This window comes from Ranitomeya imitator, chromosome 6, assembly GCF_032444005.1.
Source record: "Ranitomeya imitator isolate aRanImi1 chromosome 6, aRanImi1.pri, whole genome shotgun sequence".
In the NCBI taxonomy this organism is placed as follows: domain Eukaryota; kingdom Metazoa; phylum Chordata; class Amphibia; order Anura; family Dendrobatidae; genus Ranitomeya; species Ranitomeya imitator.
The window spans coordinates 222,120,442-222,264,620 of NC_091287.1; the positions used below are offsets into that span (position 1 = coordinate 222,120,442).

Sequence of the window (144,179 nt, forward strand, 5' to 3'; positions counted from 1 at the left end):
TTTTAAATTCTTATTTCACGTCAGTTTTCTCTGAGAAAGTAAATGTAAACTCAACTGATCTTCACTGTACTATTAAAGGAATAGAAGCATCCACACTATCTATAAACATAGAAATAGTGAGGGAATACTCAGCTAATATAAATTAATTCAAGTCTTCAGGTCCAGATTAATTACATCCTAGTGTACTAAAAGAGACAGCAGAAGAAATTATTGAACTACTCTCCCCTACGTAACACAATTTTTATTCCTGGCTTCCAAGTGTAATATTTCAACTGCTTATGTTTAAAGACTGTGGAAAAACGACTACATTCAACACAAACTTTGATTTTATGACCACAGGCCAGAAAAATTTCATATTTATTTTGATAAAAAAAAGGAAATTATTAATTTTCGCTCATGCAATCTGATAAAAAAAACAACACTTGCATGGTAAATAGACAAAGACAGTCAAAAATCACTCAAAAAGGTTCAGAAATGAGTAGTCTTTCTAGATTTGTGAGTGTACTGCAAATCACTTTCTTGAAGAAGCCCCCAAATGTAGTCCCCCATCATGTCTTTGTTATACTGCCCTTGGTAACGATGCTCAAAGTCCAATATATCTTGATGAAAGCGCTCGCCTTGCTCCTCTGAGTAAGCTCCCATGTTCTCCTTGAACTTGTCAAGATGAGCGTCAAGGATAAGGACTTTGAGAGACATTCTGCATCCCATTATGGCGTAATTCTTTATGAGAGTCTGAACCAACTGCACATAGTTTTCAGCCTTTTGATTACACAGGAAGCCATGAACCATTGCAACAAAACTGTTCCAAGCCGCTTTCTCCATCCTGTTCAGCAGCTTGGCGAACTCGTCACATTCTATGATCTTCTTGATCTGCGGTCCGATGAAGATACCAGCCTTGACCTTTGCCTCGTACAGCTTTGCAAAGAGATCTTGGAGGCACTTGAAATCTGCTGACTCCTTGTCAAGAGCCATGAAAAATTGCTTGATGAGGCCTAACTTGACTTGCAGTGGTGGCATCGGCACCTTCAGAGGTTCTATCAGTGGCTCCCACTTGACGTTGCTCTTCCCCACAGAGAACTCAGTCTGCTGTGGCCAGTCCTTTCTGTGATAGTGCGCCTTATTGTCACGGCTGTCCCAGATGCAAAGGAAACAAGGAGATTTTGTGAAACTACCTTGAAGGCCCATAAGGAATGACACCATTTTGAAGTCTCCAATGACCTCCCATCCATAGTCGTCATACTTCTAGCCACTCAGCAACATCTTGATACTGGTGTAGTCCTCTTTGAGATACACAGAGTGAGTCATAGTCATAGTCATGTTTCTGTTGTGAAGCAGCACGGCATAGAGGCTCTAGGATGAACTGTCTATAAATAGGCGCCATTCACTTGGGTTACAGGTGATACCCATAGCCTCAAAAAGACCGGCCACATTGTTCCAGAAGCACAACCCATCTTCCGTTCTGAAGAAGCTGTAAAATGTTTGGTGACACTTTCTCTGATCTGTGACTTGCATGCTTTCATCCAACAAGTTCCACTGCTTCAGCCTGGATGTCAGAAGCTCAGCATTGGACTTGATAAGACGAAGGTCTCTGATTAGATTGTTGACGTCTTTCCGGTTAGGAACATATGGCCATCTCTCCTCAATCGCATTTGTGAAAACATAATTTTGATCTCCAATATCTTCCTTGCTGTCTGACGTGCAGCTTTTTCCTGAAGATGGCTGATCCCTCTTCAGGGGAGTTGGAACAGGCATCTCGGGGCAGTGTGGTACTGGGGTAATGGAAAAAGGAATGTCTGGATTAACTATTTGAGGCGTAATCTTGCCTGTGCCACGTTTGGCAGGATCCACCATGCAGAAGTAGCAGTTGCTTGAGTGGTTGGTTGGTTGCTGCCAAATTTGCGGGGTAGCAAACTTCATGTCTCCCTTTTCTTCCCTGTACCAACCTGTAACATAGCAGATTTAATTAATTGTATAAGTTTAAAAGCAGGAAATTTTACACCTGTATCTACAAGGCAACGTACAGCCTGTCCATCTATTTCGGCCCATACCAAGGGACTCACTGACACTAAATTGGTGGGACTATCGGTATTCCTTTTGGGCTGTTCTGGCTCGCAGCAGCATCCAATCTCGGAGCCCTTTACTTTTGCAGGTGATGTCTTGGAGGCCATCCACGTTGTGGGCAAACCAGGGCCATATGTCCTATTTTTCCACAAAGATAACACATTAGGGATTCTCTCCATCAAGACCCTCTTTCATCCTGACATGGCACTGAGAGGGTTTTACTTCCGGTTGTACTTATCGAAGTCACTTTTCTTTTAGTCTTGGTCAGATCCTCTCTCATTAATTGGATCTCTTTTCGTAAATATTCCACCCTTTCTAGTTCAGCAGTTGCCTTCACGGCCGCCTCCCCACTTCGGATCTTTGCTGCCGGGACTGTCACCTCGTGTTCCTGTTCGCGTCTGCGCACCTCGCTTCCCGCCTCTGCAAAGGTCATATGTGGGTTTACGCGCAAGCGCTCTCCACGCTATTCCCACCTGAACTGTTTGAATTTCTGCACGCACATTAAGTGTCTGCTTAGCCACCCCCCCTTCTCTCGAGCACAGGGAACACACTGACACCCCAAGTTCTCCTCCTTGTATCCTAGGTGACAGACCCGACGGTTCTGGACCCATTGAGGATGAGGCAAACCTGTTTAGTTTTTCCCACGTACACGTTCACATTTAAAGAAATGAGGGCCTTACACAACAGAAGTGGCATCAATTTTACCACAGTAGAAATAGTCTAATAGGGACGAACAGGTCTTCCTCTACACCCAATCCAGCAGATGGACCTTTAGCAAGGAGTCTTCACATTCCCAAAAATTATTGGCATACACCACCAATGTGGCATCAATTTTACCACAGTAGAAATAAAAGCAAAGCAATATTGCAGGGATCAAAAAAGAAGAAAAACATACCATGCAGTGAACTATTAAAAATATGGCTTTATTCAAGGAAATGCCAATGATTATACAATCATAAAAATTAAAACCAGAAAAAAACCACATCCGCGTAGCAACAGGATTACAGAGTTGTACAAGCAACAGAGCCCCCACAATATCAGGATAAAAATAAAATTAAATATAAATAGACTGTATATCACACAGTTTACATGAGAAAATTAGAAAAGGACAGGAATAAAAAATATATATAAAAATATATTTTAAAATATATCAAAAAAAGGAAAGAAAAAAATATATTTATATATGTGTAAAAATATATATTATGTGCAAAAATACAACAAAGTGGTGCAGAAAATTAGAAAAAATAATTACTTGATTGCAAAGTCTCATATACTGTGATATACATTAAAAATATATACTGTTGCACAAAATAAAAAAACAGCAAAATAGTGAAACAAAGAAACGGGGGTAAATAGAACCGAGGGTAATAGAACCCACTAATAAATCCCCTCAAAGCTATACTAAGGTGCATGAATGAATAAAGTGCTGTAGTGCTACCACACCGCCCAAATCACCTTGGATCTATTCCTGCTAATTCCAACCATATAAGCACCCTAATGGCGCCTCTATGGATATGCACAATATAAGGTGCAGCTATACAGTCGCAATTATAAAGTATCTCTACCTGGGGGGTCTCTCCTGTGCCAACGCGTGCCCGACGCGCGTTTCGGTTTTTAACCTTCGTCAGGGGTAGCTGATTATGTGTGGCTGGGGTTTATATAGTGTGCGTCCTTGATCCCCAACACTGCAGCCCGGGTGGATCCGGCGCATGCGCAATCAGGAGGCTCCAGAGTTCCGGTCCCCGCGTCACATGACCGGCCGCATGGGAACGGAGAACCCAGCGTTGCCACGGATACATGCACGCAGGGAACCAGGACTCCGAAGCACAGACCGCGCATGCGCACAGCCAGGGGCACAGCGTGGGAGCCGGCACGTCACATAGGTACTACGGGATCAAGCGTTAATATAACACCGCGAATATCGCTAGTAATCACACTATGCCAGATGTAGTATGTAGAGGGACATTGTAAAAAGAGGTTAAGACTGAGGGATATATCCCACATAGGCACCCAATATCGGCATATATAAGAGTTACTCATTCATATTATACTGCTTGAACTGCGCCTACATATAATAACCCTAAATAATATGAAGAGGGAGGAGGAGTTAGATGCAAAATTGAAAATAAGAAATAATAAATAAAAATGAATATAAATAAAAATTACAAAAATATATAAATTCTATGGTATTCTACATTGTTACATGTCCACCTGAATAATATTCAAGGATTTCTATATATACTTTGAAAAATGGAAAAGAAGAAAATCTAAAGAGAAAGGAGAAGGGGGAAAAATAAAAATAAATTAAATTAATAACAAAAAGAAAAATAAAAAAATAAAGAAAAAATAATAAGAATAAATAAATAATTAATAATAAATAATAATGCGTAAAGAGATGGTGCTAATTGTCCATGCTAGTGTATCCAAATGAGGACTTTTCTTTGTAAATGTTCATCTCCAATTCTCTTCAGGTCCAGTGTGTCACATCCAGGATCCCCAATCGAGGCTTCACCAACAATCAATCAAGCACCAGACAGAATTGGCCCACAATCCATACAAGGTGAGTACTGCAATGTATAATATCATAAATTAACCACACTCCAACATATGAATATTACCACATAAAAAAGCCATATATTGTTTGGTTTATATAGTAAAAATTATTATTATTATTTATATAAAAAGAATAAAATTCTATAACAGAAATTTTTTTTATATATTAAAAAGTCATAATTTCATTAAAATTAGTATTTTAAAAAAAGACTATACAGAACACTATGAAAAATTGATTAAAACTATAAAAATTAAAACAGATGGTTGTTACAAATACGGTGCAAAACTCAGGTTTTCGTTTAATCCCTTTGGTGAGACAGTATCAAGTGTCCAAATCCACTTGGTCTCTTTTTTGGCTAGTAATGTACTTATTTTACCGCCTCTCTCATTAATCTTTACCATGTCTATACCAGTAACTTTCAGCAGTGATGCATCACAATCGTGATGTAACTTAAAATGCTTCGGAATTGTCTTCAATAGTGATACATCACTTACCTCCTTAGCAGCCACAATTCCCAAAATATGCTCCCTAGCACGGACCTTTAATTGTCTTGTTGTCATTCCCACATATACTAGGGAACAAGGGCATGTGGCATGATAGATCACCGCTTTAGATGAACAGGTTATGGCGTGTTTGATTTTATGTACGGTCGTCCCATCATGATTCTTAAATGAATCTGTTCTCTGAATATTGGGACATGCGATGCATTGACCACAGGGTTTATATCCCACGGCGACTCTTGTATTTGTCAAAAAGGTAGGGACCACTGGATTATATGCATAATGACTTTTCACTAATTGATCCTTTAGGTTTTTAGATCTCCGATAGGTGATATTGGGTCTCTCCCCTATGTATTGTGCTAGGACAGGATCAGATTTTAAAATAGCCCAAGACTTTGTCAGACACGACCTCATCATCTCAGTTTGACCATGGTATTGGGTAATATACCTGGTTACTTGATTAGACTTAGATGGCTTGTTTCCATATAGGGCTTGGTGTCTTGTTACATGTTTCGCCCGATTATACCCTCTCTTAATGGAACGCCTGCTGTAACCACGTTCTAAAAACCTCTCCTTCATGTCCAATGCTTGTTTTTCAAAATCTTCCTCATTCGCGCATATCCTACGTAGACGTAGAAATTGGCCTATCGGAATAGACCCAATCATTGCTGGCGGATGTGAGGAAGAAGCATGAAGGAGAGAGTTGACGGCTGTAGACTTACGAAAAATACTGGTGTACAGGCAGCCATTCTCATCCTTATACACACCCACATCTAAAAATTCCATAAAACTTTTATCACACTTATATGTCAAATGTATGTTAAGGGAGTTAGAGTTCAATTGTTCCATAAATTCATGGAGAGATCCAACAGATCCCTGCCAGATAAAGAATATGTCATCGATGAACCGCACCCAAATAGGGATGCGGTCCATCGATGACACCGACTCAGTGTGAAAGAGGTCCCTCTCCCACAGCCCCAGGAAAAGATTTGCGTATGCAGGTGCAAAAGAGGCACCCATTGCTGTGCCCTGGAGCTGTAGGTAGAGGGACCCCTTGAAGAGAAAGAAATTTGTCATTAATGCAAACTCAAGGAGTTGTACTACAAATTTCCTCATAGATGTGGGCATGATAGATGTCTCCAGAAAGTAACTTGCCGCCTGTACACCATCTAGATGACGAATATTCGTGTACAGACTTTCAACGTCACATGATACCAAGAGTGTGTCTTCACCTACATATAGGCCATCAATTTTCTTAAGAAAGTCGTTAGTGTCCTTAATAAAGGACGGTAGATTTTCAACCAAATAGCTGCACCTTATATTGTGCATATCCATAGAGGCGCCATTAGGGTGCTTATATGGTTGGAATTAGCAGGAATAGATCCAAGGTGATTTGGGCGGTGTGGTAGCACTACAGCACTTTATTCATTCATGCACCTTAGTATAGCTTTGAGGGGATTTATTAGTGGGTTCTATTACCCTCGGTTCTATTTACCCCCGTTTCTTTGTTTCACTATTTTGCTGTTTTTTTATTTTGTGCAACAGTATATATTTTTAATGTATATCACAGTATATGAGACTTTGCAATCAAGTAATTATTTTTTCTAATTTTCTGCACCACTTTGTTGTATTTTTGCACATAATATATATTTTTACACATATATATAAATATATTTTTTTCTTTCCTTTTTTTGATATATTTTAAAATATATTTTTATATATATTTTTTATTCCTGTCCTTTTCTAATTTTCTCATGTAAACTGTGTGATATACAGTCTATTTATATTTAATTTTATTTTTATCCTGATATTGTGGGGGCTCTGTTGCTTGTACAACTCTGTAATCCTGTTGCTACGCGGATGTGGTTTTTTTCTGGTTTTAATTTTTATGATTGTATAATCATTGGCATTTCCTTGAATAAAGCCATATTTTTAATAGTTCACTGCATGGTATGTTTTTCTTCTTTTTTGATCCCTGCAATATTGCTTTGCTTTTACTTTCTTGAGCAGTGGTTTCCATTGCAATTGTGCACAGTGCACCCTGGTGGTTGATTTTATATATTCTTATATATATCACTTTTTTAGGGGTGATAGTATATTGGTGAATTTTATATATACCAAGTGTGGGCATACTGTGTTATTTACCACAGTAGAAATAGTAGAATAGGGACCGACAGGTCTTACACTACACTCAATCCAGCAGATGAACACCCTACAAAGTGTGTTCGCATTTAAAGAAATGAGGGCCAGCAGAGGGACACACAGCAAGGAGTGTTCACATTTCCGAAAATTATTGGCATACACCACCAATGTGGCATCAATTTAACCAGAGTAGAAATAGCAGAATAGGGACCAACAGGTCTTACACTACACTCAATCCAGCAGAAGGACACTCAACGAGTATTTACATTTCCAGTGTCTGTACAAGAAACTCATAAACAATAAACAACCTTCTAGTTCAAACATCGAACAAACGAAGACGTGCAAAAACGAAAATGAAAACACTATAGAAAAAAACACTAGATGGGAATATAATTTCATCACAGCTTTTAATCAGGGAAGCGTGCAAGTAAGACAGATTTTAAATAAGTATTGGTACATCCTAAAAAAGGATTCTTTTTTAAAACAATGGTTACCGAAGTATCCCGGTATCACATTTCGGAGGGGAGTTACAATTAAAAACATCATTGCTCCTAGTAATTTGGGGAAACCCCTTTCCTCTTTAAATACTAAAGAGACTCCTATACAACATCCTTTTGGAGTTTTCAAATGTGGATCTAAAAGGTGTCACTGCTGCAACATCATCAGCCATAAACAAAACTGTATTATATCAAGCAGTACAGGAGAAACCATAAATATAAATCAACACCTCACTTGTGATAGTGACTATGTTATTTATGTGATCACTTGTGCTTGTGGCCTTCAATACGTGGGTCGCACCACACAGACAGTGCGATTGCGTATGAATGGCCACAGGCACAACACCAAAAAAAGGTTTTTTAAAACATACTCTGTCCAGACACCTTCTGGTCAAACATCACCAAAAATTTGACATAAAGGTAACCCCTGTGGAGCAAATACCACAGAATGACATCAACAGAATCCAGAAATTAAATAGAAAGGAGTCCTATTGGATTTTCCGATTGAAAACCTTATATCCCGATGGCCTCAATGAAACAGTGGAAAATGTATAGAGATTCGCAATGGAGAGGGGAGGAGGAGGGAGAGGGAGAAGAGGTAAATGAAAAATGAAGGGAAAAGGGAGAGAAGAGAGAAAAAGGAGGAAAGACAAAAAAAAAAAAGTGTATATATATGTATGTATGTGCGTATAGGTATATGTATATTTTTTCCCTTCTGAATTCTGCTAAAATGCTATTTAATTGTTTTATAAATATTTGTGGAAAGGATTACAGGATCCACTGTGTAATTTTGCAGTTTATAATATGCTTCGCATATCTATTAATTTATTCATTTATTTTATTTTTATTTTTTACTTTTTATTTTTTTTATTTTATTTTTTTTCTCTCCTTGCCTAACTTTTAAATTTTTAAATTTTGCTAAGACTATATGTAATTTAATTGTTTTTTAAATGCTTTTCGAAAGGATTTACTGTGTAACTTTACAATTCATAATGTCTTGTATATTTATTTACATATCATTTTTTTTTTATTATTATACCATTATAACATTTGATACACCAGGATTGGTTTAAGATCACACTGACTTACTTGGGGTGGAGTGTTAATCCCAATTAATTCAGGCACACCCCTGCTATGTGTTAAGGCCCCTTCACATTAAGCGACGCTGCAGCGATACCGACAACGATCCGGATCGCTGCAGCGTCGCTGTTTGGTCGCTGGAGAGCTGTCACACAGACCGCTCTCCAGCGACCAACGATGCCGGTAACCAGGGTAAACATCGGGTAACTAAGCGCAGGGCCGCGCTTAGTATCCCGATGTTTACCCTGGTTGCCATGCTAAAAGTTAAAAAAAACAAACACTAGATACTTACCTACAGCCGTCTGTCCTCCAGCGCTGCGCTCTGCTTCTCTGCTCTCCTCCTGTACTGTCTGGGAGCCGGAAAGCAGAGCGGTGACGTCACCGCTCTGCTTTCCGGCTCACAGCCAGTGCAGGAGGAGCACAGAGCACAGCGCTGGAGGACAGACAGCGTTAGGTAAGTATCTAGTGTTTGTTTTTTTTTACTTTTAGCATGGTAACCAGGGTAAACATCGGGTTACTAAGCGCGGCCCTGCGCTTAGTTACCCGATGTTTACCCTGGTTACCAGTGAAGACATCGCTGGATCGGTGTCACACACGCCGATCCAGCGATGTCAGCGGGAGTCCAGCGACGAAATAAAGTTCTGGACTTTATTCAGCGACCAACGATCTCCCAGCAGGGGCCTGATCGTTGGTCGCTGTCACACAGAACGATTTCATTAACGATATCGTTGCTACGTCACAAATAGCAACGATATCGTTAACAATATCGTTATGTGTGAAGGTACCTTTAGGAGTCACCAGTCTATAAAGATAACTTTCTTTTAAAACAATTTTAAAAGCACATATAATACCTGATGAAGGCCGTTGTGGGCTGAAACGCGTTGTTTTGTTCTTATTAAAGTGTCCTAATAAATTTGGTACTGAGCAAATTATCTCAACCTTCAAACTATCCTTGTCTTCCGGAAGCGCCAAGAAAGGAATTTTTTTTTTCTCTAACATTTCCAAAAAGGTCATATGTGGGTTCACGCGCAAGCGCTCTCCCTGCTGTTCCCACCTGAACTGTTTAAATTTCTGCACACGCATTAAGTGTCTGCTTAGCCACGCCCCCTTCTCTTGAGCACAGGGAACACACTGACACCCCAAGCTCTCCCTCTGTATCCTAGGTGACAGACCGACGGTTCTGGACTAGTGATGAGCGAGTTTATTCGTTGCTTGGGTTTTCCCGAGCACGCTCGGGTGAACTCCGAGTATTTGTTATTGCTCGGAGATATAGTTTTCATCTCCTCAGTTGCTTGATTTACAGCTTCCAGATACACTAAATACATGTGAGGAATGCTTGTTTGTTAGGAAATTCCCACATGTATTCAGCTTATCTGGAAGAATCATGCAACTGAGGCTATGAAAACTATCTCCGAGCAATAACAAATACTCGGAGGTCACCCGAGCAACAAGTATATTCGCTCATCACTATTCTGGACCCATTACAGATGGGGCAAGGCTGGTTAGTTTTTCCCACATAAATGTTCACATTTAAAGAAATGAGTGCCTTACACAACAGAAGTGGCATCAGTTTCACCACAGTAGAAATAGTCTAATAGGGACTAACAGGTCTCTCTCTACACCCAATCCAGCAGATGGACACTCAGCAAGGAGTCTTCACATTTCCAAAAATTATTGGCATACACCACCAAAGTGGCATCAATTTCACCACAGTAGAAATTGTAGAATAGGGACTAACAGGTCTTTCTCTACAACAAATCCAGCAGATGAACACCCTACTTTTAATGTAAAAGTGTGTTTACATTAAAAGAAATGAGGGCGTTACACCACAGAAGTGCATCAATTTCACCACAGTAGGAATAGTCTAATAGGGATCAACAGGCCTTTCTATACATCCAATCCAGCAGATGGACACTCAGCACGGAGTGAGCACATTTCCAAAAATTATTGGCATACACCACCAAAGTGGCATCAATTTCACCACAGTAGAAATAGTAGAATAGGGACCGACAGGTCCACTACATCCAACACCCTTGTGTTTCTCGAAAGGTCACCGGGTTTCCACTCACTGTGAATATAGAACACCAGGAATCTTTATATTTGTTTGTACTTGATAAATTGCCTTTTCCAGTTGTCCTAGGGCTACACTGGATAAAAATGCACAAAAATGGACCGGTCGTCAAGTACGATAATATCCTGGGGTCAGGAGTGTTATGGGAAATGTTGTGATGTACACATTGCTAGTGTTGTGAAAAATGAGCTACCTGAAGCCAATCAGTAATTCTGGAAAGTATTTTCAGAAGTGGAGTCACAAGCTCTACCACCTTTATAGAGATTACGATTTCGCTATGGAGTTCTCCCCGATGTTACTCTAAGAGTTGTTTAATCTGACGATTCCCGAGAGGGAGGCCTTAAAAGGAATACCTGCAGACTAGTCTTGCTGCAGGTCATATACGACCCTCTAAGTCCCCTGTGGCTGTGGGGTTCTTTTTTGTAAAAAAAAAAAAAAAAAGATGGGGGTCTTAGGCAGTGTCTGGATTTCAGGGAGATTAATAAGATCACTGTGCGCAGTCCTTACCCCTTGCCGCTAATTCTGGATTTGTTTAACCAATTAGTTAGAGCCAAGTGGTTCTCTAAGATTGGTCTCCATGGGGCATAGAATTTGCTGCGGGTTAAAGAAGGCGATGAATGGAAGACAGCCTTTAATACCCCAGAAGGTCATTTTGAGTGTCTAGTTATGCCTTTCGGCTTTCTGAGAGAAAACATACTCTTTGCCAAACTGGAGAAATGCGAGTTTGCGGTACAGAAAATTAGTTTTTTGGGGTACTTTGTTTCCAGTGATGGTTTTGAGATGGACCCAGTGAAGGTTCAGGTGGTACTGGAGTGGCCTAGACCTGAATGCTTGAAGTCGATTCAGAGATTTTTGGGGTTTGCTTATTATTATAGAAAATTCATAAAGAATTTTTCTGTTATCGCAAAACCCCTTACTGATCTTACTAAGAAGGGTTCCAATACTTTCCAATTGTCGCCTGAGGCAGTTAAGGTTTTTGAGCATCTCAAGGAGAGGTTTAGCTCTGCTCCTGTTTTGATCCAGACAGATGAGACTAAGCCCTTTCTGGTAGAGGTTGATGCCTCATCAGTAGGAGTGGGGGCTGTTCTGTACCAGGAGGGAGAGGATGGGGTGCATCCCAGTGCTCCTTTGCTAAGAAATTTTCAGAGGCGGAGCTCAACTACGATGTTGGGAACCGAGAATTCCTGGCTATTATAAGCTTGCGTTTGAGCATTGGTGACATTTTTTGGAGGTTGCTAGACATCCTATACAAGTCTTTACTGATCATAAGAACCTGATCTATCTGGATGCTGCTAAACGTTTGAATGCCCATCAAGCTAGGTGGGCATTGTTTTTTGCCAGGTTCCATTTCTCTGTGACATATATCCCTGGGACAAAAAATGTTAAAGCTGATGCTTTGTGTCGAAGTTTCTCCCCAGCGGTTAATACTGAAATGGAAGAATCTATTCTGCAGAAACAGGTGGTGGTGGCAGCATTAGGTTCTGAGTTGGAAAATAGCATTCTTAAAGTCCAGGATGCGGCACCAACTAACACTCCATATGGGAAATTATTTGTGCCTAAAGCCCTGAGAGCTTTGTTTACGGAATGTCATGAGTCTTGTTTGGCGGGTCATCCAGGGATTGCTGAAACAAGAAAGTCGATCAGTCGGAGTTTCTGGTGGCCGGGGTGGCTAAGTGAAATTGTCAAGTTGGTGCGTCAGTGTACCGTGTGCGCTAGGTCTAACGCTTCTCATGCTTTGGCGGCAGGGTTGCTTTGCCCGTTAGAGGTTCCTAGCTCTCCATGGATGCATCTTGCAATGGATTTTAACACTGACCTGCCGGTCTCTGAGGGTTTTTCTGTTATCTGGGTTGCTGTGGACCGGTTTAGTAAGATGTGTCATCTGGTCTCGTTCAATAAATTACCCTGTGCTAAGACACTTGCCAGGGCATTTATGAAAGAGATTGTCAGACTCCATGGTGTTCCTAGGGACATTGTCTCTGATAGAGGACCACAGTTTGTGGCTTGCTTTTGGCGTGCCTTTTGTGACACACTTAAGGTTCATTTGTCATTTTTATCGGGTTATCATCCGCAGTCAAATGGACAGACGAGAGGAAGAACCAGCACGTTGAGCACTTTTTGAGATGTTTTGCAGTGGACAATCAGGAGATGTGGTCGGAATATCTACCATTGGCTGAGTTTGCTTTCAATAATCATACGTCTTCTTCGGCTGGGTGTTCTCCTTTCTTTTGTTGTACTAGGAAGAATCCATCTTTTGGTACTTTTTCTAGGATTGGGGCGGCGGTGCCTGAGGAGGAGAGTTTTTCTGGAAATTTGGAAAGGGTTTGGACCAGTGTGCGTTATAATCTTAAACAGGCTAATAGGAGGTCTAAGAAATATTTTGACAAGAGAAGAAGGGAGGCGAGGTTTGTTGTTGGGGGCTGAAGTTTGTAGGACCTTTCAAAGTGGTTCACATTGTCAACTCGGCAGCGGTGAGATTAGACATTGCTTCCTCCTAGAAAATTAATTCAGTTTTTTGTGCATCTTTGCTGAAGAAGTTTGACATGCCAGATAAGGTGGCTATGCCATCTGCTCCTCCAATTGATGAGGACTGCGAATTTGATATTTCACGCATTCTTGATTCCAGATGGCATTGGGGAGGATTGCAGTATCTTGCGTCCTGGAAGGGTTTCGGTCCCGAGGACAATTCCTGGGTGAAATCTGTGGACTTCTCAGCCTCAAGGTTAATTAAGGCTTTTCACAGGAGATTTCCGAATAAGGCCTGGCATAGAGGATCCGGGGGATCCTCGTTAAAGGGGAGATACTGTTAGAATCTGTTTAGTTTGTGACTATCTGCCATTTTCTTGGGGAGTTCTGGATGATGGTCTTTTTCCTCTGGAGCTGGGTTTGTCTTCGGTCAGGTGTTTGTATCTCTCTTTATTAACCAGCACCTGCCTCCCAGTCCTTGCTGGACAACAGTGTTTATCTGCTTGAGCTCTAGCTTGGTGCTTTGCTTTGTCTTCTGTGTGTGTTATTTGTGCAGTGCTGGTATCTCTGGGTCTGCTAGCCTTAGTTTATGTTTTCTATTGGTTTCTACAGCCTTGTCTTTGTCATCTATTAGGAGGTGACCCATTTTTGTATCCAGTCCTTAGTTCTTTAGGGAACCCCTTCCCCTTATCTATAGTTAGTCGCTTGAGATTAACCTAGGATCGTCGGTGGGTCTATTTGCAAGGAATGGGTCGCCCACTCCATTGTAGGGTTTCAGCCTAGTCATAGTGCAGGGTCAGTTTTCATCCTTCTACCTTAGTCCTGTGTTGCAGACCTGAAACAACCACAGTAGAAATAGTCTAATAGGGACCAACAGGTCTTTCTCTACACCCAATCCAGCAGATGGACACTCAGTATGGTGCATTCACATTTTCAAAAATTATTGGCATACACCACCAAAGTGGCATCAATTTCACCACAGTAGAAAAAGTAGAATAGGGACTAACAGGTCTTTCTCTACACCCAATCCAGCAGATGAACACCCTACAAAGGGTGTTCACATTTAAAGAAATGAGGGCCTTACACCACAGAAGTGGCATCAATTTCACCACAGTAGAAGTAGTCTTATAGGGACCAACAAGCCTTTCTGTACACCCAATCCAGCAGATGGACACTCAGGAAGGAGTGAGCACATTTGCAAAAATTATTGGCATAGACCACCAACGTGGCATCAATTTCACCACAGTAGAAATAGTAGAATAGGGACCGACAGGTCGTTCACTACATCCAATCCAGTAAATGGACACTCAACAAGGAGTGTTCACATTTCCAAAAATTGGCATACACCAGCAAAGTGGCATACATTTCACCACAGTAGAAATAGTAGAATAGGGACCGATAGGTCTTTCACTACATCCAACACCCTTGCGTTTCTCAAAAGGTCACCGGGTTTCCACTCACTGTGAATATAGAGCACCAGGAATCTTTAGATTTGTTTGTACTTGATAAATTGCCTTTTCCAGTTGTCCTTGGGCTACATTGGATAAAAATGCACAATCCTGTATTGGACTGGTCGTCAAGTACGATAAGATCCTGGGTCAGGAGTGTTATGGGAAATGTTGTGATGTACACATTGCTGGTGTTGTGAAAAATGAGCTACCTGAAGCCAATCAGTAATTCTGGAAAGTATTTTCAGAAGTGGAGTCACAAGCTCTACCAACTTATAGAGATTAAGATTGTGCAATTGAGTTCTTCTCCGATTCTACTCTCCCTAAGAGCTGTTTAATCTGACGATTCCCGAGAGGGAGGCCTTAAAAGAATACCTGCAGACTAGTCTTGCTGCAGGTCATGTACAACCCTCTAAGTCCCCTGTGGCTGTGGGGTTCTTTTTTGTAAAAAAGAAAAGATGGAGGTCTTAGGCCGTGTCTGGATTTCAGGGAGATTAATAAGATCACTGTGCGCAATCCTTACCCCTTGCCGCTAATTTAGGATTTGTTTAACCAATTAAAGATGAATGAAACTTGGCACTCAATTTTTGAGAAGAAATGCTTCTTAGTTTATTGATGCATCCAGACAAAAAAAAAAAAACGCTAAACGTTTTCGGTCCACACCGGACCTTCGTCAGAGCGTTTCTTAGACATTGACTAGTAAATATATAAAAATAAATATAGTGTCACATGATGCAGAAGTATACGTCATATAATGCAACAATGAAAAAATCGACCTAACGGTGAAAAACAAAAGGCAAAAATATACGTGATGCTCCATCTGGTGTAGGGAGACATGTGCCAGAGAGATGAATCTATCCAGAATAAACGGTGCTCCGTGCGAGGTGGAGATATGGTCCGTGCTGAGATACTGGATAAGGGAAATAACAATCGTGCTGGAGATGAGAGGACGCTGGTGATGGTGTGACCTCAGGACAAGGAGGTCTAGCTAAGTACGGTAAAAGGATACAACACAGAAATGTACTATACAGATATTAGAAGCGCAGACATGTGGTACAGAATACGCCTCCAGTGAAGCTATGTGGAATAGCATGGTGGATGATCTAACGTGAGGACCTAGAGAAATAAAGGATACGCGAGTCTGTGAACATAAATCTAGCTGGGCACACCAGAAAATAGGGAGAAACTAAGGAAAAACAAAGGGAAGACCAAAAAGGTGAAGAGGAGAAAAGAAACAAGGTAGAATGGGTCCTTAGAGAGAGAAATGGGAAAGTAATATAACTACTGCCTGAAGGAGACTGCCTAATATGGAGCTATACACAGAGGAGAGGACATAGAGTAAATGGGAGCATAAAAACTACCTGGATGAGGAAGCTAATGAGCCTGAATGAGCGTCAGCCAGAGCACGAGATATAGGAGCTGCAGTCTGCTATAAAAAGCCAGAGCCGAGGGAAAGGGTTAAAAAGGGGGAGAACACACATGAACCTGGAGAGCTAAAAACATAGCAAGTGTAAATACCTGCAGGATCACAATGGAAGGTGAAGCGCCAGAGGAGAGGCACAAAGCCTGGAGGGAGTAACGGCGCTGTGGGAGATAATATGACCGGGTTAGAAGATATATAATGGGGTAGATAACAGAAGACAAAGGGGAGGAGGGGCGCAGTGACCGCCGGCGTACCTGGATCCTGAACGCTAGTAGTGCAGAGCAGAGGAGAGCGATGCTGCAGGAGGGTCGGCACTTCCGGGTATAAGTGCTGGAGACTAGTGACGTCATAGTGGTCATGTGACCACCCACTGCGGAGGGGAGGGTAGTAACAGAGGAAGGAATCCCTAGATGTGCAGGACGCTGGGCGCGGCCATGTGACCGCAGGCAAAGTGCCTGTCAGAGCTGTAAAGGTGTCAATTGGTGTAAATAAGATAGTGTGAGGAGAATGACAAGGGGAAGAAGCGCATAACAATAGCGCTATGCAGAGAGATAATGGACAACAGGGAGAGGGAAAAAAAAAGGAAACAAGAAAAAAGGGGCCCATAATACCACAGGGGAAGAAGGAGATGTCATACCATACGAAGTATAAACGGTGCCCAGTATAGTAAACGTGGTGCACGTAATGTGATCTAGCGATTCTAGAGAGAAGGAAAAAAGGAGACAAATTAGTATATACCTAATATACACAAGAAAACAACAATGTACAATACATTACATTAGGGCCGATACGTCATATTCCCTATTGAGACCTTTAGGCTCTAGGGTTTGGAGGGTAAAGATCCAGAAAGCCTCTCTCTTTTTGAGGATATTAATCCTATTAATACCTCTCCTATTAGGTTCAATTTGCTCCAGGACCTGGAATCTAAGTTGCGAGATATTATGGTTCTTTTCATGGAAGTGATATGGAAGGGGCAGATGATTTTTATTACAGCGAATAGTGGATTTGTGCTGTGAGACCCTGTCCTTAATGGGTTGGGTGGTTTCCCCAACATAGGCAAGCCCGCAGGGGCATTTGATGAGGTATACTACGTATGCGGAGTTGCATGTATAATAGCGCCTAATCGGGATGCCCTGACCCGTGTGTGGATGAAACACTTTGGAACCTTTTTGGACGTTATTACATTGGAGGCAGCCAAGACAGGGGAATGTACCATGCTTTTGCGTCTGTAAAAAGGTTTGTCTGGATATAGTGCTCCTGGAACCCACATCCGCCTTCACTAGTTTGTCCCGTAAATTTTTTGCCCTGCGGAAACAGGATAGAAAGGGTAACATAAACTCAGGGATAGTAGGATAACTTTTCTGCAATAGACCCCAATGGCGTCTAATGGTAGCTTGTACCACATTGGAGAAGGGATGAAACGTACTAACAAAAGGGATACGTTTATTATTATCGTTGGGCCTATTGGCAACACCAGACTGTCTAGCTAGATGTAATGCCTTTTGTGGATAACCACGGTTAGAGAATTTTTGTTGCATCTCGTTAAGTCTAGTGTTTTTAGTAGTTTCATCCGAGACTATCCTGTGTATCCGTTGGAATTGTGATTTTGGGATCGCATTTTTAATAGAGGGGGGGTGGCAACTACTGTAATGCAGGAGACTGTTCCTGTCAGTGGGTTTTAGGAATAGGTCAATAGACAACTCACCACAGTCGTTTCTGCAGATAAGGGTGTCCAGAAAGCTTATCCGATCCATATTGTATTGCAAAGTGAATTTTAACTCTGGCCACACATTGCTAAGATGTTTGTCAAACGAGATAAGAGAATCGATAGGGCCATCCCAGATGCAGAATATGTCATCTATGTAGCGGCGCCATATGCGCGAGTGGGATTGGAATAGAGGATGGGTATATACAAAATCCTGCTCAAAGGATGACATATACGCGATAGCATATGGGGGCGCTACGTGCGAGCCCATAGCGGTGCCCTGTTGTTGAATAAAGAAGGTGTCCTCAAACATAAAGTAGTTCTCCCTGAGGACTAAGTTTAAAAGGTCCGTGCAAAAGCGACGTATCTTTATATGGGTGCCTGCTTCATTAAGGAGTCTGTCTACAGCTAATGTCTTTCTCATGTGTTATGGACGTGTAGAGGCTACTCACATCCCAGGTGACCAACAGAGAAGAAGAGGGGATAGTACCAAGTGTCCTAATGAGTCCCAGGAAATCATTAGTGTCAAGAATAAAAGAGCTGGTAGATTTGACCAAAGGTGTAAGAATCTTTTCCAACACTATAGCAGGAGGGGATAAAATGGAGTCAGTCAGGGACACTATAGGGCGTCCAGGTGGTTTAAATAGGCGTATATGGATTTTGGGCAAAAGATAGAAAATCGGAGTTATGGGATTGGTTTTAGTCAGGAAACTCCTAAGCTTGTTGTCAATAGTGCCCTCCTGTTCATGGAACTCAAGTAGGGTCTTGATTTTCTGGGCAATATTATTAAGAGGATTTTGTGAGGTTACTCTGTATATATCAGAGTCATTCAATTGCCTGTATGCCTCTTCCATGTAGTCAGCCCGGTCCATGATCACTATAGCCCCACCCTTATCAGCGGGTTTAACCACAAGTGTTTTATCAGCAGATAACTGATCAAGGGCCAGTTTCTCGGATGGAGACAAATTATTATGAAAATGGAATTTACCCAGGTGTAAATCACGGTGGAAGGCATCAATGTCCCTTTCCACCAACGAGATGAAAGTCTCGATAGGTGGACTATTTTTGGGGGGCATAAAAGAGCTTGGGGAACGAAGGCCCAAACCCCGGAGACCTAGAAGCGATTGTCCTGCCTGTGAGGGAGGGTCACCTGCAGGTAACTGAGTGGAAAAATAGACACGTAAGCGGAGGTTACGAAAGAACCTCTGTAAGTCCATATTAAGTTCAAACGAGTTGAACTTGTAGGTTGGACAGAAGGACAAGCCTTTCTGTAGTAAATTCAATTGGGATGTGTACATAGATTTCGATGAGATGTTAATCACCAGTGGGGGTTGCGTACCTGTGATCTGGTCGACATGTGGCTTCTGGAGCCCCCGGCGACATTGGCCCCCCCGCCTCGTCTTCCTTTTGAACGGCCCCGGCTGTTGTCTAAAAAATTGCTGGATGTGTAGGTACTTGAGGTACCAGGTCTGCTGTCGGCCAAGCCTGAGGAACTTTGGGAGGTCCGACGCCTGAAGCCCCGGTGGGGTTCCCGCCATTGATATACTCTATTCTGAAGGTAATCTTCGGTGTCCCTTAAGAATTTTGACCTTTTCTTTTTCTCCAGGTCCAATCTGTGTGTGCGTAGAGTCTCCTGGTTTTTTGCTTTGAGATCTTGGAAGGCCTCCTGGGACATGGTGCTGGTTAACTGGTTTTCTATGGCACACATCTGCGAGTTGACGGTATCCAGGTTCTGTTGCAAATAAGACAGGGTTAGAGTCATCAAGTCAGCAGAGCACTTATTTAAAATATGCTCGAATTTCGTGCAATATTCCTTATCGTCCTTAAAGAAAGTGGGTTGCAAGGGGACCCTGTTGTGAATTCTGTGGCAGAGCTCCCTCCTGTGGTCACAAGTGGTACTTCGGCTGATTCTCTCTGTGAGCTTCCGTTGGTGGAGGAAAGTGGTACTGCAGCTTCTGAGTTTCCTTCCTCAGGTGATGTGGTGAAGTCGTTAGGTGCTGCTCTATTTAACTCCACCTAGTGCTTTGATCCTGGCCTCCAGTCAATGTTCTAGTATTGGACCTGTTTCCTCCTGGATCGTTCCTGTGGCCTGCTGCTCTGCATAGCTAAGTTCTGCTTTGCTATTTTGTTTGCTGTTTTTTTCTGTCCAGCTTGTCTATTTGTTTTTTCCTGCTTGCTGGAAGCTCTGGGACGCAGATGGTGTACCTCCGTGCCGTTAGTTCGGTACGGAGGGTCTTTTTTCCCCCTTTGCGTGGTTTTTGTAGGGTTTTGTGTTGACCGCAAAGTTACCTTTCCTATCCTCGCTCTGTTCAGAAAGTCGGGCCTCACTTTGCTAAATCTATTTCATCTCTACGTTTGTCTTTTCTTCTTAACTCACAGTCATTATATGTGGGGGCTGCCTTTTCCTTTGGAGTATTTCTCTGAGGCAAGGTAGGCTTATTTTCTATCTTCAGGCTAGTTAGTTTCTCAGGCTGTGCTGAGTTGCATAGGGAGCGTAAGGCGCAATCCACGGCTGCCTCTAGTGTGGTTGGAGAGGATTAGGAATTGCGGTCAGCAGAGTTTCCACGTCTCAGAGCTCGTTCAATGTTTTTGGGTTATTGTCAGGTCACTGTATGTGCTCTGACCTCTATGTCCATTGTGGTACTGAATTACCTTATCATAACAGTACTGGAGGCCGCAAGTACTAATGATTCTCAATAGAGGGAAAAAAGAAGTTCTGAGACCATTTTTTTTTCTCTGCACTGTGTTTTGCCTTTTTTTCCCTAGACATTTGGGTGGTTCAGGACACAGGTGTAGCGATGGACATTAAAGGTCTGTCTTCATGTGTGGATCAGCTCACGGCAAGAGTACAAAATATTCAAGACTTTGTGGTTCAGAATTCTATGTTAGAACCGAGAATTCCTATTCCTGATTTGTTTTTTGGAGATAGAACTAAATTTCTGAGATTCAAAAATAATTGTAAACTATTTCTGGCTTTGAAACCTCGCTCCTCTGGTGACCCAGTTCAACAAGTTAGGATCATTATTTCTTTTTTACGTGGCGACCCGCAGGACTGGGCATTTTCTCTTGCGTCAGGAGATCCTGCATTAAGTAATATCGATGCGTTTTTCCTGGCTCTCGGATTGCTGTACGATGAACCTAATTCAGTGGATCAGGCAGAGAAAAATTTGCTGGCTCTGTGTCAGGGTCAGGATGAGATAGAGGTATATTGTCAGAAATTTAGAAAGTGGTCCGTACTCACTCAATGGAATGAAGGTGCGCTCGCAGCTATTTTCAGAAAGGGTCTCTCTGAAGCCCTTAAGGATGTCATGGTGGGATTTCCTATGCCTGCTGGTCTGAATGAGTCTATGTCTTTGGCCATTCAGATCGGTCGACGCTTGCGTGAGCGTAAATCTGTGCACCATTTGGCGGTATTACCTGAGCTTAAACCTGAGCCTATGCAGTGCGATAGGACTTTGACCAGAGTTGAACGGCAAGAACACAGACGTCTGAATGGGCTGTGTTTCTACTGTGGTGATTCCACTCATGCTATCTCTGATTGTCCTAAGCGCACTAAGTGGTTCGCTAGGTCTGCCACCATTGGTACGGTACAGTCAAAATTTCTTCTGTCCGTTACCTTGATCTGCTCTTTGTCATCGTATTCTGTCATGGCATTTGTGGATTTAGGTGCTGCCCTGAATTTGATGGACTTGGAGTATGCTAGGCGTTGTGGGTTTTTCTTGGAGCCCTTGCAGTGTCCTATTCCATTGAGAGGAATTGATGCTACGCCTTTGGCCAAGAATAAGCCTCAGTACTGGACCCAGCTGACCATGTGCATGGCTCCTGCACATCAGGAGGTTATTCGCTTTCTGGTGTTGCATAATCTGCATGATGTGGTCGTGTTGGGGTTGCCATGGCTACAAGTCCATAATCCAGTATTAGATTGGAAATCCATGTCTGTGTCCAGCTGGGGTTGTCAGGGGGTACATGGTGATGTCCCATTTCTGAATATTTTGTCATCCACCCCTTCTGAGGTTCCTGAGTTCTTGTCTGATTACCAGGATTTATTTGATGAGCCCAAGTCCGATACCCTACCTCCGCATAGGGATTGTGATTGTGCTATCGATTTGATTCCTGGTAGTAAATTCCCAATAGGTCGACTGTTTAATTTATCTATGCCTGAGCACGCCGCTATGCGGAGTTATGTGAAGGAGTCCTTGGAGAAGGGGCATATTCGCCCGTCATCGTCGCCATTAGGAGCAGGGTTCTTTTTTGTAGCCAAGAAGGATGGTTCGCTGAGACCTTGTATAGATTACCGCCTTCTAAATAAGATCACGGTTAAATTTCAGTACCCCTTGCCGTTGTTATCTGATTTGTTTGCTCGGATTAAGGGGGCTAGTTGGTTCACCAAGATTGATCTTCGTGGTGCGTATAATCTTGTGCGTATTAAGCGAGGCGATGAATGGAAAACTGCATTTAATACGCCCGAGGGCCATTTTGAGTATCTAGTAATGCCATTTGGACCTGCCAATGCTCCATCAGTGTTTCAGTCCTTTATGCATGACATCTTCCGAGAGTACCTGGATAAATTCCTGATTGTGTACTTGGATGACATTTTGATCTTCTTGGATGATTGGGAGTCTCATGTGAAGCAGGTCAGAACGGTGTTTCAGATCCTGCGTGCTAATTCTTTGTTTGTGAAGGGATCAAAGTGTCTCTTTGGTGTTCAGAAGGTTTCATTTTTGGGGTTCATCTTTTCCCCTTCTACTATCGAGATGGACCCTGTTAAGGTCCAAGCCATCCATGATTGGACTCAGCCGACATCTCTGAAAAGTCTGCAAAATTTCCTGGGCTTTGCTAATTTTTATCGTCGCTTCATCTGCAATTTTTCTAGTATTGCTAAACCATTGACCGATTTGACCAAGAAGGGTGCTGATGTGGTCAATTGGTCTTCTGCTGCAGTGGAAGCTTTTCAAGAGTTGAAGCGTCGTTTTTCTTCTGCCCCTGTGTTGTGTCAACCAGATGTTTCGCTTCCATTCCAGGTCGAGGTTGATGCTTCTGAGATTGGAGCAGGGGCTGTTTTGTCGCAGAGAAGTTCTGATTGCTCGGTGATGAAACCATGCGCCTTCTTTTCCAGGAAGTTTTCGCCTGCTGAGCGAAATTATGATGTGGGCAATCGAGAGTTGCTGGCCATGAAGTGGGCATTCGAGGAGTGGCGTCATTGGCTTGAAGGAGCTAAGCATCGCGTGGTGGTCTTGACTAATCATAAGAACTTGACTTATCTCGAGTCTGCCAAGCGGTTGAATCCTAGACAGGCTCGTTGGTCGCTGTTTTTTGCCCGTTTTGACTTTGTGATTTCGTACCTTCCGGGCTCTAAAAATGTGAAGGCGGATGCTCTGTCTAGGAGTTTTGTGCCCGACTCTCCGAGTTTATCTGAGCCGGTGGGTATCCTCAAAGAGGGAGTAATTGTGTCTGCCATCTCCCCTGATTTGCGGCGGGTGCTGCAAAAATTTCAGGCTAATAAACCTGATCGTTGCCCAGCGGAGAAACTGTTTGTCCCTGATAGGTGGACGAATAAAGTTATCTCTGAGGTTCATTGTTCGGTATTGGCTGGTCATCCTGGAATCTTTGGTACCAGAGAGTTAGTGGCTAGATCCTTTTGGTGGCCATCTCTGTCGCGGGATGTGCGTTCTTTTGTGCAGCCTGTGGGATTTGTGCTCGGGCTAAGCCCTGCTGTTCTTGTGCCAGTGGGTTGCTTTTGCCCTTGCCGGTCCCGAAGAGGCCTTGGACACATATCTCTATGGATTTTATTTCAGATCTTCCCGTCTCTCAAAAGATGTCAGTCATTTGGGTGGTCTGTGATCGCTTCTCTAAGATGGTCCATTTGGTACCCTTGTCTAAATTACCTTCGTCCTCTGATTTGGTGCCATTGTTCTTCCAGCATGTGGTTCGTTTACATGGCATTCCAGAGAATATCGTTTCTGACAGAGGTTCCTAGTTTGTTTCGAGGTTTTGGCGAGCCTTTTGTGGTAGGATGGGCATTGACTTGTCTTTTTCCTCGGCTTTCCATCCTCAGACTAATGGCCAGACCGAACGAACCAATCAGACCTTGGAAACATATCTGAGATGCTTTGTTTCTGCTGATCAGGATGACTGGGTGTCCTTTTTGCCTTTGGCTGAGTTCGCCCTTAATAATCGGGCCAGCTCGGCTACCTTGGTTTCGCCGTTTTTCTGCAACTCTGGGTTCCATCCTCGTTTCTCTTCAGGGCAGGTTGAGTCTTCGGACTGTCCTGGTGTGGATACTGTGGTGGACAGGTTGCAGCAGATTTGGACTCATGTAGTGGACAATTTGACCTTTTCCCAGGAGAAGGCTCAACGTTTCGGTAATCGCAGATGCTGTGTGAGTCCCCGACTTCATGTTGGGGATTTGGTTTGGTTATCTTCTCGTCATATTCCTATGAAGGTTTCCTCTCCTAAGTTTAAACCTTGTTTCATTGGTCCGTATAGGATTTCTGAGGTTCTTAATCCTGTGTCTTTTCGTCTGACCCTTCCAGATTCTTTTTCCATACATAACGTATTCCATAGGTCATTGTTGCGGAGATACGTGGCACCTATGGTTCCATCTGTTGATCCTCCTGCCCCGGTTTTGGTGGAGGCGGAGTTGGAGTATATTGTGGAGAAGATTTTGGATTCTCGTGTTTCAAGACGGAAACTCCAGTATCTGGTTAAGTGGAAGGGTTATGCTCAGGAAGATAATTCCTGGGTCTTTGCCTCTGATGTCCATGCTCCCGATCTTGTTCGTGCCTTTCATATGGCTCATCCTGGTCGGCCTGGGGGCACTGGTGAGGGTTCGGTTACCCCTCCTCAAGGGGGGGTACTGTTGTGAATTCTGTGGCAGAGCTCCCTCCTGTGGTCACAAGTGGTACTTCGGCTGATTCTCTCTGTGAGCTTCCGTTGGTGGAGGAAAGTGGTACTGCAGCTTCTGAGTTTCCTTCCTCAGGTGATGTGGTGAAGTCGTTAGGTGCTGCTCTATTTAACTCCACCTAGTGCTTTGATCCTGGCCTCCAGTCAATGTTCTAGTATTGGACCTGTTTCCTCCTGGATCGTTCCTGTGGCCTGCTGCTCTGCATAGCTAGGTTCTGCTTTGCTATTTTGTTTGCTGTTTTTTTCTGTCCAGCTTGTCTATTTGTTTTTTCCTGCTTGCTGGAAGCTCTGGGACGCAGAGGGTGTACCTCCGTGCCGTTAGTTCGGTACGGAGGGTCTTTTTGCCCCCTTTGCATGGTTTTTGTAGGGTTTTGTGTTGACCGCAAAGTTACCTTTCCTATCCTCGCTCTGTTCAGAAAGTCGGGCCTCACTTTGCTAAATCTATTTAATCTCTACGTTTGTCTTTTCATCTTAACTCACAGTCATTATATGTGGGGGCTGCCTTTTCCTTTGGGGTATTTCTCTGAGGCAATGTAGGCTTATTTTCTATCTTCAGGCTAGTTAGTTTCTCAGGCTGTGCCGAGTTGCATAGGGAGCGTTAGGCGCAATCCACGGCTGCCTCTAGTGTGGTTGGAGAGGATTAGGGATTGCGGTCAGCAGAGTTCCCACGTCTCAGAGCTCGTTCAATGTTTTTGGGTTATTGTCAGGTCACTGTATGTGCTCTGACCTCTATGTCCATTGTGGTACTGAATTACCTTATCATAACAGGACCCGCAGGCCCCTTGGTATGCGTTGGACACGGAGGTATTCAGCAAGAGTGATATGTAGTTCAAGATTGACTGCCCTTTTTGACTCCCGTTCCAGATCCCTATGTTGAATCTCTTGCGTGGGGATCTGGAGAAAGTCACTGGACGCAGTCACTTTGGATAGGATTTCAGCTGTCTCTGTAGCGTTGTAGGAAAAGACTCCACTTGACATCGTCTATGGTGCTCGTGTGCGGACAAGCAGGATACGGTAAGAAAACACGGCACTCAGTAGATATGAGGGTTGGCGGTGCTCAAGTAGGGTGTCCACCCCGTATATTAAAGATGAATGAAACTTGGCACTCAATTTTTGAGAAGAAAGGCTTCTTAGTTTATTGATGCATCCAGACAAAAAAACCCGCTAAACGTTTTCGGTCCACACCGGACCTTCGTCAGAGCGTTTCTTAGACATTGACTAGTAAATATATAAAAATAAATATAGTGTCACATGATGCAGAGGTATACGTCATATAATGCAACAATGAAAAAAATCGACCTAACGGTGAAACACAAAAGGCAAAAATATACGTGATGCTCCATCTGGTGTAGGGAGACATGTGCCAGAGAGATGAATCTATCCAGAATAAACGGTGTTCCGTGCGAGGTGGAGATATGGTCCGTGCTGAGATACTGGATAAGGGAAATAATCGTGCTGGAGATGAGAGGACGCTGGTGATGGTGTGATCTCAGGACAAGGAGGTCTAGCTGAGTACGGTAAAAGGATACAACACAGAAATGTACTATACAGATATTAGAAGCGCAGACATGTGGCACAGAATACGCCTCCAGTGAAGCTATGTGGAATAGCATGGTGGATGATCTAACGTGAGGACCTAGAGAAATAAAGGATACGTGAGTCTGTGCACATAAATCTAGCTGGGCACACCAGAATATAGGGAGAAACTAAGGAAAAACAAAGGGAAGACCAAAAAGGTGAAGAGGAGAAAAGAAAAGAAACAAGGTAGAATGGGTCCTTAGAGAGAGAAATGGTAAAGTAATATAACTACTGCCTGAAGGAGACTGCCTAATATGGAGCTATACACAGAGGAGAGGACATAGAGTAAATGGGAGCATAAAAACTACCTGGATGAGGAAGCTAATGAGCCTGAATGAGCGTCAGCCAGAGCACGGGATATAGGAGCTGCAGTCTGCTATAAAAAGTCAGAGCCGAGGGAAAGGGTTAAAAAGGGGGAGAACACACATGAACCTGGAGAGCTAAAAACATATCAAGTGTATATACCTGCAGGATCACAATGGAAGGTGAAGCGCCAGAGGAGAGGCACAAAGCCTGGAGGGAGTAATGGCGCTGTGGGAGATAATGTGACCGGGGTAGAAGATATATAATGGGGTAGATAACAGAAGACAAAGGGGAGGAGGGGCGCAGTGACTGCCGACATACCTGGATCCTGAACGCTCCAGAGGAGAGCGACGCTGCAGCAGGGTCGGCACTTCCGAGTATAAGTGCTGGAGACTAGTGACGTCATAGTGGTCATGTGACCACCCACTGCGGAGGGGAGGGTATTAACAGGGGAAGGAATCCCTAGATGTGCAGGACGCTGGGAGCGGTCATGTGACCGCAGGCAAAGTGCCTGTCAGAGCTGTAAAGGTGTCAAAGGTGCTGAATACCTCCGTGTCCAACGCATACCAAGGGGCCTGCGGGTCCCCTTGCAACCCACTTTCTTTAAGGACGATAAGGAATATTGCACGAAATTCGAGCATATTTTAAATAAGTGCTCTGCTGACTTGATGACTCTAACCCTGTCTTATTTGCAACAGAACCTGGATACCGTCAACTCGCAGATATGTGCCATAGAAAACCAGTTAACCAGCACCATGTCCCAGGAGGCCTTCCAAGATCTCAAAGCAAAAAACCAGGAGACTCTACGCACACACAGATTGGACCTGGAGAAAAAGAAAAGGTCAAAATTCTTAAGGGACACCGAAGATTACCTTCAGAACAGAGTATATCAATGGCGGGAACCCCACCGGGGCTTCAGGCGTCGGACCTCCCAAAGTTCCTCAGTCTCGGCCGACAGCAGACCTGGTACCTCAAGTACCTACACATCCAGCAATTTTTTAGGCAACAGCCGGGGCCGTTCAAAAGGAAGACGAGGCGGGGGGGCCAATGTCGCCGGGGACTCCAGAAGCCACATGTCGACCAGATCACAGGTACTCAACCCCCACTGGTGATTAACATCTCATCGAAATATATAGACACATCCCAATTGACTTTACTACAGAAAGGCTTGTCCTTCTGTCCAAGCTACAAGTTCAACTCGTTTGAACTTAATATGGACTTACAGAGGTTCTTTCGTAACCTCCGCTTACGTGTCTATTTTTCCACTCAGTTACCTGCAGGTGACCCTCCCTCACAGGCAGGACAATCGCTTCTAGGTCTCCGGGGTTTGGGCCTTCGTTCCTCAAGCTCTTTTATGCCCCCCAAAAATAGTCCACCTATCGAGACTTTCATCTCGTTGGTGGAAAGGGACATTGATGCCTTCCACCGTGATTTACACCTGGGTAAATTCCATTTTCATAATAATTTGTCTCCATCCGAGAAACTGGCCCTTGATCAGTTATCTGCTGATAAAACACTTGTGGTTAAACCCGCTGATAAGGGTGGGGCTATAGTGATCATGGACCGGGCTGACTACATGGAAGAGGCATACAGGCAATTGAATGACTCTGATATATACAGAGTAACTTCACAAAATCCTCTTAATATTGCCCAGAAAATCAAGACCCTACTTGAGTTCCATGAACAGGAGGGCACTATTGACAACAAGCTTAGGAGTTTCCTGACTAAAACCGATCCCATAACTCCGATTTTCTATCTTTTGCCCAAAATCCATAAACGCCTATTTAGACCACCTGGACGCCCTATAGTGTCCCTGACTGACTCCATTTTATCCCCTCCTGCTATAGTGTTGGAAAAGATTCTTACACCTTTGGTCAAATCTACCAGCTCTTTTATTCTTGACACTAATGATTTCCTGGGACTCATTAGGACACTTGGTACTATCCCCTCTTCTTCTTTGTTGGTCACCTGGGATGTAAGTAGCCTCTACACGTCCATAACACATGAGAAAGGCATATTAGCTGTAGACAGACTCCTTAATGAAGCAGGCACCCATATAAAGATACGTCGCTTTTGCACGGACCTTTTAAACTTAGTCCTCAGGGAGAACTACTTTATGTTTGAGGACACCTTCTTTATTCAACAGGGCACCGCTATGGGCTCGCACGTAGCGCCCCCGTATGCTATCGCGTATATGTCATCCTTCGAGCAGGATTTTGTATATACCCATCCTCTATTCCAATCCCACTCGCGCATATGGCGCCGCTACATAGATGACATATTCTGCATATGGGATGGCCCTATCGATTCTCTTATCTCGTTTGACAAACATCTTAACAATGTGTGGCCAGAGTTAAATTTCACTTTGCAATACAATATGGATCGGATAAGCTTTCTGGACACCCTTATCTGCAAAAACGACTGTGGTGAGTTGTCTATCGACCTATTCCTAAAACCCACTGACGAGAACAGTCTCCTGCATTACAGTAGTTGCCACCCCCCCTATTAAAAATGCAATCCCAAAATCACAATTCCAACGGATACACAGGATAGTCTCGGATGAAACTACTAAAAACACTAGACTTAACGAGATGCAACAAAAATTCTCTAACCGTGGTTATCCACAAAAGGCGTTACATCTAGCTAGACAGTCTGGTGTTGCCAATAGGCCCAACGATAATAATAAACGTATCCCCTTTGTTAGTACGTTTCATCCCTTCTCCAATGTGGTACAAGCTACCATTAGACGCCATTGGGGTCTATTGCAGAAAAGTTATCCTACTATCCCTGAGTTTAAGTTACCCTTTCTATCCTGTTTCCACAGGGCAAAAAATTTATGGGACAAACTAGTGAAGGCGGATGTGGGTTCCAGGAGCACTATATCGAGACAAACCTTTTTACAGACGCAAAAGCGTGGTACATTCCCCTGTCTTGGCTGCCTCCAATGTAATAACGTCCAAAAAGGTTCCAAAGTGTTTCATCCACACACGGGTCAGGGCATCCCGATTAGGCGCTATTATACATGCAACTCCGCATACGTAGTATACCTCATCAAATGCCCCTGAGGGCTTGCCTATGTTGGGGAAACCACCCAACCCATTAAGGACAGGGTCTCACAGCACAAATCCACTATTCGCTGTAATAAAAATCATCTGCCCCTTCCATATCACTTCCATGAAAAGAACCATAATATCTCACAACTTAGATTCCAGGTCCTGGAGCAAATTGAACCTAATAGGAGAGGTATTAATAGGATTAATATCCTCAAAAAGAGAGAGGCTTTCTGGATCTTTACCCTCCAAACCCTAGAGCCTAAAGGTCTCAATGGGGAATATGACGTATCAGCCCTATTGTAATTTATTGTACATTGTTGTTTTCTTGTGTATATTAGATATATACTAATTTGTCTCCTTTTTTTCTTCTCTCTAGAATCGCTAGATCACACTACGTGCACCACGTTCACTATACTGGGCACCGTTTATACTTCGTATGGTATGACATCTCCTTCTTCCCCTGTGGTATTATGGGCCCCTTTCTTTTTTCCCTCTCCCTGTTGTCCATTATCTCTCTGCATAGCGCTATTGTTATGCGCTTCTTCCCCTTGTCATTCTCCTCACACTATCTTATTTACACCAATTGACACCTTTACAGCTCTGACAGGCACTTTGCCTGTGGTCACATGACCGCGCCCAGCGTCCTGCACATCTAGGAATTCCTTCCCCTGTTACTACCCTCCCCTCCGCAGTGGGTGGTCACATGACCACTATGACGTCACTAGTCTCCAGCACTTATACCCGGAAGTGCCGACCCTCCTGCAGCGTCGCTCTCCTCTGCTCTGCACTACTAGCGTTCAGGATCCAGGTATGCCGGCGGTCACTGCGCCCCTCCTCCCCTTTGTCTTCTGTTATCTACCCCATTATATATCTTCTAACCCGGTCATATTATCTCCCACAGCGCCGTTACTCCCTCCAGGCTTTGTGCCTCTCCTCTGGCGCTTCACCTTCCATTGTGATCCTGCAGGTATTTACACTTGCTATGTTTTTAGCTCTCCAGGTTCATGTGTGTTCTCCCCCTTTTTAACCCTTTCCCTCGGCTCTGGCTTTTTATAGCAGACTGCAGCTCCTATATCTCGTGCTCTGGCTGACGCTCATTCAGGCTCATTAGCTTCCTCATCCAGGTAGTTTTTATGCTCCCATTTACTCTATGTCCTCTCCTCTGTGTATAGCTCCATATTAGGCAGTCTCCTTCAGGCAGTAGTTATATTACTTTCCCATTTCTCTCTCTAAGGACCCATTCTACCTTGTTTCTTTTCTCCTCTTCACCTTTTTGGTCTTCCCTTTGTTTTTCCTTAGTTTCTCCCCATTTTCTGGTGTGCCCAGCTAGATTTATGTGCACAGACTCACGTATCCTTTATATCTCTAGGTCCTCACGTTAGATCATCCACCATGCTATTCCACATAGCTTCACTGGAGGCGTATTCTGTACCACATGTCTGCGCTTCTAATATCTGTATAGTACATTTCTGTGTTGTATCCTTTTACCGTACTTAGCTAGACCTCCTTGTCCTGAGGTCACACCATCACCAGCGTCCTCTCATCTCCAGCACGATTGTTATTTCACTTATCCAGTATCTCAGCACGGACCATATCTCCACCTCGCACGGAGCACCGTTTATTCTGGATAGATTCATCTCTCTGGCACATGTCTCCCTACACCAGATGGAGCATCACGTACAGTTAGGGCCAGAAATATTTGGACAGTGACACAAGTTTTGTTATTTTAGCTGTTTACAAAAACATGTTCAGAAATACAATTATATATATAATATGGGCTGAAAGTGCACACTCCCAGCTGCAATATGATAGTTTCCACATCCAAATCGGAGAAAGGGTTTAGGAATCATAGCTCTGTAATGCATAGCGTCCTCTTTTTCAAGGGACCAAAAGTAATTGGACAATGGACTCTAAGGGCTGCAATTAACTCTGAAGGCGTCTCCCTCGTTAACCTGTAATCAATGAAGTAGTTAAAAGGTGAGGGGTGGATTCCAGGTGTGTGGTTTTGCATTTGGAAGCTGTTGCTGTGAGCAGACAACATGCAGTCAAAGGAACTCTCAATTGAGGTGAAGCAGAACATCCTGAGGCTGAAAAAAATGAAAAAATCCATCAGAGAGATAGCAGACATGCTTGGAGTAGCAAAATCAATAGTTGGGTACATTCTGAGAAAACAGGAATTGACTGGTGACCTTGGGAACTCAAAAAGGCCTGGGCGTCCACGGATGACCACAGTGGTGGATGATCGCCGCATACTTAATTTGGTGAAGAAGAACCCGTTCACAACATCAACTGAAGTCCAGAACACTCTCAGTGAAGTAGGTGTATCTGTCTCTAAGTCAACAGTAAAGAGAAGACTCCATGACAGTAAATACAAAGGGTTCACATCTAGATGCAAACCATTCATCAATACCAAAAATAGACAGGCCAGAGTTAAATTTGCAGAAAAACACCTCAAGAAGCCAGCTCAGTTCTGGAAAAGTATTCTATGGACAGATGAGACAAAGATCAACCTGTACCAGAATGATGGGAAGAAAAAAGTTTGGAGAAGAAAGGGAACGGCACATGATCCAAGGCACACCACATCCTCTGTAAAACATGGTGGAGGCAACGTGATGGCATGGGCATGCATGGCTTTCAATGGCACTGGGTCACTTGTGTTTATTGATGATATAAGAGCAGACAAGAGTAGCCGGATGAATTCTGAAGTGTACCGGGATATACTTTCAGCCCAGATTCAGCCAAATGCTGCAAAGTTGATTGGACGGCGCTTCATAGTACAGATGGACAATGACCCCAAGCATACATCCAAAGCTACCCAGGAGTTCATGAGTGCCAAAAAGTGGAACATTCTGCAATGGCCAAGTCAATCTCCAGATCTAAACCCAATTGAGCATGCATTTCACTTGCTCAAATCCAGACTTAAGACGGAAAGACCCACAAACAAGCAAGACCTGAAGGCTGCGGCTGTAAAGGCCTGGCAAAGCATTAAGAAGGAGGAAACCCAGCGTTTGGTGATGTACATGGGTTCCAGACTTAAGGCAGTGATTGCCTCCAAAGGATTTGCAACAAAATATTGAAAATAAAAATATTTTGTTTGGGTTATGTTTATTTGTCCAATTACTTTTGACCTCCTAAAATGTGGAGTTTGTAAAGAAATGTGTACAATTCCTACATTTTCTATCAGATATTTTTGTTCAACCCTTCAAATTAAACATTACAATCTGCACTTGAATTCTGTTGTAGAGGTTGCATTTCAAATCCAATGTGGTGGCATGCAGAGCCCAACTCGCGAAAATTGTGTCACTGTCCAAATATTTCTGGCCCTAACTGTATATTTTTGCCTTTTGTTTTTCACCGTTAGGTCGATTTTTTCATTGTTGTATTATATGACGTATACTTCTGCATCATGTGACACTATATTTATTTTTATATATTTACTAGTCAATGTCTAAGAAACGCTCTGACGAAGGTCCGGTGTGGACCGAAAACGCTTAGCGTTTTTTTTTGTCTGGATGCATCAATAAACTAAGAAGCATTTCTTCTCAAAAATTGAGTGCCAAGTTTCATTCATCTTTAATATACGGGGTGGACACCCTACTTGAGCACCGCCAACCCTCATATCTACTGAGTGCCGTGTTTTTTTACCGTATCTTGTTTAACCAATTAGTTAGAGCCAAGTGGTTCTCTAAGATTGATCTCCATCAGCAGCAGCAGGCACAGGAGCGACACTAAAGATATCACAGAGTGCAGTTATGTGACATTAATGCATCACACTAAAAAATGCATTATCACATAGTCTGTACAGTCTGCGATTGGGGTGCAAATGTCCTTGGAGAGCCATGACTTGTTTGTCTTAATGAAAATTAGGCGATCAACACTTTCAGGGGACAATTGTATGCGCTTACCCGTCAGGACACCACCTGCAGCACTGAAGACACGTTCTGAGAGAATGCTGGCTGCCGGGCACTATAAAACCTCCAAGGCATGTGAGGTGAGCTCAGGCCACTCCTCCATTTTGGAAGACCAAGATATGAAAAGGATCCAAACACTCCCTGATGGTATTGATATTTAGTTTTAGATACTCCTGCACCATCCTCTCCATTCTTTCACCACGTGTAAGACTTGGACTCTGTTGTGCTGGTGTACGAGTTGGTCTAAAAAAAGTGTCAAAGGACTCACAGAAATTGCTTCTTCCTCTTCCACTACTGCTGCTGCTGTTTTGGATTTGACAAATTTACGGGCCGGAAGTCTACAGATGCGATGCGAACTGTGTGCTTCACTGCTATCTTGTGGAAAAGCTCTCTTAAGGTTGTATAAAAGCAAGTTTCAATACTCCAGCATTCGCAGGTCCCATTCTAGGGCGGGAATCATCTGGCAAAATTTGGTTTTATACGTGGATCTAAAAGTGGCAACCCAGTAGTCAGCATTATTCCTAATCATTACTATACAGGGATCATGTTGCAGATAGATAGTGCAGCAAGAAGGTACTAATTTGTCAGGCTCTACCATAAGGTCCGAGCCCATGCTGTGTTGGTGGCTGGGTAACAATAAGGCTCGATTCCTCCATCCCCTCCCCCCAACCCTAAAAAACGGAGAGGGGGAGGATTATCCTCTTCATCCGACAGTTGCTCGCCCATCACCTCTTTCACCTTTGTTCCTCGGATCTTGCACCTTCAATAAGTTTGTCTTTTATCATCACCGGCCCCCTTCGATCGCAGTACTTCACCCTCCCTTGGCACCCACATGTGTGACAACAGTCTTGAACTTCGAGACAATGTTATCCCTTCCGCAGCCTCCTGTGCTTCCTCCTCTTCTTCTGGGACCACAATCTCCTCCTGCAGGCTATTCAAAGCCTGCTCCAGCATATAAATGACCAGAATAGTGATGCTGATTACGTCATCATCAGCGATAACCATCTTAGCAGCCATTTCAAAACTCTGCAGAAGTGTGCAGAGGTCCTTATTCTGTGCCCACTCTGTAAACGTGATATGTGCCAACTCCATACGGCGTTAGCCCAGGCTATGTAACATGATATACTGCGTCAGGGCTTGTTGCTGCTGCCATATTTGCAGAGTGGAATGCCACCTTGTCAGCACACCGCATATCAACCTGCTAACTGGCATGGACAAAGACCTTTGTATCGATGCAAGTCGATGAGCAGAGGGGTGCGAACGGCAGAAATGAGCACACAGCTTACGTGCTTTATGGAGCAGCTCAGTCCGGCAAGGATAGTGGCTGAGAAAATGCTGCACCATCAGGTTGAGGACGTGAGCCATGCAAGGCACGTTTGTGAGCTTGCCTCGCCATAGGGCCGGCACAAGAATCACAGTTATCAGACATGGCCTTCCCTGGATGCAGGTTCAGCTGAGAGAGCCATTGATCAAATTCAGCCTGGAGAGCTGTCCACAACTCTTCAGCTGTATGACAGCGATCTCCAAGGCATATCAATTTTAAGACTGCCTGATTGCGCAGTACGGAGGTGGTGGGGTTCGCTATGCAATGTTGGAACGCGTGTCTTGTGAAAGGCAGAGATTGAGAGTGCAGGTGGAGGCCCTAGAGGAGATAGAGGCAGAAGCAGTGGAAGTGTTAAATGTAGAGGTTTAGCCTGCAAGCCTTGGGGATTCCAAGACTTGTGGAGCAGCGCCTGTCCCCACAGCCACCAGTCACGCAGTAGGCGAGATGTAACGTCCTTGGCCATGCTTACTCATTCAAGTGTCTGTGGTGAAATGCACCCTGGAACAGTGATTTTGTCAAGGAATGGGTGATATTGTCTGCTACATGCTGGTGTAGCGTAGGCACAGCTTTCTTTGAAAAATAATGGCGACTGGGTAATTGGTACTGGGTGACTGCGAAGGCCATCAGCTTTAGGAAACCACCAATATCCACCAGGCAGAAAGGCAGCATTTCCATGGCCAACAGATTGGAGATGGTGGATTTGAACCTCTTTGCTTTGTCATGCGTAGGAGTAAACAATTTTGGGCATCGGTGCAGATTTCCTCATCTTGACTCTGCAAAGCTTTTGAGTACACTTCTGATGAACATGGCATAGAATGTGTGAACAGCTCTTCAGAATCACCCATCTGTGGTTCCGTGCAGTCAGTTGAACATTTGGATACTTGGGACTCAGGGGAAAGTAAGGGGAATTTGGGTGCCACATATGTGGACTTATACTGGTTGTGATGTTGAGGTGGAGAAAGAGAGGCCACTTGAATCTGCACTTGCCATCCACTCAAATACATGCCTTTTCTGGACATCATCGACAAGGCGTACCACTGTGCGGCTGCCAAAGAAAGGTAGTGGTATAGCCTGCCCATAACTTAATTTGTCAGTTGTCTTTGCATAGGACGTGACATTGCTTCATTAGTGCCTTCACCAACATTACCTTACACTATCTACCCCACGTACACCTGGAACACCAAGCCAAATTCCCCTTCCACCACGGCCTTGCTTTTTCCCAGTCATGTTGCCCAGATAGCATGGTAGGAGGACAGTATTAACAACCAAAAATTAGATTTAAAAATCTCCACCATCACTGCATACAGCTAAATTTCAGCGACAGTAAATTCAAAGTTGAAATATGGCGTTGTGTATTAGTCACAGAAAAAATATTTTTTCTTTGGACCAAGGATCAGGCCTCTATAACACACTAGATGCTACAAACTATTTTTCAAGTCAGGTCCCTTACTATATGACGTTAATAACAGAAGATTTTTTTGTGGCCTATGTATCAGGCCTCTATAATACACAAGATGCTACAAACTTTTTCAAGTCAGGTCCCTTACTGTATGACGTTAATAACAGAAGAATTTTTGTGGCCTACGTATCAGGCCTCTACAGTTTAATTTAAACCCAAACAAATGAAAAAGTGCGATACAGCGGGTTGTCCAACTTTTTGCAAATTAAAAATTATGATTTTTTTAAATGTGCCTTAGCTCTGCAGACAGGTTCATTTCACAGCCACAAAATGACTAAGTGGGATACAGCAGGCTGTTTCACATTTAGCAACCAAAAAAATTAACTTTTTTTTACGTGCCTTAGGTCTGCAGACAGTTTATTTTTCACAACAGCACTAAATTACAAGGTGGGACACAGCAGTAATATTTTTCCTCTAGCTACATGTGAATTAGAATGCTATACTTGTGCATCGATCATAGTAGAAGCAGTGCACAGCAAGAGCCCTGCTGGATTTGTTTGTGCACCTCAGTATGGCCAAAAAAGAAAAAAAGTGCTATCTAGCTACACTATCTGACTGATATTCAACCACCTCTCGAACTAGCTATAATGTGGGATACGGCAGGTTTTCCACATTTAGCTACTGATATATTAAGAACACTATACTCGTGCATGGAGCACTATAAAAGCAGTGCACAACACACTTGTAGGACATGTGCCCAGCCGGCTTTGTCTGAGAACCTCAGTAATGACCCTAAAAATGACTGCTGTGCTTCCAATAGCGCCACTACTCTGAGCTCTGTAAACCCCCTCCCCTCAAACACGTGCCAAACGCTCATGACACACCACCATTGTCATTGCTAAAGTGCTGAAAATATTTTTGTGGCAACACAAATATGTTCCTGCACTTTTACCAAATGTTACAGATTTTATAACATTTTACTCGGGTTCCGATCACAAATCCGAATGTGTCATATTCGTGCCGAACTTATGTTTGGCGATCGTTTTCCAATCAAATTTGCTCATCTCTAGTGTTGAGGCAAAGATAGAATTTCCTGATATTTGATAGATTCAAAGAGAAAGTTTAATTGCTTTTGTGATGAAACTGAAGCCTGGCTGTAATTGACTCTTTCAACAGGACAATGATGTGAAGAATACCTCAAAGTTCACCAAGGCATAGTTTCAGATGAAGTCCTGGAAGATTCTTGAAAGGTAGTCACAGTTGCTTGACTAGATTCTCAGAACTTGTGAAATTTAAAGAAGGCGGTAGCAGCACACAAACCCCAAAATATTTGTTGTTCCTTGGCTATAAGGAAATAAAAATTGTTTTTGCATTACTCTATTCAATAACTTTTTAAATTTTCTGATGACAGACCTGCGTCACGCAGACCTGCGTCATCACTTGTTTTTTCACATGATGAGAGGATATTTTCAGTGATGCCTTTTTTATTTACCATATATACTCGAGTATAAGCCGAGATTTTCAGCCCATTTTTTGGGGGCTGAAAGTCCCCCTCCCGGCTTATACTCGAGTCATACCCAGGGGTCGGCAGGGGAGGTGGAGCGGGGGCTGTCTAATTATACTCACCTAATGCTGGCGCGGTCCCTGCGGGTCCCTGGCTTCCCCGGCGCCCCAGCTTCTTCCTGTACTAAGCGGTCACATGGTACCACTCATTACAGTAATGAATATGCTGCTCCACCTCCCATAGGGGTGGAGCTGCATTTTCATTACTGTAATGAGCGGTAACGGTGACCGCACAGTAGAGGAAGAAGCTGGGAAAGAAGGGACTGCACAGAGCCAGGAGCAGGGGAGTATAACAGGGAGGGGAGCGAAGCGCAATATTCACCTACTCCTTGCTCCGGCGCCGCTCCATCTTCAGCGTCTTCTGCAGTGACGCTCAGGTCAGAGGGCGCGATAACGTGGTTAGTGCGCGCCCTCTGCCTGAGCGTCACTGCTGAAGACGGAGCGGCGCCGGAACGAAGTCAGGTGAATATTGAAAGTGCCGGGGGCCTGAACGACGGAGAGGTGAGTATGTGATTTTTTTTTTTTTTTTAAATCGCAGCAACAGCAAATAGGGCAAGTGTCTGTATGGAGCATCTTATGGGGCCATAACGTTTGTGCAGCACTATATGGGGCAAATGTCTGTATGGAGCATCTTATGGGGCCATAATTAACGTTTGTGCAGCATTATATGAGGCAAATGTCTGTATGGAGTATCTTATGGGGCCATAACGTTTGTGCAGCATTATATGGAGCAAATATCTTTATGGAGCATCTTATGGGGCCATAATCAAGGTTTGTGCAGCACTATATTGGGCAAATGTGTCTATGGAGCATCTTATGGGGCCATTATTAACCTTTATGCAGGATTATATGGGGCATATTTTAATATGGAGCATCTTATGGGGCCCATCATAAACTTTATGGATCATTATATGGGGCTCCTGATTCAATATGGATATTCAAAAACACTTAACCTACTGATGTCTCAATTAATTTTACTTTTATTGGTATATATTTTTACTTTTGACATTTACCGGTAGCTTCTGCATTTCTCACCCTAGGCTTATACTCGAGTCATTAAGTTTTCCCATTTTTTTGTGGCAAAATAAGGGGGTCGGCTTATACTCGGTCGGCTTATACTTGAGTATATACGGTATTTGATTTTTTTAATCACATTTTATTTGGTTGTGGTCTGATTAAGCAAAAACAAAAAAAGTAATAAAAACAAAGTTTGTAACACGTTCATCAGACGGGTTAACTTATGTGACAATTTTAGGACTTGTTCACACATTGCCAGTTTGAAGAGCAAGTAAAAACTAAGCAAATGTAAAAAAAAAAAAAAAAAAAGTATTGTACACTTTTTTTGGCAACACTGGCTTTTCATGCAGATAAGTCCATTGAAAATACTCAACAATACTCAATTGTCTGATCACTGGTCTAATACGCATGTATTTCAATGGAGGTGTATATGAAGCTGTTCAGTTGCGTAAAAGCGGTCTCCATACTGCCTTTTTGCTTGGGGGCAGGCAGTACCATTTGAGTGATCATTCTGTTCAGGAGCTGCTACCACACATTAACAGTGGGCAGATGTTTGTCAGTCTACACTTTTTTTTCACTAAATTTGCATATAGAGATAACAATGAATTTAACTAGGACATAGCCCAGGAAGGGATAGCCCCTCAGGAACTGAGAGGGAGGTGAGCAAAGTAAGTGCTGTACAGAAATCAATGGGCTGGGGAGAGGGAAACACACACTAAGGATGCCGCACACTGGCAGTATTTGTAAGCCAAAACCAAGAGTGGAAAAGTATAATAGAAACATATGCACCACTTCTGTATTTATCACCCACTCCTGGTTTGGGCTTACAAATACTGATGTAAAATACTGACCAAATACTGCTAGTGTGACGGCAGCCTAACTGTTCTTACTGCAACGGAAAGGAGTAGTTCTGGAGAGCAAAACTGCTCCTTGGGATTCTATCAAGATGTTTGTGTTACTAAAAAGAGCTGTCCTGTATCAGAGCGCCTGCTCTAGAATGTGCACTCTATAGATCCTGGACGGCCTCTCTGATATGATGCTGTACACAATGAAACAAGAAAAAAAAAAGAAAAAAGGTGGAGCAGGAGAACGCTGCAATGTAGAAAATAAGCAACTTTTGAAATTGACGTTTCCCATTTTACCTAACCATGATTGCCTCAAAGAATGAGAAAACCCAATTAATTGACAATACAATTCTCTCATACATTCCCACACAATTACCTTACATGATTTTTTGTACAAATATTAAAAAAGGCAATAAAAATGTATAATACAAAAACAAGTTACATCATGTGGTTTTTAGATGCACATTTTTTTATGAAATCACTTATTCAAGTTCATTGTACAGAAACCTCAAAAAGGTTGATTACATTCTTGTGCGGAATATAATAAAAATAAAATATGCTTCGTAATTTGATGCAACAATATAAGTAGAAACCAGGCAAGTTAGGAGAGCAGAGAGGTGCTCGGTAACACATTCTAGCTGCCGGTGGCCACCACTATTGGGAATGTAGGAGTTCACCATTTTAGAACTCGTGTGAATTTAAGTCAAGGCTAAGAAATTACGATTAGAGAGAATAATCTTCTCAAATTGTTGTTTTCACGTTAAACTAACAGTTGGAATACAAATCGTTGCTATGGTACTATGCTGGTTGCTTTTCTGAGAGCCAAGTATCCAGTGATAACATCTGTGGGAAGCATTCTGATGTAACTGAATTCCTCGATTGTACTGAACCGTAGCTTGGTTTGTGGGTCCGTATAACTGGCCTAGGAAACAAAAAGGAGAACCACCAATAAGAAGGAAAATAACAGCTTACACTTCAACTGTATTCATCCCATCAAATAGATAAAATAAGGTCACAAACACCTGCCCTAGCTGCTGCATCATACAATTATTGGTAAAGCGCTTTAGAGAGACCAGCTAGGTGTTTGCAACTAGAAACTTTTTTATGTGGGTTTCTGATAGTGAAAAGGTTTTCAGTTAAGCTGTGTGCCAAACACTCTGTTCAGAAACCTCCATTGCAAATGTCATCATATTTGATATCTGGACATCAGTGGCATAGCATATGACGGATAAGGGTGCCTTTTGCTCATAACGATAGAGCTGTAATACATACGTAATAATAATATATCTGTAATTTGTATGTAACCCCTTCTCATGTACAGCACCATGGAATCAATGGTGCTATATAAATAAATAATAGAGCTCTCACATACATATATACACACACACACGTACGTACATAATGTGTGCGTATGTACATATGTCCATGTGAGAGATACAGATATATATTTGCCCAGCGACATATTAAACTACCGCAGGCTCCAAAACAACTGCAGAACTGGGACAGAAAAAAATACAGTGTATGAACAGATGAATTCCTACCAACACTGTGCATCTAATCATTAAATATATAAAATTTGTAAAAACAAGATACAGTTACAGAGTGAACTAAACTTATGGGATACACTGACTAGTGTATCCATCTAGTAACTCAGATTCAGCTCATGGCTTTTGTCCCCCATTTATACAGAATTACTGCTTCCTTTCACAGAACTGTAAGGGAGAAGACGTTTGATCAACATTGTAGATACAGATTCCTTACTATATGAACAATTATGACACTCTCTTTAATATGTTCTAATGGACGACTCAGTAAAAAAGTTCATGGAGGGTCTGGATGTGATGCTATAGGTTGAAATCAATATACTTGTGAATTGTAAAGTCAACCGATCACGTCTACAAATCCAGTTTACTTGCAAACAATGGGTTAATCTGCAGGCAATTCAGTGATAAAAAAAACAGCACTCGCCTTATCATAGAAAAGCAGGGGACAGTCTTCCTAGCAGCAGGGATCTAGGGTGCCAACCAGCGCCAACACTCACCTTACGACAGAAAAGCAGGGGACAGTCTTCCTAGCAGCAAGGATCTAGGGTGCCAAAAAGCACCAACACTCACCTTACGACAGAAAAGCAGGGGACAGTCTTCCCAGCAGCAGGGATCTAGGGTGCCAACCAGCGCCAACACTCACCTTACGACAGAAAAGCAGGGGACAGTCTTCCTAGCAGCAAGGATCTAGGGTGCCAAAAAGCACCAACACTCACCTTACGACAGAAAAGCAGGGGACAGTCTTCCTAGCAGCAGGGATCTAGGGTGCCAACCAGCACCAACACTCACCTTATGACAGAAAAGCAGGGGACAGTCTTCCTAACAGCAGGGATCTAGGGTGCCAACTAGTACCAACACTCACCTTATGACAGAAAAGCAGGGGACAGTCTTCCTAGCAGCAGGGATCTAGGGTGCCAACCAGCACCAACACTCACCTTACGACAGGAAAGCAGGGGACAGTCTTCCTAGCAGCAGGGATCTAGGGTGCCAACCAGCACCAACACTCACCTTACGACAGGAAAGCAGGGGATAGTCTTCCTAACAGCAGGGATATAGGGTGCCAACCAGCACCAACACTCACCTTATGACAGAAAAGCAGGGGATAGTCTTCCTAACAGCAGGGATCTAGGGTGCCAACTAGCACCAACACTCACCTTATGACAGAAAAGCAGGGGACAGTCTTCCTAGCAGCAGGGATCTAGGGTGCCAACCAGCACCAACACTCACCTTATGACAGGAAAGCAGGGGACAGTCTTCCTAGCAAGAGGGATCTAGGGTGCCAACCAGCACCAACACTCACCTTATGACAGGAAAGCAGGGGACAGTCTTCCTAACAGCAGGGATCTCGGGTGCCAGTAAAAACATATTGTGGAATGTGAAAAAGTAAAAACTGGTGCTCACCGTTCGTTAAAATCTTCCTTTATTGACCATAGCCCAGTACTGGTCTCGGTACAAATGACTGGGAAGAGTGGTCTGACGGGGTTGGGATGGAAATTTCACCCCTCCTGGCTACAGTATTTGGATATGGAACAGGTGGGAACTGAACTCGGGGAGTTTTTCAGGATTAATGAAGGGAGTGCGGGGAATCTTGTAGTGTGGGACACCATGAAGGCATACCTGAGAGGAATTTTATTTCGGGACATCTCGAGACATAAAACTAAGTCTAAAATTCAAGACAATGCAGTGATGGAGGAACTGAGGGTGGCGGAAGAGACACTGGCCTCTCAGAATTCAAGAGAAGCGCAACTTCGTATGAGGGCGGCTCAGGTAGCGGTCAATGAACTCCATATGCGTAGGGCAGATAGGTTGAGAGCCTTTCAAAAGGAAACATTTTATTCTGAGGGAGAGAAGGTAGGACATTTGCTCTCGGTGGTGGTTTCTGCGCAGCGGGATTCTTCACATGTATACTCCATAAGAACAGAGGAAGGTAAAACGGTTACTCAGGGGGGGGAAATTTTAGACGTTTTTCGGAGATTTTATAGTAAATTATATTCCTCTAGGGTGGATAAAAGTCCTGAGGAAATGAATAGATATCTGAAAGAGGTTGACTTACCCAGACTAGGTAGAGAGGAAAGGGAGTGGATGGATAGACCGCTTGGGGAGGAAGAATTGAAGGCGGCTTTGGCGGATATGGCGGGGGGCAAGGCTCCGGGGACGGACGGTATCCCAGTAGAGGTTTATAAAATTCTTAATGCAGAGTTAATGCCCAAATTGGAGCGAGTGTTCTCTGAGTCATTGGAGAGGGGAGTGCTGCCTCCATCAATGAGAGAGGCCATTGTGGTGGTTATTCCTAAAGCTGATAAAGATCCTCAACAGCCGGAGTCGTATAGACCAATTTCACTTCTAACGGCTGACATAAAGATTTTGGCGAAGGCCCTGGCGAACAGGCTGTCCCAAGTGATCGATAAATTGATTCACCCAGACCAGTCTGGCTTTATGCCCAATAAATCCACGGCAATTAACTCGAGAAGGCTATTTTTAAATATGCAAATTCCTGCAGACAATGCCGGAAAAAGAGTTGTTGTGTCTTTAGATGCTTACAAGGCCTTTGATTGTGTGGAGTGGAGTTACTTGTGGTCGGTACTGGATCGCCTGGGGTTTGGTCCAAAATTCATCTCCTGGGTTAAGTTGCTGTACTCGTTCCCAACGGCAAAAATTAGAGTTAATAATAATTTGTCAGAGTTTCCCGCTGTTTAGGGGTACCAGACAGGGGTGTCCGCTGTCCCCGTTGCTCTTCGCTCTGGCCGTGGAGCCGTTAGCGGCTAAAATAAGAGGTGCTCAGGAGGTTAGAGGTTTCATCTATGGTAGGAGGGAAGACAAAATTGCATTATATGCTGACGATATTTTGTTGTTCCTGGAGGATTCTGAAAGGTCCCTGTGCAATGCGGTTGCTTTGATTGAGGAGTTTGGTCGGTTTTCGGGTCTCACAATAAACTGGGATAAGTCTTGTATGTTGTTGATTGAGGGGGACAGTATTGGCAGTGGAGAGAGGGCGATAACCACAAAATTAAAGATTGTTCAAAAATTCAAATATTTGGGTATTCAGATTGCTCTTCCTCTAACTACCTTTGAGGAACTGAATTTAAGTCCATTAATGCAGAAAATTCGTACCAAGATTGCGGCATGGAACAAATTACATTTATCGGTGGTTGGTAGGGTGAACCTCTTAAAGATGATTGTAATGCCACAGTTGTTGTACGTGCTACATAACTCTCCCATTTGGATTACACAATGCAGATTCCGTAAGATTAGGTCTTTGTTTGGGGAATTAATATGGGGAGGAAAGAGTCCTAGGTTTAAACAGGAGATACTTCAGAGGGCCAAAACAGAGGGGGGTCTTGCACTTCCTAATCCATGGCTATACTTCTTAGCAGCACAGTGTCAACATCTCAAAGGATGGGGGGAGGAGGCAGGGAGTGTGCAAATACCTAATAGCTTGAGGTTCTTACTACAGGCAGACGTTTTGAGTGACAGTGTGGAGGGAGGACAATTCAAAAAAATGGGTTCACAGGGGTGCACTATCAAATTAATTCACAGAGTATGGGAAAAAGTCAAACTCATTAGGGAAGTGAGTGGGTTCACCAGATTCTCGCCTATTTGGGACAACATTTATCTACCGGAATTTAGGCAGAGGGAGGGTTTTCACTTTTGGTCTGCAGCAGGTATTAAACGGCTGGGGCAGCTGATAAGTCAGGGCAGACTTAAAACATTTGAGGAGTTGCAGGAAGAATTTCAGTTGCCACGGTCTGAATTGTTCCAGTATAATCGTATCTCTCATGCTCATCAGGCACAGAATAAAAGGGGAGCCATAGTGGTACAGATTGATCTCATGCTCGACTATATCCTTAAGAATAGCTGCACGAAGGGGGCGATTTCAGAAATATATGGGTTTCTACTTTTTTCTTTCCTGGAAAAATATCCCATCCGAGCCAAAGGGAAATGGGAAGCTGAATTGGGAATAATTGACAATGATAGATGGGAGTCGGTCCTAGAATACGTGCCCAAGATATCAATGAGTGAATCTGGCAGGCTATCACAGTTATTCGTAATCCATAGGGCCTATAGAACCCCTGACAGGTTGTTCAAGGCTGGGCTTAGGCAGAACTCGGAATGCCCTCGGTGCTCACAATCTCAGGCGGGGATATTGCATATGATGTGGCAGTGCCCTAGACTGTCCTCCTTCTGGATAGTTGTTTTAAATCGTATTGAACTGGTGTATGGATGTTCTGTCCCTAGGGTTCCACTGACTTGCATATTGGGATATGTGGAGGAAATTGTTACGGACAACATGTTTAAAATAGCTATTGCACGATTGTTATTCATTGCTAGGAAATTGATCGCCAAATTTTGGATTAGAGAGGAACCTCCAACAAGAAGAGACTTTCTTAAGCAAGCGGAGCATAAACTTACTTTGGAGAAAAGTATCTACACCAAAAGGAATAAGCTGGACATCTTCCACAAGCTGTGGCAACCGTGGATGGACTTGAATTAGGATGATAAATGAGAATATAGGGAACCTAGTATTCAATGGAAATATAACGGATGTTTATTCAAATGTTTGTATGATGATGGGAAGTGGGGTGGCTCTGGCTGAGGTCTCTGGGGTTGGGTGGGGTGGGGGGGCTCTGGGTCGGGGGAAAAAGTTATCTGTAAATGTTTAATGAAACATTGCCATGAGAAATATTCTGATTGTTTATTCTTTGCGGATAATAAAAATCTATCTGATAAAAAAAAAAAAAATCTTCCTTTATTCATGAAGTGTAATACATGGCAGCAAATTGAGAATGCATCTCATTAAGGATGACGGCCATTTCACGCTCCTATGCGCTTCAACAGGTTCGGAATATCTACAGGCAAGTTGCGTTAGAAAAGTGCAGCGCTGTACTGAAAGTGTATATACCAGGAGAAAACTAACTAAATGCAACACAAAGAGCTACGCATGAAAATAAAACGTGGCTCAAGGAATGTAAAGATATACCAAATTTTATTCATAAATATCTAAACATAATAATGACTGTACTATGGAGTCTTGCCCCTATTGAGCTGTATTTATACTTATAGAAACACGATAGTGTCCTGCTAGTGCGCTTTCCATTTAGGTCTTTCTAGTCCAGGTGGTTTGTGTGACGCTGCATGTAGGGTTCACTGTGTTTAGATACTATTCTATATACGGGCCAATAGGAGTAGGATGTAGTATTTATTTACTTATTTAATTATTACAAGCCTTAGCCTTGATGTGTTCTTGTTGCATTTTGAGGTACTCTGATGTCATTATTTTATGTTTAGATATTTATGAATAAAATTTGGTATCTCTTTACATTCCTTGAGCCACGTTTTATTTTCATGCGTAGCTCTTTGTGTCACAGAACTGAAAGAAGTGACTGTAAGCACGTCTTGGGACTTTCACCGATAGCTGGCTCTCCACTGATGCACTGCAGTGCCAGCTCTTTGGGAAAGTGCTGGTGTGTGCCGACAGCCACAGTTCACAGCAAGTAGTAACTGTAGCTGCATCGGCACGTCTTAATGGCTGAAAGCTGGTGGCTCATTGACGAATAAAGTTAATTTTCTCCTGGTAGCCGCACTTTCACCATAAACAGGCACCTTCATAATGCAATTTGCCAGCAGATAAACCCATTGTTTGCAGGTAAATAATGTTATCCAAAAAAGTTACAGGTTCCCTTTAACCCCTCTGTGACCTTAGACGTACTATCCCGTCGAGGTGCCCTGGGCTTATCTGACCCTGGACGGGATAGTACGTCATAGCCGATCGGCCGCGCTCACGGGGGGAGCGCGGCCGATCGCGGCCGGGTGTCAGCTGCTTATCGCAGCTGACATCCGGCACTATGTGCCAGGAGCGGTCACAGACCGCCCCCGGCACATTAACCCCTGGCACACCGCGATCAAAGATGATCGCGATGTGCCGGCGGTGCAGGGAAGCACCGCGCAGGGAGGGGGCTCCCTGCGGGCTTCCCTGAGCCCCCCGCAGCAACGCGATGTGATCGCGTTGCTGCGAGGGTCTCCTCACCTCCCTCCCTGCTCGAGCCCCGGATCCAAGATGGCCGCGGATCCGGGTCCTGCAGGGAGGGAGGTGGCTTCACAGAGCCTGCTCAGAGCAGGCACTGTGAAGCAGCCTGCACTCATATCAGATCAGTGATCTGACAGAGTGCTGTGCAAACTGTCAGATCACTGATCTGTGATGTCCCCCCCTGGGACAAAGTAAAAAAGTAAAAAAAAAATTTTCCAAATGTGTAAAAAAAATTAAAAAAAATATTCCAAAATAATGAAAAAAAAAAAAAAAATATTATTCCCATAAATACATTTCTTCATCTAAATAAAAAAAAAAAACCAATAAAAGTACACATATTTAGTATCGCCGCGTCCGTAACGACCCGACCTATAAAACTGTCCCACTAGTTAACCCCTTCAGTAAACACCGTAAGAAAAAAAAAAAAAAAACGAGGCAAAAAACAACGCTTTATTATCATACCGCCGAACAAAAAGTGGAATAACACGCGATCAAAAGGACAGATATAAATAACCATGGTACCGCTGAAAGCGTCATATTGTCCCGCAAAAAAAGAGCTGCCATACAGCATCATCAGCAAAAAAATAAAAAAGTTATAGTCCTGAGAATAAAGCGATGCAAAAATAATTATTTTTTCTGTAAAATAGTTTTTATCGTATAAAAGCACCAAACCATAAAAAAATGATATAAATGAGGTATCGCTGTAATCGTACTGACCCGAAGAATAAAACTGATTTATCAATTTTACCAAACGCGGAACGGTATAAACGCCTCCCCCAATAGAAATTCATGAATAGCTGGCTTTTGGTCATTCTTCCTCACAAAAATCGGAATAAAAAGCGATAAAAAAATGTCACGTGCCCAAAAATGTTTTCAATAAAAACGTCAACTCGTCCCGCAAAAAACAAGACCTCACATGACTCTGTGGACCAAAATATGGAAAAATTATAGCTCTCAAAATGTGGTATTGCAAAAAATATTTTTTGCAATAAAAAGGGTCTTTCAGTGTGTGACGGCTGCCAATCATAAAAATCCGCTAAAAAACTCGCTATAAAAGTAAATCAAACCCCCCTTCATCACCCCCTTAGTTAGGGAAAAATAAAAAAAAATGTATTTATTTCCATTTTCCCATTAGGGCTAGGGTTAGGGCTAGAGTTAGGGCTAGGGCTAGGGTTAGTGCTAGGGTTAGGGTTAGGGCTAGGGTTAGGGCTAGGGTTAGGGCTAGGGCTAGGGTTAGGGTTAGGGCTAGGGTTAGGGCTAGGGTTAGGGCTAGGGTTAGGGCTAGGGTTAGGGCTAGGGTTAGGGCTAGGGTTAGGGCTAGGGTTAGGGCTAGGGCTAGGGTTAGGGCTAGGGTTAGGGCTAGGGTTAGGGTTAGGGTTAGGGCTAGGGTTAGGGCTAGGGTTAGGGCTAGGGTTAGGGTTAGGGTTGGGGCTACAGTTAGGGTTGGGGCTAAAGTTAGGGTTAGGGTTTAGATTACATTTACAGTTGGGAATAGGGTTGGGATTAGGGTTAGGGGTGTGTCAAGGTTAGAGGTGTGGTTAGGGTTACCGTTGGAATTAGGGTTAGGGGTGTGTTTAGATTAGGGTTTCAGTTATAATTGGGGGGTTTCCACTGTTTCGGCACATCAGGGGCTCTCCAAACACGACATGGCGTCCGATCTCAATTCCAGCCAATTCTGCGTTGAAAAAGTAAAACATTGCTCCTTCCCTTCCGAGCTCTCCTGTGTGCCCAAACAGGGGTTTACCCCAACATATGGGGTATCAGCGTACTCAGGACAAATTGGACAACAACTTTTGTGGACCAATTTCTCCTGTTACCCTTGGGAAAATACAAAACTGGGGGCTAAAAAATAATTTTTGTGGGAAAACAAAAAGATTTTTTATTTTCACGGCTCTGCGTTATAAACTGTAGTGAAACACTTGGGGGTTCAAAGTTCTCACAACACATCTAGATAAGTTCATTGAGGGGTCTAGTTTCCAATATGGGGTCACTTGTGGGGGGTTTCTACTGTTTAGGTACATTAGGGGCTCTGCAAACGCAATGTGACGCCTGCAGACCAATCCATCTAAGTCTGCATTCCAAATGATGCTCCTTCCCTTCCGAGCCCTCCCATGCGCCCAAACAGTGGTTCCCCCCCACATATCGGGTATCAGCGTACTCAGGACAAATTGGACAACAACATTTAGGGTCCAATTTCTCCTGCTAACCTTGGAAAAATACAAAACTGGGGGCTAAAATATAATTTTTGTGGAAAAAAAATATTTTTTATTTGCATGGGTCTGCGTTATAAACTGTAGTGAAATACTTGGGGGTTCAAAGCTCTCACAACACATCAAGATGAGTTCCTTAGGGGGTCTACTTTCCAAAATGGTGTCACTTGTGGGGGGTTTCTACTGTTTAGGTACATTAGGGGCTCTGCAAACGCAATGTGACGCCTGCAGACCATTCCATCTAAGTCTGCATTCCAAATGGCGCTCCTTCCCTTCCGAACCCTCCCATGCGCCCAAACGGTGGTTCCCCCCCACATATGGGGTATCAGCGTACTCAGGACAAATTGGACAACAACTTTTGGGGTCCAATTTCTCCTGTTACCCTAGGGAAAATACAAAACTGGGGGCTAAAAAATAATTTTTGTGGGAAAAAAATTTTGTTTTATTTTTATGGCTCTGCATTATAAACTTCTGTGAAGCCCTTGGTGGGTCAAAGTGCTCACCACACATCCAGATAAGTTCCTTAGGGGGTCTACTTTCCAAAATGGTGTCACTTGTGGGGGGTTTCAATGTTTAGGCACATCAGTGGCTCTCCAAACGCAACATGGCGTCCCATCTCAATTCCTGTCAATTTTGCATTGAAAAGTCAAACGGCGCTCCTTCCCTTCCGAGCTCTCCCATGCGCCCAAACAGTGGTTTACTGCCACATATGGGGTATCAGCGTACTCGGGACAAATTGGACAACAACTTTTGAGGTCCAATTTCTTTTCTTACCCTTGGAAAAATAAAAAATTGGGGGCAAAAATATAATTTTTGTGAAAAAATATGATTTTTTATTTTTACGGTTCTGCATTATAAACTTCTGTGAAGCACTTGGTGGGTCAAAGTGCTCACCACACCTCTAGATAAGTTCCTTAGGGGGTCTACTTTCCAAAATGGTGTCACTTGTGGGGGGTTTCAATGTTTAGGCACATCAGTGGCTCTCCAAACGCAACATGGCGTCCCATCTCAATTTCTGTCAATTTTGCATTGAAAAGTCAAACTGCGCTCCTTCCCTTCCGAGCTCTCCCATGCGCCCAAACAGTGGTTTACTGCCACATATGGGGTATCAGCGTACTCAGGACAAATTGGACAACAACTTTTGAGGTCCAATTTCTTCTCTTACCCTTGGAAAAATAAAAAATTGGGGGCAAAAATATAATTTTTGTGAAAAAATATGATTTTTTATTTTTACGGTTCTGCATTATAAACTTCTGTGAAGCACTTGGTGGGTCAAAGTGCTCACCACACATCCAGATAAGTTCCTTAGGGGGTCTACTTTCCAAAATGGTGTCACTTGTGGGGGGTTTCAATGTTTAGGCACATCAGTGGCTCTCCAAACGCAACATGGCGTCCCATCTCAATTCCTGTCAATTTTGCATTGAAAAGTCAAATAGCGCTCCTTCCCTTCCGAGCTCTCCCATGCGCCCAAACAGTGGTTTACTGCCACATATGGGGTATCAGCGTACTCAGGACAAATTGGACAACAACTTTTTGGGTCCAATTTCTCCTGTTACCCTTGGTAAAATAAAACAAATTGGAGCTGAAGTAAATTTTTTGTGTAAAAAAGTTAAATGTTCATTTTTATTTAAACATTCCAAAAATTCCTATTAAACACCTGAAGGGTTAATAAACTTCTTGAATGTGGTTTTGAGCACCTTGAGGGGTGCAGTTTTTAGAATGGTGTCACACTTGGGCATTTTCTATCATATAGACCCCTCAAAATGACTTCAAATGAGACGTGGTCCCTAAAAAAAAATGGTGTTGTAAAAATGAGAAATTGCTGGTCAACTTTTAACCCTTATAACTCCCTAACAAAAAAAAAAATTGGTTCCAAAATTATGCTGATGTAAAGGAGACATGTGGGAAATGTTACTTATTAAGTATTTTGTGTGACATATCTCTGTGATTTAATTGCATAAAAATTCAAAGTTTGAAAATTGCGAAATTTTCAAAATTTTCGCCAAATTTCCGTTTTTTTCACAAATAAACGCAGGTACTATCAAAGAAATTTTACCACTATCATGAAGTACAATATGTCACGAGAAAACAATGTCAGAATCACCAGGATCCGTTGAAGCGTTTCGGAGTTATAACCTCATAAAGGGACAGTGGTCAGAATTGTAAAAATTGGCCTGGTCATTAACGTGCAAACCACCCTTGGGGGTAAAGGGGTTAAACATCCTTCAGGACATGACGCAAAACTTGCATCATATGCCGCCTCCCTGACTTTGATGCAAACTCACATGCATATTTCACCGCACATGATGCATTGTTACAGTTAGGGCCAGAAATATTTGGACAGTGACACAATTTTCGCGAGTTGGGCTCTGCATGCCACCACATTGGATTTGAAATGAAACCTCTACAACAGAATTCAAGTGCAGATTGTAACGTTTAATTTGAAGGGTTGAACAAAAATATCTGATAGAAAATGTAGGAATTGTACACATTTCTTTACAAACACTCCACATTTTAGGAGGTCAAAAGTAATTGGACAAATAAACATAACCCAAACAAAATATTTTTATTTTCAATATTTTGTTGCAAATCCTTTGGAGGCAATCACTGCCTTAAGTCTGGAACCCATGGACATCACCAAACGCTGGGTTTCCTCCTTCTTAATGCTTTGTCAGGCCTTTACAGCCGCAGCCTTCAGGTCTTGCTTGTTTGTGGGTCTTTCCGTCTTAAGTCTGGATTTGAGCAAGTGAAATGCATGCTCAATTGGGTTTAGATCTGGAGATTGACTTGGCCATTGCAGAATGTTCCACTTTTTGGCACTCATGAACTCCTGGGTAGCTTTGGATGTATGCTTGGGGTCATTGTCCATCTGTACTATGAAGCGCCGTCCAATCAACTTTGCAGCATTTGGCTGAATCTGGGCTGAAAGTATATCCCGGTACACTTCAGAATTCATCCGGCTACTCTTGTCTGCTCTTAGGTCATCAATAAGCACAAGTGACCCAGTGCCATTGAAAGCCATGCATGCCCATGCCATCACGTTGCCTCCACCATGTTTTACAGAGGATGTGGTGTGCCTTGGATCATGTGCCGTTCCCTTTCTTCTCCAAACTTTTTTCTTCCCATCATTCTGGTACAGGTTGATCTTTGTCTCATCTGTCCATAGAATACTTTTCCAGAACTGAGCTGGCTTCTTGAGGTGTTTTTCTGCAAATTTAACTCTGGCCTGTCTATTTTTGGTATTGATGAATGGTTTGCATCTAGATGTGAACCCTTTGTATTTACTGTCATGGAGTCTTCTCTTTACTGTTGACTTAGAGACAGATACACCTACTTCACTGAGAGTGTTCTGGACTTCAGTTGATGTTGTGAACGGGTTCTTCTTCACCAAATTAAGTATGCGGCGATCATCCACCACTGTTGTCATCCGTGGACGCCCAGGCCTTTTTGAGTTCCCAAGCTCACCAGTCAATTCCTTTTTTCTCAGAATGTACCCAACTGTTGATTTTGCTACTCCAAGCATGTCTGCTATCTCTGATGGATTTTTTCATTTTTTTCAGCCTCAGGATGTTCTGCTTCACCTCAATTGAGAGTTCCTTTGACCGCATGTTGTCTGCTCACAGCAACAGCTTCCAAATGCAAAACCACACACCTGGAATCCACCCCTGACCTTTTAACTACTTCATTGATTACAGGTTAACGAGGGAGACGCCTTCAGAGTTAATTGCAGCCCTTAGAGTCCATTGTCCAATTACTTTTGGTCCCTTGAAAAAGAGGACGCTATGCATTACAGAGCTATGATTCCTAAACCCTTTCTCCGATTTGGATGTGGAAACTATCATATTGCAGCTGGGAGTGTGCACTTTCAGCCCATATTATATATATAATTGTATTTCTGAACATGTTTTTGTAAACAGCTAAAATAACAAAACTTGTGTCACTGTCCAAATATTTCTGGCCCTAACTGTATGTATAGCACAAGCAATCGGATGATCGCAGCTTCAAGTCACCTAAGGGGACTAACAAGTACAGTAAAAAGTGTGGAGAAAAATCAAATCAAGAAGTTCAAATCACCCCCTTTTTGTCCCTTCAAAAATAAAAAAAAATAAAACAGATTTGGTATTGCTGTGTTTGTAAAAGTTTGATTTATCATAATATAAAAAAAATTATATCACTAAACAGCGTAATTAAAAAAAAAATTATATTATCATCTATCTATATCGAAACACCAGAATTAGCTTTTTTGGCTATCGCAGCATTGCAATAAATGGGATTGTATCTATCCCAAATGGTACCACTAAAAATGTTGGCACGGAAGATAAAAAAATAAAATTAAATAAAAATATTTGCCCTTATACAGCTCCACATTAAAAAAATGAAAACGTTATGGGTCTTGGAAAATTACAAAAGCTAGAATTTTTGTTTAACAAATTTTTCAATTTTTTTCACAGCTTAAATAAAAAAAAAAAAAAAAAACAACAACAAAACCAATACATGTTTTGTTTTCTGTGTAAGGGGTGGCAGAAACTGGTTTATGTCCCCACCCCTTTAAACACGTCCCGGTTAACTGTTTGGATATTGTTGTGTTTACTATACCATTGCCTCTGTGTATATACATTACCTTCATGTATATGATTTGTAGGGAAAGTGCAGTACTGAGGTTTGCCCACTAGATGGAGTACCTTAGAATAGCGTATATAGAACTAGATATGAGTTCCACAGAGTTAGGAACTAGCTAATGTAGGAGGGGTCTGCTGTGTGGTAAGCTAGGAGCATTTCCTGAATCTAGTGAGAAGGAAGAGCCAGGGTGCCCAGACAGTCTACATGGGCTTAAGTGCCCGGAATGAAAGCAGTGATCACATAACGTTGATTAAGGGAGAAGCCCAGACATCCTCAGTGGAGCGCTCCCGTGGGTCGTGGGGTACTCGGATCCGGGTCCTTCGGTTCTCAGTGGGATGTCACAGTGGCTGACCCGGTCCGTGGCCCTCGGGAGGTCCGTTGGAGAATGGTGGGGGAAAGGTCTTTAAAGGGATAATGTTCGTGATGCCACCTGTGGTATTCAGTCAGGGTGACCGACGCTGCTTAGGGGTCCGCTGGGGTGATGTTATACCTTCGCACAGGTGAAGTATGTTCCCAGGGCTTCCCAGAGTGTAGATGGTGGATGATGTAAGGCGTAGTGAATAATGAGGACACAAGGTTGCAGTCTCTTTACCTTTACTGAAGGCTTCAGCATCCACAGTCCAGGGTAGGGACCACAGGGTAGGCAGAGTCCGGCCGGTCTGAAGGAAAATCCAGAGTCCCCTTATCCAGGTGGAATTCAATAGCCTTCCTCTAGTGCCTCGGCGTTGTAGTACCTCCCTGCTGAGCAACTCGGTAAGGTCCTCACAACTTTTGTAGATGTTAAGGCTCTTCTCTCTGTCCCCCTGACGGATAGGACAAACCCGTATGACTGGTGGCCTGAGGCTTTTTACAGGGACCCTAGAGACGCCCCGGCCCCCACAAGTTGCCACCCTGCCTCCTGGGTAAATGATAGGGCAGCTAACGTGGAATTAACTGTCTTGCCAGTCTCTGAAGTAACGGCATAAAGCTCTTTACTCCCTCTGTGTTCTGGCTACCGGTACTGCGCTTCAGAAGGAGGCAGCTTGCTTCTAGCTGGTCTCCCTCTGAAGTTTCACTCCTGTTGCTATGACTTCGTTGCTCACTCATTGCAACACAATTCCTTTCGTGTCCTTTCTTAGGATGCTGCCGCACGTGGGGCAGGCGCAGCTCCGTGTACCTTCATCTTCCACAGGCCGCGGTCTGAAGCTGGCTGGAACCCACTCCAACTAGCCTCTGCCAGACTCACTGACTATCTCCTTCTCCCTCCAGTCAGCCTCTGCCTAACTTCCTAACCAACCCACCAGTTTTACCCAAGTGTGAGGAGTGCACTAATAGATAAAAGCATGGCTCCCCCTGGCAGACTGGAGTGTGAAGTGTTGTATAGTGGTTGTGATACCTGGACAGAAGATCTCCTTCATTGCCTTCAGACATAACATCACTCCCCCCGGTGGAAGAATAACATTACTGCAACGAACCAGGACTCTGGGGAGCTGCACTCAGCATCAGGCCTCAACAGTAGTAGGCCAGAGCAGCAGTAGGAAAAGCTTAAGGCTACGTTCAGATTAGCGTTGCGCGCCGCTGCGTCGGCGACGCAACGCACGACGCATGGAAAAACGCGTGCAAACGCACGCAAAAACGCTGCGTTTTTTGACGAAAATCGGACGCAAGAAAAATGCAACTTGTTGCATTTTCTTGCGTCTGACGCTAGCGTCAAAAACGACGCACGTGTCGGAAAACGCAACAAGAAAAACGCATGCGTCCCCCATGTTAAACATAGGGGCGCATGACGCGTGCGTCGTCGCTGCGTTTCCCGACGCAGCGTCGGGAAACGCTAATCTGAACGTAGCCTAAGATAGAAGCAGTGACAGGGGATGCAGGTGGCTTCATTATGTGGCAACTTATCATATGGCCTGATGTCCTCAGATCTGGGGCTAAGGTGCTCTCAGATGCAGTGAGTTTGGACCAGGAGGACTTTGTGTCCCCGCAAGAGACAGTACAGATGGGCAGGTTGCTCACCATGAGGCAACTGACTTCGGAGGCTGATACTCATGTCTGGTGCGAAACTGTAGGTATAACCGTAGCAGAGGTGAACAGGGAGGACACTGAGGAACCATGTGAGATGGTTTGACCTGGGTATGTGCTGTGTGACAGAAGGAAGTGCAGGGAAAGAGGAAGACATGTGCAATGTGAAACCTGTTGTAAATGCTGTGAATATGGCTGTGCGGAGTCATAAAAATAGTAAACTTGTTCATATGAAAGTTGAAATGGACTGTGTCTCAATCTGTTTAAAACCGTCTAAAGGAAGCCTACAGCAGAGCAGAGGAGATCCTGACGGCGCAGAAAGCAGAGCCACAGATATGCAAAGTAAGGGACATTATTTTCATGTGATGGGAGCCAGGGTACAAGTGCCCCGGTGTCCTCGGCCATCACTATGGCCCTGGCCCTCCCTCACATCTGCATAGTCATACTGACCTGGAGAATCACATTGGCAGATCCGTTTTAAAATAGAGTGAACATGGTAAATAAAACCCAATTGTGAAATTGCACTTTTTTCCAATTTTTCCCCACTTTGAATTTTTTCCTCATTTTCTGGTGCATCACATGAAAAAAAATGACTCAGGTCATTCAGAAGTACAACTCGTCCTGCAAAATTTAAAGGAAAACTGTCACCAGGTTTGGCCGATACAAGTTACAGCCACCCCTTTCAGGGCTTATCTACAGCATTCAATAATGCTGTAGATAAGCTCTCTATCCAACCTAAATGGTTTGATTATTGTATCATAATAAAGATTAAAAGCCTTATGTTACCATTTTACTACAGTAAATTTATCACTTAAACATGAGCCATGTATGAGGGAGTCGTGGAGTCGGTGTCATGGGAATTGAGGAGTTGGAGTCAGAGGTTTGGCTTACCGACTCCACAGGCCTGCTGTTAACTTCCAGCTTCTTTAGCAATGGCCTTTTGTGGCTTACCCTCCTTGTGGAGTGTGTCAGTGACTTCCTTCTGGACATCTGTCAAGTCATCAGCCATTCCCATGATTGTGGAGCCTACTGAGACAGACTAAGCGACCTTTTTAAACGCTTACGAAGCCTTTGCAGGTGTTTTTAGTTAATTATTCTAATTTACTGAGATAATGACTTTGGGGTTTTCATTGGCTGTAAGCCATAATCATCAACAGTAACAGAAATAAACACTTGAAATAGATCACTCTGTAATGACTCCATATAATAAAGGAGTTTTACGTTTTGTATTGAAGAACAGAAATAAATTAACTTTTTGATGATATTCTAATATTATGAGAAGCACTTGTAAGTCATTGGAAGGCAAGCATTTACTAAAGAAGTAATGAGAAAAACTGATGCACATCTAACCACCCACTGTTTCTAATGCAGATTGTCAACTGAATTGTGTATTGGCATCTAGATATAATATATTAAATTCACTTTTTGTATTGAAGAACTGAAATAAACTAACTTTTGATGATATTTTAATTTTGTGAGAAGCACCTGCACATACTTGCAACTAAAAGGGCAACTGGATGCTAGAAATACCGGTAGCTTGGCAACTTACTCGATGACACCTCATGCTTTTTTCTTTCATAGGATTTTACTAATACAGCATCTCCGTTTCATAAATTGAATGCGTTTGAGCTGCAATACTAGATATGTTCCAACAACAATTGGCCAGACTTAATAATCCCTCTCTAATATTTAGAGAGTGTAAATTTAGACTAGGCAAACGAAGAGCATGGAAAATTTATTATTTTGTGCACAAATTTGCGTAATAGTGTAGCCATTATTTCACCAAGGCACGCCACCTTGTTGGAAAAAAGCTCTGAAATACATCAATATGGTGCTTTACAAGCAAGAGTGTTTTTTTTTTTTTTTTTTTTGGGGGGGGGGGGGGGGGGGGAAAGGGAGGTCAGGTGGGGAGGGTCATAATCAGAATTGTGGCACATTTATCTTAGTAAATCCCATATGACTATCACTAATGAAAGTTAAGAGGGTGAGCTTGGAAGGAGGCAAACGTCCTATAATTCACAGAAAAAAAAACGAATTGCCGACAGCTTTTAGTTTGTGACACCCCCTCCAAGATTTATTGAGAGGCAAATTTGGAGCATCTTGTTGCAGTGGCATTTTGTTTGCGACTGACATATTCGCCTTGCTTGAGAAATATTTATAAACAGGTTATCCAATCCACTACCCTCAATTCCTGTTTTTGGCAAAAAAGCTTAAGGGTAATGCCGGTAAAGAGCTCTGTTTCTTTCCTGTCAATTAGGTTCTTTTCTGCCTTTCTTCTTCACTTCCAGTCCCCTGGCATCACCTATGCTGTCACAACAATCACATCCTCCTCAGAATCCTAGATTGTTGATAATTTAGAAAAGCGCTGCAGAATATGTTAGCGCTATATAAAAATAAAAGATTATTATTGTTTATTAATCCTCCGCTTTCTTCTGTTAACATTTCCCACCTTCCCTTGTGCTGGTCCGCAAGCCAGCAGTGAGCACCGCCTCCCCCCCAACTTCAGCTATACCCCTCCTACAGCATCACACACACATCTTGAGCATAATGTCCTTTCCAGAACAATGCTGCAGGTAAATCACTGATACAGGTAATACACCAGAACACCATAAATTGGCAATAAAGATTATCCCTCGGGGGCGTGGCTATGTAGCTGAAGAAGAAGGAGGCATCCTAGGAGAGCTCCATACATCCTGAGCTGATTTTTGCTATAAATATTGTGCGTGACCGAGCGGTACTAACCCGGATCGGGACCCCATGCACCGGAGAGTCTGGTGGACCTTCTGGGAGACCGCTGTGGAGATTCGTGGAGCCGGGAGCTGCAGAAGCCAAAACAGGCAGGAGAACCCCATGTGCAGCGGCGGCCATCTTGGGAGCGCGCGCTAGGGAGCACAAGACACCGCGCTGTTTATTGCCGGAGCTGGACCTCCTACCATCTCGGAGGCAGCGGTGACCGACCGCACTGGTGGGCGCGACGAGGGACCTGCAAGGGGAAGCAGGAAAGACATACGGGACGCGGTGCTGCTCTCTGCTAGAGCCGGGTCCCCCTCATCTTGGAGGCGGTGGATAGTGCCGGTAAGCCGTGAGGACTGACGCAAGTGGCGGTACGTGCCTGGGGCAGCGGCCATCATATCAGCGCACACCCTGACAGATAGGGAAAGTGCGCTTCTAATCTTATCAGCGGCGCTGGGCGGTGAGTGTACGCCTGAAGAAGTAGGGGTGGTGCAGTGTGTGCCCTGAGAAAGTGGGACCTGCGCCCCCCTGTCGGGTGGACATTTTCCCTGCTAACGCCATAACATTACAGGGATTAACCCCTTTTCAGCTGCTCCCCTTATGGTAACTGTGGAATTGCACGGCTTGAGTGTTACAGCGGCTATCTTTATATACCGGATACCCTAAGCTGCCTGCCCAGTGGACTCCTGTCTTATAACCTCGGGCTCCATAATACAAGTCTCAAAATCGGAATACAGCTTATGCATAATTACTCCTTGGGTCGCTTTGTGAAATCCCCTTGTGAGTATCCATCATGCAGCACCCTAGAGGAGCATCGGCTGCTGAAAAATTAAAAAAAATATGCCAAAGATGATCCTCATGATAATGTGCGCAATCTTAGAAATAATCCTACACCGTCTCAACGTAAAGGACGCCCCTCTGACAGCAATGAGGAGGGAGGAGAGGATGAACTGACTCTTAAACAGGCATCAGAGCAGTTGATGCAGGCTATCTCCCTCACTAGATCAGCTCTTACGGAGAAAATAGAAGATGTGCATACTGAGGTGGGACGCCTGCGTCATGACATGCAAACTATGAGAGGGCGCATCACGGAGGTTGAAACAAGGGTGTCTCATATTGAAGACACTATCACCCCTATGGATGCTAAACTGACCAAAGCTGCTGGATCCGTAAATGCCTGGAAGCAAAAGGCAGACGACTTGGAAAATAGACTGCGCCGCAATAATATCCGAATTATAGGTCTCCCGGAGCGGTCGGAGGGTCAGCAGCCTGAACAGTTTCTGGAGGAATGGCTCAAGTCATCACTGGGAGATGGATTCTCCTCGACATTCGCGGTGGAAAGGGCCCATAGGGTCCCGACCAGGCCTCTTCCTTCTGGAGCCCCGCCGCGGCCTTTCCTGGCGCGTCTCCTTAATTGTAGAGACAGAGATATCATCCTCCGCTTGGCACGACAGAAGGGCCTCATCAAATTCGATAATGCTACCATATCGATTTTTCCAGATTTTTCCATGGAACTTCAAAAGCAGCGAGCACGATTTATGGATATCAAGAAACAACTTGGAGATAAGAACATCGTTTACTCCATGCTTTATCCGGCCCGGCTTCGTATCGTTCATAAGGGCTCCTCCTTATTCTTCACGGATCCAGCGGAGGCGACCGAGTGGTTGCGGTCTCGCGGGGGGTCGAATGCAGAAGACTCCTAACCTGAGTTCCCTGATTAATGGCAACATAGATAGAGCTTTCTGCCTGGGTGCGGAAAATATCAACATTACCGGACACTGAGTCCAGTGAGGGTATCCCCTATTCAATTTGACTGTGGGAGTATGGAAATATGCTCCCCTACTGTTCAAGTTTTGTTTAGTTTGGTTTTATATACTAGTTTTGGATGTTTACTAAGCATGGTTGCCTCTAATGCTAACTCTTTGCTCTGTGTGATGCCGCTAGACTGCACCCGAATGATAATGATATGTATCAATGCTTCCTTTAAGAGTAAATATGGGGGCTGAACTTATATGTATGACCTGGAACATACGAGGTATAAAAACTCCTCGAAAGAAAATTAAGGTGTTTTCGCAGATTAAAAGATATCACCCTCAAGTTGTAGCTCTGATAGAGACACATTTGACAAGAGACACGGCTCGATGTATGCAAAAGCCATGGGTACAATGGTCCCTACACGCATTCCACACTAGCTATTCAAGAGGGGTCTCTCTGCTGATACACAAAGAGGTCAGATGGGAGGCTAAAGAGGCGAGACGTGATCCGGAGGGTCGTTTCGTCTTTGTGCATGCATTTATTAACTCACGAGAGTATGTGTTGTTGTGTATCTATAACCCCCCTCCTGCTAACATGTCAATCCTACGTATGGCTCTGGGCTTCTCCTTAAAATATCCGGAAGCCAATGTTATCTGTATGGGAGACTTTAATTTAATAATGAATCAGTCCATGGATAGATTGAGATTGGACGATGTGGACTCAGGGGAAGCTGTGCCTCAACACCCCTCACAATTAGCACTGTTTATGGAAGGGAGTGGGTGGCTAGATTTATGGAGAATAAACCATCCAGAAGTTAAGGGGTACACCTGCCACTCGTCTACTAGGCAGTCTTTATCTCGAATAGACTATATATTTGGGTCGGGTGGCTTGGCGTTACGGGTGGATAGCATTGAACATGGTAACCGGGGGATCTCAGATCATAGCCCGATCATTCTTAAACTTAAATATGGGCAATCCGATAATAGCAATAGGTCCTGGAAATTAAATCCCTTTTGGTTAAAATTGATAGACTCTAGTGATAGGACAGTTGATCAGTTGAATAGCTTTGTGCTGACACATTCGGAAATCCAAAACCTTGGTCTATTCTGGGATACCCTGAAGGCATACTTGAGAGGATGCTTGTCTTCTACTATTTCCTATATTAAGAGGGTGACGGCGAGGGAGGACGAGGAGATAGAGCAAAGATTAAAAGACTCGGAGGCCACTTATATAGCTAATCAGTCCAGCAGTAACAGAATTGAGTGGCTTACTTCCCAGAGATTGTATACCCAACATACAGATGCTAAGTCAAAGCGCAAATTATTTTTTACTCGTCAGTCCTACTTTGAGCTAGGGAATCAGGCCAGCACACTCCTGGCCTTCTTGGTGCGCCAACATAGCACCTCCAACACAATATTGCAGATCCGGTTGTCCGATGGCTCATTGGTGTCCTCTACTGATGGAATACTTCAGGGCTTTTATGATTATTATACTTCGTTGTATAAGTCTAAGAGTGGTTTAGATGTCGACGAATGCCTGGATTATTTATCGGATATAACATTCCCCTCGCTGAGTCCATCCCAACGAGCTCTTATGGAGGCTGAATTTACTCTGGAAGAGGTAGAACATGTTATAGCAGATATGGCTACTGGGAAGGCCCCGGGACCTGATGGATTTCCCATTGAATTTTATAGGAAATACCGTGATAAATTAGCACCTATATTGCTGAAGGTACTTAGGGGAATATGGGAGGGAGAATCGGTACCCGAATCGTTTTATGATGCTAATATTATCGTGCTTAGGAAGGAGGGGAAGGATCCTCTGGATTGTGGATCATATAGACCAATTTCTTTAGTGAATGTGGACTACAAAATTTTCACTAAAATTCTGGCTACTAGATTGAATGCGATCATATTAGATCTCATACACCCAGATCAAACTGGCTTTATGCCCGGGAAAAATACCTCTATTAATATTAGAAGAGTGCAATCGGTCATTCAATATAGTTCATTAGAGCCGGACAATAAGTGGGCATTGGCTTCGTTGGATGCAGCTAAGGCTTTTGACTCCCTTGAGTGGTCCTTTTTAACTGCATGCCTACGGAAATATGGGTTTGGGAATAAATTTCTAAGAGGGATAGGTACACTATATGCAAAACCTGGGGCACGTATGGTGGTAAACGGTTCTGTATCTGCACCATTTTCCTTGCATAGGGGAACTCGACAGGGATGCCCTCTCTCCCCAGCTCTATTTGCCTTGGCTATAGAAGCCCTGGCAATACGGATGAGGTCCTCTGTAGACATTAAAGGGATACATATTGCTGATCGGGTGGACATTATTGGTCTTTATGCAGACGATATGGTGGTGTTTATGGACCAGACAGAAGATACATTACCAAAAGTAATAACGATGATTGATAAATTTAGTAAATTTTCTGGTCTATATATAAATTGGGATAAATCTGCTTTGATGCCTCTCTCCCATACCCCAATGCCATGCCTTGAAACCCTCTCGCTGCTGCCCATTGTCTCCAATTTTAAGTACCTTGGAATACATATGTCTCAATGCAGTCACCAAGATTTGTATCTCAATATATATCCACTACTGGACGTGGTTAAATCTAAATTTGCTACCTGGGACAAACTCCCGCTATCTGTGGCTGGTCGTATTAACCTGATCAAAATGATATTACTCCCAAAATTGAGCTATTGTCTTCAACATAGTGCCGTTTTAATACCTAAATCTTTCTTTGCAACCCTGAATTCCCTTACCACATCCTTCATATGGGGGAAGGCTAGGCCTAGACTTAAATTATCCACTCTGCAGAGACCCAAACAGGGGGGTGGGGCGGCCTTGCCGGACTTCTATCTGTACTACCTTGCTGGGCAGGCTAAAATTATAAATAAGTGGATGCCCGGGGAGTCTCTTCCCAACTCTGAAAGCCATGTATTACATTCAGCTCAAATTGATTGCCCGCTGGGTTTTTTGGAAATGGAGAAAATTACTGTCCCTCGTTTGCTTCCTTTGCTCCGATTGGCTCGATCGATATGGAGGCAAATTAAAAAAGTTACAAAATCTGTTGATATAGCAGCCGAAATGCCACTGTGGAACAATAGCTATTTCCCGGGATTATTAGGCCATCCATCTACTGAATTTTGGATATCGTATGGTGTCCTCACAGTGAGTGATCTACATAGCCAAGGAATTTTTGTTTCTTTTGAACAATCACAAAATACTCACAATATACCGAGATCTCAATTTTTCCGCTATTTACAATTAAGATCTGCTTTCCAATCATATGTACGGCATACGGGTGCAGGTAGAACTATTTCAACTTTACCATTAATAGGAATTCTCAAATCACAAGGGCCTCAGGGACTCATCTCCTCTTTATATACAGTGGGGCAAAAAAGTATTTAGTCAGTCAGCAATAGTGCAAGTTCCACCACTTAAAAAGTTGAGAGGCGTCTGTAATTTACATCATAGGTAGACCTCAACTATGGGAGACAAACTGAGAAAAAAAAATCCAGAAAATCACATTGTCTGTTTTTTTTATCATTTTATTTGCATATTATGGTGTAAAATAAGTATTTGGTCAGAAACAAACAATCAAGATTTCTGGCTCTCACAGACCTGTAACTTCTTCTTTAAGAGTCTCCTCTTTCCTCCACTCATTACCTGTAGTAATGGCACCTGTTTAAACTTGTTATCAGTATAAAAAGACACCTGTGCACACCCTCAAACAGTCTGACTCCAAACTCCACTATGGTGAAGACCAAAGAGCTGTCAAAGGACACCAGAAACAAAATTGTAGCCCTGCACCAGGCTGGGAAGACTGAATCTGCAATAGCCAACCAGCTTGGAGTGAAGAAATCAACAGTGGGAGCAATAATTAGAAAATGGAAGATATACAAGACCACTGATAATCTCCCTCGATCTGGGGCTCCACGCAAAATCTCACCCCGTGGGGTCAGAATGATCACAAGAACGGTGAGCAAAAATCCCAGAACCACGCGGGGGGACCTATTGAATGAACTGCAGAGAGCTGGGACCAATGTAACAAGGCCTACCATAAGTAACACACTACGCCACCATGGACTCAGATCCTGCAGTGCCAGACGTGTCCCACTGCTTAAGCCAGTACATGTCCGGGCCCGTCTGAAGTTTGCTAGAGAGCATTTGGATGATCCAGAGGAGTTTGGGGAGAATGTCCTATGGTCTGATAAAACCAAACTGGAACTGTTTGGTAGAAACACAACTTGTCGTGTTTGGAGGAAAAAGAATACCGAGTTGCATCCATCAAACACCATACCTACTGTAAAGCATGGTGGTGAAAACATCATGCTTTGGGGCTGTTTCTCTGCAAAGGGGCCAGGACGACTGATCCGGGTACATGAAAGAATGAATGGGGCCATGTATCGTGAGATTTTGAGTGCAAACCTCCTTCCATCAGCAAGGGCATTGAAGATGAAACGTGGCTGGGTCTTTCAACATGACAATGATCCAAAGCACACCGCCAGGGCAACGAAGGAGTGGCTTCGTAAGAAGCATTTCAAGGTCCTGGAGTGGCCTAGCCAGTCTTCAGATCTCAACCCTATAGAAAACCTTTGGAAGGAGTTGAAAGTCCGTGTTGCCAAGCGAAAAGCCAAAAACATCACTGCTCTAGAGGAGATCTGCATGGAGGAATGGGCCAACATACCAACAACAGTGTGTGGCAACCTTGTGAAGACTTACAGAAAACGTTTGACCTCTGTCATTGCCAACAAAGGATATATTACAAAGTATTGAGATGAAATTTTGTTTCTGACCAAATACTTATTTTCCACCATAATATGCAAATAAAATGTTAAAAAAACAGACAATGTGATTTTCTGGATTTTTTTTTCTCAGTTTGTCTCCCATAGTTGAGGTCTACCTATGATGTAAATTACAGACGCCTCTCATCTTTTTAAGTGGTGGAACTTGCACTATTGCTGACTGACTAAATACTTTTTTGCCCCACTGTACCTATATGTTCTCCATAGGCGAAGAATCCACCTTAGATTTAATTAAGGGAAAATGGGGGAGGCTACTTCCAGATACACTAGGAGAAGAATGGGATGAAATCTTGGAATCTCCAACTAAGGTCTCCCCATCAATCAATAATAGGATGACCCAACTGTATATTATATATCAATCCTATTTGACCCCGACTCGTCTATTTAAAATGGGCCATCTTCATTCATCAGACTGCTTGAGGTGTCATTCCAGTGACGCAGATTTCATTCATATGATATGGAAATGTCCTGTTTTTCAATTTTGGAGAGAGGTAACGGTACTATTGACATCCTTGGTGTTGATCCCTGTTCCACTTGAGCCACTGGTATGCCTGTTTGGGGTGTGGGGGGCAGAGACTTGGGATTACCACACGGGAATCTTTCTGAGAGAATCGCTATTTATGGCACGAAAGGTGTTAGCAATGCGTTGGATGGGAGGTTCCTGTCCATCTCTTAGAGCATGGATTGACTTAGTGAACTCAATTATTCCATATGAGCGGACGCTTTATCAAAACAGGGGTTGTCCAGCCAAATTTGAGAAGATATGGGGAAGATGGAACTCATCCTGTCATACTGTTTAGGTCAAGATAACTCAGTATACGCATAAAAAAGGGTATATGATTATGCAGACACTATTCACTCACAGGGCGGAGTCTATTTAGAACTCTCCTGCAAGAGGCACTATGTTATGTTAGTTTTGGAGGCTTTATTAGAAGTTAATGTAGTTAAGGTTCAAATAAGATGTTAATGATTAACATACACAGTTTATTATCTTTATAATATTTTATACATGGCTATGTATGGTAATTTTCTGTGACTAACTAATGGATAATGATGAATACAAGCAAATGTGTGTATGATCTGTCCTGTAATTAATAAACGAATTTAAAAAAAAAAAAAGAGATTATCCCTCCTCGTTGACAAATCAGGTTCTACTGTAACAGGATGGATACATGACTTTATATAATAGCAGGGTGTACATATACAATTACGCATATACACAAACATTACAGGATATAGAGCAGTGTATACATACAAATACAAGGAAGAACTCCGGATGGAGAAGGCGGCAGAGCTGTGCCTGCAGCTGTATGCACACAGTGAGTGAGCTCTGCTGAACACAGCCTTGCAAACCCACACAATATGAAAAGTCACATGATTCCTGTTATGTTAAGGTAATTCAGTACCACAATGGACATAGAGGTCAGAGCACATACAGTGACCTGACAATAACCCAAAAACATAGAACGAGCTCTGAGACGTGGGAACTCTGCTGACCGCAATCCCTAATCCTCTCCAACCACACTAGAGGCAGCCGTGGATTGCGCCTAACACTCCCTATGCAACTCGGCACAGCCTGAGAAACTAGCTAGCCTGAAGATAGAAAATAAGCCTACCTTGCCTCAGAGAAATACCCCAAAGGAAAAGGCAACCCCCACATATAATGACTGAGTTAAGAAGAAAAGACAAACGTAGAGATGAAATAGATTTAGCAAAGTGAGGCCCGACTTTCTGAACAGAGCGAGGATAGGAAAGGTAACTTTGCGGTCAACACAAAACCCTACAAAAACCACGCAAAGGGGGCAAAAAGACTCTCCGTACCGAACTAACAACACAGAGGTACACCCTCTGCGTCCCAGAGCTTCCAGCAAGCAGGAAAAAACAAATAGACAAGCTGGACAGAAAAAAAACAGCAAACAAAATAGCAAAGCAGAACTTAGCTATGCAGAGCAGCACGCCACAGGAACGATCCAGGAGGAAACAGGTCCAATACTAGAACATTGACTGGAGGCCAGGATCAAAGCACTAGGTGGAGTTAAATAGAGCAGCACCTAACGACTTCACCACATCACCTGAGAAGGAAACTCAGAAGCCGCAGTACCACTTTCCTCCACCAACGGAAGCTCACAGAGAGAATCAGCCGATGTACCACTTGTGACCACAGGAGGGAGCTCTGCCACAGAATTCACAACAGATTCCAGAGCAAAGGACTGATGCAATATCAAAGGACCTCAGAATATTCTCAGCCAGAGACCATGTGCCCTGGAGAGCAGCTCATGTTACACAAGGGTTTTAGAAAGCAAAGGATTTACAAGAGAGCTTATCTATGGCAGTTAACACGAATGATGCTTGCAAAGTAATGGCCAACACCTTTAAGAATTTCAAAAGATATATTTGTATATGTTTCCATTGCGCATAATGTTATTCTTGATATATTTAGAAGAAATTTGCACAATTAAAGTGCTATTAAGAAGAAGGTTGTTATGTTGGACAGGAGTGTATCATTACGTAAGAAGACACAGGCAATACTTAATTACTGCAGTTATTAAAGATTGATCTTTTCGTTTCCTTTCACCCAGCAGATAAGAGTAATTACCGTATATGCTCATGTATAAGCCGAGTTTTTCAGCTTATTTGTTTGTGCTGAAAATGCCCCCCTTATACATGAGTCATTGTCCCAGTTTATGGCGGGGTAGTGGGGGGGCGGCGGAGCAGCGGGTCATAGGAGGAAGGAGCCGGCCGCTGCGACTAACTGTGCCTGCTGCTAAAGAGAAATGAATATTACCTGCACTGGGAATGAATATTAATTTTTTTATAGTGCGGACAGTTACAGCCGCCGGCTTCCAGCAATTGTAAAAAAAAAAAAAAGAAAAATTCCTACTTACCTTCCCTGCGCACCCTGACAGCATCCTGTTCCGGCTTCCAGTAGCTCCTGCGGCCGGGTGATCACGTGTCCCCGGTGAGTGGAGAGAGGTGAATATTCATTACCTTAATGAGCGGGGTCACGTGATCGCTCAGCCGCAGGAGCTGCTGAAAGCCAGAACAGGATGCTGCGAGGGCATGCAGGGAAGGTAAGTAGAAATTGCTTTTTTTTGTTTTTTTTAATGCTTTTCTCATGAGGGCCATGCATTCAAGGATAGGGATGAGGAATCATGCATGCAAGGATAGGGAAGAGCCATGCAGACAATAAAGGGGATAAGGAGCCATGCAGGCAAGGAAGGGGATAAGGAGCAATGCAACAAGGATGGGGATAAGGAGCCATGGATACAAGGACAGGGATAAGGAGCCATGCAGACAAGGAAGGCGATGAGGAGTCATGCATACAAGGATAGGGATTAGGAGAGAATGCAAGGCTTATACTCGAGTCAATACATTTTCCCAGTTTTTTGTAACAAAATTAGGTGCCTCAGCTTATACTCTGCTCGGCTTATACTCAAGTATATACGGTAATAAAAAAACAGTGCAGCAACTATAAATTCATAGGAGATAAATCCTGCTTGCATGAAATCAATTTACACATTTTTTTTTCTATAACGGATAAAAATATTCAATAGCACAAGTTATTACATATGAATGTATATGCAGGTAAGGCTGATGGCCTGCTGGTGAAGTGAACCAAGTCAATGTTAGCAATTAGACTATCAATTTGATGCTGAGTTTTTAAGGGTCACCAGAACACATTTTGCACTCTACACAGTGAAATTATAGGCATATTAGCCAATACTTAAAATATTACTTACATTTCTTTACCATTATCAAATGAAAACCTAGGTAATAAAACTTCCAAAGCTATGAAGTTGAAAAGACAAAAGTAAATGTCCTTATAGTATTTACATCTCATTAAGATTTCTGGCAAGTAAAACAAGATATAGAGCCTTCCAATGAAATTACACCCTATCACTACACAATATTTTGAGCAGAAATTTGCTTCTTTCTCCACTTAAGAGATACTCCCTACTTTCTGAGCTTATTATCCAACCAGTTCATATCTATAGTGGTGCATATTGACTTTTAGGATAGATACTTCCAATAGGCGGTACTATAGCTTTAGTCCTCGTCCTCTCTGAACAAGCTAATTGCATACTTATGTACATACAGGACCGCTTATGCTGAAAGGTTACATGAAATAACTTGTAAATTTTAAAAGTTAATTTACAACACTGAATGTTCTCTATATACAGATCTGAAAAGCCATGTTACATTGGAGTGGTGGCTTTTCATATGTGTCAATTCTCCATTCATTGTTTATGGGACTGCCGAAGAAAGCAGAATGCTGTACCCTGCCGTTTTCAGCAGTCCCATTAGAAAATGTGCTTTGCAACGCTCCGTTCGCAGGATTGGTGGAGCTCCCAGTGGTTGCCCTGTTCCCACAATCACTAAGTTATCACCTATCCTGTGCATAGCTGATAACCTTGAATATTGGAGCAATCTTCTATACGGAACCAATCAACTTTATCCTGCTGGAACATGATATATATATTCTCAAATTTGTGATCTCAGGTTTGTGATGGAGAACCTTGATCACCATCCCCAAATTTCATTAATTTCATATATGCAAGGTAAATATGATGTATCAAACCGACATAAATTTATAAATTTACTGCAAGTTTATTCAGTTTAGCTAAAAGTCAAAGTTAATGTTTTAATTACCATAATTGAAAACTAGTTGAAATGTATAAAAATTTATTAACAAAAAAAAAGAATATACAGTGGTAAAAATAAGTATTTGATACCCTGCAGATTTTGCAACTCTTCCCACCTACAAAGAATGGAGAGGTCTAATTTTTATTAAAGATACACAGCTGAAGAGTAAGACAGAATCTAAAAATAAAAACCAGAAAATCACATTTTAATTATGTAGCAATCATACATTGCATGAAATAAGTATTTGATCACCTACCAACCAGCAAGAATTCTGGCTCCCACAGACCTGTTAAGAAGTTCTCCTAGTCTGCAATCATTACCTGTATTAAATGCACATGTTTGAACTCATTACCTGTATAAAATACAGACATCTGCCCACACACTCAATCATAATCCACCATGGCCAAGACCAAAGAGATGCTGTCCAAGGACAGCTGTCTATGGACATCAGGGTCAACATTGTAGACCTGCACCAGGCTGGGATGGGAAACAGGACAATAGTCAAGCAGGTTGGTGAGAAGGCAACAACTGTTAGCAAAATTATTAGTAAATGGAAGAAACACAAGATGACTGTCCATCTTCCTAGGTCTGGGGCTCCATGCAAGATCTCGACTTGTGTTGTAAGGATGATTCTGAGACTACACTGCACTGGAGGACCTGGTCAATGACCTGAAGAGAGCTGGGACCACAGTCTCAAAAATTACCATTAGTAAATACATCTCTACGTCGTCATGGATTAAAATCTTGCAGGGCATGGAAGGTCCATCTGCTCAAGCCAGTACATGTCTAAGCCCGTTTGAAGTTAGGGGCAGCACTGGGGTCCAGAGTTCAAATTCCACCAAAGACAACATCTGCAAGGAGTTTGTATGTTCTCCCTCTGTTTGAGTGTATTTCCTCCAAGTACTCTGGTTTCCTACTACACTCCAAAGACATATTGATAAGGAATTTAGCTTGTGAGACCCAATGGAGACAGTGCCAACAGTGTCTTTAACCCCTTCATGACCCTTCATGTTTATTTGTGATAAAAACGGAAATTTGGCGAAAATTTCGCAATTTTCACATTTTGAATTTTTATTCTGTTAAACCAGAGAGTTATGTGACACAAAATAGTTAATAAATAACATTTCCCACATGTATACTTTACATCAGCACAATTTTGGAAACAAAATTTTTTTTTGCTAGGAAGTTATAAGGGTTAAAATTTGACCAGCGATTTCTCATTTTTACAACGAAATTTACAAAACCATTTTTTTTAGGGACCACCTCACATTTGAAGTCAGTTTGAGGGGTCTATATGGCTGAAAATACCCAAAAGTGACACCATTCTAAAACATGCACCCCTCAAGGTACTCAAAACCACATTCAAGAAGTTTATTAACCCTTCAGGTACTTCACAGCAGCAGAAGCAACATGGAAGCAAAAAATGAACATTTAACTTTTTAGTCACAAAAATTATCTTTTAGCAACAATTTTTTTATTTTCCCAATGGTAAAAGGAGAAACTGAACCATGAAAGTTGTTGTCCAATTTGTCCTGAGTACGCTGATACCTCATATGTGGGGGTAAACCACTGTTTGGGCGCACGGCAGGGCTTGGAAGGGAAGGAGCGCCATTTGACTTTTTGAATGAAAAATTGGCTCCACTCTTTAGCGGACACCATGTCACGTTTGGAGAGCCCCCGTGTGCCTAAAAATTGGAGCTCCCCCACAAGTGACCCCATTTTGGAAACTAGACGCCCCAAGGAACTTATCTAGATGCATAGTGAGCACTTTGAACCCCCAGGTGCTTCACAAATTGATCCGTACAAATTAAAAAGTACTTTTTTTTTTTTCACAAAAAAATTCTTTTAGCCTCAATTTTTTCATTTTCACATGGGCAATAGGATAAAATGGATCATAAAATTTGTTGGGCAATTTCTCCCAAGTACGCCGATACCTCATATGTGGGGGTAAACCACTGTTTGGGCACACGGCAGGGCTCGGAAGGGAAGGCGCGCCATTTGACTTTTTGAATGGAAAATTAGCTCCAATTTTTAGCGGACACCATGTCGCGTTTGGAGAGCCCCTGTGTGCCTAAACATTGGAGCTCCCCCACAAGTGACCCCATTTTGAAAACTAGACCCCCCAAGGAACTTATCTAGATGCATATTGAGCACTTTAAACCCCCAGGTGCTTCACAGAAGTTTATAACGCAGAGCCATGAAAATAAAAAATAATTTTTCTTTCCTCAAAAATGATTTTTTAGCCTGGAATTTCCTATTTTGCCAAGGGTAATAGGAGAAATTGGACCCCAAATGTTGTTGTCCAGTTTGTCCTGAGTACGCTGATACCCCATATGTGGGGGTAAACCACTGTTTGGGCGCACGGCAGGGCTCGGAAGGGAAGGCACGCCATTTGGCTTTTTAAATGGAAAATTAGCTCCAATCATTAGCGGACACCATGTCACGTTTGGAGAGCCCCTGTGTGCCTAAACATTGGAGATCCCCCACAAATGACCCTATTTTGGAAACTAGACCCCCAAAGGAACTAATCTAGATGTGTGGTGAGGACTTTGAACCCCCAAGTGCTTCACAGAAGTTTATAACGCAGAGCCATGAAAAAAAAAAAAAATTATTTTCTCAAAAATGATCTTTTAGCCTGCAATTTTTATTTTCCCAAGGGTAACAGGAGAAATTTGACCCCAATATTTGTTGTCCAGTTTCTCCTGAGTACGGTGATACCCCATATGTGGGGGTAAACCACTGTTTGGGCACACGTCGGGGCTCAGAAGGGAAGTAGTGACTTTTGAAATGCAGACTTTGATGGAATGGTCTGCGGGCGTCACGTTGCGTTTGCAGAGCCCCTGGGGTGCCTAAACAGTAGAACCCCCCCACAAGTGACCCCATTTTAGAAACTAGACCCCCCAAGGAACTTATCTAGATATGTGATGAGCACTTTGAACCCCCAAGTGCTTCACAGACGTTTACAACGCAGAGCCGTGAAAATAAAAAATCATTTTTCTTTCCTCAAAAATGATGTTTTAGCAAGCATTTTTTAATTTTCACAAGGGTAACAGGAGAAATTGGACCCCAGTAATTGTTGCGCAGTTTGTCCTGAGTATGCTGGTACCCCATATGTGGGGGTAAACCACTGTTTGGGCACACGTCGGGGCTCGGAATTGAGGGAGCACCATTTGACTTTTTGAATACAAGATTGGCTGGAATCAATGGTGGCGCCATGTTGCGTTTGGAGACCCCTGATGTGCCTAAACAGTGGAAACCCCTCAATTCTACCTCCAACACTAACCCCCCACACCCCTAACCCTTATCCCAACTGTAGCCATAACCCTAATCACAACCCTAACCACAACCCTAATTCCAACCCTAACCCTAAGGCTATGTGCCCACGTTGCGGATTCGTGTGAGATTTTTCAGCATCATTTTTGAAAAATCCGCGGGTAAAAAGGCACTGCGTTTTACCTGCGGATTTTCCGCGGATTTCCAGTGTTTTTTGTGCGGATTTCACCTGCAGATTCCTATTGAGGAACAGGTGTAAAACGCTGCGGAATCCGCACAAAGAATTGACATGCTGCGGAAAATACAACGCAGCGTTTCCGCGCGGTATTTTCCGCACCAAGGGCACAGCGGATTTGGTTTTCCATAGGTTTACATGGTACTGTAAACCTGATGGAACACTGCTGCGAATCCGCAGCGGCCAATCCGCTGCAGATCCGCAGCCAAATCCGCACCGTGTGCACATAGCCTAATTCTAAAAGGTATGTGCACACGCTGCGGAAAACGCTGTGGATCCGCAGCAGTTTCCCATGAGTTTACAGTTCAATGTAAACCTATGGGAAACAAAAATCGTTGTACACATGCTGCAGAAAAACTGCACGAAAACGCAGCGGTTTACATTCCGCAGCATGTCACTTCTTTGTGCGGATTCCGCAGCGGTTTTACAACTGCTCCAATAGAAAATCGCAGTTGTAAAACCGCAGTGAAATGCGCAGAAAAAACGTGGTAAATCTGCCATAAATCCGCAGCGGTTTAGCACTGCGGATTTATCAAATCCGCAGCGGAAAAATCCGCAGAGGACCAGAATACGTGTGCACATACCGAAACCCTAACCCTAGCCCTAACCCTATTCTAACATTAGTGGAAAAAAAAAAATCTTTATTTTTTTATTGTCCCTACCTATGGGGTGACAAAGGAGGGGGGGGAATGATTTATTATTTTTTTTATTTTGATCACTGTGATATAATCTATCTCAGTGATCAAAAAGCACTTTGGAACGAATCTGCCGGCCGGCAGATTCGGCGGGCGCACTGCGCATGCCACATAGGCGTCACAGGTCGGATTGGCACCGACTTTCATGACGCCTACGTGGCGTCAAAGGTCGGGAAGGGGTTAAAGCACGGTGGAAATAATGTAAGTAAAATAAAATAAAAAATAAAAAGTTTGCCAATGACCATCTGGATGATCCAGAGGAAGAATGGGAGAAGGTCATGTGGTCAGATAATACCAAAATAGAACTTTTTGGTATCAACGCCACTCGTTGTGTTTGGCATAAGAAGGACAAGTACAACCCCATGAACACCATCCCAACTGTGAAGCATTGTGGGGGAAATATCCTACTTTGGAAGTGCTTTTCTGCATAGGGGACAGGACAACTGCACCATGTTGAAGGGAGGATGGATGGGGTCATGTATTGGGAGATTCTGGCAAACAACCTCCTCCCCTCAGTAAGGGCAATGAAGATGGGTCGTGGCTGGGTCTTACAGCATGACAATGACCCGAAACACACAGCCAGGGCAACTAAGGAGTGGCTCCGTAAGAAGCATTAGAAGGTCCTAGAGTGGCCTAGCCAGTCTCCAGACCTGAACCCAATTGGAAATCTTCGGAGGTAGCTGAAACCCGAAAGATCTGTGTGGAGGAATTGGCCAAAATCCCTGCTGCAGTGTGTGAAAACTTGATCAAGAACTACAGAAAAAGTCTGACCTATAATTGCAAACACAGGTTTCTGTACCAAATATTAAGTTCTGTTTTTCTATTGCATCAAATACTTATTTAATTTAATAAAATGCAAATTAATAATTTAAAAATCATACAATGTGATTTTCTGATTTTTATTTTTAGATTCTGTCTCTCACAGTTGAAATGTACCTACGATAAAAATTACAGACCTCTACATTCTTTATAGGTAGGAAAACTTGCAAAATCGGCAGTGTATCAAATACTTATGTTCCCCACTATATGAATTTGCTTATCCCTTCCTCACATTACACGCAGCTTCTACTTACAGGAAGTCCTGATACATCTGAATATTTCTTAGCCGGCTTGCAAGAAGGTGGTGCATCAATGTTAAAATCTGCAATTTATTGTAAAATATCAAATATTAGTTAGAGAAAATGTCTTTATTTTTTTATACATGTAAATAACTATAACACGAGAAAAAGTGAAACTTTGCAATATCTCTTATTAGAGTAATCCAATTCTTTCTGGACATGTAACTTGGTAAAAAAAAATTGAGTTAAAGGGAATCTGTCACCTCATTTTGGCCCTATAAACTGCTGCCACCGCCATCAGGGGCTTATCTACAGCTTTCTGTAATGCTGTAGATAAGCCCCCGATGTAACCTGAAAGAGGAAAAAAGAGGTTAGATTATACTCACCTGGGGCGGTCCAGGTAAGTATAATCTCTCTCTCTATATATCTCTATATAAATCTCTATATATATCTCTATCTCTCTCTCTCTATACCGTATTTTCCGGCGTATAACACAACTTTTTGACCCCTAAAAATTGTCCCAAAAGTCGGGGGTCGTCTTATACGCCGGGTACGGCGTGTGCAGGGAGCGATCCTGGATGTCGGCGTGTGGTTCCCAGGGTTTGGAGGAGAGGAGACTCCTTCAGGCCCTGGGATCCATATTCATGTAAAAAATAAAGAATAAAAATAAAAAACATGGATATACTCACCCTCGGACGGCCCCTGGCTCACAGCGCTGCTAGCGTCTCCCTCCGTTCCTAAGATTGCAGTGAGTGAAGGACCTTCAATGACGTCGCGTTCACATGAGCGGTCAGGTGACCGGCCACCTGACCGCGACGTCATCGAAGGTCCTTCACTCACTGCATTCAGTCCGAGGGTGAGTATATCCATGTTTTTTATTTTTATTCTTTATTTTTTACATGAATATGGATCCCAGGGCCTGAAGGAGAGTCTCCTCTCCTCCAGACCCTGGGAACCACACGCCAAATAAGATGACTGGGCGTATAAGATGACCCCCGTCTTATACGGCGGGCATATCCCAAATTCCATATTTTATATGGAAAAGTTGGGGTCGTCTTATAAGCCTAGTCGTCTTATACACCAGAAAATACGGTATATATATTTGTCTAATGGTCACTTCCGTCTGTCCTTCTGTCTTTCTGTCTGTCACGGAAATTCATTGGTCGCGGCCTCTGTCTGTCATGGAAATCCAAGTCGCTGATTGGTCTCGCCAGCTGCCTGTCATGGCTGCCGCGACCAATCAGCGACGACCACAGTCCGATTAGTTCCTCCCTACTCCCCTGCAGTCAGTGCCCAGCGCCCGCTCCATACTCCCCGCAGTCAGTGCCCGCTCCATACTCCCCTCCAGTCACCGCTCACACAGTGTTAATGCCAGCAGTAACGGACCGAGTTATGCCGCGGGTAACTCCGTTACCGCCGCTATTAACCCTGTGTGACCAAGTTTTTACTATTGATGCTGCCTATGCAGCATCAATAGTAAAAAGATCTAATGTTAAAAATAATAAAAAAAACTTGCTATTCTCACCTTCTGTAGTTCGACGATGCGCTCGCGCCTGCCGCCAGCTTTCGTTCCCAGAGATGCATTGTGAAATTACCCAGAAGACTTAACGGTCTCGCGAGACCGCTAAGTGATCTGGGTAATTTCGCAATGCATCCTGGGAACGCAAGATAACGGCAGCCGCGCGCGCATCGCCAGAGGTTCGCTGGATCTACGCTGGATCCCGCCGGCGGGTGAGTATATAACTATTTTTTATTTTAATTTTAATTTTTTTTTTTTAACAGGGATATGGTGCCCACACTGGTAAATACTGCGTGGGCTGTGTTAGATACTGCGTGGCTGCTACATACTACCTGGCCAGTGTTAGATACTATGTGGGCTGTGTTCTATACTGCGTGGGCTGCGTCATATACTACATGGCTGCTATATACTACGTGGGCAGTGTTATATACTACGTGGCTGTGTTCTACACTGCGTGCTATATACTATGTGGGCACTGTTAGATACTATGTGGGCTGTGCTATATATTACGTGGCCAGTGTTACATACTACGTGGGCTGAGTTATATACTGCTATATACTGCGTGGGCTGTGTAATATACTACGTGGGCTGTGTTATATACTACGTGGGCTATATTAACGCATCGGGTATTCTATACAATATGTATGTATGTATATAGCAGCCACATGGTATATACCACAGGCCACGTAGTACTCCTATATACTGCGTGGCCTGTGCTATATACTATGTGGCTGCTACATACATACATACATACATATCCTAGAATACACGATGCGTTAGAATACGGCCACCATCTAAAGGAAATGTGTCATTTTTAACTTTAGGCCTTTCAGAGATGATTTCATCTTTAATTTGCTAAACTGTTCACAATAACAGTAATTTAGACGAGGGGTGCCCAAACTTTAACATGACACTGTATATATGTAAGACACTATGTGAACTCTATTGTTGGAAAACTGAGTTTATAATATTATTAAACTTGAAAAAAAATATTACTTTCTTCATTGTTGTTTTACCTATCTAGCTACAGTTAAAAACGGCTCACAGAAAAGGACAAAAATTCAAAAAAACATCACAGACCAGAAAAACAGCCTCGCAATCTTATCAATTTATGGAGGGGGTGGCTGTGTAGTATTAAAAAGGCACACAGATGAGGCATGCATAGGACGCCAGTCACACAGGTATGTGTGAAGCAGTGTCTGGCTTACAGCCTATTGATGACGGCCATACTATTAGAGCGCACTAAATAAGTGAAAGGGCTCGCAAGTATGAGGACCTTTGACATGCGTTACAAGCTTGCGAATTTGGCCAAAATATCAACCAATACCTAATGTAATGTATTTATTTTATACATTATTTTTAATCTTTATATTGCACTTTTTTCCATTTTTATGCAGAATGCAGCCAGACCCTTTACGGTTAGGTGGGTGAATTGGGGTGTCTATCCTAGTGGGGTGAACTCATAGTGCTGTACAGCCCGCCTGATCTAATAATATGGGCATCATCAATAGGCTGCAAGCCAGACACTGTGCATCACATGTGTTTGTGTGACTGGCGTCCTATGCAAGTCTCATCTGTGTGCATTAATACTACACGGCCTCCCCCTCCATGAATTGGTAGGTGTGTTAGTGGCTGTTTAAATCTGTATTTTGTGCTTCCTTCGCCTTTATCATGGAGTCCACCGCATCCTGCTAGTGCATTGGCAAGGCTGTTTTCTTTTCGGTGTTATTTTCTATTTAGTTATATAAATAAAAACCTATTAGCATTAAAAACAATAAGCACAAACTCTATATCAATGAACAAGCACACAAGCTAATGGACACTTAAAGAAGCAGTGGCATTTATATTTTAACTTTTTTACAATTGCTCATTTTGCCTTTCTACCCAGCTAATTCTTCCTTTTTCCTTTAGGTCTATGACCACATCACGTGATTAACCCCTTCCCGACCCATGACGCCACGTAGGCGTCATGAAAGTCGGTGCCATTCCGACCCATGACGCCTATGCGGCGTCATGGAAAGATCGCGTCCCTGCAGATCGGGTGAAAGGGATAACTCCCATTTCACCCGATCTGCAGGGACAGGGGGAGTGGTAGTTTAGCCCAGGGGGGGTGGCTTCACCCCCTCGTGGCTACGATCGCTCTGATTGGCTGTTGAAAGTGAAACTGCCAATCAGAGCGATTTGTAATATTTCACCCATTATAACGGGTGAAATATTACAATCCAGCCATGGCCGATGCTGAAATATCATCGGCCATGGCTGGAAATACTAGTGTGCCCCCACCCCACCCCTCCGATCGCCCCCCCACCCCCCCGATCTGGCCGGTACACTGCTCCGGCTCCCCTCCGTCCAGTGCTCCGCTCCCCCCCGTGCTCGTGCCCGCTCCCCCCGTGCTCCAATCACCCCCCCGTGCTCCAATCACCCCCCCTGCACTCCGATCCACCCCCCCCCGTGCTCCGTTCCACCCCCCCGTGCTCCATTCCAGTCCCCCCGTGCTCCGTTCCACGCCCCCCGCGCTCCGTTCCACCCCTCCCGCGCTCCGATTCCTCCCCCCGTGCTCCGATCCCCCCCCCCGTGGTCCCCCCCACCCTATCATACTTACCGATCCAGCCGTGGTCCCGTCCGTCTTCTCCCGGGCGCCGCCATCTTCCAAAATGGCGGGCGCATGCGCAGTGCGCCCGCCGAATCTGCCAATCAATCTGCTGATCAAAATAAAAAAAATAATAAATTACCCCCCCCCCTTTGTCACCCCCATAGGTAGGGACAATAAAAAAATAAAGAATTTTTTTTTTTTCCACTGTTAGAATAGGGTTAGGGTTAGGGGTAGGGTTAGGGGTAGGGGTAGGGTTAGGGGTAGGGTTAGGGGTAGGGTTAGGGGTAGGGTTAGGGGTAGGGCTAGGGGTAGGGGTAGGGGTAGGGGTAGGGGTAGGGCTAGGGTTAGGGCTAGGGTTAGGGTTAGGAATGTGCACACGTATTCTGGTCCTCTGCGGATTTTTCCGCTGCGGATTTGATAAATCCGCAGTGCTAAACCGCTGCGGATTTATGGCGGATTTACCGCGTTTTTTTCTGCGCATTTCACTGCGGTTTTACAATTGCGATTTTCTATTGGAGCAGTTGTAAAACCGCTGCGGAATCCGCACAAAGAAGTGACATGCTGCGGAATGTAAACCGCTGCGTTTCCGTGCAGTTTTTCCGCAGCATGGGCACAGCGATTTTTGTTTCCCATAGGTTTACATTGAACTGTACACTCATGGGAAACTGCTGCGGATCCGCAGCGTTTTCCGCAGCGTGTGCACATACCTTTAGAATTAGGCTATGTGCACACGGTGCTGATTTGGCTGCGGATTGGCCGCTGCGGATTCGCAGCAGTGTTCCATCAGGTTTACAGTACCATGTAAACATATGAAAAACCAAATCCGCTGTGCCCATGGTGCGGAAAATACCACGCGGGAACGCTGCGTTGTATTTTCCGCAGCATGTCAATTCTTTGTGCGGATTCCGCAGCGTTTTACACCTGTTCCTCAATAGGAATCCGCAGGTGAAATCCGCACAAAAAACACTGGAAATCCGCGGAAAATCCGCAGGTAAAACACAGTGCCTTTTACCCGCAGATTTTTCAAAAATGGTGCGGAAATATCTCACACGAATCCGCAACGTGGGCACATAGCCTTAGGGTTAGGGTTGGAATTAGGGTTGTGGTTAGGGTTAGGGGTGTGTTGGGGTTAGTGTTGTGGTTAGGGGTGTGTTGGGGTTAGGGTTGTGATTAGGATTATGGCTACAGTTGGGATTAGGGTTAGGGGTGTGTTGGGGTTAGTGTTGGAGGTAGAATTGAGGGGTTACCACTGTTTAGGCACATCAGGGGTCTCCAAACGCAACATGGCGCCACCATTGATTCCAGCCAATCTCGTATTCAAAAAGTCAAATGGTGCTCCCTCACTTCCGAGCCCTGACGTGTGCCCAAACAGTGGTTTACCCCCACATATGGGGTACCAGCATACTCAGGACAAACTGCGCAACAATTACTGGGGTCCAATTTCTCCTGTTACCCTTGTGAATCTAAAAAAATGCTTGCTAAAACATAATTTTTGAGGAAAGAAAAATGATTTTTTATTTTCACGGCTCTGCGTTGTAAACGTCTGTGAAGCACTTGGGGGTTCAAAGTGCTCACCACATATCTAGATAAGTTCCTTGGGGGGTCTAGTTTCTAAAATGGGGTCACTTGTGGGGGGTTTCTACTGTTTAGGCACACCAGGGGCTCTGCAAACGCAACGTGACACCCGCAGACCATTCCATCAAAGTCTGCATTTCAAAAGTCACTACTTCCCTTCTGAGCCCCGACGTGTGCCCAAACAGTGGTTTACCCCCACATATGGGGTATCAGCGTACTCAGGAGAAACTGGACAACAACTTTTGGGGTCCAATTTCTCCTGTAACCCTTGGGAAAATAAAAAATTCTGGGCTAAATAATTATTTTTGAGGAAAGAAAACGTATTTATTATTTTCACGGCTCTGCATTATAAACTTCTATGAAGCACTTGGGGGTTCAAAGTGCTCACCACACATCTAGATAAGTTCCTTTCAGGGTCTAGTTTCCAAAATGGGGTCACTTGTGGGGGGTTTCTACTGTTTAGGCACATCAGGGGCTCTGCAAACGCAACGTGACGCCCGCAGAGCATTCCATCAAAGTCTGCATTTCAAAACGTCACTACTTCAATTCCAAGCCCCGGCATGTGCCCAAACAGTAGTTTACCCCCACATATGGGGTATCACCGTACTCAGGAGAAACTGGACAACAAATATTGGGGTCAAATTTCTCCTGTTACCCTTGGGAAAATTAAAAAATTCTGGGCTAAATAATTATTTTTGAGGAAAGAAAACGTATTTATTATTTTCACGGCTCTGCATTATAAACTTCTATGAAGCACTTGGGGGTTCAAAGTGCTCACCACACATCTAGATAAGTTCCTTTGGGGGTCTAGTTTCCAAAATGGGGTCACTTGTGGGGGGTTTCTACTGTTAAGCCACATCAGGGGCTCTGCAAACGCAACGTGACGCCCACAGAGCATTCCATCAAAGTCTGCATTTCAAAACGTCACTACTTCACTTCCGAGCCCCGGCATGTGCCCAAACAGTGATTTACCCCCACATATGGGGTATCAGCGTACTCAGGAGAAACTGGACAACAACTTTTGGGGTCAATTTCTCCTGTTACCCTTGGGAAAATAAAAAATTGCAGGCTAAAAGATCATTTTTGAGAAAATAATTTTTTTTTTTATTTTCATGGCTCTGCGTTATAAACTTCTGTGAAGCACTTGGGGGTTCAAAGTCCTCACCACACATCTAGATTAGTTCCTTTGGGGGTCTAGTTTCTAAAATGGTGTCATTTCTGGGGGATCTCCAATGTTTAGGCACACAGGGGCTCTCCAAACGTGACATGGTGTCCGCTAATGATTGGAGCTAATTTTCCATTTAAAAAGCCAAATGGCGTGCCATCCCTTCCGAGCCCTGCCGTGCGCCCAAACAGTGGTTTACCCCCACATATGGGGTATCAGCGTACTCAGGACAAACTGGACAACAATATTTGGGGTCCAATTTCTCCTATTATCCTTGGCAAAATAGGAAATTCCAGGCTAAAAAATCATTTTTGAGGAAAGAAAAATTATTTTTTATTTTCATGGCTCTGCGTTATAAACTTCTGTGAAGCACCTGGGGGTTTAAAGTGCTCAATATGCATCTAGATAAGTTCCTTGGGGGGTCTAGTTTCCAAAATGGGGTCACTTGTGGGGGAGCTCCAATGTTTAGGCACACAGGGGCTCTCCAAACGCGACATGGTGTCCGCTAACAATTGGAGCTAATTTTCCATTCAAAAAGTCAAATGGCACGCCTTCTCTTCCGAGCCCTGCCGAGTGCCCAAACAGTGGTTTACCCCCACATATGAGGTATCGGCGTACTCGGGAGAAATTGCCCAACAAATTTTATGATCCATTTTATCCTACTGCCCATGTGAAAATGAGAAAATTGAGGCGAAAAGAATTTTTTTGTGAAAAAAAATTACTTTTTCATTTTTACAGATCAATTTGTGAAGCACCTGAGGGTTTAAAGTGCTCACTAGGCATCTAAATTAGTTCCTTGGGGGGTCTAGTTTCCAAAATGGGGTCACTTGTGGGGGAGCGCCAATGTTTAGGCACACAGGAGCTATCCAAACGCGACATGGTGTCCGCTAACGATGGAAATAATTTTTCATTCAAAAAGTCAAATGGCGCTCCTTCCCTTCCGAGCCTTACCATGTGCCCAAACAGTGGTTTACCCCCACATATGAGGTATTGGTGTACTCAGGAGAAATTGCCCAACACATTTTAGGATCCATTTTATCCTGTTGCCCATGTGAAAATGAAAAAATTGAGGCTAAAAGAATTTTTTTGTGAAAAAAAAGTACTTTTTCATTTTTACGGATCAATTTGTGAAGCACCTGGGGGTTCAAAGTGCTCACTATGCATCTAGATAAGTTCCTTGGGGCGTCTAGTTTCCAAAATGGGGTCACTTGTGGGGGAGCTCCAATTTTTAGGCACACGGGGGCTCTCCAAACGTGACATGGTGTCCGCTAAAGAGTGGAGCCAATTTTTGATTCAAAAAGTCAAATGGCGCTCCTTCCCTTCCAAGCCCTGCCGTGCGCCAAAACAGTGGTTTACCCCCACATATGAGGTATCAGCGTACTCAGGACAAATTGGACAACAACGTTCGTGGTTCAGTTTCTCCTTTTACCATTGGGAAAATAAAAAAATTGTTGCTAAAAGATAATTTTTGTGACTAAAAAGTTAAATGTTCATTTTTTCCTTCCATGTTGCTTCTGCTGCTGTGAAGCACCTGAAGGGTTAATAAACTTCTTGAATGTGGTTTTGAGTACCTTGAGGGGTGCAGTTTTTAGAATGGTGTCACTTTTGGGTATTTTCAGCCATATAGACCCCTCAAACTGACTTCAAATGTGAGGTGGTCCCTAAAAAAAATGGTTTTGTAAATTTCGTTGTAAAAATGACAAATCGCTGGTCGAATTTTAACCCTTATAACTTCCTAACAAAAAAAAATTTTGTTTCCAAAATTGTGCTGATGTAAAGTAAACATGTGGGAAATGTTATTTATTAACTATTTTGTGTCACATATCTCTCTGGTTTAACAGAATAAAAATTCAAAATGTGAAAATTGCGAAATTTTCAAAATTTTCGCCAAATTTCCGTGTTTATCACAAATAAATGCAGAATTTATTGACCTAAATTTACCACTAACATGAAGCCCAATATGTCACGAAAAAACAATCTCAGAACCGCTAGGATCCGTTGAAGCGTTCCTGAGTTATTACCTCATAAAGGGACACTGGTCAGAATTGCAAAAAACGGCAAGGTCTTTAAGGTCAAAATAGGCTGGGTCTTGAAGGGGTTAAAAACAAACTAGCTGAATCATTCTAAGCTGTATGTAAAAACAAAAAGTCTTTCTTCCCTGCATGTCATCACTGGCAGGGGGAGGGGGGGGGGAGAGGAGGAGCTGGGTCAGTTGAAGAGGTGGAAAGATACAGCTGGTAAGTTTTTAATCATGGGAGGCCATAGTCCAAATGGAGAAGACCAGATTAACTGAGTAGAAAAGCAAACTGAGCAATTGTAAGTACACAGTAAATAAAGAAAAAAATGCAGTCAGCTCACCCGTATCAGATCTTGTGACATGAGAGCACTGAAGTCCGTTCTGACCAAATCAATTAATCCAAGTGAAAAGTGATTATCCAGCTTCAGTTAAAATGTGAACATTATAGAAAAAATTAAAAACATTATTTCAGAGATATAACCGTGTATAGCAGCTAATGCTAGTGATCTCTCCCATATAATATACAACCTGCCAGATACAGGGACCCACATGACATGGAATCAGTCAATATTGCAGATCCATCGTGAATAAAGTAAATAAGAACAAAAGAGAGAACACAGAACCTAACACACAAATAGGAAATCGGGTAAAATCAATAATTAAACAATTTCCCTGCGAATGTTTAAACCATCACCGGGGGTGAGCCCACCTCAAAGCCGCGACATGTCAGCCGTTTTCAAAAACTGACAAGTGCGCGCAATGGGCGCGAGCGGAATCGCGACCCATCCGCCAGCCCATTAACTAGTTAAATGCCGCTGTCAAACTCTGACAGCGGCATGTAACAATCGCACCGCTGACCCGTCACATGATCGGGGGTCATCGGTGCGTTGCCATCACAACCAAAGGTAGTTGATGGCAGATTGCTATGATCACCACCCTGTGGTCGTCGCTCATAGCAAGCCTGCAATTCTGCTGCATAGAGGTGATCTGTGCATCACCTCTATGTAGCAGAGACGATCGAGTAGTGCATGCTTCTAGCCTCCTATGGAGACTATTGAAGCATGCCAAAATTAAAAAAAAAAAAAAAAGTGTTTAAAAATATAAAAAAATATAAAAGTTAAAATTAGCCCCCTTTCACCCCAATCAAAATAAAACAAAAAAAAAAATCAAACATACAGATATTTGGTATCGCCGCTTTCAGAATCGCCCGATCTATCAATAAAAAAAAGGATTAATCTGATCGCTAAACGGAGTAGCGAGAAAAAAAACAAAACTCCAAAATTACGTTTTTTTGGTCGGTTAAAATGCAATAACAGGCGATCAAAAGAATGTATCTGCACAAAAGTGGTATTATTATTTTTTTTTAGTAAATTTTGTAATTTTTTTTCACCACTTAGATAAAATAACCTAGACATGTTTGGTGTCTATGAACTCGTAATGACCTGGAGAATCATAATGGCAGGTTAGTTTTAGCATTTAGTGAACCTAGCAAAAAAGCCAAACAAAAAACAAGTGTGGGATTGCACTTTTTTTGCAATTTCATCGCACTTGGAATTTTTTTCCCGTTCTCTGTTACACGACATGGTAAAACCAATGGTATTGTTCAAAAGTACAACTTGTTCCGCAAAAAATAAGCCCTCACATGGCCATACTGACGGAAAACTAAAAAGTTATGGCTCTGGAAAAAAGGGGAGCAAAAAACTAAAGCGAAAAAAGCTCCGAGGGTTAAGGGTGCCATTTGATTCATCTATGCACCTGTGTCTGACTGACAGGTTGTATATTAATTGAAGAGATCACAAGGACTAGCTCGGATTTAGGGTATGTGCACACGATGTGGATTTGCTGCGGATCCGCAGCGGATTTTTCCGCGCAGAAACGCTGCAGATCCGCACTGTGATGTACAGTACAATGTTAGTTAATGGGGAAAAAAAAAGCTGTGCAGATGGTGCGGAAAAATCAGTGCGGAATTGCTGCGTTTTTCAAAGAAGTGCATGTCACTTCTTTTGTGCGGATCTGCAGCGTTTCTGCACCCGTCCATGTTAAAATTCCGCACTGGCAGAAAATCCGCAGCAATTCCGCAGCAAATCCGCATAAAAACCGCGGCAAATCCGCAGCTGCAGATTCTGCCAAGAGATGCGGATTTTGTGGAGAAAATTCTGCACCTCTTTTCTTACCTGTGCACATATCCTAAGGACACAGGACAGCGTCTGAAAAACGTAGCTGCTACACACCGTCATATTTGTGGAATCCATAGGAAATCATGTTTTTACATTTTTCTACAGAGTGGGACATGTAGATCTGGGGATTTATTATGATGGAATATAGGCTGAACTGGATGGACAAATGTCTTTTTTCGGCCTTACTAACTATGTTACTATGTATATGGATACAACTAAATAAAATGGGAATGGTTGGTGATATCAACTTCCTGTTTGTGGAACATTAGTATATGTGAGGGGAAAAACTTTTGAAGATGGGTAGTGACCATTTTGAAGTCGGCCATTTTGGGCAGGCGTAAGCATGCTTTTGCATGCATTTTGGCATGTGTTTGCGCATGCAGATGATACGCTGCATAGAAACACTAATGTGAACTTAACCTAACATGGGAATGGTGACAGTTTTCTTGAGTAGGGGTCTTGCATTGAAATGACCCAGGTACTGTATTCACCAGACATCAACACAATTTCTATCCGCTCCTCACGTGTTAACCTCTGCGACATGTCAATGGCTGAAAACAAAGAGACACTTGTAAACAACTCATGAAAGAATAAAGTTACGTTAAAACCAAACACACCATTGTTTTTCTTGTAAAATTCTCAATAAGTTTGATGTGTCACATGACCCTCTTCCTATTGGAAAATAAAGCTGGATCCAAAATGGCCGACTTCAAAATGGCCGTCTTGGTCACCACCCATCTTGAAAAGTTTCCCCCTCACATATACTAATGTGCCACGAGCAGGAAGTTGATATCACCAACCATTCCCATTTTATTTAGGTGTATCCATATACATGGCCCACCCTGTATAATGCATTGCACTGCTGTTGCATTACAATGCATTATACCAGCAATTAGAGTAATAAATGTTAAAAATGGCCCACCCTGTATAATAAAGTTCACATTTAACTGGATAATCACCTTTCCCTTGTAAGTCCAATGCTAAATAATCTGATAACTGCAATATATTAGGAGGATAAAAACTTGGGAGTGCTGAATTTAAAGTTATTTTAATTACCACTTTGCAGGCCTGCAGGATTCAAAGGAATGTTTGATTAAGGCTAGTTTCACACATCAGTTTTTTGTTTTCAGGCTAAATACGGCTAATTTGTAAAAAAAACAGATCTGAGGGTTAGGCTGGTTTCACATTTGCGTTTTTTCCTATATTTAACATTAAAAACGCATGCGTTTTTTGCATGCGTTTTGACGCGTTTTTGCAACGCATGCGTTTTTTCTCTGCATGCGTTTTGTTGCAGAAATGCAACATGTAGTAATTTTTGCGGCGTTTTTTTTTGCCGCGAAAAAACGCATGCGTTTTTTCACGGCAAAAAAACGTATTGATGTCTATGTAAACGCATGTGTTTTTCAGCACATGCGTTTGCATGCGTTTTTATAGAAAAACACAAGAAAACACCCTAACCCAAACCCTAACCCTTAGGGTTAGGATTCCTAGGGTGAGGATCCCTAGGGTTAGGGCTAGGATCCCTAGGGTTTGTCTTAGGGTTTGCCTTAGGGTTTGTGTTTTAGGGTTAGAGTTTGTGTTTTAGGGTTAGAGTTTGTGTTTTAGGGTTAGAGTTTGTGTTTTAGGGTTAGAGTTTGTGTTTTAGGGTTTGTGTTTTAGGGTTAGGGTTAGAGTTTGTGTTTTAGGGTTAGGATCCCTAGGGTTACTAGGGATCCAAACCCTAAGCCTAACCCTAGGTATTTCTGTTTATAGTGGGTTTTCTAGTTGATTTTGATGATTGGCAGCTGTCACACACTTCTCATCATGCGTTTCAAAAACGCAAACGCAGGACAAAACGCTTGTAAACGCGTCAAAACGCCGCGTTTGCGTTAAAACATGCAAAAACGCATGTGCCTAAAAAACGCAGCGTTTAAACGCGTTTTTGCACCAAATGCGTTTAAATGCGTTTGCGGTACAAACGCTGCAGATCAAAACGCAAGTGTGAAACCAGCCTAAATTGTGGAAAACTGATGCGCCGGAACTGTTTTTGAGAGAGAGAGCGAGAATGAGAATATCTGCATGATTGTATGGAAAATGCTTTGACTGGACCTCCATTTCATGTGTTTTTGGGGAATTCCGTCACTGTGCGTTTTTTTCTGCTGGACAAAAAAACGTTGCAGTGGACATTTTCTCCGTCTGCCGGAAACGACTATTTGGACGGATCCGGAAAAAAAACGGATGAAACGTCTGGCCCTCAGGCACAATCCGGCGCTAATACAACTCTATGGGAAAAAAACGGATCCGGTTTTAAAAAAAAAGTATCCATTTTTGCCAAAAATAGCCAGATTGTGCCTGAAACAAAAAGCCTGATGTGTGAAAGTAGCCTAAGGGCCCAAATAAGAAATAAAATATGTAAGATCAGGTTTTATTACAAGCTAAGGGAGATCCAAGGTGGTATTTTGGTAACTGTGGGCAGTTGTTTACATATGAAGACGTAGTTGTTGATGTGCCTGAAGGGGTCAGGCATTTCATATAACATAATAACATGTTAACTAGCCACAACTGGCAGATTTGCTCTACACCTACTCCATTCCTTTAGGAGTGTTAGAATAACTGAAATGCACAAGACATTTAGCCACAATATGAAGCCGGGCACAGGAGATATTTGTGGAGCTTTCATCATTTCTAAGTACAGAGTAAGCAGCTTACAGCTCGGATCATTTAGTTGCCATGGCAATGCCCTTTCTAGAGCAAGAATCTGTTTCAGGTTCTTCCAGGTCCTGTTCTTTTTGCCAGCAGCTGCCCCTCCGATTCCTGAATGCTGCCAAAGAGAAAGAAGTGCGACAAAGTCACTAAAGCTTCGTGGAAAAGGTTTAATCAGACGGCCAGGTCATGCAGGATACAAGGAAAATAATAACTGAAATTGAAGGAAAAACTCGGATCACTGGCCTCGAGTTATCTTTAATGGCATGAAATGATAGCACGTTGGCAACAACCCTGCCCTATGTAAGACAAGGTACACTTCACACACCGTGGCCCCGATTCAGCAAAGACATTTTGCCAGAGTAAATTGCTTAAGACTATGCTACTATCTGTGGGCAGGGGCATTCATGATGTTCTGTGGCATTCTTTACACCAGAAAACATACTCCAGTCAGAGACGGAGTAAGATTGGCATGGTGCACGGAGGTTCATGCCACTCCATATTCATCAAGAGGTGTGCACTTCTCCATGAATCAGGAGCGTCTTGACTCCATTTTGCAAAGTCTTCCCTTAAAGTCAGAGAAGACCCCTCATACTTTCCCAATAGACACATCGCCACCCTTCACTAGTAGTAATTGCTGCATTTTCCTGCTAGTGGAGAGGAAGGGTCAGTGAACAAGCTGCCAAGTCCACACAGGACGGGAAGCAAACACTCACTTTTCAAGGCAGAATTTTGTCTGACCCCACCTACAAAAGACTAGATTTAGGCTATGTGCACACGTTGCGGATTAGGCTTAGGAATTTCTGGTGCGGATTCTGCCTCTCCTGGAAGAAAATGCACCTGCGGATTTGTCACATTTTTTGTGCGGTTCCGCAGCATTTTTTGTGCGTTTTTGCTGTGGTTTTCTTGCGGATTTTCTGCGTTTTATACCCCTGCGGTTTTCTATCATGGAACAGGTACAAAAACGCTGCAGATTCACAAAAAAGAAGTGACATGCTACTTCTTTTAAACCGCAGGGTTTCCACAGCGGATTTTCCGCAAAGTGTGCACAGCATTTTTTTTTTTCTCATTTCTCATTGATTTACATTGTACTGTAAATCAATTGCGGATCTGCAGTGTTTCTGCGTGGGAAAAAAGCTGCGGATCCGCAGAGAATCCGCAAAGTGTGCACATACCCTTAGAATTACTTCATTTTCAATTACAGGGAATTGGTCACCTCAATTTTGCCCTATAAAATGCGGCCACCGCCATCAGGGGCTTGTCTACAGCATTCTGGAATGCTGTAGATAAGCCCCCGATGTATCCTGAAAGATAAGAAAAACAGGTTATATTATACTCACCCAGGGGCGGTCCTGGTGCGGTCCGGTCCAATGGGCGTCGCGGTCTTAGGCCTCCCATCTTCATATGATTATGTCCTCTTCTTGGCTTCCTGCTGCAGCTCCTGCGCAGGCGTACTTTATCTGCCCTGGTGAGTGCAGCGTAAAGTATTACAGTGCGCAGGGCCTCGCCGACCTTTCCTGGCGCCTGCGCACTGCAGTACTTTGCTCTGCCCTCAACAGGGCAGAGAATTACACCTGCGCAGGAACCGCGGCAGGAAGCAAGGAAGAGGACGTCATCATATGAAGACAGGAAGCGCTGGACCTGGACCGCGACGCCCATCGGACACAAACCGAACCGGGACCACCCCTGGGTGAGTATAATTTAACGTGTTTTTCTTATCTTTCAGGTTACAGCCTTGTATATATGTCTACAATTTTGTCCCTGGACAGCATCTCTATGGTTTTGGACATGGTGGAGAGGTTGGAGTGTGATTGATTGTGTGGACAGGTGTCTTTTCTATAGGTAATGAGTTCAAACAGGTGCAATTAATACAGGTAATGAGTGCAGAGAAGGAGGGCTTCTTAACAGGTCTGTAAGAGCCATAATTCTTGCCGATTGGTAGGTGATCAAATACTTATTGTTAGCACCATGCTCACCGCCACCGGTTTCAGGGCTATTGCTGCCGGTGCCGCGCTCGTCGCTTCCTCCTCTTTTGTTGCTATCGCGGGCTTCTCTCTGGTCTGGCTCCCGGCACGTGCCTGCTGCCAGCCGCGCACTGTCTCTTCCCATATGCATCTTAGGGATCGAATGCGCCTACATTCCTCCCCCTTATCTAGCACTGTGACCTGACCAGGCAGTATTGCCGGGCCAATAGGGGGCTGGCATTTCAGGCAGCCTTCCCCTTGTGTAGGCGCCTGATTGTTTAGTTTTGCTCCCATTACCAGGCCTGTCCTTCTGCTCCTCGCTTATGCCCAGTATCTCTGTGTCTTAACCCCTTGCCTCCCTGTTTCTTTTTCAGTGTCCGGCTCTGCCCTGTGTCCCCCTGGAACCTGTTACCATCTTCTCCTCAGTCTCTTCATAAGTCTGCAGACCTTCTCATCTCTGGTCTCCCAAGCCCTGTTTCCTCTTCTTGTGGTCACTCATCCTGCTCCTTACCCGCGCGGCTCTCTCTTCCCTCGTCCCAGTCCCGTCCCCGTTTGTTCAATATCCTCGAGCCGACCCTGGTCTTGGCATCCGTGGTACTTGAGGCCTCTGAGCCTGCTCTCAAACTATCCCTGTATAGGGGTTGGTCCAATCCGGTGTGCTCGCTCGGGGGAGGTTTGGTATCATGGTCCAGTGGGTCCACTCTTGGTACCTGCCGCCTCCGGCATAACACTTATTTCATGCAATAAAACGCAATTTAATTATTCAAAAATTAGACAATGCAATTTTCAGTTTTTTCTTTTTACATTCTGTCTCTGATAGTTGAAGAGTACCTAGGATAAAAATTACAGACCTCTACAATCTATGTAGGTATGAAAACTTGCAAAATCGGCTGTGTGTGTCCCCGTATGGTAACTGTCAACTGCACAATAACAAAATTAACAACTAGCTGCCATCAATCGTTTATACATGCCAATTGAACATCCATTACAAGGTAGTGTATGGCTTCAGGGGAGCAGTTTACAGAGAAAGGGGAGCAGAACTATTACATTTTATAAATTTAATCTGGAAAGGTAGGCAGTGTTTATAAAAATATACAAGAGAGGTTAAAAAAATGGGAACTAAACAATACAATATATACAATTACATAAAATATAAGGCATAAAAGAAAATGACTAAACCTGATGTCACGGTAATGGCTCAGAGCTTAACAGAGGGAAGAAATCTTTAGGAAAACGAGTAGAATCCACCCGAAGCTATAGCTTCCAGGACTGTCAAAATACACAAACCCAAATTCTGCTTTTTATTAGATCACCCCTTGGTGAGCTTAGGCTGTTTGTAGAATGTGCTAGGTCTGTTATAATTTTATGAAATCCCAAACTTACAGGATATCTTTGCCCCTGGAGGTCCCAGGTTGTAGATATCGTTATTGTTTCTAAATGCGATTTTACCAATAGAGATGAAACATGGCCTGGCTATAGCATCATCCATCGGACCATTAAAAAGTTCAAGGGGTTCTGATGGCCTTACGGTGTTGTGACTGTATACGTTATGTTAGTCTCTTCATTACTACACCAAAAATATATTTCCCCATGTATTTGATTGATGCAAACCCCAATATGCATCACTCGCTCAAAAATATCTCAGAACCATGCTTTGAACAGAGGGAGCCCTATCCCTGAGAAGTGTAATTCCCCTCCTCTGCACAAGTCTTATTGATTGGCTCTCTGAGCAGATCCTACTGTGCTTACCTGGCTACTGCAGGAGGTTAAAGTGTTCACTCTCACTTCACTAATAATTCATTCACTCTTCCTCAGCTATAACTAATCACATATGTTCAATGTGAAAGTGATACAAGTGTTTCTCACAAAATTAGAATATCATCAAAAAGTTAATATATTTCAGTTCTTCAATACAGAAAGTGAAACTCATTATATAGAGTCATTACAAACAGAGTGATCTATTTTAAATGTTTATTTCTGAATGTTGATGATTACGGCTTACAGCCAATGAAAACCCCCAAAGTCATTATCTCAGTAAATTAGAATACTTGATAACACCAGCTTGAAAAATGATTTTAAAATTTAAAATCTGAAATGTTGGCCTACTGAAATGTATGTTCAGTAAATGCACTCAATACTTGGCCGGGGCTCCTTTTGCGTCAGAGTGGCATGGCATGGAGGTGATCAGCCTGTGGAACTGCTGAGGTGTTATGGAAGCCCAGGTTGCTTTGCAGGGTGGATAAAAATCAATGTTTAAAAAAAAAAAAAAAAAAAAAAAAGGATTTTTTTTATTTAAATCGGATTTTTTTTTATTTAAATCGGATTTTTTTTAATAAACTGCGTTTTGAGGAAAATATTTTACCATCCAAAGGTTCTTCCATCATGAGATAAAGCCGAGTTGTTTAACGCAGTAGAATAAAGGCTGTATATGTGTAGCATTCACAATGCCATGCTCTTCCAGAGGTTTCTGTAGGATTAGTGGGCAGTTCTCAAAACTGAATTTGACTCCGCAGAGGTCCCAGCCTCTTCTTCACGGCAAAAATGTTACAACATGAACAGAGTTGAGAAAAAGACCTTAATCCTATTGTTCTACAAACCTATGAATACAGAATCAACCCCTTCAGTGCCAAGTCCAAGAAGTTAGACAATATGTTTCTGATTGTGGAATAGATCTGCACAACACAAGAAGAATGTGAATCTAAGTGTAAGGAGGAGGAAGGGCAAGCAGACAAGAAAATGAAAGTGGAACTTTGAGCACAATACTGCAGCATAGCCACAGACAGACAAGTCTGCATCTGTTTGTGTGTACGATCTGAGGTTTATTACATTCTTTCCTTATAATGGCAGCAGGCCGTAAAAGAGATCCAGTTTGGGAATATTTTAATGAAGCTCCTTCGCCTATCAGTAAGGCAGGCATGCGTGCAAAATGCAAACGATGCAACAAAGAGATGCAAGGCCTGGTGGCACGAATGAGGCAACATCATGAGAAGTGCGGTGATGAAGATGACCAAAGAAACACTTCTGTACAGGCAGGATCTTCAGGTTGGTAAACATTTTTATTGAATCCTATTTCTAAAGACTGAACTGTCATGTGTGAGAAAAATTATATTTCTTATTATTACTGCATGTTACTGTCATTTGGTACAGTTATGAAGAAAAACAAATATTCCTTTTGGGGCAGGGGCAGTGATGTGTTGTGTACAACAAGAAGACATTGTATAAACAATAAAATAACAGCATTGACTTTTTTGTTTAGGGGAATTCATGGATTCTGGAAACTATCCACCTCCAAGATCACCATCATCCTGTTCTACAGTTTCAGAGTTATCCATCCAGGATAGTGCTTCATTAGCAGCAGCATCATCATCAGACACCCACAGCCACATATCACCATCACCGAAAAGGAAGAAAAAACATTTACCTCCTGGAACCACCATAGATAGGTTTGCGATAAGAACTAGCAGATTAGAAAAAGAGTTGATTGATGAAAAAATTGCCCAGTTTATTTATGCAACGAACTCTTCTTTCCGTCTGACTGAGAACCCACATTTCATTAATACGGTTCAGTCACTGAGACCAGGATACAGTCCACCCAGCAGAGCTGATGTTGCAGGGAAACTGCTGGATCAAGTGTATGACAGAGAAATGGAGCAATGTGCAACAGCTCTGGAGGGTAAAATTGTTAACCTAAGTATTGATGGGTGGAGTAATGTCCACAATGATCCTATTGTATGTGCTTGTATAACAACAGAAGAAGGTAAAGTCTTCCTTGCACAAACAACTGATACATCAGGAAATACACACAGCAGAATACTTACAAGAAGTGGCAGTAAAAGCTATAACGACATGTGAACAAAAATTCAAATGTCTAGTACGCAGTTTGGTCACTGACAATGCTGCAAACGTATCCAAGATGAGAAGAGATTTAGAAGAGCAGGGAGGGAATACAAAGCTGCTAATAACATATGGTTGCAGTGCTCATTTGCTGCACCTCTTAGCCAAAGACTTAAGTGTTCCAGAAATAAAGGCTAATGTTGTTGAAATTGCTAAATACTTCCGTAATAATCATTTTGCTGCAGCAGCTCTGAAAAGGATGGGTGGAACCAAGCTAACGCTCCCACAAGATGTTAGATGGAACTCTGTGGTGGACTGTTTTGAGCAGTATATCAAAAACTGGCCTATTCTGATGACACTTTGTGAAGAAAATCGAGATAAAATAGATGGCACTGTCACGGCCAAAATCCTCAACATTGGGCTTAAGAGAAATGTTGAACATATGCTGAGCTTCCTGAAACCCATCTCTCAAGCTTTAAAACAAAATACAGAAAAATAGCTGTTTTATTGCGGATGCTGTTGAAATTTGGAAGGAACTGAGTGAACACTTAAAAACATAACTACACATGGACAGAATTAAATTACAAGCAGTAAACAAACGAATGGGACATGCACTGACTCCAGCTCATTTTTTGGCAAATATTGTCAATATCCAATATCAGGGTCAAAACCTAAGTGCTAAGGAAGAGGAGTTAGCTATGACATGGGTATCCAGCAATCATCCATCTTTAATGCCAACTATAATAAACTTCAGAGCTAAGGGGGAACCATTCAAGAAATATATGTTTGCTGAAGATATTTTAAGGAAGGTCACACCAGTAAACTGGTGGAAGTCACTTAAGCGCTTGGATTTAGAGACTGTTCAAGTAATGATTTCACTTTTAACAGCAGTAGCTTCTTCTGCAGGCGTTGAAAGAATATTCTCTTCCTTTGGACTCATTCATTCTAAATTGAGAAATCGGTTGGGACCCAATAAAGCAGGAAAGCTTGTTTTTCTTTTCCAGATTATGAATAGGAACAAAGAAGAAGATGATGATGAAGATGACGACAAGTGAGCTACAGAGGACAGCAGGGACAGTAGTATTTAAGTTTTTCATGTGTCGGCTGGGCTGACAGTCTAAGTTTCTTATAATATATATATATATTTTGTTTAGCCAAATTAGTTAACAAACATGGATGTTTGTTTAAGCAAATAACTTATGCTGTAATGTTATTGTTTCAGTTGAATAAATCTATTTAAATTGTTATTAAGGTCAGGATTATTTTTCTCCTTCCTAAGTACAACAGAACAGTGGTGTCCAAATATGAATAATTAACCCATTAAACTGGGGAGAAAAAAGTAATATAAAAAGTGATTCTAAAAATCTTCATCTACTTGCATGTTAAAGTAGCAAGAACTAGTTTAGGTAGAAACTTTGATTTAAATCACTGATTTAAATCAAGCCTTACTGACTAGTGATTTAAATCGTGATTTAAATCAGTTAGATTTAAATCAAATCCACCCTGTTGCTTTGAGAGCAACCTTCCTTCAGCTCGTCTGCATTGTTGGGTCTGCTGTCTCATCTTCCTCTTGACAATATCCCATATTCTCTATGGGGTTAAGGTCAGGTGAGTTTGCTGGCCAATCAAGCACAGTGATACTATGGATTTTAAACCAGGTATTGGTAATTTGGCAGTGTGGACAGGTGCCAAGTCCTGCTGGAGAATTAAATTTTAATCTACAAAAATCTTTTCGGCAGAGGGAAGCATGAAATGCTCTAAAATTTCCTGGTAGATGTTGCGCTGGATTTGGTCTTGATAAAACACAGTGGACCTACACCAGCAGATGACCTGGCTCCCCAAACCACCACTGTGTGGAATTTCACACTAGATCTCAAGTAGCTTGGATTGTGTGCCTCTCCACTCTTCCTCCAGACTCTGGGACCTTGATTTCCAAATGAAAAGTAAAATTTACTTTCATCTGAAAAAAAAAAACACATTAGACCACTGAGGACCAGTCCAGTTCTTTTTCTCCTTGGCCCAGGTAAGATGCTTCTGGCTTTGTCTATTGGTCATGAGCTTGACACAAGGAATGCGACACTTGCAGCCCATGTCCTGGATACCGCCGCAAAGTGAAGGACAGCATCCAGTCCAGGTGAAGTATAAAAAGTCCTTTATTGTGCCAAATGCAATGTTTCAACCATATAGGTCTTTTTCAGGTATGTACCATTTGGGTACAGTGGAACTAGGACTGGCATCCCTATATCAGTTGTGCTGTTGGCTATTTTCTAATATTTGGACATGTCCTGGATACGTCTGTGTGGTGGCGGCTCTTGAAGCAATGACTCCATCAGCAGTCCACTCCTTGTGAATCTCCCCCAAATTTTTGAATGGTCCTTTCTTAACCCCTTAGCGACCGCCGATACGCCTTTTAACGGCGGCCGCTAAGGGTACTTAAACCACAGCGCCGTTAATTAACGGCGCTGTGGAAAAAGTCAATAGCGCCCCCCAGAGGCCGATTTTCTCCGGGGTCTTGGCTGCCGAGGGTAGCCGAGACCCCAGAGAACATGATTCGGGGGTTTTTTAACCCACCCCGCATTTGCGATCGCCGGTAATTAACCGTTTACCAGCGATCGCAAAAAAAAAAAAAAAAACGCGATCTCTTTTTAATTTCTCTGTCCTCCGATATGATCGCACATCGGAGGACAGAGAAAAGGGGTCCCAGGTGGCCCCCCAATACTCACCTAGCTCCCCCGATGCTCCTCGTGTCTCCCGGTGGGCGCCGCCAACTTCAAAATGGCGGGCGCATGCGCAGTGCGCCCACCGGCCGGCACCGGGAGAATCTTTGGGGTCTCGGCTGCCGGGGGTAGCCGAGACCCCAAAGAGCATGATCGGGGTCGGTATTACCGACCCCTGTTTTGCGATCGCCGGTAATTAACTGTTTACCGGCGACCGCAAAAAAAAAAAAAGTAAAGTGTAATTCTCTGTCCTCTGATGTGATCGCACATCAGAGGACAGAGAAATAGGGGGATTCGGGGACCCTAGCATACTCACCTAGGTCCCTGGATCCTCTTGCTGCTCCTCCTGGCCGCCGGCAGAAGAAAATGGCGGGCGCATGCCCAGTGCGCCCATCTGTCTCCATCTGCCGGCCGGCAGGAGAACAGCAGTTGGGGCTAAAATTAGGGTTAGGGGTAGGGTTAGGGCTAGGGTTGGGGCTAAATTTAGGGTTAGGGTTGGGGCTAAATTTAGGGTTAGGCTTCTTTCACACTTACGTCGGTACGGGGCCGTCGCAATGCGTCGGCCCGACATACCGACGCACGTTGTGAAAATTGTGCACAACGTGGGCAGCAGCTGTAGTTTTTCAATGCATCCGCTGCCCAATCTATGTCCTGGGGAGGAGGGGGCGGAGTTACGGCCACGCATGCGCGGTCAGAAATGGCGGATGCGATGTACAAAAAAATGTTTCATTGAATTATTATTATTATTATTTATTATTATAGCGCCATTTATTCCATGGCGCTTTACATGTGAGGAGGGGTATACATAATAAAACAAGTACAATAATCTTGAAAAATACAAGTCACAACTGGTACAGGAGGAGAGAGGACCCTGCCCGCGAGGGCTCACAATCTACAAGGGATGGGTGAGGATACAGTAGGTGAGGGTAGAGCTGGCCGTGCAGCGGTTTGGTCAATCGGTGGTTACTGCAGGTTGTAGGCTTGTCGGAAGAGGTGGGTCTTCAGGTTCTTTTTGAAGGTTTCGATGGTAGGCGAGAGTCTGATATGTTGTGGTAGAGCATTCCAGAGTAGGGGGGATGCACGAGAGAAATCTTGTATGCGATTGTGGGAAGAGGAGATAATAGGGGAGTAGAGAAGGAGATCTTGTGAGGATCGGAGGTTGCGTGCAGGAAAGTACCGGGAGACGAGGTCACAGATGTATGGAGGAGACAGGTTGTGGATGGCTTTATATGTCATGGTTAGGCTTTTGTACTGGAGTCTCTGGGTGATGGGGAGCCAGTGCAGGGATTGACAGAGGGGAGAGGCCGGGGAATAGCGGGGGGACAGGTGGATTAGTCGGGCAGCAGAGTTTAGAATAGATTGGAGGGGTGCAAGAGTGTTAGAGGGGAGGCCACAGAGCAGGAGGTTACAGTAGTCAAGGCGGGAGATGATGAGGGCATGGACTAGGGTTTTTGCAGATTCTTGGTTTAGGAATGTGCGGATCCGTGAAATATTTTTGAGTTGGAGGCGGCAGGAAGTGGAAAGGGTTTGGATATGTGGTTTAAAGGAGAGATCAGTGTCAAGGATTACCCCAAGACAGCGGGCTTGTGGGACTGGGGAGAGCGGGCAGCCGTTTACTGTAATGGATAGGTTCGTTGGGGAGATCGCGTGAGATGGGGGAAAGATGATGAATTCTGTTTTGTCCATGTTAAGTTTTAGAAATCTAGTGGAGAAGAAGGATGAAATAGCAGACAGACATTGAGGGATTCTGGTTAGTAGGGAGGTGATATCTGGTCCAGAGATGTAGATCTGTGTGTCGTCAGCATAGAGAGGATACTGAAAGCCGTGAGATTCCATGAGCTGTCCCAGGCCAAAGGTGTAGATGGAGAAGAGCAGGGGTCCTAGAACTGAACCTTGCGGGACTCCGACAGATAGGGGGCGAGGTGAGGAGGTGGTGTGTGAGTGGGAGACGCTGAATGTACGGTCAGTTAGGTATGATGAGATCCAGGAATGTTGAATGTTTTTTTGTGCCGACGCTCCGCCAAAACACAACGGATCCAGTGCACGACGGACGCGACGTGTGGCCATCCGTCACGATCCGTCGGCAATACAAGTCTATGGGCAAAAAACGCATCCTGCGGGCACATTTGCAGGATCCGTTTCTTGTCCAAAACGACGGATTGCGACGGAATGCCAAACGACGCAAGTGTGAAAGTAGCCTTAGGGCTAGGGTTAGGGTTGGGGCTAAAGTTAGGGTTAGGGTTGGGGCTAAAGTTAGGGTTAGAGCTGGGATTAGGGTTAGGGTTTGGATTAGGGTTGGTATTAGGGTTAGGGTTGGCATTAGGGTTACGCTTGGGATTAGGGTTAGGTTTGGGATTAGGGTTAAGGTTAGGGTTGTGATTAGGGGTGTATTGGGATTAGGGTTAGGTTTGAGGTTAGGGTTGAGATTAGGATTAGGGGTGTGTTGGATTTAGGGTTATGGTTAGGGTTGACATTAGGGTTGTTTTGGGGTAAGGGTTGTGATTATGGTTAGGGTTAGTGATTAGGATTATGGATCAGGTTGGGATTAGGGTTAGGGGTGTGTTGGGGTTAGGGTTGGAGCTAGAATTGGGGGGTTTCCACTGTTTAGGTACATCAGGGGGTCTCCAAACACGACAGCCAATTTTGCGCTCAAAAAGTCAAATGGTGCTCCCTCCCTTCTGAGCTCTGCCGTGCGCCCAAACAGTGGTTTACCCCCACATATGGGGTACCAGCATACTCAGGACAAATTGGACAACAACTTTTGGGGTCCAATTTCTCCTGTTACCCTTGTGAAAATAAAAATTTGTGGGCAAAAAGATCATTTTTGTAGAAAAAATGCGATTTTTTTTTTTCACGGCTCTACGTTATAAACTTCTGTGAAGCACATGGGGGTTCAAAGTGCTCGCCACACATCTAGATAAGTTCCTTAAGGGGTCTAGTTTCCAAAATGGTGTCACTTGTGGGGGGTTTCCACTGTTTAGGCACATCAGGGGCTCTCCAAACGCGACATGGCGTCCAATCTCAATTCCAGCCAATTCTACATTGAAAAAGTAAAACGGCACTCCTTCTCTTCCAAGCTCTGCGGTGCGCCCTAACAGTGGTTTACCCCCACATATGGGGTATTGGCGTATTCAGGAGAAATTGCATAACAAAATTTATGGTTACATTTCTGTTTTTACACTTGTGAAAATAAAAAAAATGGTTCTGAATTAAGATGTTTGCAAAAAAAAGTTAAATGTTCATTTTTTCCTTCCACATTGTTTCAGTTCCTGTGAAGCACGTAAAGGGTTAATAAACTTCTTGAATGTGGTTTTGAGAACCTTGAGGGGTGTAGTTTTTAGAATGGTGTCACACTTCATTATTTTCTATCATATAGACCCCTCAAAATGACTTCAAATGTGATGTGGTCCCTAAAAAAAATGGTGTTGTAAAAATGAGAAATTGCTGGTCAACGTTTAACCCTTATAACTCCCTAACAAAAAAAAATTTTGTTTCCAAAATTGTGCTGATGTAAAGTAGACATGTGGGAAATGTTATTTATTAACTATTTTTCGTGACATATCTCTCTGATTTAAGGGCATAAAAATACAAAGTTTGAAAATTGCAAAATTTTAAAAATTTTCGTCATATTTCCATTTTTTTCATAAATAATCGCAAGTAATATCGAAGAAATGTTACCACTAACATGAAGTACAATATGTCATGAAAAAACAATCTCAGAATCAGCGGGATCCGTTGAAGCGTTCCAGAGTTATAACCTCATAAAGTGACAGTGGTCAGAATTGCAAAAATTGGCCTGGTCATTAAGTACCAAATTGGCTCTGTCACTAAGGGGTTAATCCTTTCAAGGCTGCGGTTATTCCAGTTGCTTGTGCACCTTTTTCTACCACACTTTTTCCTTCCACTCAACTTTCCATTAATATGCTTGGATACAGCACTCTGTGATCAGCCAGCTTCTTTAGCAATGACCTTTTGTGACTTACCCTCCTTGTGGACTGTGTCAATGAGTCAGCAGTCTTCCCCATGATTGTTGAGCCTATTAAAACAGACTAAGAGACCTTTTTAAACGCTTAGGAAGCCAAGCCTTTGCAGGTGTTTTTTGTTAATTATTCTAATTTACAGAGAAAATAACTTTTTGGTTTTCATTGGATGTAAGCCATAATCATCAACAGATGTAAACACTTGAAATAGATCACTCTGTTTGTAATGACTCTATATAATATAGGAGTTTCACTTTTTGTCTTGAAGAGCTGAAATATATTAACTTTTTGATGATATTCTAATTTTGTGAGAAGCATCTGTATGCCCCCTCTCCTGAGAGGTCTTATGGAGTTTGTTTTTCTCTATGACATGGATGTCAAAAGTCTGTTTAACCCATTGACCAATATTACTGTTGGGTTATATACAATAATTCCTCTTCCCACACCTTTCTCTAGGGAATAAGTTATCTATATCTAGATAAGAGTTACTCTTTCCTAATTTACCAATAAAAAAAAAAATATAATTTTGGCTGTTGCTGGAACGGTTTTGCCTACTTCCTATTTACAGACTTATGAGCTTCCATCAGTCTTATATGGTAACAGTATATAAGTGTCCCATATGATGTCCTAATCTTAGTACGCTTTACCTTATACTCCCGAGGAACCTAAAGGGAAACTTCTTATTATTCATGGTTTGGTTCAGTGTGCTCCCCTTGCCCTGACCAGGGTGCTATACACACAGTGATGAGTCGAGCCAATTATTGTTTGGTTGCGTCTACCTTTTGTAAACTACAAACTGGTTATTGGCCATCAAAATTTGTCTATGCGTCTGACCTTGCATTGTTTGTGGTGCTTATTGTGCTAATTTTCTAAGACTATAGGGTAAAGGCACCGTCACACTAGACGATATCGCTAGCGATCCGTGACGTTGCAGCGTCCTGGCTAGCGATATCGTCCAGTGTGACAGGCAGCAGCGATCAGGCCCCTGCTGTGCTGTCGCTGGTCGGGGAAGAAAGTCCAGGACTTTATTTCGTCGCTGGACTCCCCGCTGACATCGCTGAATCGGCGTGTGTGACACCGATTCAGCGATGTCTTCACTGGTAACCAGGGTAAACATCGGGTAACTAAGCGCAGGGCCGCGCTTAGTAACCCGATATTTACCCTGGTTACCATCCTAAAAGTAAAAAAAACAAACAGTACATACTTACCTACAGCGCTGTGCTCTGCACTCCTCCTGTACTGTCTGTGTGAGCGTCGGTCAGCCGGAAAGCAGAGCGGTGACGTCACCGCTCTGCTTTCCGGCCGTTGTGCTCACACAGACAGTACAGGAGGAGTGCAGAGCACAGCGCTGGAGGACAGACGGCTGTAGGTAAGTATGTACTGTTTGTTTTTTTTACTTTTAGGATGGTAACCAGGGTAAACATCGGGTTACTAAGCGCAGCCCTGCGCTTAGTTACCCGATGTTTACCCTGGTTACCGGCATCGTTGGGCGCTGGAGAGCGGTCTGTGTGACAGCTCTCCAGCGACCAAACAGCGACGCTGCAGCGATCCGGATCGTTGTCGGTATCGCTGCAGCGTCGCTAAGTGTGACGGTACCTTAACTTAAGGCAGATAATGGTGAGTCTACGTGAGCACTATTTGTGTGTGTTTAAGGTGCCAACCTCTGTGTGTGGCTAGGGACTGTTATAAAGGAAAAAGCAGGGCATTCCAATGTTCAGCACTTTATTATCAATATTTTTCTGTGATAATCCCATTCTGATTAATATTTATTTTACTCACTTGTATAGCGCCATTAATCCCACAGCTATTTACAGACATCACTGTCTCCAATGGGGCTCACAATCTAAATGCCCTATCAGTATGTCTTTGCAGGCATATTTGATGTAGGTAAGCTATGATAAAGCTAGATTTATCAATTTTATCATAGGTTTAGAACAATAAAATGCACTTTTTTCCCTCCAAAATGTTGGATGTAATAGATACACACAAACATGAGCTGACTGCTGCGACTAACACTGTGCCCGCTATTAATGAAAATTAATATTCACTGCTCCCCCAGGCCCATAGTCCCGCCCACCTCTATGCACTGAAGCCAGCGCCGAGAAGTGGGTATGGAGCAGTGAATATTCATTTTCTTTAATGGCGGGCAGTACGTTAGCCGCAGATGCCAGGCAATCACGTGTGCCCGCTAATAAAGAGACTGAATATTCACTGCTCTCTACTCCCATAATCCCGGACGTGGAAAGTAGTGATTATACCAACAGCTGACCTCTACGTGTGAAGGTGCATGGCGGTGATGTCGTGCGCTGTTACATGCTGAAATCAGTTGCTGGCATCAGAACAGGATGCCACTGCAAGGGAGCGGAGGGAAGGCAAGCAGAATTGTTCATTTTTTTTGTGTGAAACGTGATGGAGGCCATGAATACCAGGATGGTGGCCAGTGGCCATGTGTACCAAGATGGTGGCCATGTATACCAGGATGGAGATGGGGACCATGTATACCAGGATGGTGAGCCATGTATATCAGGATGGGGGGCATAGACATAGGGAGAAAGACAGTAAGCGTGTCGCTTGAGAGTTATTGTTGAACCACCCACGGTAATAGCAATGTGGGTAGGTTAGTAGGGAATTGTAAGGGTCCCAGTAGTTATCCTCCTGGTAGTGGTTAGTTTTCAATTAAAACTAATTTGCATTTTAGGAAAAGAATAGGAAAAAGTTACCATAGCTGGTAATCACTGCTACCTAATTGTGTAAATAATAATACAAGGCTTCACAATAGATTGTCTCTCTTGCTAGAAATATGGGCTTTCTAAATAAATTCACCATTAGAAATTCTAGTATTGCAAACATATACTGCTTTAGCCCAAGAATGTTAAGGTACCGTCACACTGAACGATATCGCTAGCGATCCGTCACGGTGCAGCGTCCTGGCTAGCGATATCGTTGAGTTTGACAGGCAGCAGCGATCAGGATCCTGCTGTGCCATCGTTGGTCGGAGCAGAAAGTCCAGAACTTTATTTCGTCGCTGGACCTCCAGCAAACATCGCTGAATCAACGTGTGTGACTGGTAACCAGGGTAAACATCGGGTTACTAAGCGCAGGGCCGCGCTTAGTAACCCGATGTTTACCCTGGTTACCAGCGTAAACATTAAAAAAAACACTACATACTTACCTTCCACTGTCTGTCCCCGGCGCTGTGCTTCTCTGTACTGTGAGCGCCGGCCAGCCAAAAAGCAGAGCACAGCGGTGACGTCACCGTTGTGCTTTCCGGCGCTGACAGTGCAGGAAAGCACAGCGCCGGAGGACAGACACCGGAAGGTAAGTATGTAGTGTTTGTTTATTTTACGTTTACGCTGGTAACCAGGGTAAACAACGGGTTACTAAGCGCGGCCCTGCGCTTAGTAACCCGATGTTTACCCTGGTTACCAGGGGACCGGCATCGTTGGTCACTGGAGAGCTGTCTGTGTGACAGCTCTCCAGCGACCAAACAGCGATGCTGCAGCGATCGGGATAGTTGTCTGGATCGCTGCAGCGTCGCTTAATGTGACGGTACCTTTAAAAAGAAAACCAAAACCAAATGCTATGGCTCAGTGGTGGCATTAGCAAACATAAGCATTCAGCTCAATGGCCCTTGAAGTGGCCATCAGCGCTAATGGCTCCCTCCTGTGTGGGGCCACCACACGCTCTGTGCAGAGCACTTACAATTGCGCATCTATCTGAAGGATTACTATCAAGCACATTGTTCCACGCTGCCCGGCACAAATGTTTCTACATCTGCCAAGGTGCCACAATGCCAAAGACAATTATTGCACAGCTTCACTGTGCAGACAGGCAGCCACATTATGCCCATATGTTACATTTGTTACAACCAGTACGTGTACAGGAAATTACACCAAGCGGGGACGGCAGAAAGCTGACGAGAGAAAAATCTAAACGAGGAAACTCATCTTTTTGAGAGAAATGTCAGGATCAGGAACGAGGGAAAACAGCCGAGTCCTGAGCTGGCTAAAAAGTGCTTTCGTTTCAGAGAAAAATAGGTTTCGGCAGCATGAACTGACTGAACGTTCCACTTCAGGATGCCCCAGGAGTGGAATGCCTCCACAAGTGCAAGGAGCCACTCATGTCACATAGCCCAGATCCCATCTTCACTGTTAACCCTTTACACACTAGTATTGGCATTTAAATGCAATGCTCAGGATATTAAGTGCCATTTAGCCCTTCAGGACGCGATCATGAAGACCGAAGTGTTACCATTGGCAACCAGGTGCCTACTGAAGACCCCCCATTGATGCCATATTTGTTCTTCTGTTGAATTGAGCAGCAACAGGGTGAGCTTTAGGGCTCATACTCACTTGCGAGAAACTCGGATGAGTCTCACATGTTAATACCCGGCGCTGCTGCCGACACGGAGATTGGAGCGTGCGGCCGCATAGGAATACATGGAGCTGCACACTCCGCTCCTGAGTGCGGGGTGCAGTGCCGGGTATTGCCATGCGAGACTCATCTGAGTTTCTCGCAAGTGAGTATGAGCCCTTATAGAAGACTACAATTCTCAATAAATACTGTGTATTACATTATGTAATATGAGCAAGCGGCCGAATACATGTTCCAGTTCTCTAGAGGAACAAAGCAAAAAAATAAAATCACATTAGTAGTTAAAAGCAATCTGTCACCAGGTTTTTGTTACCCCATTAGAACAGCTAACAGCAGCGATGTAGGGGTAGAGACCCAGATTCCAGTGATCTATCACTTACTGGGCTGCTTGTTGAAGTTTTGATGAAATCACTGTTGTCTGCTGCTGAGCTCTGCATATCTCCGCCCACACCACTGATCATGCATACGCAGAAAGCTGGCAATCAGTCGTGGGGGTGGCATTACACAGAGCTCATGAATATGGAGGACTACATGGCAGCAGGTTTACTAGTCCTCTAGTGATCATCTCCTAGAGATAAAACAGGGAGCAGGACACACAGATGACGTCCCACCGGCACTGGGTGATCAAAAGCCACGCCGGGGATGCCGGGAGGTTAGCGATTCGCAGCCTCATGTCAAGCTGTCAGTTACCACTGACTTACAAACCAGACCAGAGACCCGTGAACCGATCTACTCACCTCTAGTCCCAACTGTCCCAGATGCAGCGGACAGTCCAATATTTGGGTGTATGCTCTGCAGTCTCACTACCACTGCTCCTAATACAATTGCCTTATAAGGCTATGTTCACACGCTACATAGGTTGAAAGAAGACCCAGGTCCATCAAGTTTGTGGCACCCCTAGGGGTATTTGCCACAAAAATAGTTACTGACACTAAATACAAACACTAGGATAGCAAAACTGCACTACCACCTCCGGCCAGAAGGGGGAGCTCCAGAGACTCCCCTTGATCCATTCTGGTCTGAGAGAAGAAATGGCAGTTGGGCTAAGGAGCTGAAAGTGAGAGGTCATACAGTTGAATCTCTAACAGCCCTGTGACTGTTACCAGGCCTAAATCACCGGCCTGAGGAGAAGAGGGATAGAGAAAAAGGACATTGTGAGAACCGGGTAGCATTAATCACTACTCAGAACAGGCGCAAAGACGGATACTGGATCCGTGGCTGTATTCATTACATATAATACAGCAACCGGAAAAACGTGAGGTGATATCAGCTTCACTAGGGTCGGACGCAGCAACAGACACAGAGTTCAGCGGTACTCCTGGAGGGGGTAAGCCGATAAAAGGACTCGGGTTGCCCGTCGAACCAGGACCCGGAGGGGACAGATTGGGCCGGCAGCCAGTTCACATACAGCAGCAGGGCCACACAGATATTGCGTACAATAAGAGGCGAAGACCCCGGCAGGGTCAAAGTAACTCAGAGTTCCCATACAGACTCCGGTGACAGGACTGGTTGTAAATCCTTTTTTGTTAAAGTAAACTGGTTAAACGTTTCAGTGCCTCAGTCTTTCATTTGGACAATAGCCAACTATCCAGGATTGGGATCATCACCGCTGGGAGAACCTGCTGCTGATCAAGTAAGTGCCTGTTCCCTCACGATACCCTTTACACTGTGCATTGCGTGAGGCCACAGCACCGGGTCAAGCCACCCGTGACACCCCCCTCAAGAGACAGACCCCATTGGTCCGGTGCTGGGTACCCCGGTCTCTTGGGCGTCACAAGTTCAACCTTTCTCCACCAATTGTACATTTCGTCACTAAATTAACTATAGCCCACAATCAGCCATTTTTTAAAAGCAGTTTATCTGCCATTACTTCCTCCTGTGGTAGGGCATTCCACAATCTGACTGCTCTAACTAACTGTAAAAGCTGCCGGAATCGCCTTTCTTCCACCTGTGATGAGTGCCCCCTGGTCCTCAGCACAGTCCTTGGAAGGAACAAGTAACGTGCCACCGTTTTGTATTGGTCACACATACAGCTCTGGCAAAAATTAAGAGACCACCACATCAAAACTCTGTCATGGGCAGCCCAATCTCCAGACCTGATCCCAAACCTCTGGAATGTAATCAAGAGGATGATGGATAGTCACAAGCCATCAAACAAAGAGGAACTGCTTACATTTTTGCGCCAGAAAGACTGGTGGAAAGCATGCCAAGACGCATGAAAGCGGTGATTAAAAATCATAGTTATTCCACAAAATATTGATTTCTGAACTCTGAGTTAAAACATTAGTATTGTTTCTAAATGATTATGAACTTGTTTTCTTTGCATTATTTGAGGTCTGAAAGCACTGGGTTTTTTTTTTTTTTTTTTTAAATTTTGACCATTTCTCCTTTTCAGAAAAAAATACAAAATTGTATTGCTTGGAAATTTGGCGACATGCCACAGGTTTATAGAATAAAAGAACAATTTACTCAAAAATATACCTATGCAGAGAAAAATCAGACAAACTGAACAATTTGCAGTGGTTAATTTTTGCCAGATCTGTATATTTATCCATGCAAATGATAGCGCTGCTTCCTGTCCTGGCCGCACCTTCTACTGTATGCGGTCACGTGGGGCTGCCGATTACAGTCATGAATATGCGGCTCCACCTTCCATAGGGGTGGAGCCGCATATTCATGACTGTAAATGAGCGGCCCCACGTGACCGCTCATACAGTAGAAGGTGCGGCCAGAACAGGAAGCAGCGACAGCCAACCAGGGAGCCGGGTGAGTATTTTCAGAACAGCAGGGGGGTGCACAGGGGGTGGGGACATGGACCTTTATTTTATACACGATAAACTTAAAAAAAGAATGGATTATTCATATCTTCTCTGCAGCAAACGCTGCTGCACAGATGAATCGCGGTTTCAGCACCAGTGGGGGGGGGGGTGGGGGTGGGAGGACAGCGCTTACTGTAGCGCTGTCTCCTGCACGGCACACGGACAACGGACTTTAATGGGTCCGTGTAATACGTGCGCTCCCACGAACACTGACATGTCTCCGTGTTTGGCACACGGAGACACGGTCCGCAAAAAAATCAATGACATCTGCACAGATGCATTGATTTTAATGCGTCTACGTGTGTCAGTGGCTCCGGTACGTGAGGAAACTGTCACCTCACGTACCGGAGCCACTGACGTGTGAAACCGGCCTTAGCTGTATACATGTTTTGTTCAGAATAGTCACTATTTCTTCAGGGGAAAAAAAAAAAAAAAAAGAGTTTTCCCCTAATTTAATCGGGGTCAGACGCCTCTCACTCAGCCAAACCAGATTTCACACTTTGCACTGATGAGAAGCAGTACCCCGAAACAGTGTCTGTAAAATGAGATCCTGGTTTTGGCTTTTATCCTGAGTCATGTGAGAAGGCTCATTAAGGGGTCGACATTGATTTCTAGGATTGCTACTTTCTATAGGTGACACTGGAGTTCTAGTCCTCTGAGTCCTCTCTGAAGAGGTTATTTGCATATTGCCCCTAATTTGATCAAATTGCCCTTTTTTTCTCCAAAATGTTTCATGTGTGACATACATCTAGCATTGGTGGCAGCAAAGCCCAACTTTCAGATCCTGAAAAATGCAGCAAAAAAAGCAGCAAAACCGGAGTCCAAAAAACATGGCAGAACTTCTCAATAAGTTATATGATAAAATGAATGCTGTTGTTCAACTTGCAACTCGTGCCGCAGGAAAAAAAGTCCTCACACAGCTACGTCAAGGGTACAATAAGTTATCGGGAAAAGGGAGAGGCCTAAACAAAAACAAATTGTCTGGTCGGAAAAAGGGTTAAGCCAGAGGTCAGGTGCTTGTAGCTTAGCAAGTCAGTTGCATTGTGGATTGAAAATCGTAAATGGAAACAGGCAGAGGTCATACCAATGCAGCAGTCAGTGACTGGCTGCAGCGTTAGGGGACCATAAGGTCACATGGTCGAACCTTTCATGGATGACACGCTCTTAGGCCTGTTTCACATGTCCTGATATTTCCAGTACCGGAAAACCCAATATCGGAGATATCCGTGTCCTTAACACATGTGGTACACGTGTATCAACTGTGTGCCGTATCAGTACCACACAGATGGCTGCCGGGGAAGAAGCGTTACAGCAAGCGCTGTTCCCCAACGCCGGGTGCTGAAGACGGCTCTCATCATTTTCCCCTGCTCTGCCGGCGATCGGCGCGAGCAGAGGAGAATGATGAGAGTTATATTAAAGTCCGAACGATGACAGCAGGTGGGGACTTTTGGGACTCTTACTCTCATCATCTGACACTTGCTGCCACTAATAACATCTTGCCACCGTCCAGGTTGAAAACTAATAAGCCCCCAGACATGGATTACGGCGTGGCACAGAACAACGTACAGGTATGGTATATTGTTGTTTTTTTTTTATTTAATTTTATTACAGGAGATCGAGGGTTTCGGTGGAATTAGGAGTTGCAGTAAGTATGGTTTAATTGAGATTAATAAAAGGAGTCCGTGTCATTTTTTCAATAAAAGGATTTTCATTTAATATGTAACTATAGGATTAGTAATGGAGCGGTGTCTGTGGGTTGATGTCACTTGACAATACAAAGGTGACATCAACCCCACAAATATGAACCCACTTGCCACCTCTACAGAGCAAGTGGGAAGAGCAGGGTAAAGCGCCAGAATTGGCGCACCTATTAGATGAGCCTTTTCTTGGCAGCTGCGGGATGCTGTTTTTAGGTTAGGGGGGGCCTATATCAATGGCCCCTTACCAGCCTGAGAATACCAGCTCCCAGCTGTGTGCTTTAGCAAGGCTGGCTGTCAAAAATAGGACCCCACGCTGTTTTTTTAAATTATTTAAATACTGTATATACTCGAGTATAAGCTGACTCGAGTATAAGCCGAGACCCCTAATTTTGCCACAAAAAACTGGGAAAACTTAATGACTCGAGTACAAGCCTAGGGTGGAAAATGCAGCAGCTACTGGTAAATTTCAAAAATAAAAATAGATACCAATAAAAGTAAAATTAATTGAGATATCAGTAGGTTACGGTAAGTGTTTTTGAATATCCATATTGAATCAGGAGCCCCATATAATGCTCCATACAGTTTATGATGGGCTCCATAAGATGCTCCATATTAAAATATGCCCCATATAATGCTGCACAAATGTTGATTATGACCCCATAAGATGCTCCATACAGACATTTGCCCCGTATAATGCTCCACAAATGTTGATTATGGCCCCATAAGATGCTCCATACAGATAATTGCCCCATATAATGCTGCACATGGCCCCATAAGATGCTCCATACAGATATTTGCCCCCATATCATGCTGCACATGGCCACATAAGATGCCCCATACAGATATTTGCCCCCATATCATGCTGCGCATGGCCCCATAAGATGTTCCATACAGATATTTGCCCCCATATCATGCTGCACATGGCCACATAAGATGCCCCATACAGATATTTGCCCCCATATAATGCTGCGCATGGCCACATAAGATGCTCCATGCAGATATTTGCCCCATATGCTGTTGCTGCGATTAAAAAAATAAAAAAAATTACATGCTCAACTCTCAGGCCCCTGGCACTTGCTATACTCACCTTTCCCGTTCCACCGCCGCTGTGTCTTCCCATCCTCTGCAGCGACATTCAGGAAGAGGGCGGCGCGCACTAATCGCGTCACCGTGCCCTCTGACCTGAGCGTCACTGCGGAAGACACAGCGGTGCCGACGGTGGAACAAGGAGCAGGTGAGTATCGCGCACTGCCCCCGTCATACTTACCTGCTCCTGGCGCCATCGCTGCACGTCTGTTCCCCGGCGCCGCATTTTCTTCCTGTAGTGAGTGGTCACCGTTACCGCTCATTACAGTAATGAATATGCGGCTCCACCTCTATGGGAGGTGGAGCCGCATATTCATTACTGTAATCAGCGGTACCATGTGACCGTTCACTAGAGGAAGGACCTGCAGTGCTGGAAGAAGCAGGGACCGCGCCAGGAGTAGGTGAGTATAATTAGACAGCCCCCACTCCCCCTCCCCTGCCAACCCCTGGGTATGACTCGAGTATAAGCCGGGAGAAAGGGGGGGGGGGGGGGAGGGGAGGAGAACTTTTAGCCCAAAAAAGTGGGCTGAAAATCTCAGCTTATACAAGTATATACGGTAATGTAAAAAAAACAGCATGGGGACCCCTCTATTCTTGATATCCAACCTTGCAGAAGCCAACAGCTGAGGGTTGCAGCCCCCAGCTGTGAGTTTTGCCTTGTTGGTTCGAAAAAATAGAGGGGAACCCATGTCGAGTTTTCCATTCATTTATTTCATTAGATCGCAGGCGGCAGAGGAATACCTCGATCATCCACTCCTGCTGCCACTGTTATTAGCAGCAGGTGTCGGACGATGGGCATAAGTGTCCCAAAAGCCCCCACCTGCTGTCATCGTTCGCACTTTAATATAAGGCCGGGGTCAGACTTGTGCGTGTAATGCGCGAGTCTCTCGCACAATACCCGGCACTGCCGCCGGCACTTGGGACCGGAGCATTCGGCTGCATGTATTTTTGCCGGGTATTGTGCGAGTTTCTCGCATTACACACGCAAGTCTGAACCCGGCCTTAGGCTACTTTCCCATTTCCGTCGGTAGTCACCCGTCACAAAGTGTCGGCGCGACGTACTGAAGAAGTGTGTGCTTTCACATTTCCGTCTGCAGTCCCGGGCAGGAAAGAGACAGTGAGATTTCCTGCCGGGCATGCGCAGACAGAAAAACAGGATGCAACGCATAGAAAAATGTTCCCTTGAACGTTTTTCCAGACGAGCCGCCAAAATCCGACGCAACCAGTGCACGACGGACGCAACGTGTGGCCATACGTCGCGATCCGTCGGCAATACAAGTCTATGGGGGAAAAAAAGCATCCTGAGGACAAATTTGCAGGATGCGTTTTTTCCCCAAAACAACGCATTGTGATGGATACAAAACAACGTCGATCGAGCAGGGGATAATGATGAGAACTTTCTTCAGCACCTGCCGCCGGGGAACAGCACTTACTGTAACACTTCTTCCCCGGTGTCCGTCCGTGTGATACTGATGCTGCACAAAAACGAACATGTCGAAGTGTGGGTCACACGGTCCATGAAAAAAAAAAAAAAAAAATTATATGCACAGACCTATTCATTTGTGCGTGGGCACAGAGGCACACCTCCGGGGCGGCCTGCGCCGACTCTGCGGGGGCACAGAGGCACACCTCAGGGGCGGCCTGCGCCGACTCTGCGGGGGCACAGAGGCAGACCTCCGGGGCGGCCTGCGGGGGCACAGAGGCACACCTCCGGGGCGGCCTGCGCCGACTCTGCAGGGGAATATGCATCAGTCTAATCAATCAATGGCTTAAAAACAAAAATTATGCATTTTATGGGGGAAACCCCTATAACAAACCCACGGCCACATCTCCAGCTATAAAGCTGCCATTCAGCAGCAATGTCCTGATACTACACATTCACGCTCCGCCTCCATGACAGGCAGACACACCCGCAGTTGGGCGCAAGGGCCACGCGACCCCTGCAGGTAGGGCTGAGGCACTGCTTCATGGTCAGCCACAGCCACAGCCACAGCGTGCACCACGGAAGCGTGATGTGAGCCCTGCTGCGTCACGTGCTCTTCATGAAGCCAACTACGTGAGGACACCGAGGAGGAGGAGACTTACCAGGAACCCGGGCTGCTTAAACGGCAGTGGCTTGGCAGCGGCATCGGTGTGTGGGGAGGCGTCAGCAGCGGCGGTCTTATCGCTCATGCTGGAAGCAGCTCAGTGCTGCACACACACCGGTGTAACGGGGATGCTAAGGACCTTCGTGATGCCATGACCACGTGACCAGCGGGGAGGAGTCAGAGGTCGGCTATGGCCTCGAGGAGGATCGTGAAGTTCTCTCTTGACTCTCTTCATTATATAAACCTGTTCTCGTGGGTAACACGTGATAATGAGCGCTGTGTGAGCGTGTCTGTGCTGGCCGCTGTATGAGTGTGAGCGTGTCTGTGCTGGCCGCTGTATGAGTGTGAGCGTGTCTGTGCTGGCCGCTGTGTGAGCGTGAGCGTGTCTGTGCTGGCCGCCGTGTGAGCGTGAGCGTGTCTGTGCTGGCCGCCGTGTGAGCGTGAGCGTGTCTGTGCTGGCCGCCGTGTGAGCGTGAGCGTGTCTGTGCTGGCCGCTGTGTGAGCGTGAGCGTGTCTGTGCTGGCCGCCGTGTGAGCGTGAGCGTGTCTGTGCTGGCCGCCGTGTGAGCGTGAGCGTGTCTGTGCTGGCCGCCGTGTGAGCGTGAGCGTGTCTGTGCTGGCCGCCGTGTGAGCGTGAGCGTGTCTGTGCTGGCCGCCGTGTGAGCGTGAGCGTGTCTGTGCTGGCCGCCGTGTGAGCGTGAGCGTGTCTGTGCTGGCCGCCGCGTGAGCGTGTCTGTGCTGGCCGCCGTGTGAGCGTGAGCGTGTCTGTGCTGGCCGCCGTGTGAGCGTGTCTGTGCTGGCCGCCGTGTGAGCGTGAGCGTGTCTGTGCTGGCCGCCGTGTGAGCGTGAGCGTGTCTGTGCTGGCCGCCGTGTGAGCGTGAGCGTGTCTGTGCTGGCCGCCGTGTGAGCGTGAGCGTGTCTGTGCTGGCCGCCGTGTGAGCGTGAGCGTGTCTGTGCTGGCCGCCGTGTGAGCGTGAGCGTGTCTGTGCTGGCCGCCGTGTGAGCGTGAGCGTGTCTGTGCTGGCCGCCGTGTGAGCGTGTCTGTGCTGGCCGCCGTGTGAGCGTGTCTGTGCTGGCCGCCGTGTGAGCGTGTCTGTGCTGGCCGCCGTGTGAGCGTGTCTGTGCTGGCCGCCGTGTGAGCGTGTCTGTGCTGGCCGCCGTGTGAGCGTGTCTGTGCTGGCCGCCGTGTGAGCGTGTCTGTGCTGGCCGCCGTGTGAGCGTGTCTGTGCTGGCCGCTGTGTGAGTGTGAGCGTGTCTGTGCTGGCCGCTGTGTGAGTGTGAGCGTGTCTGTGCTGGCCGCTGTGTGAGTGTGAGCGTGTCTGTGCTGGCCGCTGTGTGAGCGTGTCTGTGCTGGCCGCTGTGTGAGCGTGTCTGTGCTGGCCGCTGTGTGAGCGTGTCTGTGCTGGCCGCTGTGTGAGCGTGTCTGTGCTGGCCGCTGTGTGAGCGTGTCTGTGCTGGCCGCTGTGTGAGCGTGTCTGTGCTGGCCGCTGTGTGAGCGTGTCTGTGCTGGCCGCTGTGTGTGAGCGTGTCTGTGCTGGCCGCTGTGTGAGTGTGAGCGTGTCTGTGCTGGCCGCTGTGTGAGTGTGAGCGTGTCTGTGCTGGCCGCTGTGTGAGTGTGAGCGTGTCTGTGCTGGCCGCTGTGTGAGTGTGAGCGTGTCTGTGCTGGCCGCTGTGTGAGTGTGAGCGTGTCTGTGCTGGCCGCTGTGTGAGTGTGAGCGTGTCTGTGCTGGCCGCCGTGTGAGTGTGAGCGTGTCTGTGCTGGCCGCCGTGTGAGTGTGAGCGTGTCTGTGCTGGCCGCCGTGTGAGTGTGAGCGTGTCTGTGCTGGCTGCTGTGCACACAGCCAGGCTCTGCACTGTGCAGACATAGACACCCTGACACTGCACGTCATACACGAGGCTGAACTTGGTGTCTTATTCGGCAGTTTTTCTTTTCTGTTTTTTTATAGGTTTAACAACAAAAGATAAACATCACAATAAACAATTCAGTGAGGTGCCCTACAAAAACAATAAAACTGGCACAAAAGTGGGCACCAAAGAGCATTGCAGAAACGGTTAAATGACTTTGGGCCACTTGTCTCACCGTGCAGACATCTAGAACAGGGAGCCCCACATTAAAACCAGTTATCTCCAGCCTGGCCCAAATGGGTTTTGGGCATCAGAACTGACCTGGAAGTGGGCAGTGAAGTTTGGCAGGCCATTTGAATAAGTAACTGGTGATTTTAAGGGGTTAAAGGGAACCTGTCACCCCCCCAAATCAAAGCCCACCAGCATCAGGGGTTTATCTACAACATTCTGTAATGCTGTAGATAAGCCCCCGATGTAACCTGAAAGATGAGAAAAAGAGGTTAGATTACACTCACCCAGGGGCGGTCCAGTGCGGTCTGATGGGTGTTGCGGTCCAGGGCCTCCCACCTTCATTCCATGACGTCCTCTTGTATTCACGCTGCGGCTCTGGCTCCGGCGTACTTTAGGCTACTTTCACACTAGCGTCGGATTCGGCCCGTCGCATTGCGTCGGGCTGAGATTCCGACGCTAGCGTTTGTTGTGCCGCACAACGGAGGCAGCAGATGCATTTCTCCGGCGCATCTGCTGCCCCATTGTAAGGTGCGGGGAGGTGGAGGCGGAGTTCCGGCCGCGCATGCGCGGTCGGAAAAAGCGGTCCGTCGGCTGCAAAAAACGTTACATTTAAAGTTTTTTGCTCCCGGCGGTCCGCCACAACACGGCGCAACCGTCGCAAGACGGTTGCGACGTGTGTCAATGCGTCGGTAAAGTAACTATGGGGCAAAAACGCATCCTGCAAACAACTTTGCAGGATGCGTTTTTTCCCCTAAACGACGCATTGCGACGTATTAAAAAAAACGCCAGTGTGAAAGTAGCCTTATCTGTCCTGATGAGGGCAGAGCAAAGTACTGCAGTGCACAGGCGCCGGGAAAGGTCAGAGAGGCCCAGTGCCTGCGCACTGCAGTACTTTGCTAGGCCCTCAACAGGACAGATAAAGTACGCCGGAGCCAGAGCCGCAGCGTGAAGACAAGAAGAGGACGTCATGGAATGAAGATAGGCACCGGACCGCGACACCCATCGGACCCAAAACGAACCGGGACCGCCCCTGGGTGAGTATAATCTAACCTCTTTTTCTCATCTTTCAGGATACATCGGGGGCTTATCTACAGCATTACAGAATGCTGTAGATAAGCCCCTGATGCTGGTGGGCTTAGCTCACCTGCGATTTTGGGGGTGACAGGTTCCCTTTAAATGATTTTGGGCCACAGATCTGACCCTTAAAATACACAGATAGTAATTCCCTGCATCAAACCCAGGTCCCTCTAGCCTGGCCCAAATGGGTTCTGGGCATCAGAATTGGCATCAAAGTGGGCAAACAGCCCATTTTCACATATTTTAATATAAGTAACTGATGTTTTTAAGGGGTTAAATGCCTTTGGGTCACTGATACCACAGTGGATACATATAGAACAGGGAGCCCCACATCAAAACCAGGTCTCTTCAGCCTGGCCCAAATGGGTTTTGGGCATCAAAACTCGCATCAAAGTGGGCAAACAGCCCATTTTCACAGATTTGAATAAGTAATTTATGTTTTTAAGGGGTAAAATGACTTTGGGCCACTGATCTGACGCTTAAAATACACAGATACTGATGCCCTGTATCAAACCAAGGTCCCTGCAGCCTGGCCCAAATGGGTTCTGGGCACCAGAGTTGGCATCAAAGTGGGCAAACAGCCCATTTTCACATTTGAATAAGTAACTGGTGTTTTTAAGGGGTTAAATGCCTTTGGGCCACTGATACCACAGTGCACACATATAAAACAGGGAGCCCCACATCAAGAACAGGTCTCTTCAGCCTGGCCCAAGTGGGTTTTGGGCATCAGAACTGGCATCAAAATGGGCAAAGAGCCCATTTTCACAGATTTGAATAAGTATCTGATGTTTTTAAGGGGTTAAATGACTGAGCTACTGGTCTGACACTTAAAATACACAGATAGAGATGCCCTGCATCAAACCCAGGTCCCTCCAGCCTGGTCTAAGTGGGTTTTGGGCACCAGAATTGGCATCAAAATCGTCACACAGCCCACTTTCACATATTCGAATAAGTAACTGGTGTTTTTAAGGGGTTAAATACCTTTGGGCCACTGATACCACAGTGAATACATATAGAACAGGGAGCCCCACATCAAAACCAGATCTCTTCAGCCTGGCCCAAATGGGTTCTGGGCACCAGAATTGGCATCAAAGTGGGCAAACACCCATTTTTCACATATTTGAATAAGTAACTAATGTTTTTAAGAAGGAAAAAAAAAAAGTAGATCTCCAGCATGAAACTTGGATAAAAGTTCAATTTATTTAGACAAATCCATTAAAATCCTTATTTCATAGTGGTACAGCAAATGATGGGGTACATGATAAGACCAACACGTTTCGACCTGTTAAGGTCTTAACCATGGTCAGCCTGGCCCAAATGGGTTTTGGGCATCAGAACTGGCATCAAAGTGGGCAAACAGCCCATTTTCACAGATTTGAATAAGTAACTGATGTTTTAAAGGGGTTTAATGACTTTGGGCCACTGATCTGACACTTACAATAAACAGACAATGATGCCCTGCATTAAAACCAGGTCCCTCCAGCCTCGCCCAAAAGGGTTCTGGGCACCAGAATTGGCATCAAAGTGGGCAAACAGCCCATTTTCACAGATTTGAATAAGTGATGTTTTTAAGGGGTTAAATGCCTTTGGGCCACTGAATTGACACTTAAAATACACAGATAGTGATGCCCTGCATCAAACCCAGGTCCCTCCAGCCTGGCCCAAATGGTTTCTGGGCACCAGAATTGGCATCAAAGTGGGCAAATAGTGGGTTGGTTTGGGGAATGCCTTGGTTACAGCATCATAGCCCTATTATTAAAGGGGTTGTCCACTACTTTCATTTAACCCCCCAATGTATCCCCCCAGGGCCCCTAATGAATTTTCTAAATACCTTCCGTTGCCATTTTCGCCTATGAGCGGCGTTATGGCGGCGGCTGAGTCCAGGTCACGTGACCCCCAGGCTGCAGCCTCCGCTTATTTCCGCCGACATCACGTCAATTTCCAGACTGTGGAAATTAACGACCCAGCTGTTCGTACCAGAGACTACGTGCAGAAACAGATACCTGCAAGCGCACACCTTCTCCAGCGACGTTCAACCCAACATTGCAGAAACGTCCAAGTCAGCCCAACCTATGGCGCCAGTATTCCCCACAGCCCCTACAGAGACCCAAGACCAACGCCGTGATGTACCCCCTCAGGAGCAGTCATCACCGCAAGACGACCGCAAGGCACACTCCAGCCCGCCTCCACAGTTCAAGCAGCAGTCGTCAGATTCTCCAGAGGTTAAACCACAGCTCAACCCTGCAGCGACATCATTCTACCCGGAAACAATTCACCCTTCCACACCACACAGCTTATACGTCCGAGGGGCACCACAAGCTAATACGTTAACAAGGAGTGAAGGATCGGACATGTCCGAGTTTGCCAGGTTCATGGTGAGCAGGGAGCTAATCAGCACTAGCCTCTCAAAATTTGACGACTGTGCAGAGAACTACAGAACCTGGAAAGCAACCTTCAAGGTCGAGGTTTTGCTTCAACGCTTGCTCGAGTATTTTTGCTTCAGCTAGTGCGATTTCTTCCTCCATTTCTGTTTGGAGAATCTTTGCTCGAGCCTCTTTTTCTGCTTTCCTGGCTTCTGCTTTTGCCTCTGCTTCTGCCTCTGCTTCAGCTTTTCTGGCTTCTGCTGCGGATGCGGGCTCTGCTTCCTGGTCTTCATAATGGACAGTATTGGGTTGTATTTGCTCTGTTTCAGCATTGGGGAACTGCGTAAGGTCCTTTTCGGCCATTTTGATTTAAGGTGTGCTGTCTCTTTAAGAAACTGAACTTTTGAATCGGGGCTGGAAATCGCAGTGCAGCTTAGTTGCGACCCCCTGATAAGATTCCCAAGGTGTTTTTGGAGAATTGTGGGGTTCTGCAGTCCGACAATCTGCAGCGAAGTGGTATAATACACAGAGTCTTTATGCACAATGCGGTCTGAGGTGATGCTGCAGGAAATTTCTTAGCAGAGCAGGGCTGCAGTATGTGAGCAGGCAGAGCGTGGGCACATGGATAGGGATATAAGGATGATTCTGGCCGGGCTTCAAGGCAGTCTTTCGACTGTTCTGTCCCCACATGAGGCGAATGGAGGTGTGGTTGATTAATAAGCGTTGTGAGAGAGAATCGTACCTTCCGTATTTTCCTCCACTTGAGGCAGACAGGACCAATGCTGCTCAGCGTCCGAAGAGATGATGCACTCCAGGGATTGTGCAATCCAGACTTGTTTATTTTGTAGATCTGGACATACAGCGTATAACTGGTAATACAGTACTTTCTCCAGAAATGCAGGTGTAGACAAGGTACAGTATGATATAGCACCAAGTATGTCTGCAAGTGTGAGCAACAAAAGAGCAGCAAGAGGTCGAAAGACTGATGCCTTCCTAAGCCAGTTCAAGAGCATGTCCTCTCACAACAGAAAGTAAACTAAAATGGCTGCCAGAGGAAGAGAAGACCTGACCCCTAAACCGGAAGTGAAAGACATGCCCACAAGAAATAATGAATAACAAGCTGCCATATGGAAAAAGGCCATTGGGTGGCAGCAGAGTAAAATATAACATATACATAGCAGGAAGATGCATAAAACTAAAGAACACAACTTACACAGAACAGCACAAGGAAGTTAACCCCATGAGAGCTGGATCCAGCACTGAAGATGTGCTGCTACAGCATGATAAAAGGTAATATTGCTAAAATAAACACAGTGGATGTTTTCAGTGGCACATAATAGCAAGATTTATGAAAAACAAAAAACATTTATTGTAGTGGACAACTTCTTTAACTGATAAGGCTACTTTCACACATCCGTCTTTCACTATCATAATCCGGCGGTGGGACGGATTGCCGGATCCTGCAAAATTAGCAAAAAAACTGATGTGACGGATCAGTTTTTCTACCAGAACCGACTAGGTGTTCTTGCCAATCGGATCAGGTAAGTTTCTGGGAGAGAGATAGGGAGAGAAGAAAAAAAAAACACAGAATGGAAAATCCAAATTCTGGGCATGTGCAGTTTAAAAAACGGAATCCGTCGCCGGAATCAGTCACTGACGGAATCCGGCGCCATAGGCTTCCATTACAAGAAAAGCCGGATGGCACCGGATCAGGCGCTGTCCAGTTTTTCACCGGATACAAAAAACATTCCTCTGTCTGTTTTGTCCAGGCGCAGGATCTGCAATTTTTGCCGGATCAGGCAAAAAACGGATGAAACGTAAGGCCATCCGGCGCTAATACAAGTCTATCGTAAAAAAAAAAAATACGGCAGCATCATTCGCTGGATTCGTTTTTTTCAAAATTTGCCGGATTGCACCTGACGGCGAAAAACGGATGTGTGAAAGTGGCCTTACTGGGGAAATTATTCAATGGGGGTCTAACTGTGTTAACCAATGTTGCAAATCTGTGTCCTTATCTAAGTCCCTGAAATCTGTATCTGTGTTGTCTGTCGGTCTGGAAGGTATTCCGGAGTACCTGAAGGACTTTGAAGACGTGTTCTCTGAAAGCGTGGCTGAGGTTCTACCGCTACATCCATCTTTTGATTGTGCCATCAATTTAATTCCTGGGGCTAAATTACCCAAGGCCTGTTTGTTTAATCTGTCTGGTCCTGAGTGGCTGGCCATGAAGGAGTATATTGCTGAGAGTGTTCGTAAGGCCTCTTTTCCACTTGAGAGAAAAAAAACGGTCCGTAATCTGGACCGAAAAAAAGGGATGAAAAGTATGTGTTTGTCATGCGAGTTCAATGCGATTTTTTTAATCGCACCATCCGTTTTACATCCGTATGACATCCGTATGCAATCCGTTTTTTTTCTCTGCAACTATTTTTATACAGTCATTTACAGGACTATTTACAGTGTTCTATGCCACAGAATGGTAAGGTATCCATAAAAAACAGATGGAATACGGATGGCCCGTATTTCATGCGTTTTTTTCTCGCACCCATTGACTTGCATTGGCGAGTCTCGTCCGAGACTCGCATCAAATCGCAGCATGCTGCGATTTTTTTCTCAGTCCGATTTCAGCAGAGAAGAAAATCGCAAATGGAATGTCACCTATTGAATAACATTGGTCCAAGTGCAACCCGATTTTTTTCGGATTGCACTCGTCCGTTTTTCTCGGAAGTGGAAAAGAGGCCTAAGGGGCATATCCGCCCTTCTGTTTCTCCTGTGGCAGCTGGCTTTTTCTTTGTAAAGAAAAAAGGTGGTGGCTTGCGTCCTTGCCACGTCTTTCGGGAACTCAACAAAATCACTGTGAGAAACCCACTTCCTCTCATTCCTGACTTGTGTAACCAATTGTATGGGGCCAAATGGTTTTCTAAGTTAGATTTGCGGGGAGCCTATAATTGGATAAAGGTTCAAGAGGGAGACGAGTGGAAGATTACGTTTCTCACGTGAGAAGTTCTTTTTGAAAATCCGTTTATGCCCTTCGGGCTAACAAACACCCTGGCCATTTTTCAAAATTTTATTAATGTGTTTGCTGATGTGATCGGTCGCTTTGTGGTTATTTACCTTAACGACATCTTGGCTTACTCCCCTGACAATGAAACCCATTTACACGATTTGCCTACTGTCCTTCAGAGACTCAGGGAAAACCAACTTTTTTCAAAATTTGAAAAATGTTAATTTTTTGTACAGGAGTTATCATTTTTGGGTTTGATTGTTTCCAATGAGGGGTTTCACATGGATCCCAAGAAGGTGCAGGCTATTAGTGATTGGGTTCAACCCTGTGACTTGAAGGGTTTGCAACTAGTCATGAGCGAGTATACTCGTTGCTCAGGTTTTCCCGAGCATGCTCGAATGGTCTCCGAGTATTTGTGACTGCTCAGAGATTTAGTTTTCCTTGTGGCAGCTGCATGATTTGCGGCTACTAGACATCTTGATTACATGTGGGAATTCCCTAGCAACCAGGCAACCCCCACATGAACTCAGGCTGGCTAGCAGTCGTAAATCATGCAGCTGCGTCAGCAAAACTAAATCTTCAAGCAATCACAAATACTCGGAGACAACCCGAGCGTGCTCAGAAAAACCCGAGCAACGAGTATACTCGCTCATCACTATTTGCAATGCTTCTTGGGGTTTGCAAACTACTATCAAAAGTTCATCAAGGGTTTTTTGCAGGTAGTTAAGCCTCTTACTGATCTCATGTTAAAGGGTGCGGATGTAAAGAACTGGTCATCGTCCACGGTAGAATCTTTTTTGGCGTTGAAAAAGTGTTTTATGACCACCCCCGGTATTGGTTCAAACGAGTCCATCTGAAACCTTTGTGGTGGAGGTTGACGCTTCTGAGGTGGGGGTGGGGCAGTGTTGTCTCAGGGACCCACCACTGTGACTAACCTCAAACCGTGTGCCTTATTTTCCAAAAAGTTATTTTCAGCAGAGAGAAATTATGATGTGGGCAACAGAGAACTTCTTGCGGTCAAGTTGGCTTTTGAAGAATGGAGGCATTTTTGGAGGGGGCGGTTCATCCTATTACTGTGGTCACTGATCATAAAAACCTAGCTTACATCGAGTCTGCCAAAAGATTCACTACCAGGCAGGCCCGGTGGTCGCTTTTTTTTCTCGGTTTAAATGTTCCATTACTTTTTGCCCGGGATCAAAAAATGTTAAGGCTGATGCATTATCCCGTGGCTTTGATCCAGTGTCCCCTCCCGAATCTCCATCCTCTATTCTTCAACCTGGGGAGGGTGTGGCCGATATCTCATCTGAGTTGGAGAGATTTTTGAGGACCAGTCTCTTGCTCCCAGTTCCAAGCCAGTTGGGAGATTGTCCTTGAGCAATTTCGTCTTAGGCTCCTTCGAAAGTTCCATGAGTCCGTGTCAAGTGCCCACCCAGGAAATTTGGCCACCCGGGAGGTTGTGACAAGGGTTTTTTGGTGGCCCTCGCTGGTTACTGATGTAAAAACATTTGTGTTGGCATGTGGGGTTTGTGCCCATTCTAAGAGCGCTCATAGCCGGCCGGCCGGGGAATTGGTGCCTCTACCAGTTCCTGATAGACCATGGACCCATCTGTCCATGGATTTTATCACCAATCTCCCATCTTCCAGGGGTAACACCGTTGTGTGGGTGGTGGTGGACAGATTTTCGAAACAAGCCCATTTTGTACCCTTATCTGCATTTCCTTCAGCATAAACCTTGTCCATGCTGTTTGTGCACCATGTGGTCCGTCTGCATGGTGTGCCGATGAATGTGGAGTCTGACAGAGGTGTGCAGTTTGTGGCCAAGTTCTGGAGGGCATTTTGTAAAAAATTGGGCATTGCATTGTCCTTTTCTTCTGCCTATCACCCTGAGAGTACTGGGCAGACCGAACGCACTAATCAGTCCCTGGAGAAAATTGTGCGGTGTTTGGCCTCTACCAGGCAGGATGATTGGTGTGATGTTTTGCCTTTGGCTGAGTTTGCTTTCAACAGTCTTGTGAGTCAGTCCACTGGTATGTCCCCCTTCTTTGTTAACTATGGGTTTAATCGACATTTTGGAGACTTTTCGCACTTGGAATTTGGTTGTCCTGGGGCTGAGGGTACTGTTCAGCATTTGAAGGTCCTGTGGGCTGAGGTTTGTCGTAACATCTCCAAACCTCAAGGGAGGTACAAGTTTTTTGCTGACAAGAAAAGGGTGTCTGGTCCTACATTCCAGGTTGGAGAGAAGGTGTGGTTGTCCACTCGTAATATAAGTCTTAAAGTTCCCTCTGCCAAGCTGGGTCCGAAATTCATTGGTCCATATGAGGTTGTGGAGATTATTAACCTGGTGGCCTGTAGGTTGCGTCTCCCCAGTTCGGTAAAAATTTCCAATGTGTTCCACAAGTTCCTGTTGAAACCCCTGGGAACTGTTGAGGAGAGTTCTTTGTCCACTGTTCCCCCAGTATTGGTGGAGGGTTACATGGAGTACGAGGTGGGACCCATCGTAGATTCCAGGTGGGTATGCCGTACTTTGCAGTATTTAGTACACTACAGGGGGTATGGTCTGGAGGATTGGTCATGGGTCCTGGCCTATTCTGTACATGCTGACCATCTTATCTGCGCGTTTCATGCCAGGCATCCTGAGAAGCCTGGGGGTCCAGTGGCCCCTGTTGAGAGGGGGGTGCTGTCATAGTTTGTTCGGGATTTCTTTGGCAGTATTTCTAGGGTTAATTTATGTGGCTTCTCTTTGGGTTGGTGAAGGCTATATTTACCTGCCCCTGTGCTGTGCCCATTGTCATATGTACATCCGATCTCGGCTGAGCAGCTGACCCCGTGAATACCTGTGTGTATTGCTTATTCTTGTTTGCGTGCTTGTGTATGACCCGGTCTGTTCCCCGTTTTCGCATTTGGATCCTGATTCGGCACTTCACGTAATACTCCTGGTTTTGATCTCTGCTTTGTCCCCTGACTTCCTGCTCGTTAGTACTTCTGGTACCTCATGTCTCTCTCTGGCTTCTCGCCCTGGCTTGTCTCTTACCACGCTATTAGTCTCTCCCCTTGGCTACCGCGCTGTTCTCTGGTCTGACTTTGGCTCGCCTGACAGTTCTCTCGGCCTCCCCGGCTCCTGTCATCATCTCTGGAAGTTCAGGACTTAGCTCCGCCTCCAACCACTCCCACGATGGTCACATGCTGCAGGTCCTGTTCACCTGCAGGCGTGCTCACAACAGCATCTCACGTCACAGCAGGAGTTCCTGGATTTCCCAGCACATCCCGGACACTCGTACAGACCCAGGGGGTAAGTCTGTTGCGGTGTCTGTTACAGGTGCATCTTTAAGATGCCCCAATTATGGCATTTAGCCTTTCTCTTCCCACTGCCCTGTAGCGGTGGCAAATGTGGTAATAGTTGGGTGGTTGATGTGACCTTTGACTTGTATAATTATTAGTGGTTCAATAAAGACACAGCCAGAATAAAGTCTTTTAATGAAATAAACAATAAACACAGTTTGCCATCTTTATTATTCAGCTAATCCATGAAACGCCCTCGATCTTCTGTAATGAATAAAAGAAAAAAACCAACCACATACCATACCTCTCAGTCGTTCTGTCCCACGCAGTAATCCATATCTGAGGAAAATACAGTTTGCAACCAGGACGGTGCTAAGATGCTTCCGACCCAGCTGCAAACTAATGGGAATGAGGAGATGCTGCCAGCGCAGCCTCAGTGACTCACGGTGAAGTCACTGAGTCTACCCTCCCTGCTGACCTGACCGACGCTGAACTCTGGAGCATGGAAAAATGCCAGTTCATTTTCCCACGCTGCAGAGTTCATCGCAGTTCAGGCCGGCAGGGAGGGCAGACTCAGTGATGTCAGCACTAGTCTCTGAAGCTGCGATGGTATCATCCCATTCATTCACCAGTAGTTTGCAGCTGTGGCTGTCATGCTTGCGCCGAGACTGGATGGCGCGGGCGTGCGGAGGTGTGGCCCCACTGGACCACAGACCAAACTACCCTGGAAGGGGCGTAACTAAGTAGCTTTCTAGGTGTTCGCTGGAGAGTCTCTGATGGTGAGATCAGACTTGTGCAATAGGAAGCTACCAGGTACCACTCCAGGGTGGTGTCTGGCTGTGGCTGCTGATCCCACCGGGGAACGGAACATAGACAGGCAAGCGGGCATGGCTGGCACTCTGGCAGACAGGCAGGCACGGCTGGGACACAGGCAGAGAGACGGGTACAACAGAGACACTGGCAGGCGGGCGGGCACGGCTGGGACACAGGCCAAGAGACGGGTACAACAGAGACACTGGCAGGCGGGCAGGCACGGCTGGCTCTCTGGTAGGCAGGCAGGTACAGCTGGCTTTCTGGCAGGACTAGCGGACAAAGCTGGTACACTGGAAGAACCGGTAGGGACCGGTCTGCAGGCAGGTATGTAAAACAGGTAAGAACCTGTTCAGACAGGAGGACATAATAATGGGTAGAGAAAGACTGCCAGAGCGAATGCAGAGCAAAAGCACAGGAGCTAGAGCCAAGAACAGAAACGCAAGAGGTGGAGCCAAGAGCAGGAGGCGGAGCCAAGCACATAATTGCAGGAGGCGGAGCCAAGAGCTGTAGGCGGAGCCAAGTGCAGAAATGCAAGAGGAGGAGCCAAGTGCAGAAATGCAGGAGGCGGAGCCAAGAGCTAGAGGTGGAGCCAAGTGCAGAAACGCAGGAGGCAGAGCCAAGAGCTGGCGGCGGAGCCAAGTGAGAGCAAAGCCACAGAGTGCAGAGCTGAGAGCAGAGCAAAGTCAGAGTGCAGAGCAAGACACAGAGTACAGAGCCGAGAGCAAAGCCACAGACTGCAGAGCAAGGTAACAGAATGCAGAGCAAGGAGCAAAGCAAGGTCCCAGAGAGCAGAGCCGAAAGCGGAGCAAAGCAAGACACAGAGAATGCAAAGCAGGGAAAGGAAATCAAGAGAGGGATATAAACGAACACAGGAACAGGACTAGACTAAGACAGAGTCAGGAACGAGATAAGGAACAGAGACATGGACCCAAGACAGGGTACGATGCCCCGCTCGGTGGCTACACAAGGACATAGGCCAGGGTACTAAGCCCCACTGGGTGGCTACACAGGACACAGACCAGGGTACAACGCCCCCCTGGGTGGCGGAACACAAGAGTCACAGAGACATGGCCTGGCACTTAAGCAGCAAAGAACTGACTGAAGGAGTAAGTTTCACAGGCCCCCCACCAATGGGTGGGGATGTCTTAAATACAGAAAGCCTCATGGCGATTGGCCAGGGACACCTTAGCAAGGTGCCCACAGTCTCTATAAGAAACAGGAGTTGCTGGCGCTGCCCCCCTATGCACACAGACAGAGCATGCACAGAGGCCATGCAGTGATGCCAGCAGGGTTGTTACAGTGGCGGTCGCATTTTAGCACCGCTCCTGGTAGCAAACTGAATTTTCCCCAGATATGGATTAATGCATTGGACAATACGACGGACAGGTATGGTGTATATATATTTATATATACACGTATATGCACATTTATTCTATGTGTATATCTCTATTCTATCTATTGTAATCTAACCTGTCACTCTGTGATTAAAATGAACACAGCTGATCATTTGCCGGCTTTTAATCTATCTATCTAGAATATACAGTATATATACTATATGTAAATATACTGTATATATACCATATTTTCCGGTGTATAAGACGACTCTTTAACCCCTGAAAATCTTGTTAAAAGTCGGGGGTCATCTTATACGCCGGATGTCGTCTTGTACGCCGGGTGCAGACACCAATGTGTATATGGTGGGTGCGGGTGAGTGGTCCCGATGACGAAGAGGGGGCGTCTCACAGGAAAGTGTGAGTGGAGTATCCCCCATTACCTCATTGTAGCTGCAGCGTGGGGTCTCTGTGCTGGGGAGTGGCGGCGGCTGCTCCTCTTTGTGCCACGTGGGTGCTGTGCTGTGGGGCAGCGGCTCCTCTTCGTGCAGTGTCGGGGCTCTGTGCTGTGGGGCGGCGGCGTATCTTAGTGCAGAGTCGGGGCTCCTCCGGCATTTCCTCAAAGCCCGGAGGCCCCGGCAGCTCCATTGCTGCGGTTCGGTGGCCTCCAGGAAAGTGGCCTCTGGGGGCGGCGCATGCTCAGATTCAGATCTCGCCCCGGGAGACGAGATCTGAATCTGAGCATGCGCCGCCCCCAGCGGCCATTTTCCCGGAAACCACCGCATCGCAGCAATGGAGCTGCCGGGGCCTCCGGGCTTTGAGGAAATGCCGGAGGAGCCCCGACTCTGCACTAAGATACGACGCCGCTGCCCCACAGCACAGAGCTCCGATGCTGCACGAAGAGGAGCCGCCGCCCCACAGCACAGCACCCATGTGGCACAAAGAGGAGCAGCCGCCGCTGCTCCCCAGCACAGAGACCCCACGCTGCAGCTACAATGAGGTAATGGGGGATACTCCACTCACACTTTCCTGTAAGACGCCCCATCTTCGTCAATGGGACCACTCCCCCCCCCCAAAAGGCACATTAGTCACTGGCCCTATAAGACGACACATGGCATATAAGAAAACCCCTGACTTTTAAGAAGATTTTATATTTTAACTGGAAAAGTTGGGGGGTCGTCTTATACGCCCAGTCATCTTATACGCCGGTAAATACGGTATATATATATGTTTTGAAAAATATTTATTTTTAACCCCTTAGTGACAGAGCCAATTTGGTACTTAATGACCGAGCCAATTTTTGCAATTCTGACCACTGTCACTTTATGAGGTTATAACTCTGGAACGCTTCAACGGATTCCGCTGATTCTGAGATTGTTTTTTCGTGACGTATTGTACTTAATGTTAGTGGTAACATTTCTTCGATATTACTTGCGATTATTTATGAAAAAAACGGAAATATGGCGAAAATTTTTAAAATTTTGCAATTTTCAAATTTTGTATTTTTATGCCATTAAATCAGAGAGATATGTCACAAAAAATAGTTAATAAATAACATTTCCCACATGTCTACTTTACATCAGCACAATTTTGGAAACAAAATTTTTTTTTGTTAGGGAGTTATAAGGGTTAAAAGTTGACCAGCAATTTCTCATTTTTACAACACCTTTTTTTTTTAGGGACCACATCACATTTGAAGTCATTTTGAGGGGTCTATATGATAGAAAATAATGAAGTTTGACACAATTCTAAAAACTACACCCCTCAAGGTTCTCAAAACCACATTCAAGAAGTTTATTAACCCTTTACGTGCGTCACAGGAACTGAAACAATGTGGAAGGAAAAAATGAACATTTAACTTTTTTTTGCAAACATTTTAATTCAAAACCATTTTTTTTATTTCCACAAGTGTAAAAACAGAAATGTAACCATAAATTTTGTTATGCAATTTCTCCTGAATACGCCAATACCCCATATGTGGGGGTAAACCACTGTTTGGGCGCACGGCAGAACTTGGAAGTAAAGGAGCGCCGTTTGAATTTTTCAATGCAGAATTGGCTGGAATTGAGATCGGACGCCATGTCACGTTTAGAGAGCCCCTGATGTGCCTAAACAGTGGAAACCCCCCACAAGTGACACCATTTTGTAAACTAGACCCCTTAAGGAACTTATCTAGATGTGTGGTGAGCACTTTGAACCCCCAAGAGCTTCACAAAAGTTTATAACGTAGAGCCGTGAAAATAAAAAATCGCATTTGTTTACACAAAAATGATTTTTTCGCCCACAAATTCTTATTGTCACAAGGGTAACAGGAGAAATCAGACCACAAAAGTTGTTGTGCGATTTCTCCTGAATACGTCAATACCCCATATGTGAGGGTAAACCACTGTTTGGGCGCACCGCAGAGCTTGGAAGTGAAGGAGCGCCGTTTTACTTTTTCAATGTAGAATAGTCTGGAATTGAGATCGGACGCCATGTCGCGTTTGGAGAGCCCCTGATGTGCCTAAACAGTGGAAACCCCCCACAAGTGACACCATTTTGGAAACTAGACCCCTTAAGGAACTTATCTAGATGTGTGGTGAGCACTTTGAACCCCCATGTGCTTCACAGAAGTTTATAACGTTGAGCCGTGAAAATAAAAAATCGCATTGTTTCTACAAAAATGATCTTTTTGCCCCCAAATTTTTATTTTCACAAGGGTAACAGGAGAAATTAGACCACAAAAGTTGTAGTGCAATTTCTCCTGAGTACGTCGATACCCAATATGTGGGGGTAAACCACTGTTTGGGCGCACCGCAGAGCTTGGAAGAGAAGGACTGCAGTTTTACTTCTTCAATGTAGAATTGGCAGGAATTGAGATCGAACGCCATGTCGCGTTTGGAGAGCCCCTGATGTGCCTAAACAGTGGAAACCCCCCACAAGTCACCCCATTTTGGAAACTAGACCCCCCAAGGAACTTATCTAGATGTGTGGTGAGAACTTTGAATGCCCAAGTGCTTCACAGAAGTTTAGCATGCAGAGTCGTGAAAATAAAAAAATATTTTTTTTTCCACAAAAAAGATTTTGTAGCCCCCAAGTTTTTATTTTCACAAGGGTAACAGGAGAAATTGGACCCCAAAAGTTGTTGTCCAATTTATCCCGAGTATGCTGATGCCCCATATGTGGGGGTAAACCACTGTTTGGGCGCACGGCAGAGCTCGGAAGGGAAGGAGCGCTGTTTTGGAATGCAGACTTAGATAGAATGGTCTGTGGGCGTTATGTTGCGTTTGCAGAGCCCCTGATGTACCTAAACAGTAGTAACCCCCCACAAGTGACCCCATTTTGGAAACTAGAGCCCCCAAGGAACTTATCTAGATGTGTGGTGAGAACTTTGAATGCCCAAGTGCTTCACAGAAGTTTAGAATGCAGAGTCGTGAAAATAAAAAAATATTTTTTTTCCACAAAAAAGATTTTGTAGCCCCCAAGTTTTTATTTTCACAAGGGTAACAGGAGAAATTGGACCCCAAAAGTTGTTGTCCAATTTATCCCGAGTATGCTGATGCCCCATATGTGGGGGTAACCCACTGTTTGGGCGCACGGCAGAGCTCAGAAGGGAGGGAGCACCATTTGACTTTTGAGCTCAAAATTGGCTGTTGTGTTTGGAGACCCCCTGATGTAACTAAACAGTGGAAACCCCCCAATTCTAGCTCCAACCCTAACCCCAACACACCCCTAACCCTAATCCCAACCCGATCCATAATCCTAATCACTAACCCTAACGATAATCACAACCCTTACCCCAAAACAACCCTAATGTCAACCCTAACCATAATCCTAATCAAAACCCTAAATCCAACACACCCCTAATCCTAATCTCAACCCTAACCTCAAACCTAACCCTAATCCCAATACACCCCTAATCACAACCCTAACCTTAACCCTAATCCCAAACCTAACCCTAATCCCAAGCGTAACCCTAATGCCAACCCTAACCCTAATACCAACTCTAATCCAAACCCTAACCCCAAATCTAACCCTAACTTTAGCCCCAACCCTAGCCCTAACTTTAGCCCCAACCCTAACCCTAGCCCTAAGGCTACTTTCACACTTGCGTCATTTTGCATCCGTCGCAATCCGTCGTTTTGGACAAAAAACGGATCCTCCAAATGTGCCCGCAGGATGCGTTTTTTTGCCCATAGACTTGTATTGCCGACGGATCGTGACGGATGGCCACACGTCGCGTCCGTCGTGCACTGGATCAGTTGTGTTTTGGCGGACCGTCGGCACAAAAAACGTTCAATGTAACGTTTTTTTGTACGTCGCGTCCGCCATTTCTGACCACGCATGCGTGGCCGTATCTCCGCCCCCTCCTCCCCAGGACATAGATTGGGCAGCAGATGCGTTGAAAAACTACATCCGCTGCCCACGTTGTGCACAATTTTCACAACGTGCGTCGGTATGTCGGGCCGACGCATTGCGATGGCCCCGTACCGATGTAAGTGTGAAAGAACCCTAACCCTGAATTTAGCCCCAACCCTAACCCTAAATTTAGCCCCAACCCTAACCCTAGCCCTAACCCTAGCCCTAACCCTAACTCTAACCCTAACCCTAGCCCTAGGCCTAGCCCTAACCCTAGCCCTAACCCTAGCCCTAGTTCTAGCTCTAACCCTAGCCCTAACCCTAATTTTAGCCCCAACTGCTCTTCTCCTGTCGGCCGGCAGATGGCGATAGATGGCGGGTGCACTGCGCATGCGCCCGCCATTTTCTTTTCCCCGGCAGCAGGAGGAGCAGCAGGAGGATCCAGGGACACCGGTAAGTATAATAGGGTCCCTGAATTCCCCTATTTCTCTGTCCTCTGATGTGCGATCACATCAGAGGACAGAGAATTACAGTTTGATTTTTTTTTTTTTGCGGTCGCCGGTAAACAGTTAATTACCGGCGATCGCAAAACAGGGGTCGGTAAAACCGACCCCGATCATGTTCTTTGGGGTCTCGGCTACCCCCAGCAGCCGAGACCCCAAAGATTCTCCCGGGGGCGGGCGCACTGCGCATGCGCCCGCCATTTTGAAGATGGTGGCGCCCACCGGGAGCCACGAGGAGCACCGGGGGAGATAGGTGAGTATCGGGGGGCTATCTGGGACCCCTTTTCTCTGTCCTCTGATGTGCGATCACATAGGAGGACAGAGAAATTAAAAAGAGATCGCGTTTTTGTTTTTTTTTTGATCGCCGCTAAACGGTTAATTACCGGCGATCGCAAATGCGGGGTCAATAAAAAAAACCCCGAATCATGTTCTCTGGGGTCTCTGCTACCCCCGGCAGCCGAGACCCCGGAGAAAATCCGACTCTGGGGGGCACTAATTACTTTTTTAAGTACCCTTAGCGGCCGCCGTTAAAAGGCATATCGGCGGTCGCTAAGGGGTTAAAACGATGTGTAAATGATTTCTCCATGTAAAATCTCATGCTAAAATCGCATTGCAGTTGGATAGCAATCACACTGCATTCGGATGTAAATCAGATGCACGAGGCTGAAGTTGGTTTCTTATTTGTCCAGTTTCTTATTCGGAGCTGAAGCTGGTTTCTTTTTTGTCAGTTTCTTGTTCAGCAGTTTTTTTCCCTTTCTGTTTTTTATAGGTTTAACAACAAATAATAAGCATCACAGTAATAACATATAATGCAGCGATGTGCCCTGATGTGAATACACTTAAAAACAGCTACAAAAATGATAAAATGGGCACCAAAGTGGGGACCGAAGAGCGTTAATAAAAGGGTTCAATGACTTTGGGCCACTGATATCACACTGCAGACATATAGAACAGGGCACCCCACATCAAAACCAGGTCTCTTCAGCCTGGCTTAAATGGGTTCTGGGCATCAGAACTGGCATTAAATTGGCAGTCGATTTTGGCCATTTGAATAAGTAACTGGCGCTTTTAAGGGGTTAAATGACTTTGAACCACTGATCTCACACTAGGAATATACATCTGTGTATTCATATGGTGAGATCAGTGGTCCAAAGTCATTTAACCCCTTAAAAACATCAGTTACTTATTCAAATGTGTGAAAATGGGTTGTTTGCCCACTTTGATGACAATTCTGATGCCCAGAACCTATTTCAGCCCAGGTAGAGGGACCTACGTTTGATGCGGTGCATCAATATCTATGTATTATTAGTGTGATATCAGTGGCCCAATTCATTTAATTCCTTAAAAACATCAGTTACTTATTCAAATGTGTGAAAATGGGATGTTTGCCCACTTTGATGCCAGTTCTGATTTCAAGATTTCCACAGTGTACACCTGTATTCTCCATTAGGTTTTAGGGCCAATATTCATTTCTAAAGGTACCGTCACACTAGACGATATCGCTAGCGATCCGTGACGTTGCAGCGTCCTGGGTAGCGATATCGTCCAGTGTGACAGGCAGCAGCGATCAGGCCCCTGCTGTGATGTCGCTGGTCGGGGAAGAAAGTCCAGAACTTTGTTTCGTCGCTGGACTCCCCGCAGACATCGTTGAATCGGCGTGTGTGACACCGATTCAGCGATGTCTTCGCTGGTAACCAGGGTAAACATCGGGTTACTAAGCGCAGGGCCGCGCTTAGTAACCCGATGTTTACCCTGGTTACCATCGTTAAAGTAAAAAAAACAACCACTACATACTTACCTACCGCTGTCTGTCCCCGTCGCTGTGCTTCTCTGCTCTGGCTGTGAGCACAGCGGCCGGAAAGCAGAGCGGTGACGTCACCGCTCTGCTTTCCGGCTGACCGGCGCTCACAGCCAGAGCAGAGAAGCACAGCGCCGGGGACAGACAGCGGTAGATAAGTATGTAGTGGTTGTTTTTTTTACTTTAACGATGGTAACCAGGGTAAACATCGGGTTACTAAGCGCGGCCCTGCGCTTAGTAACCCGATGTTTACCCTGGTTACCGGCATCGTTGGTCGCTGGAGAGCGGTCTGTGTGACAGCTCTCCAGCGACCAAACAGCGACGCTGCAGCGATCCGGATCGTTGTCGGTATCGCTGCAGCGTCGCTTAGTGTGAGGGTACCTTTATGTAGATGCCTTATCACTAAAACAAAGGACATCACACAAAAGAACACAGGCCTGACCGCCTAATAGTTTTACACAGTCTTGTATCTGCTTTATCTCATCAATAAAGTCCTGGAAATGTTCAGCACTCATAATTTCAATATAGCTCAGTGATTTCTATGATACATGCATTGTCCATGTTGTCTCCAACATATATATATATATATATATATATATATATATATATATATATATATATATATATATATATATGACCAAAAGCTTGGACACACCTTCTCATTTAAAGATTTTTCTGTATTTTCATGACTATGAAAATTGTACATTCACACTGAAGGCATCAAAACTATGAATTAACACATGTGGAATTATATACTTAACAAAAAAGTGTGAAACAACTGAAATTATATCTTATATTCTAGGTTCTTCAAAGTAGCCACCTTTTGCTTTGATGGCTGCTTTGCACAATCTTGGAATTCTCTTGATGAGCTTCAAGAGGTAGTCACCGGGAATGGTTTTCACTTCACAGGTGTGCCCTGTCAGGTTTAATAAGTGGGATTTCTTGCCTTATAAATGGGGTTGGGACCATCAGTTGTGTTGTGCAGAAGTCTGGTGGATACACAGCTGATAGTCCTACTGAATAGACTGTTAGAATTTGTATTATAGCAAGAAAAATGCAGCTAAAGAAAAATGAGTGGCCATTATTACTTTAAGATATACATAGTTACATAGTTATTAAGGTTGAAGGAAGACTATAAGTCCATCTAGTTCAACCCATAGCCTAACCTAACATGCCCTAACATGTTGATCCAGAGGAAGGCAAAAAAAACCCATGTGGCAAAGAGTAAGCTCCACATTGGGGAAAAAAATTCCTTCCCGACTCCACATACGGCAATCAGACTAGTTCCCTGGATCAACGCCCTATCAAGGAATATAGTGTATATACCCTGTAACATTATACTTTTCCAGAAAGGTATCCGATCCCCTCTTAAATTTAAGTAATGAATCACTCATTACAACATCATACGGCAGAGAGTTCCATAGTCTCACTGCTCTTACAGTAAAGAATCCGCGTCTGTTATTATGCTTAAACCTTTTTTCCTCCAAACGCAGAGGATGCCCCCTTGTCCCTGTTTCAGGTCTATGATTAAAAAGATCATCAGAAAGGTCTTTGTACTGTCCCCTCATATATTTATACATTAAAATAAGATCACCCCTTAGTGTTCGTTTTTCCAAACTAAATAGCCCCAAGTGTAATAACCTATCTTGGTATTGCAGACCCCCCAGTCCTCTAATAACCTTGGTCGCTCTTCTCTGCACCCGCTCTAGTTCAGCTATGTCTTTCTTATACACCGGAGACCAGAACTGTGCACAGTATTCTAAGTGTGGTCGAACTAGTGACTTGTATAGAGGTAAAATTATGTTCTCCTCATGAGCATCTATGCCTCTTTTAATGCATCCCATTATTTTATTTGCCTTTGTAGCAGCTGCCTGACACTGGCCACTGAATATGAGTTTGTCATCCACCCATACACCCAGGTCTTTTTCATTGACGGTTTTGCCCAGAGTTTTAGAATTAAGCACATAATTATACATCTTATTACTTCTACCCAAGTGCATGACCTTACATTTATCCCCATTAAAGCTCATTTGCCATTTATCAGCCCAAGCTTCTAGTTTACATAAATCATCCTGTAATATAAAATTGTCCTCCTCTGTATTAATTACCCTGCAGAGTTTAGTGTCATCTGCAAATATTGAAATTCTACTCTGAATGCCCCCTACAAGGTCATTAATAAATATGTTAAAAAGAAGAGGGCCCAATACTGACCCCTGTGGTACCCCACTGCTAACCGCGACCCAGTCCGAGTGTGCTCCATTAATAACCACCCTTTGTTTCCTATCCCTGAGCCAGCTCTCAACCCACTTGCACATATTTTCCCCTATCCCCATTATTCTCAATTTATGTATCAACCTTTTGTGTGGCACCGTATCAAAAGCTTTTGAAAAGTCCATATACACTACATCCACTGGGTTTCCCTTGGTCCAATCGGGAACTTACCTCTTCATAGAAACTGATCAAATTAGTCTGACATGAACGGTCCCTAGTAAACCCATGCTGATACTGGGTCATGAGGTTATTCCTCTTCAGATACTCCAGTATAGCATCCCTTAGAATTCCCTCCAGGATTTTACCCACAGTAGAGGTTAAGGTTACTGGCCGATAATTTCCGAGTTCAGTTTTTGTCCCCTTTTTGAATATTGGCACCACATTTGCTATACGCCAGTCCTGTGGTACAGACCCTGTTATTATGGAGTCTCTAAAGATTAAAAATAATGGTCTATCAATGACTGTACTTAATTCCTGCAGTACTCGAGGGTGTATCCTATCCGGGCCCGGAGATTTGTCAATTTTAGTGATTTTTAGACGCCGCTGCACTTCCTGCTGGGTTAAGCCGGTGACATTTAATTGGGAATTTTTATCACTAGTCATTTTGTCTGCCATGGGATTTTCTTGTGTAAATACTGATGAAAAAAAGTCATTTAGCATATTGGCTTTTCCCTCATCCTTATCCACCATTTCACCCAGACTATTTTTAAGGGGGCCAACACTATCATTTTTTAGTTTCTTACTATTTATGTAGTTAAAGAATATTTTAGGATTATTTTTACTCTCTCTGGCAATGAGTCTCTCTGTCTCAATCTTTGCTGCCTTGATTTGCTTTTTACAGAATTTATTTAATTTTTTGTATTTATTGAAATGAAGGTCAGTCAGTCCGAAAAATTGGGAAAACTTTGAAAGTGTCCCCAAGTGCAGTGGCAAAAACCATGAAGCGCTACAAAGAAACTGGCTCACATGAGGACCGCCCCAGGAAAGGAAGACCAAGAGTCACTTCTACTTCTGAGGATACATTTATCCTAGTCACCAGCCTCAGAAATCGCAAGTTAACAGCAGCTCAGATTAGAGACCAGGTCAATGCCACACAGAGTTCTAGCAGCAGACACATCTGTACTGTGTATATATATATATATATATATATATATATATATACAGTACAGACCAAAAGTTTGGACACAACCTATGAAGAGGTAAGTTCCAGATTGGACCAAGGGAACCCAGTGGATGTAGTGTATATGGACTTTTCAAAAGCTTTTGATACGGTGCCACACAAAAGGTTGATACATAAAATGAGAATAATGGGGATAGGGGAAAATATGTGCAAGTGGGTTGAGAGCTGGCTCAGGGATAGGAAACAAAGGGTGGTTATTAATGGAGCACACTCGGACTGGGTAGCGGTTAGCAGTGGGGTACCACAGGGGTCAGTATTGGGCCCTCTTCTTTTTAACATATTTATTAATGACCTTGTAGGGGGCATTCAGAGTAGAATTTCAATATTTGCAGATGACACTAAACTCTGCAGGGTAATCAATACAGAGGAGGACAATTTTATATTACAGGATGATTTATCTAAACTAGAAGCTTGGGCTGATAAATGGCAAATGAGCTTTAATGGGGATAAATGTAAGGTCATGCACTTGGGTAGAAGTAATAAGATGTATAATTATGTGCTTAATTCTAAAACTCTGGGCAAAACCGTCAATGAAAAAGACCTGGGTGTATGGGTGGATGACAAACTTAAATTCAGTGGCCAGTGTCAGGCAGCTGCTACAAAGGCAAATAAAATAATGGGATGCATTAAAAGAGGCATAGATGCTCATGAGGAGAACATAATTTTACCTCTATACAAGTCACTAGTTCGACCACACTTAGAATACTGTGCACAGTTCTGGTCTCCGGTGTTTAAGAAAGACATAGCTGAACTGGAGCGGGTGCAGAGAAGAGCGACCAAGGTTATTAGAGGACTGGGGGGTCTGCAATACCAAGATAGGTTATTACACTTGGGGCTATTTAGTTTGGAAAAACGAAGACTAAGGGGTGATCTTATTTTAATGTATAAATATATGAGGGGACAGTACAAAGACCTTTCTGATGATCTTTTTAATCATAGACCTGAAACAGGGACAAGGGGGCATCCTCTGCGGTTGGAGGAAAAAAGGTTTAAGCATAATAACAGACGCGGATTCTTTACTGTAAGAGCAGTGAGACTATGGAACTCTCTGCCGTATGATGTTGTAATGAGTGATTCATTACTTAAATTTAAGAGGGGACTGGATACCTTTCTGGAAAAGTATAATGTTACAGGGTATATACACTAGATTCCTTGATAGGGCGTTGATCCAGGGAACTAGTCTGATTGCCGTATGTGGAGTCGGGAAGGAATTTTTTTCCCCAATGTGGAGCTTACTCTTTGCACATGGGTTTTTTTTGCCTTCCTCTGGATCAACATGTTAGGTTAGGCTATGGGTTGAACTAGATGGACATATAGTCTTCCTTCAACCTTAATAACTATGTAACTATGTAACTATGTAACTATGTAACAGCAGCTCAGATTAGAGACCAGGTCAATGCCACACAGAGTTCTAGCAGCAGACACATCTGTACTGTGTATATATATATATATATATATATATATATATATATACAGTACAGACCAAAAGTTTGGACACACCTTCTCATTTAAAGACTTTTCTCTATTTTCATGACTATGAAAATTGTACATTCACACTGAAGGCATCAAAACTATGAATTAACACATGTGGAATTATATACTTGACAAAAAAGTGTGAAACAACTGAAATTATGTCTTATATTCTAGGTTCTTCAAAGTAGCAACCTTTTGCTTTGATGGCTGCTTTGCACACTCTTGGCATTCTCTTGATGAGCTTCAAGAGGTAGTCACCAAGAATGGTCTTCCAACAATCTTGAAGGAGTTCCCAAAGATGCTTAGCACTTGTTGGCCCTTTTGCCTTCACTCTGCGGTCAAGTTTACCCCAAACCATCTCGATTGGGTTCAGGTCTGGTGACTGTGGAGGCCAGGTCATCTGGCGTAGCACCCCATCACTCTCCTTCTTGGTCAAATAGCCCTTACACAGCCTGGAGGTGTGTTTGAGGTCATTGTCCTGTTGAAAAATAAATGATGGTCCAACTAAATGCAGACTGGATGGAATAGCATGCCGCTGCAAGATGCTGTGGTAGTCATGCTGGTTCAGTATGCCTTCAATTTTGAATAAATCCCCAACAGTGTCACCAGCAAAGCACCCCCACACCAACACACCTCCTCCTCCATGCTTCACGGTGGGAACCAGGCATGTAGAGTCATCCGTTCACCTTTTCTGCATTGCACAAAGACACTGTGGTTGGAACCAAAGATATCAAATTTGGACTCATCCGACCAAAGCACAGATTTCCACTGGTCTAATGTCCATTCCTTGTGTTCCTTAGCCCAAACAAGTCTCTTCTGCTTGTTGCCTGTCCTTAGCAGTGGTTTCCTAGCAGCTATTTTACCATGAAGGCCTGCTGCACAAAGTCTCCTCTTAACAGTTCTTGTAGAGATGTGTCTGCTGCTAGAACTCTGTGTGGCATTAACCTGGTCTCTAATCTGAGCTGCTATTAGCCTGTGATTTCTGATGCTGGTGACTCAGATAAACTTATCCTCAGAAGCTTTCTGTCATGTCGGACGCTATTCACACTAGGGCTCTCCGACAGACAGCGGTAATTCTGCATTCGTCCAGTGTGCGCTCAGTGGCGCCGGCTAGGTTTTATCTAGGTTGTCCGGGGTTAGTCTAGCTGGTACTCGGATTGGAGGCTGGGTCATGCCCACGGCCTTTAAATAGTTCTTCTGAACTTTGGGCATCGCCGATTATAGCTTGTGTCTGGTGCCTGGTGATCTCGGTCTGGAGTGGTGGTCTAGGAGTTGAAGTATCGTATCTGGTGGTGTATTATCCTTTGTCATATTTCTCCTTCCTATATTTGTGTCTATTTTTGCCCTGTGCACATTATAGTGTTTTCCTGTGTGTCTGCAGCGAGGTGCGTTTTTAGTTTTCCCTGTCTGTACTTTCTGTGTAGGTTGGTGTGTGGTCTTATCACTGGGTGGCGGGTGGAGGTCTCAGCATGGGGCTGAAACAGGAGTCAGGGTCAGGCCTGGCGGCCCAGACAAGCACACCATCAATGTAAATTCTGGGAGAGGGGCAGACAGGGTTTTCCCTAGTCTGAGGGATATCGCAGGGGCCCGGGTAATCAGCTTTAGTCTACCCAATACCCCCGTGACATTAATGTAGTGCATACAAAAGAAAAATGTACATGGTCGACATGACCCAGTCGACTTGTTTCAACTGCACTAAGCAGTCTTACTCGAGTCATGAGTAAGACTGCTTAGTGCAGTCAAAACACGTCGACTAGGTCATGTCAACCATGTACATTTTTCTTTTGTGACAAGCATCTTTAGTAGTTAACCTCTCCATCACATGTGCCGTACATGTATGGCGTATGTCATGTCTCTCCCTTTGATGTTGGCTCCCGTGGTGAGCCCACATCTTTCCCGGAACATGTCAGCTGTTTTGAACAGCTGTGGAAGCCTTCACAACAGTGAGAATCTCTAGCTCGCCCCTACAAAGGATTCCACACTCCTACCAAAGATTTTTGCAGCTGATAAATCCGTGGCTCTGAGGCAGGTAATGGTAAGGCAGATTTATCCACTGATGTGATTCAGTGGCTAAATCTCCCCATGTGAAAGGACTTTTCCCCATTAACAAAAGCGGACACTTTATTTTACTGAGTGTCACTGGACCCTTCTAAAACAAGTATGGATTGTCTAAAATGGGGGGCTGTTTAAGAGTGGACTTTAGAGTCTCTAAGCCTTGGGATGATGTACAGTATGCACTTATAATATGTGCAGCACTTGTTTTTATTGGTGTATTCATTTTTGTCTTTTGTATAGTTTTTCTGTTTTCCAAGAGAGTGAAGTTCTTCCGGGCAAGAGGGTTTCTTGAACTATTTTCAGTAAGGCCCAGCTGTTGATTTCTGAAACGGAAATCATACAGTGAGTAGTATTCTTAAAATCTTTATTTCTACTACTTAAGTGTAAAGATCGATCTCGGCACCAAGACCTCCATCCGCTCATGCGCCGCCCCCCGGTGGCCATTTTCCCGGAGTCCACTGCATAGGAAATTATGGACCTGCCGGGGGCTCTGGCCTTTCACAGTATGTCGGCAGGACCCTCGCAGCAGCATCGGAGACCCCCGCAGCGGTGCCAGACACCTGAAGCAACCTGAAGCAACGGACACCCATCCCTAATAGCTGTGCTGTACAATGAAAGATATTGCAAATGCCATAATAATTTTATGTTATTGCTCGGATTTGAACCTTGTGTTTATTCCGAAATCGAACCACAGATAACATAACTGTACCATCTTCTGCATGAAGCCATATTCTTAGTTTTTGCTTGGAGAAAAAGAACAATGAAATTAGGTTTTAGTTTTTTCTTTGTCTGCTGTCTAAAGTGCTGATCTGATTGGTGCACGCAGGATAATTTACACCTTTTCAAATAGCATATTCGAAAATGCATGATATTGGTTATCAAGTTTTGGCAAACAAGCAATGTTTATGCATTTCTCATTAGTTACAAACTGAGAGAAACAGTATGTAATTATCCCGTACAACATCCTTAAAGAGATTGTATCACCTTTATAATTTGCATTAATTAAAGTCAGATAATGAAACATCATTTTCTATTCTATTTTGGTTTCTTGATTGTAGAGTTTTCCTTTTATCTCTACATTATCATGTGGATGGTGATATGGCTTTATCTGCTGTTAACAATATTTAAAGATTTGCTTTACAGAAGCTGCATGAAATGAACCACAAGAACTGCAGATTGGAGCTGACGCATTGATTTCTTTGGAAGAGATTTCTAGACAAGCACTGTGAAAACTCCAAATTTTCAGGTTTATTTTTTAGTACAGGTAGAGAAAAAAATAATGTCCAAAATTAACATAAAAGCTAAATTTTAATAATTAGTAATTTTTGGATGATACATACAGTACCTTTTGAGCCATGAACAATAAGGTCTGTTTGGAGTCAAAGTTTTTGTAAGTTTTCTTTTTAATTTTCTGCTTAATTTCGCACAGCAAAAACAGTTATCCTTGACATATAATGGCAGGATTAGTCCGTGATCTGTGAATGTTGGTCTTAGAAACAATTTCACTTATATGCCATGAGCTTTCCCAGTAGTTGGTTAATATATTTGTAAAGCCTAATTTTGATGTGCATGTTTTTCCATGAACACAAGAATAATACATGTGTCAAGAGTGTTTTCGATCCAAATTTCATGATGTTTGGTCAGTTTATCAGTTTTTTTTACCATCGGGTCTGATTGGACCTAAGGACCAAGATTTCTTTCTAACTTTTTTCATTGCAATTTTTTTCTCAGTTTTATGCCTAAAGATGTTGCCCACTTTTAGTTGGGTTGCTAATTATCTGGTATAGCTAAGCACATACCTAAAGCATTTTAGTACATACCATGCTGGTCCAAATCATTTTGAAATTTGCACTGCTGTTCTTCTCACATGAGCTGTTGCTGAGAATCTCCTGGCTTTATGCAACGTCATGTCAAAATGTCCCTCAGTTTTGGGCTTGGAAACTGATGGGTGGGCATGGCTTGCCGTGTGGGAGAGTATGACTCCATTCAGCAGAGCTCATACTGTTCTTGTACATGTTACTGCTGTAGACTCGGCTCTAACTGCAGATGCCAGAGGTGTGTGGTTGGCCTGTGCAGTGGTGGGAGCAAGAGCAGCATGATGGAGACAAGATGTGCTAGGCAAGGTGATGCTCTGGTAGCAGGTGTACAGTCAAGGACTATGAAGCACAATGAACAGCCAGGAGGTGTGTGGCTGCGGTGGTTGTGCAGTAGCTGTGGCATTAGCATCACAGAAACAGAATAGTGTAGATAGCAGTCAAAAGACAGGCAGACTGACAGATGGTATGACCGATTTAATAATTGGAATCAATCTTTGGCCAATAAAAGTCTGCACTGATCTATGCCTAACTCATTTTGACCAAAGTAAGGTTTTCCACCAATGACTGCACTGAATGACCTATCATGAAACCGTCATGGCACTAGAGCCTCGACACAACAATGCTCCCAGAGCAAATTGAACCAGGTAAGTTAAAATGATAATTCAGACATTAACATTGCTTAGAGTGTCTATTTCCACCATTTTTTGTGTGAAAAAAGTCTAAAAAAAACCTAAAAAGGCTCAAAAGAATTAACATATATATTTCTATGCAAATACAACTTGCTGCTCATTTGTTTAGGCTTTTGATTTTTTTTAGAATGTTTTAGGCTTTTAAAAGACACCAAACATTTAAAAGAAGTAAATTTCCATTATTTAGATGATTTTACTGGGAAGATGGTCAATATTCATGTAAGAATGTGGGCTGGGCTGCGGGTACCTGTACTGAGCCGGGTCGAGAACTGTTGAGGCTGCCTCCCATGTTGCCTGGGGGAAGAAATGAGGGACCGAACCAACTTCATAGCCCGGGTAGGAGGGGCCAGATAAAAGCAAAAGCGCGCTTGGCGGCATGC

At 44.3% G+C, this 144,179-nt stretch overlaps 1 protein-coding gene and 3 long non-coding RNA genes across 4 annotated transcripts; 1 reads left to right on the forward strand and 3 right to left on the reverse strand.

The window, feature by feature from the left end:
- Window positions 1–15,521: 15,521 nt before the first annotated feature.
- LOC138641348 (uncharacterized) lies at window positions 15,522–16,249 on the reverse strand. Its single transcript, XR_011313782.1, has 3 exons — window positions 16,178–16,249; window positions 15,826–15,932; window positions 15,522–15,718 (listed from the first exon to the last, which is right to left on the reverse strand). It is a non-coding gene; the product is annotated as an uncharacterized lncRNA (long non-coding RNA).
- Window positions 16,250–26,223: 9,974 nt separating this feature from the next.
- Window positions 26,224–26,803, reverse strand: LOC138641349 (uncharacterized). The gene is made up of 3 exons (XR_011313783.1): window positions 26,734–26,803; window positions 26,377–26,483; window positions 26,224–26,272 (listed from the first exon to the last, which is right to left on the reverse strand). It is a non-coding gene; the product is annotated as an uncharacterized lncRNA (long non-coding RNA).
- A 4,042-nt stretch (window positions 26,804–30,845) lies between these two features.
- On the forward strand, window positions 30,846–31,456 carry LOC138641350 (uncharacterized). The gene is made up of 3 exons (XR_011313784.1): window positions 30,846–30,905; window positions 31,151–31,257; window positions 31,365–31,456. It is a non-coding gene; the product is annotated as an uncharacterized lncRNA (long non-coding RNA).
- Window positions 31,457–40,288: 8,832 nt separating this feature from the next.
- INO80C (INO80 complex subunit C) lies at window positions 40,289–113,912 on the reverse strand. Its single transcript, XM_069730496.1, has 4 exons — window positions 113,738–113,912; window positions 89,185–89,296; window positions 75,466–75,533; window positions 40,289–40,762 (listed from the first exon to the last, which is right to left on the reverse strand). Exons 1-4 carry the CDS (start codon window positions 113,822–113,824, stop codon window positions 40,631–40,633), a joined length of 399 nt encoding a protein of 132 aa, XP_069586597.1. The 5' UTR covers window positions 113,825–113,912; the 3' UTR covers window positions 40,289–40,630.
- Between the last annotated feature and the right edge of the window lie 30,267 nt (window positions 113,913–144,179).

What these genes read in the sequence shown, in the direction of transcription:
- INO80C (XM_069730496.1), bottom strand. Translation starts at nt 113,824, where the DNA reads ATGAGCGATAAGACCGCCGCTGCTGACGCCTCCCCACACACCGATGCC. An exon ending in GCAACTAAATGATCCGAGCT is followed by an intron (nt 75,534 to 89,184) that starts GTAAGCTGCTTA and finishes AATAAATTGCAG; the next exon opens with ATTTTAACATTGATGCACCA. An exon ending in CAGATGTATCAGGACTTCCT is followed by an intron (nt 40,763 to 75,465) that starts GTAAGTAGAAGC and finishes TTTGTTTCCTAG; the next exon opens with GCCAGTTATACGGACCCACA.